The sequence below is a fragment of the Hydra viridissima genome, unplaced genomic scaffold (assembly GCF_058129835.1).
Source record: "Hydra viridissima isolate aposymbiotic clone 2 unplaced genomic scaffold, HvirCarnegie_v1 scaffold_9, whole genome shotgun sequence".
Taxonomy (NCBI): Eukaryota; Metazoa; Cnidaria; class Hydrozoa; order Anthoathecata; family Hydridae; genus Hydra; species Hydra viridissima.
Window position 1 is genome coordinate 12,644,436 of NW_028324308.1, and position 125,173 is coordinate 12,769,608.

Consider the following 125,173-nt stretch of genomic DNA (forward strand, 5'->3'; position numbering starts at 1 on the left):
TATTGATCATAGATTACAACCACAGCACATCAAAAACACTGCCTTTTGATTTTCAAAAATAAGGGGCGTTTGACCCACCCTATTGTATATATTACATTATTACATATATGTACATATATGTACGGTATACATATATATATATATATATATATATATATATATATATATATATATATATATATATATACATTTTTTAATTGTTTTCGTTTGGTTTGGGTTACTATTTTGTTAAAAAGTCTATAATTTTAATGCAGTATTCATGCTTCATGATACTATTGATAGCCTGGTCCATCGACAAACTCATTGAACAATAGGGGTTGGTGATCTAAATGGGCACTTAGTGAGTGTTTTTCTCAAAGTTTTTATACCAGCATTTTTCTGGTTTAGAGTTGGTTTTCTGATGATCCTCAGATTCCTTTTAGCCTTGTCCACTTAGCAGTTATTTTTGACTCTAAACAAGATTCTTCTAGACTTTTTAATGCGTGGAACTTACTAAGCTTTCTAAAAATGTAAAAGTGAAAACAACATTGAAACAATGGAAAGTACTTTTCGTATCCTTTCTTATTCAAAAAAGTCATTCAAAATGCGCAACAGTCTTCACTAAAGTTACTTGTTTTAATCGTAAACTGATATTAAAAAAAAAAAGAAAAAAAAAGAAAACGCTTTGCAAATAAAGTGTTCAGATCAGCTGATGTTTAATATATTTGGTTAGATTGCTTTAGAACTTGCTAGAATTTAGTTCTTTAGGTATTTAGAACGGTGCAGAGGATTGTATCATATTAAAATCCGAGATTCGAATAATTTATCGAGATTTATGAATAATTTATAGAGATTTATGAATAATTATAAAGAATCTTTTAAATTGCGACAACAAAACCTAACATACTATTTGTTAATTTTTTGCACAAAATCTCGTGTCACTAATTTCTCTGAATGATTTTGATTGCAGTCCTCTTAACATAATTTAAAGTATCTGGACTTATTATTTAAGAAAAATAATTTACCTAATAAAATCACGGCCTTACAAATGCTATTGTAGATTAACAAAGTTACCTTCCTTAATAATAATCTTAATATATCTTAATAATCTTAATAAATCTTAACAATAATCATAAATTTACCTTTCTGTAGATTCGGTAACTTCTTTTCGCAGGATAAAAACAAACTACTTTCATCATTGAAATGCCCCTCGCTAGTTGTTTTGTATAGAGAAGTGAATCGATATAAGTAAATGTCAAATATTTTTCTAACACTGCGAATAATAACTTCGCAATTGACGCAATTATATAGCCCACTTTTTTTTAGTGTTCAATTTACTTCATTTCATTTTCGTACATAAAATAGATTTGAACCACAAAATCACTTCGGCATTAAACGTCAATATAAATTATTTTTGTAAACAAGATTTAATTGACGTAATGAGGTCTGACGACATACTGATTAATGGCATGGTTGATTCTCCAATATTTAAAACAGGGTGTCACAAAAGGTGTGGTATTTATTGAAACATTTTAAACTTTCGTTAGTCCTTTAGAACTTTCGTGAAGCGATTAATCGTTAGGCGATAAATCAACGCTGACCTGCTTATGTTTGCTTCCAAGTATTTTTGTCGGTACCAAGAATAAGAGCAATAAGAGCATAATGTGATAGTTGGCGTTTTAAACAATTAACCTTAAATATGCTCGCCTGCAGTTGATTCTAGCGACTAGATAATCGACAACTGTTGGTACCAAGTAGCAACGTTTATTATCAGATTGTTGTTTATCGAAAACAATCGATCGGTAACAATCGGATAATAAACGGTCCTGCTTGGTACCAACCGTTGTCTAATGGGATTTTAATACCTCATTCTTTATTTTGCATTGTAATTCTGTCTCATTTGGATTGTAATTTCTATAGTCATGATAACAAATGCGTTTAATCATTTAATCGTAAGAATCCTCAAAAACAGTTAATAATAAAAGATTAATCAGCCTTGCTCATCAATATCAGGTGTAAATCTTTATTATAAGAGTGTTTCTTAAGTCAAGTTGAGAATTGCTAAAAAATTTAAAACTGGCAAAATTCACTTTTTAAATGTCTTTGGTTTTTTAGTTGCGCTTATAAAGAGACAGTTAATTCACTTTTGAATATTTTCGTTATGTTATGAATTTTGTTTTTCTTGCAGCAAAAAATCAAATATTTTTCTTCACTTTTTAAGAAAAACTCAATCTGAGTTTATGAAAAATAGAAAAAAATTGTGAATCTCTTTTAGTGTTTGAGGTAGCTTTTCGTTAATTTTTAATTTTTTTGATTAAAAGATTGTAAACATAACTGTAAATTATTTAATTATTTCAACTGTAAATTATTTAGAAAGATTTATTATTTGTTCTTCAGTGAAGCTCGACAGAATATCCACAAGTGATTGTGTTATACTTGTTCTTCAGTGAAGCTCGACAGAATCTCTACGAGTGCTTGTGTTACTTATATTTCGGTTTTGATTTATTTTTCTCGTTTGGTCTACGCAATTTGTTCAAAAATAGATTCGATGTGACGAGACAAACATGAAGGACAGTAGTAAATATAAATCATTCAGACATAAATAAAAAATTTCTGCTTTATTATGAACACCTCAGTGATTTTGACTCTACAAACAACTTAATTTCTATTTTGAAGTAATAATTTAAAAATGACCATCCCACAAATTCTATGCTTTTATCATTGCTCAGACAAACAACAAATATTAACATGTGATTTGTTAAATAATTGTCCCGTTTGCAATTTAAAGCTCAATGAGCTGGAAGTGCCACCATATTGCATCCCGAGTCCCTTTTATTATCATCTTGACACTATTATAAAAGAAGGAATTAGCAATTTGCCAATAACACCGTTTAGTATATTGATAAAACCGACCGTTGGCAACTTTTTGGTGTAAGTAACAGTTTTTAAATTCTTTTTTGATGCAAGTTTTGTTTATTAAACTAAAAAACAACCTCGTTTGTGTGCTTTTTGGTTCAATAGGACGTATACACCTGGCGATGACCTACATATTGCTCTCACTGATTCTCAAGGTAAGCGCTACGTTATTTGATGCAAAGTACTTGAAAAAGAATATAAAAATCTAATAGTTTTAGTTTTATGCACAAAATGATAAAAATATAAATTAAAAGAAAAACTTCTTTCTCCTTAGTAAATATTTTCAGTTTTGACCAATGCGGCATCGCTATAGAAACGCGTGGCTGGGACTGTTGTCTATGCATCTCAATTATCGAATCTCTTGATCACGATCCAAAGCTGGAAGAGCAATGGGATGCAGTGTTAGTAAATTCTATACGCAACAAAGATTGGGTTTTTGAAAGGTTGTTTTTTTTTGTTTTTTTTAGCTTTTCTATTATTAAATACTTTAGATATGTTTCTTAACTAAAAAAAGTTTTTCTGACAAAAACTAAACCCATTTTGTTCACTACCGTGGTCTATACAAAAACTGCTTGGGAAGTTAATCAAAAAAAATTGCAAATGTGAACGTGCATACTTTTTTAAATTATAATTAGAAATAAAGTAACTTTAAATAACTTTTAAGTAAATAACTTTTTCTTAACTCTTAGATACAATGAACAGACACACAACTGTTATCATTATGTCATTTCTATGCTATCTGAAGCGCTTAAAATGATCATTTCTAAAGAAGACTTCTGTCTACATCACATTTTACCAGAAGCTTTACGTGCCGCTGGCCATATTTCATTATACAGAGAAATTCAGGACAAATCTTACGTAGTGCGCGATACTATCAATCCAAATTAATGACGAACGGTTTGAAAGGATGTAACAGAACGTTGATTAATGCGGATATAAAATTGACTTTTATATTTCCTAGAGAAATATAAATCCAATTTTAAAAGCATTTTGTATAATCTTAAAAAAAGAATTGAACTTGAGTTTAGCTGAGTCACTTATACATGTAATATACTCTAACAATATAATTTAGATTTACACCTTGCATTTATTGGTTTTGAATGTTTTAAAAAATACTCTCCTTTCATGAACTGTTTTTTCAAATAATTCAACTTGATGTTTACTAATACCATGAATATGAGCGGTTCGAAACATTCATTAGTGTAAATTAGAGCTATATTGTAACTCCGTTTTCATGAAGTTTTTACCAAAAAAAAGGAAATGAAAAAAAAAAGCAATACACTTATGATGAGTTAAACTTAAAATTAACTAGAGTTGCAAATTGCCAATAAAAATTTAAATATGCAGCTTCTTGTGTGTCTCTCTGAGCCCCATGTAATCTCTCTCTGAGCTTTATTAACATGCTTAAACAACATCATTAATTTTGGAATTAAAATTAAATGAAAATATTCCCGGATTATTGGGCCCATTGTAAAAAGAACGGTAAAATTTCAGAACAGACAAAAAAACGGAAAAACGTGATAAAAGGAAAAGGTCAGAACAATAATAGCGAAATTTTAACGCATTGAAAATAAAGTTATAATAACTTTAGTGTTCAATTCACTGATAAACAAGCTTCTTAAAATCTGTAAAAAGAACTACCTGTCTAAAACAAGGGGCCCCCAAATTAGCCAGAGTTGAAAAAGTAAAAAAAATTTTACTCAACTAAAAGTACCGTTACTTGAACGAAAGACAGTGCAAAAATTTCTGAAGGACAAAGCTTAGTCGACTATATTTTTCGTTTCCGTTCATTGTCTCTCTTGTGATTTGGCATGAATTGCTAACGGAACTGAACCAAAGTTTTGCAGAAGTAACCAAAGTTTTGCAGAAGTAACCAAAGTTTTGCAGAAGTAACCAAAGTTTTGCAGAAGTAACCAAAGTTTTGCAGAAACCTCAAATAAATATTTCTGTGGCCACCAAACTTGTGGAGGCAACGCATACTATTCCGGCTAATCTCCGAAACAATGGGTTTGAGAACAGTCTTACCGATGCCACTGCAATCGCAGAAGAGCTTGAAATTCCTTGTGTATTCCCTACAAAGCGACAACATCAAGCTAAACGACAGTTTGATTATGAGATGCCAGACGAACAAATTCCTGATGCAAAAGAACAATTTCGAATTGAATTTTTCATTCGGTTAATTGATATGGCTCAACAACAGCTTAACGATGGATTTTCGAAGACTTCAATGTCAAATTCATTTTCTTATATGATTTTTAGCAAATCAAAACTTGCTCAAATGATGATATCATGAATTTTTCCACGAACCTGCAAGTTACTTTGACGGACCCTATGTCCAATTAATCAGACAAAGATGCAACAGAATTAACTAGTGAGCTGCGAAACATCTGTTTAGTTCTACAAGGAGACGTCAGATCTCCATTTGATGTGTTAACGTTTATTGCGCAAAATGATTTTGCTGAAATCTATTCGAATATCTCTCTTGCTCTTAGAATAATACTAACAACTCCAGTAATCGTGGCTACCGCAGAACGCAACTTATTAAAATTGAAGCTAATTAAAACATATTTGCGTTCGACAATGAGTCAAGAATGTTTATCCGGTTTGGGTTTTGCTGGATATTGAATGAGAAGTTTGCGAGTACTTAAACTTTGTTTCTTTGATATTCAAATTTGCTTCAAAGAAAGTCCGCAAAGTTTGTTTCAATTAAAAAAAAATTTTTTTTTCGACAATAAAGTCTTTTTATTTTTATGCTACTATTTTTATATGTATTTTGCAAAAAAAGGCCTCAAAAATATTTTTCCACCGGGCCCCAATACCTAAGTTACTTTTATCTTAATCGGAATTAATTTAGAAATGTTAAGAATCGCTGATGGTAATCAGCACTGGTAATTTTAACCGATAGTTTTTTCAAGGAGACTTTATTTAACACAAAAGCTTCTTCAAGGACACTTTATTCAACAAAAAAACTTAAACTACAATTTAAAAAAATCTGAAGTGGAATAAATTACCCATTTAAAATGCCTTGAACCTTTTCATACAAAAAACAACACAAAAATGATTTGAATTTTGTTATCGCTCTCATTACTTCGCGGACCGCAAGAGGATCAACTTCTTATCGATATCAGGTTTTATCATATCTATCAAAGCATTTAATATGATTATTTCAATAGTAAGAAAATTGAAAATCGAAATAACAATTATGTAAAGAAATTCATGCTGAAAGTTCTTACTGAAATACTTAAAGATGAAATCAAAATTAAAGTTTGTGCATATAAAACACGGAAACATTCCATAGAACATTGAAAAATTTAAAACTCTAAGAGAGGATTTTAAGAACCTTCACCATTTAATTTGCTTTCTACACCTGACCATTAAAATTATAACTCAGCGGAAGCATCTCTCGCAAAAAAAGAGGTTAATCACATAACTATATAAAAATAAATAACTCGACGAAACTTTATTACAACTTCATCGTCTATTTAATATAAAAACACACAAGATTCAGACATGCGAGAGTGTGAGAGTTCAAATTGAATACTGTCAACGGTTCTTTTTACTTTTTGTTCTCGGTAACAACAACAACTAGAAAACAAAATTTTTATTTATTTATCAAAAAACCTATTTACCTCAAATGCAGCACGTACTCAAAAATCTTGCTTCACTATCTTTATTGCTACTTCAATAAGTTTTAGTGTGTTAGAATATTTTTATTAATGTTTAACTAAACCAAATAGGCTCATATGATAAATTTTAACAGAAATGTTGACAAAATGTGACAAAACTTTACATAATTGACCTAAACCTAGAAAATTTTGATTAAAACAAGAAAAGTCTCTCTGCAAATATTTTTGTGTAAAATGTGAAACTTCCAAACTTATTGCACAAGTAAAGCTGCAGAATTAAAGATTCAAAAATACAAAACAGTAAAAACTTACTGACAATGATTGCAATTATTACAAGAAGAACTACAATAAGTATAATCCACATCTAAATAAAAGATCATTTTAAAATTAAACAAAAACTTAATAGATACTTAGTAGCAATTTATACCTAAAGGTTTAAATTACTTAAATCTTACAGCTTTCTGAAAATATGCCACCACATTCTAATAGAAAGTTACCCAAGACTAACTTCAATATAAATGTTTTCATTTAAAAGGTGGCCAGCTATAAAAAGACTATAAATTTTGTTGATCCTGAAACTGGTTACTTACAGGGTAACCAGAAAGTTCTGTCAGTACTTCACAATCAATTTATTTTTAATGTAATATACATAAACTACTGAAATTACAGTAACAGATCAAGTAACATGTGTAGTGTAAGTATACCAAGAATTATTCAAATTGGTCTCCTTTTTGGTCCACTGTCAATGATAATCGATGACACCATGATTGTATGGCGGCACGAACAGTTTCTAAAGGAAATTTTTCCCGTTTGCAGATCATCATTTGTTTCATGGAGGCCAAATTGTGATGTTGTTTAGAATTGACCTTGGACTCCAAAATACCCCACACACAAAAATCAAGTGGATTCAGGTCGGGAGAGGACGGAGGCCACTCATCCATCATAGGAAAAATTTCCTATGGAAACAATTCATGCCGCCATAAAATCATGGCAACATCGATTATCATTGACAGTGGACCAAAAAGGAGACCGATTTGAATAATTCTTGGTATACTTACACTACATATGTTACATGATCTGTTACTGTAATTTCAGTAGTTTATGTGTATTACATTAAAAATAAATTGATTGTAAAGTAATGACAGAACTTTCCGGTCACCCTGTAACTGTGGTTGTTTACAGGAATGAAGCAAGTAAATAGCTGTTGAAAGTCATTAGCTAATTGAATGGTTTTCTATATGAAGCTTGTAGATATAATCAATATGAAACACTTTCATTATGGAAACTTAAATGCAAAAAACATATCTACCTTGCAGTTCTGCCACCACATTTTTCGTTTTAATTTTCCTGCAGCTGTTTCAAATTGAGAAGCTCCTGCTTGTAAATTTTCTGCACGATTATCTAACTCAGATAGTTTTGCATCTCTCTCCAACACCTTATCCATATTTTGGCGCATAATATCTACAACCTTTGAAATATAAAAATTTTTAATATTATAAAATCATTTTAGCAATTTGAAAATCTTGCATAATGCATAGGATTATGATGAAGTTGTAATAAAGTTCTAAAAAGCATTTCAACAATTTGATTATCATACACATGGTAATATGTACTACTTTTTTACTTTTGTTGTAAAATTATGAGGTAATGTTTAAAATTTAATGTCATGTAACAAAGTAAAGACAGTGTTTGGCTGATTGGATTTCCATGTGAATCGATAACTGGTGCTTGTCTTCCATCGGCTCATGATATCATTAGTCTCAAAAACTGTCAGTTCGTAAAAGTGCCAGCCAGGAGTATAAATAGCTACTACCATTTTGGCTTAAGGCTAGGTTACCAGTACCTGAGAAATAGCATGTGGCAAAAAAGATTGAGGATTAGTTAAATGAACACAGATTCTTTGTGTGTAAGTCTTGATCAAATGAGAAGGACCAGCAGAACCAGATAGCATATGTAAGCAAGTTAGACATGTTGTTTGGCATCAGTCATACAAATTCTAAATCCCTAATTAAAAATGAAGAAAACAAGCAGTTCATGCAACTACAGCAAGATTCACAAACTGGTTCATTTTAGAGGAGAATTAGGTTGAAACCTGCTTTGGTTGCCATGCAGACATCACATGTTAGAAGTCCTACTGTCTGATGCTTTTATGAATTACTTTAGGCCATCATCAGGTCTTGATACTTTACTTTTCAAACACTTTTGGGAAAAAAGGAGTCAACTGAATCATAAACAGCAATGATCCAGCCTATAAATATCATATTGTCAGTACACCGACCAAGAAGAATTATATCTGTAAAAGTATCAGCAACACTAGACAGAACAAACACAACCATTCCCAACTCAGCAGTGATTCTAAATGAAATTAGTGAGGGTTCATCATCAATGATTGTTTCAAGCAGCGCTCATTGTCAGAAAAATCTCCAAGCTGCTGCAGAATCTGTTTAAACTGATTAGTCTTGCAAAATCAGTAGTTCACTGGGATGGCAAACTTCTTCCAGATGTCAGGAAAGGAAGCTGTTGTTGATAGGTCTCTTCATTTACTGAATCAAAGACAGCCATTGCCCAGGAGTGTTCCACTACTTCCAGCACCACATGATCTGCAAGAGTTCATTCAGCAGCACCTGAACAAGAAACATCCAAGGGAAGATAACTTAGAGCTACTGTCACTTGGTGGTTTACTGTTTAGTATGGATGTTGCACAACCAATTGGGAAACCTGGTGACATCCACAGAAAATACTGGATGGCAGAGGCAGTGTATATACTAAAGATGAAGCTGTTGTTTGAAGGAAACAAGGCCATCGTTCAGTTCAAAGCCAATTAACTTCAAACACTTCAAAGATTCAATCAATTTATTGTCCTAGTCTAAATATGGTCATGGTTTACTAGCAAACATGCTGCAGATGCACCTGTGAAAAAGACTGAAGAAAGTTGGACTGAAAATGATGTAAAGAGATTCCTGGTACCTCAGTCCTGAACTTGTAGCTTTGCCATTTTTTTCTCAACTAGAACTTAGCATCCAAGTTATGTTTACTTACTCTATAAACAGACAAATTTCAATAATTACTTGTTAAAAATGTGTTGTGTTATAAGTTGAAGCAGCATTTCTTGCTTAGTTATGCTCATATATATATATATATATATATATATATATATATATATATATATATATATATATATATATATATATATATATATATATATATATATATATATATATATATATATATATGAGCATAACTAAGCAAGAAATGCACAGCAACAATAAATATTAAAACTAAAGTTTAAATCTCCTAAATGCTTTTTTTGCAAGCTCAGCTTCTCTTTTGCATTAATTTAACAAAACTGCTGTAAGTTTTGGTTAAAACTCTTCTCCTTATGAAGCTTATTTGTAACTTATGAATTCCATGTTCATCAAAATCTAAACAGATTCAATTGGATACAAATCTGATGATTGAACTGGATCATCAGATTTGTATCTGTATTTGACCAAGCTTTGACTATGCAAGCTGGATGGGAAAGAGCTGTATCATTTTAAAATTGCCACCATTCATTTTGATTAATTAGCATGTCTTCTGATGGAGCCATGTATGTTTCTTGCATTTTTATGTAGGCATGTTAGCAGCCCTAAATACCAACACTCCCACTGCCACTTTGCAATCTTGGTTTCAGATTGAAATCTTTTTACTTCTCTTTTCCTTTTATTACTTCAAAATATTTTTCATCATTGAAAATAATATTTTGATTATCACTTGATTCCGCTTTTCCAAAGACCAAACAATTCTTATCAGCGTTGTAAAAAATGCTCTTAAAAAAGTAATTAAAATATAAAATAAAATACTTTAAAAGTATTTAGATTACATATTTAAAATACTAGTATTTTAAATGATTTCCAACATTGATTCTCATTTTACACCGCCTTAGTCTTGTGAGCCTGTCTCCAGCCATTACCATTGGTTTTCTAATGGCACAGTCTGCAGTTTTTTTTTTGTTCTTCCAGATCTTGGACAAGGCAGGATGCCATCTGTCATTTTAAATGTTTCAGAGTATTTCTAATGCAAGTCTCTGAAATTATCAATCTCCTTGTTGTTTGCTGTCTTTCGTTTATAATATCTACCATTTTGATGTTTTGCTTACTATTTTTCAACCCATTTCTATGAATCCTAAATTTCAAATCTTCTTAATATCTGAAAACTGGTCACCATTAGCAATTTTATACAACATTGGAAAATGATCAAACAAATAAAATTGAAAGAACAGTTGATTTGAGAAGAAAACGGAATGGAAATTGTTTTAAAACTTGATACACCTATTTATTTTTTTTACTGTAGGCAGTAAAAAAAATAAATAGGTGTATCAAGATACATTTTTTTTTTCACTTAATAAAACTGAATTACTAAAAAAGTAATGGACTTGCTAACTTATGAGTGACATTTTTTTCTCAACAGGAAGTATTTTTCCTGTTGTGCAAAAAAAAAAGTTTATGTTTTGAAAAAAAAAATCAACAAACAAAATATACAGAGGTTGAACAAATAAGAACTTAAGGAAAGCAAAATTTTCATGTCTATAAAATCTTCAAAACTAAGAATTCTTTGTGGCTTATTAGTTAATTATTCATATAATTTATTGTTGTTTTAAAATCTTTGTTTATTTTCAGATTTCATCAGTATGATACAATAATAATTAAAAAAAACATCATAACAGAATTGTCAAATTTCAAAAGATGATAAATTGTTGGTGTTTATATGGCAGGTGCTAATAATACAGAAATGGTAGAATTGTTTGTAGTTTCAAGAAGCACTTACTCAAGAGTGATATCTGCATGGGAAAAACATTTTTTTTTTAGCAAAACTCTAAAAAAAGGCAAAGCTTTCAGAAACTAACACATATTGTGAAACAAAAACATCAAACTACAACTCCTAGAATTCCAGAACTCAATGACCATTTTGAAAATCCAGTGTCCAAAGCTGTGTGTTGTGAATTAAAAAAAAGGCAGTTTTCACAGAAGAGTTCCAATAATAAAACCCTTGCATTCTATGGTCTTAGTACTGTTTCTAGGGGGAAACACACTTTTTCAAGATGATAATACTCCAACTCATACTGCTAAAGTGATCAATGGTTGGCATGAGGAGCATTCTGTGGGGGTTTTATCTAGCCACCATAGTCCCCTGACCTTAATAAAATTCAAGATTTATGGTGCATTCTAGAAAAACAAGTGAAAAGTTGATTTCCACCACTATAATCACTAGATAAACTAGAGCTGTATTATTGAAAGAATTGACAAAAATTCCCTTAAAAACAATTCAAAACTTATACAAAAGCATACTGAGAAGTATTAAAGCTGTAACTGCTACCTATGGCAGGCCAATAACCTTAATAAAATTAATTTTTTGAAAATTTTCAGCTGTTCCTATTATTTTGACCAACTCCTGTACACTTATAAAGAAGCTGATCATGTTTATCTAAAACTCATGCAAATGCTTAACAAACCTGGTCAACTTGCTTTTGGGTGTTAGCCAACCTTTTAAAAACAAATTAAACTATTTGCTAACATTTTCAAATGTGTAAAAAAATAAAAAGACAGTAATATTTTTAAAATATAAGGAAAGGAAAGAATATCTATAGCAGCATAAATACAACCATTTTTCGTAACAAATTTGTTGCACTGCACAAAAATAACATAAAGCAAAAACAATATCTAAAATAAAAATTATAAAAATTTCAATACCTGTTATCTCCATTTATAGGCATTCTTTCTGACCTAAAAGTAAAAAAACAAAACTAAAAATAAAAAAAACTATTTTAAAACATAATAAAAATGTTTAAAATTCAAAATATGAAAATGATGTCAAAAGTTAACGCTTAGATACATCTGCACTTTTTTAGATGTACAAATATATTACCTAACCAATCTGTGTGACAATAAGTTGAAAGTTATAACTTGTAACTATCTTAGTAAAAAAGTCATAGGTATAAGTTATTAGATATAAAAACTTATTAGTAAGAATTTTTTCACAGCAAAAAAAAATTTATTTACATTTTTGACAGGGTTGTTATACATAAATCTAGAATTAGTAATTAGTTGTAAAAATAGGAGAAGTAATGTTAATAATGAGTCAGTGAGGAGTAGTGTCTTTATTTCTATTTAAACAAAATTTACACTTAATAAATAAAGTACAAACAATATGATGTAGTTAATTAGTTAGGACCTTTTAAAAATGAAGCAATACAAAGCTGACATACATTTCTGGAACTTAGTTATTCCTTTGCTCTATTTCGATAGATAAAGATACTTCTCCAACAGTTTATTTTATTTCTCTTTTGATACTATAGATGATTTCTCAACACTTCAGAATATATTTGGTTTGTTTATTATTTTGTTTCTAAGATTCCTTTAACATAATTTTTAAAAAACAGACTTAAAAAAAATCAGTAGATATTTTTGGTTACTAATTTGCTTTAAGACACAGTATTGCGAGATAAAGTTTCATGAAAAGCTAATTCAACCCTATTATAATGAATTGAAGCCAGATAGTTTGAGGCTTTAGGTTTTCTTGTTTCAGATATCTAAACTAACTAGTGAGTAAAGTAATACCATCAGATAAACCATATAATCTAAAAACATTATTTAAAAATAAATGCGAAATGCTACGTTTATGTTTCTAAGAAACAGAAAGTGCTAAAATATTATTTAAAAGCTGAATAGCATTAGTTGATGATAAAATTCCAGAAGTACGTTACTTAGCTTCGTGAACTCCCTTTATCAGTATCACAACTTTATCACTCAATTTAAGTTGCAGATACAACTGAAACTTAAATATTAAGTTTAAAATAACATACAGTTTAATGGCCAACTGACGATCAGCAAAATAAACCGGATATGTTTTTGTTTTTTCTTTTAAATAAATGTATTTTTTGCGGACAAATTATATATATATATATATATATATATATATATATATATATATATATATATATATATATATATATATATATAATGTTTGAGTGTGTGAATTTATTACGCCGTGAAAGGCTTCTAACAATATCGCATATTTACAATACGTGGCCGGAGCAAGAAGTAAAGCTTTCCTTTTCCACAAGTCCCGTTTTTATATATCTCATTCATTTTTCTGGTTATGCGAAATTTAAACTTCTCAAAAAATATTAATGAACTAGAATATCAGATCAGTGTCGGATTATGGGAAATAGCAATTTAAAGTTCTTACAAAGTAAAATTTTTAAAAAGCTTAATTTAAAAGTTTTATTCAAACGTCAGATGTTGAAAAAGATAACAAGGTTGAGATCCTAGTTATATTAAAATTTTGCACAGTATCATGTAGTTGAACATTACAACTACATGATACAGTGCAAAAGTTTTAAAGATGATATAAGATAGCATTTGAATCCAAATGTTAAACCAATTTTTCTTTAATATTTTACTTGTGTTTTCTGTTTAATTCAACAATCAAAATATAAAAGTTATATAATCACTTTATTGAAGAAAAACATGAAAAAGGAAGAGCTCTGGGCTACAATAACTTTTTTTCAACCAACATCCTAGCAACAGATAAACAGTCTGTTTCTCCCCCGTCTTCCTTAGATTTTACATTTTCTGAGAGACTTTGTGTTTGATATAATTAGTTTACTTGTAAGGCCTGGTACCTAAACGGTAGATATTGATACAACTCTAATTTTGAAATAATCCATTAAACATTTTTTTATATAGGTTTTAAAAAACATCTACGTGCAAAATATAATTTGAATAAAAAATGTTGTAATTTTTTGTTCACATAGAGCTTGGAATCTTGTTGCTAAAAGCACTAAAATATAATCTATGGACCATATTACCAAATATGGTTTATTTCAAGTAAATATTATCCTAATTATTTATGTTGTTATTAATGTTGATTTCAAAATTTTTTTTTTTTTTTTTTTTTGTCATAATTCACCAAAAACTAGTTTCAAAATGTTAGACATAAGTTTTTCAAATATTGCTTTCTTAAGTTATAAAATGTCTTTAAAGTTTAGATACAATCAAAAATAAATAAAAAATGATTGTGATTATTGTACAAGTTTTGTTCATACCAAGCTGTTGTTCATACGTAGAATTAGGGAATGTCATCGGGTCCCGTTCGGCCGCCGAATGGGTAATTTCAAAAAATTTTTCGGGTCCCGAACCCGTTCGGGTATAAACCCGCTAAATACCCGATATCCCGATTACCCGAAACAATGATCAAACGGGTTATTGAGCACTGACAGCTAAGGAATCGAAACCGATAAATTATCGGGTACCCGTTCGGGTATTGAACTTTTTTTTTTCCCGAAAACCCAAACCCGTTCGGTTTTTGGCTTTATCACCGTTCGGGTCCCGAAACTTAGTAAAAGTTTTTAAAAAATTGCGAAAATCGCTAAAAGTCACTAAATTTTTGCTATGAGTTATTGCTTACAGTAAATTTAGCATCTTTGGAAGAGTCTGTAAAATGTTTACTGTAAAATTTTAAAAATGTACTAAATTAAACTTACTTAAGCAGGGAGCTACTTAATGAAATGTTTAATTTAAGCCCACAGTTAATTAAACAACATGAGTAAATGAAAGAGGTTAAATGATGTGAAAAAATATGTGAAAAACAAAACACTGGCAAGTATAGCAATTTCACTTTAGAATTTTTACTTAACAGTGATTAAAATAAACATTTAAAGTTTGGAGATGTACTGATTCGGTGACTGTTTTCATGAGTTTCTTAGCAAGAAATAAATTGGAAGAGTTCTGAACCAAATTTTAAAAAATCATTTTCGACAAGTTCTTTGTCTTCTTCAATGTCATACATGTCCATAATGTAATTGCGTCAACAGGGGCTTCCTCGATGTCATCATTCGAGTCCTCATTTGGAACTGATGACGAGCTTTTGGTTTGGATTTTTTTCTCAAACTGAAAGTAGTTGCTCTTGATGAAGTTGCTTCGGATGATGAGACTGAAGCTGGCGCCAACCAGTCAATGTTGATGATCTGTTTGCCGTCAAAAAGTTCAAACGACTGCATGGACAAAGTTTGCAGCAGATGAATTTCCCCAACAGTTGATGAGCTTCTTTTTCCGAATCAGTTGTTTCCTGGAAATACTGCCAAATTAGGGAGCGTTTCTATCGTGAACCTCCTTCCTCACTTCCTTGAGTACGGGAACGCTTCAGTTTTGGGCGGAAATCTAAGATGACAAATTTAATAAAAATTAGGCAGATAATTAACCATACGATTAAAATTAACTTTAAACAAAACTTTGAATGCCTCCATTCGTCTCTTGATTTTTTACAACTTTAAGCAGTTCTTGAAGGTAATTAGCACCCTGTGAAAAAATTTACAAGCACTATGCAAAGAAATTAAACTAATTATATTAAACAAGGTATTACCTGTTTTTTCGGCTTCGCTTTCAGAGGAAAGTATGTCATCTGGATCTGAGATAGTGTTGGATTTTCTTTTTCACATTCACTTCCTTCTTCGTTTTCAGTATCAACATCGCCAAGACTTTGTGACGACAGAGCACTTGACTGGCAAGCAAACATATTTGAAATGTTTTTCTCAAATACACACGTCCGATTTTAAACTCAAAATTTTAAAATTACAACCTTTTTAACATCGTTTCAAGAAACGGAAAAGGAAACAATTCTGACACACAATGATGTTTTACGATCGCTTTTACTGGTTTTGGCTTACCTTGGGTTTTTTGTAACAACCAATTAGAGTCGAGCATTTCAAATAAAGATTGAGATAAAGTTATATTGCCAAACGAATGGCGTGAATAGCATAAGGAAATATATTAAATTTTGTTTAACTGCCAAAAGGCCAAGTGAAAATGTAATTATTGTGATTATTACGGTTATATTCCATTTTGGTAACTTTTTTAGAAATATCAATTATCTTTAATCAAAATGGACCTTTTTCACAGAATACCCGACAGAGCAGTTCGCGTAATCGGGTTCGGTTCGGGTAACCGGGTTCGGGAACCGATAGGATCAATAACTTTCGGGAACCGATTATTTAAATTACCCGAAAGATTGAGTCGGGTCGGGTATGAAAAAAGTTCGACTACCCGATTTTATCGGCCTTATAGGGTAATACCCGTTCGGGTAATCGGAGTCCGATAAAACTATTTTAGCTTTTATCGGTGTCCGTACCCGTTCGGGTCGGGACTCGTTCGGTTCCTATCGGGACCCGGACATTCCCTACGTAGAATATTTTTGCTCTTATTAAATTGTGCTTATAGAAAACGAAAGACCACACGGTGCATTGGAACGTGCTCTAAAACCTTGCAACATATCCTCAAAAATAATTTTTTTTTTTTTTTTTGATTGTTATCAGAAAACATTTCTTCATTCCAAAAATATAAAAACAACTTTTTTTACAGGGGTTCTGGGAATAAATCATGCATATTAGGGGAGTATCCAGGAACTTCGCTGCTCAAGATAGGTTACTAAGAGATATTGGATATACTCAAGCTTTAAGTATGTTGATAATAATGACGAATGAGGATGGCTTTCAAAAAAATTAGGGTTATTGGAGCTAACACAACTCTGTCACAACCACTAATTGCCCCTTCCTAGAACAACGTCTCCTAAAATCATAAAAATTTTTTTGTTCAACCATAAACTATACCAAATTTTATCGACATATTTCAGCAAATCTTTTTTTTTTTTTTTTAAGTTATGCAAGTTTAAAGATTCAACTGTTGAAAAAGATGCTAAGTACTTAATTACTAATATTATAATTTAGTATTTATCAAGTTTAAAAATAGTTTCATACCGAAGATTCCATCTTGTATGGTGATGAATTCAATAATCTTTTCCTCATCTCTTTGTCCTTCGGAAAAAAATGCACCTCTTAGATTTATATAGCTTATAAATAACTGCCCAATATTTTGACATATGCGGAGCTTAAATATTTTCCAAAACAACCATGGAATAATTTTTCAATATCTCTGAAGCACCTTAATGTATTTGGCAGCGGTAATTCCGAGTTTGGACTCCTGAAAAACAGTTCAAAGCTGTCTACGTTTTTAAGCAAATTATTGCAAGCATTGCCTTCCAAATGATGCTGCCCTTGATAGGATACTCTGCAGAAGTTTATTTTAGGCATATATCATTTGATATACTATAATCCACACTCCTTGTTTTAAAATTAAGTTTTTTAAATCTCTTTTAAAACTTTATCTATAGTGCCTAACAGTATATGTAACAGTATATGAAGACCTGAAATATTTACAAGTTTCAGTATTTTTTAATCGATTGAACAACTTTTCTGTACTTTTTTGCTTTTAAATTTTGCACAATTAGTCATTCATTTGTAGTACAATCTACACATAGATTCCGAAGTATAATGGCCAGCTTATTGGTGTTTTGTAGGTGCTTTGATACTGTAATTTATTTTTTAACTATTTGAAGTAAAGTCTTTTGCACAACAAGTCGTCTTAAAGACAAATTGAAGATGTCTTGAAATGGGTCTTATAGATGTCTTAAACTGGTCTCAAATGGAACACAGTAAGTTGTCTTATTTAAAACGGCTTAAAGTCGCCTTAATTAAGACGGTCTTAAAGTTGTCTTAAACTGGTCTAAAATGAAACACTCTAATACCCCATTCACACAAAAAATAAAACTTGTTTTAATCGTGGTTATTAAAACTTGTGACGCATTTTTCCGTTCACACTGCTTTTTAAAACAATGTTTCAAATAAATGAGTTTAAAAAAACAGTAGCTAAATAAACACCTTTTTAAAAGCGAGTGTTATTAAAACTCGGTTTTGTTGGTGTGAATGGGGTACTAGTCGACTTAACTAAAACGTCTTACAGTTGTGTATTTAACACGTATTAAAGACGGCTTAAAGTTGTCTTAATTAACACGTATTTATAACGGCTTAAAAAGATGTGTGTGCATATATATATATATATATATATATATATATATATATATATATATATATATATATATATATATATATATATATATATATATATATATATATATATATATATATATATGTATATATATATATTTATTTTTTTATTTATTACCTTCCAGTCTCCTTCCAATACAACATAAGTATATATATTTATATTGTATTGGAAGGAGGCTGGAAGGTGGTGACAGAATATAGAAAGATGTGAAAGTATGAATTATCCAAATGCAATAACTGAAAATAAGAGACATGATTTACTATAGAAAAATATTTCACAGCATCCACAAAAAAGAGTACTTGATTATGTTTTTAATAAGATTTTCGTAATGCTAGTGCGTTTTGAACATGTTCTGAATAAATTTATGGACAGTCTTCTCCGATTCCTTTGGATGTGTCTCTCGGACAGCCGCTAAAAAGAGAAAATTTATAAAACATTAATAGGTCAAGAAAATCATTGGTTTTTTGGAAAGTAACGTTAGAAGGCATTTACCAATTATACATTTATAAAGGTGGGTTTCTTTAAAACTCATCTTTCTGCCTCTCAGTCCATCCATGTTGAAATTTATAATTAGTAAAAAATTTAGTTTCTCAGAAATCTGTAAAATATGTGCTTATAATAACCTAGCCATAGAACCTTTACGGAGATAATTCAAAATTCTTTTGAATTATCAGTTGGTCTTTTGCATATTGTGATGGCCAAAATTCGGAAACACATTTAATACTAGCAGCTATAAGAGGAGACTTATATTTCTGATGTTGCTTATACGACTGGCAGCTAAAATTTTAATCTGCCCGCTTGCAAAGTTCTTGTTCTTCATTAGAATATCCAGTATGATATCTAGTATGAGCAACTTTCCATTTTAAAAATCTTGCTGGAATATCACAGAGAAAAGTTCTAACAGTGTGTACAACTGATTCTATTGTCAGATAAAACTGTCCGCATAACTTTAAACCACACAATTCTTGTAATTCTTCCGCAATTGCAATTAAAGACGTAATAAAAGACTCAATTAAGGAAGGAATTAAAGCATGGACGTATAAGAGTAGACGTGCAACTTATTATATTTAACTTATTACAGTAAAAACTTTTTGTATTAGTTTAAACTTTTGTAGCATTTGTTTAATAAGATTGTTCAGGATAAAGTAACTGTAGTTTTTTCTCGCAATCAACAAGTCACTAAATAGCAATAATTTTCTCTCCTAACTATAGTTAGGAGTTATAACTGTCCTTTTTTACAAATTTTCTCCTTTATATATACCCCATGCTTTTCCCAAAATATCCTTCCACAAACCGTCATAAATCACCACAAACACATATTTACAATTCTTATTGGTAAAAACTATTAAATCTATTAAATCCCTAACGTCATCAAATGTTCTAGAACTTTCCGGAATTACACTCCTCCTTGATCCTTACGGATCATCCAAATAGCAATCAAAGTATTTCGAAGGCATGCGCCGTTCCCGACCACTCTGTCGCAAAAGCATGTCGATTTCTTGGGGTCTATCTTCAGCTTCGATATTTTCCTTGTTCATCTCTAATACATCTTTAATTGGATCTCCTTGGTTTTCAGCGTTCACTTGATACTAATCAATGTTGAAACTATTCAACATTCATCTCTACCTCCACATCAGGGATAATGTAGGACTGAGTATCATTTCGAGGTCTAATGTGTTTCACATGACGCGGAATGCCGTTCACTTCTACGGTTTGGTTTAACGCATTCCGAGTTACCGTAGCTGGTTGCCACTTTGTATGGCACGTCGCATTTGGTGGTTTCAGCCAGACTTTATCGCCAATTCGAAATCTCTCGTTCATGACATTTCGTGCAGGAAGATTCTCTTTTTTCAATCCTTTCACACCAATGGGATAGCTGTATATTTTGCCCATCGGGCTTGCACCATTTTTGTCGGCTGAGACATTGTACTAATATAGTGCTTCCGGTATCGACATTTTTGATCGTTCTGCTATTCTCTTGATCGTACGGTGGTTTCTTTCCAAAATTCCGTTTCCTTCAGGATATTAAGCGGCTCTATATCTAATTTGCACTCCCCAACTATCAAGGAAACTCCTTATCTCTTTAGTTTTTAATGTTGGCTAATTGTCAGTTAATCTCAGACGGTGCTCCACGTTCACAAAAAACAAGACGGAGTATTCGGACTATGGCAACACTTCCGTATGAGCTCGATAATTGTCGCCACAACGCGTATTTTTAAGGTCCACAATCAATTAGACTCAAAAACCTGTCAGTGCCATAATGTGTGATATCCATGGCCCAGTTTCCTTAAACATCCAATTTCCCTTTTTCCCACCGTATTGGCGCTGGATCTATTGACTGACATGGATCGCACTTTTTTATCACATTTCGAACATCGTTTTCAGTAGCAGTCGGAATTGTTTTACGAACAAAGTTTAACGTTCGATTCACTCCAAAATGTCCAGTTCTTTTGTGTATATCGGAAAAAGATTCAGCCTTCGTAGCTGCGACTCCCATACAACTATTCCGACACTCTGGCACAGTAAGTTTGTTGGGCCATCTGCTGCGAACTCTAGTTAGTGCGTCGGCCAAATTATCTTTAGAAGGAATGAGTTTCACCTCAACGCTAACAATGTATTCTTCAATTAGTTGTTGCAACACGCTCAGTCTTCTTCGAATCAGCATTTCACCCGTCGCTTTTGATCTCAACCTTGATTTTCCCGTAAGGGCGTCAGAAACCCAGTGGTACACAGTCATGGAATCGGTAAAGACAGTTATTTTCTTCAGCTTCCACATCAGAGCCATATTCATTCCCCGTATCACAGCGTCTAATTCTGCCATGTTTATATGAACATCAGACGTTTCTTTTCGCAGCCATGTTGCATCCTCCACAGTAGTCTCCCCAACTTGAATAACAGCACCAATCGCTAAAGAACTGGCATCAACCCACACTTTTCCCTCATCACCACGCACAGCCCAATCACCACAAGCAGGCTCGCAGCGTTCCACCTCAGCAAATATTTCCTGAAGCACCCACTTAACGTTCTCATCACAAACTTCATCGTCCCAACATGTCGTCAGACTGACAGCTTTTCTCTTCAAGAGACTACAAATCACTCGCAGCCAACCACACACGGTTACATGTCCTACCAACTGTCCACAGATTTAAAACACAACTCTCCTGGTTAACTTTTGCGAGATAGCATCAACTCGATTCCCTCTGGACCACATCAGTTTGTTACCAACCTTGCGCACACACAATCCTAACACACGAACTCCATTATCATAAATCTGCTCACCATCTTCACTCTCCAAACCATATTTCAAAAAATGCCTCTTGACATAATCAAGACTCACCACACTTTCGTCTACGAAAATGTCGTCTACATAAGCAGACGTTCCCCTCTTCACCAATTCGTCTTGATCAATGACGGCACTCACAACGGATTTCATGATCATTGGCGCAACATTCAATCCGAAACCAAGTCGTGTCAAGCAATACCTTTTATTTCAAAACACCACTGTTTGGAACGGCCAAAGAGATTTATCAGTTTTTAGTTGAAGATAAGCCTTGCGTAAATCGATGATTGCTGGTTTGTTACCCATCCTTCTCCATTCTCTAAGCTTTTCGACACACACATCTGCATCTCTCGTGTATGCCTCAATGAAATCGTTAGCTTCTCTCCAGTCTAGAACAGGTCGGATTTTGTTGTCTTTGTTTCTCAGAATGACAGCCATTAAGGGAATTTGCCCTTTGGGCGGCCCTAATTCATTTTCGTCATACTCTAACAGCCATTTCCGATCAATCCAATCCTGTAGTTCGTTTTCATAGTCTGCTCTAGCGTATGGTGGAATTCCGTACTGTGCCACTTTATTATACAATCTGTTGGGGCCTTCTCCATCTTTCCATTTCCATTTGACTCTCCATTCAACACCATTAAAAATTGCTTCATGATCATTCTTTTTAATTTCCATTTTCTTGACTTTGTTCTTACTCGAAGCCGATGCTCCACAGTAACTCAGTCCGAACTTTGCTTTTCCCTAAGGAGAAACGGATACTCCTCCAAGTAATTTAATGTAACTCATTCCAAGCATAATATCAACTCCAAACGGTTGGAAATCCACTAAAACAACCTCATCACGTGCTTTAATGTCATCAACCTCAAGAATCACGACCGCTGACCCTGTGCACTGATGAACCTTTCCTTCAAACGTTACTACATTATGAGAGTTTGAGTACCTACATTGACTTTTGGGCAGGAAATTTTTATTCAAAATTGTCTTCGAACACCCTGTGTCTACTAAAGCTGTCGTAACCATACCATTAACTTTTAAAAAAACAACATATAATGCGCTCATTCCACCGATGTTCAGGAGCGAGGTAGCGCAGATTCCTCGACTTTTTCTCCGTCACATAATTTTCGTTTTGTAAACAGTTCATATGCGTGTAGGCATCTATAGAAAACGCCGCTAATAACATACGCTCGACTTCCACTACATCTTTTTGACTTCCGCGGTTAAAGCATCGTACACTGCATTAGCAGCTTCTGAGAAGAATCGGAAAAATTAGTTCAAGCTTTAAGTTCTGATTTTCTGCAATCACTTTCGTTCGTTGAATCCAGACAGCAGCATCCGAAGTGCCATCATACGTTTCAAACATGTCAAATAATCTCATACTTGGTTCCATGCCCGGTTAGCTTGTAGTTTTTTCTCGCAATCAACAAGTCACTAAATAGCAATAATTTTCTCTCCTAACTGTCCTTTTTTACAAATTTTCTCCTTTATATATACCCCATGCTTTTCCCAAAATATCCTTCCACAAACCGTCATAAATCACCACAAACACATATTTACAATTCTTATTGGTAAAAACACAAATAATAACCCATTAGTTTTTGTCAAATAAAATTTAGTTTATATATATATAGCCGGTAAATTATGCTAATATTGAACACTTAGTAATTCTTGTGGTTCGCCATAAATTGGCTTTGAGAAATTCTTTAAAACTGTGAGAAATTGTTTTTTCTTTTTTATCCTTAACTGTATATATTTCTGTTGTTGAACATATATATATATATATATATATATATATATATATATACACACACACACACACACACACACACACACACACACACACACACACACACACACACACACACACACACAAAAACACACACACACGTTTTTTAAACCGTCTTTAAAACAACTTTAATATGGCAGCTTTAAGACATTTTAATAAGACAGCCCACCGTGTTTCATTTTAGACCAGCTTAAGACAACTTTAAGACGTTTTAAATAAGACGACTTACAGTGTTTCATTTGAGATCAGTTTAAGACATCTTTAATACCAGTTTCAAGTCGTCTTAATTTTGTCATTAAGACGACTTGTTGTTTGGTGGGAAACGTCCATGATTAAAGACATCTTAAACTAGTTATTTCAAAAGACATCTTAAACCGGTTATTCCGAAAGACGTCTGAAACTGGTTGTTTCGACAGATGTCTTGTTAAGATGTGTTAAAGAAGTCTTAAACTGGTTATTCTGAAAGACATCTTAAACTGGTTATTCTGAAAGACGTCTTAAACTTGTTATTCCGACAGATGTCTTGCTAAGATGTCTTACGGACGTCTTAAACTGGTGGTCGCAAGACGTCTTAATTAGGTGTGGAAAGGCCGTCTTAAACACGTCTTTAACTAGTTGCAGACGTCTAGACGAGTTAAAGATAAGATACATATGTCTTAAAGTGGTCTTATGTTGGGTTAGTTCTTCGGATTATTTGTAATCTGAGGCATAATTTACAGAATATTGGAAGTTTTTTCCATTCATATCTGTCACACTCAGCTTCTCTGGGATTTTATCATTTTTTAACTAGCTTTAGTGCGATTGACAGAGAAACTTTAAAGAATCCCTGTCTTCCATCGACACCTAATTTTATACCATTCCATACCATTTGATACTATTTGGCATACTTCGGATCATTGTCTTGTTGGAAGGCAAATTGATCCGTTAATCCTAATTTATTGACAAAGGGCATAAGGTTGTTTCGCAAAATATTTACATATCCAGCTCCTGTTAACTTTTCTTCAATTTGAACTAAGTTACCAACTCCGTTATAACTAAAGCAGCCCCTAACAAGTACATTACCAACTCTGTTTTTGATGGTTGCATTTATAGTTTTTTTGTGCAAGGGTTTTCCTTTTCTTTTCCGTACATTTAGTTGTTTTTTGGAATTCTTTTGTTCGAATTTACTTTCATCAGACCATAAAACTGATTTCCAGAAATCTAGTGGCTTTTAAAAGTACTTTTTTTTTGCAAAGGAAAGGCGTTTAGTTTTATTTTTTCTCAAAATAAAAGGTTTTTTTGTGACACGGGATCCATAAAATCCTGCTGAGCGAAGTCTACGTTTTATTGTTCGTTTAGAAAAGTTCACTTTTAGTTTCTCTTTAATGGCTCTGGCAGAAATAACAGGTTCTCGCTTTACTTCTCTTACAATAAGCATATCTTCTCGAGATGTTGTTTTTGGTGGACAGCCTGAACGTGCTTTATTTTGCACACTTTCAGCTTTTTTATATTTTTGTATTATTGATTGTACCGTTGACTTCTATTATATTTTTCAGCAATTTTTCTATACCCGAAGCCACTTTCATGATCATTAACAATCATTTGTCGTACCTCAACACTAACTTCATAGGTCGTAGGCATTTTGGAAAACTTTTGAAATGAAACAGAAGAAGAAGTTATTTAAACATTTAAAATTTTACGTCTGTAGTGTAGACAAACAATATTAAATAACTTATCAGCAAAAACAATCAAAAAATAAACTTACTGCACTAAATAATTCAATGGGTATGAATATTGATGTCGTATTTAAAATTGCACTTTTTATGTTATATACTAAATATAACCAAACATAATAACTTAGCATCATAGTTATCAACACAGAATTATTCTTTATTATATTGTTTACACATATTATTTTTTCATTGCAATAAAAAATAAACATGCTAGAGTATGAAAACAAAGTTTAGTAATACGCTTGGGGTATGAATAAGTTTGTCTCATGCTGTAGTTCTAGCAGAAGGGCAACTAGGAGCCGGGACGGGATTGGGTAAGCTCCGACCACCCTGATTTTTTACAAATTATCTTCATTCGTCATTAGTATCAACATACTTAAAGTTGGAGTATATGTAATACCTCTTAGTTACCTATTTTGAGCAACAAAAATACGAGACACTCCCCTAAAATCCATGATTACTTCCCATGCCCCGTTGTAAAAATGCTGCTTTTTAATTTCTTTGAGTGAAGAAAGGTTTTCTAATCAAAAAAATATTATCTGGGGGTTTTGTTCCAAGACCTTAGAGCATTTTTCTATGCCCCATGACTATTTTTAGATTAAGAAGCTACAGATTGAGCTGTTTGAATGAGAATAGCTGAAGGCATCGAGGTTCATCTGTGTGCTGCTCGGTTTATAAATTTTTAAGCCGAAATTTTATTAGATAAGAAGGAGATCAAGAAAGATCAAGCATTTTTTTTTTTTTTTTGTGTGTCAATAAAAAAAAAGAGAATTTATATATATATATATAAAATAGTATGGGTAATAACAAGAAACAACCAATGAATACTTTTTTTTTTTTTCAGGCTCAACAACAGTTTTATTCATAAAAACATAATTGCAAACATACTATTCACATATTTATAAATGTATGGAAAGGAAAACCTATTCATTTATTGAATAAGTTTATTAATTATCTTTTGAAGGTAATAACTATGCCAGGATCTCCATATAAATCTTAATTAAATGAACAATTAAGTATTTGCTAAGCCGGAAGCAATGTCAAACTTTATTTTACAAGCCAATCATGCAGTATCAACTCCATCGAATCATACATGCTTCAAGCCTGAGCTTTTTTTCCAACTCTCAATGCCACGTGTGCTCTTCTGAGTATATCACCGAGAGTTTCAGTTTTAAATTATGAAAATAGCCGAGCAAATAAATTTGTAATAGGTAGGATTGTTAGAAACATGTTTGCATTACTCATCACTGCATGATTAGTGAAATTATCTTGTTGATCATTGAGTTTGTCACTTGAGTAGTTACATAAATCAATATTACAGCATGAAGACTGCAAAAACATAATAAATTATATATATAAACATATATATAAGCATATTACATATATATATTTATAAAACATATATATACATATATATTTTTATTATATATATATATATATATATATATATATATATATATATATATATATATATATATATATATATATATATATATATATATATATATATGTATATATATACTTTTACTATTTTCAGTTGAAACATAAGAATTTTGCAACATTTAGTAATGTCTTAGAAAAGCCTCAGAATTAAATGCATTTGAAAACGAAAAAAAAATTCAGGTATTGCACCTGAAATTATTTACCTGGCAGTCTGTGTGGTTGAAAAAAGACGGGCCACGACAATGTAAATCACAACCGTACAGCTCTTCGTGCTCTAAGCCACAATATTTTTCGATAAAATGCTCTGTTATTCCGCCCGTCTAAAGTATTTTTATGTTAAATAAAATATCTCAAAATGTTGTTATGCAAAAAATGTGTAAAATAAAAAAGTTTGCATAGTTTGTAAAGTATAAAACGTATCTTTTTAAGGAAAAAGTTTAATGAAAGTAAGAAACTCATACACTTCTTGAATAACTAATATGGACACATCTGATGTACGGCTCCTCTTCTGGAACAGCTTTACAATCAACAACTCTTTGCTCGTTTTTAGTGCACGATCGCGGATCTATCGCGGTGTTACAGTCAATACAACGAAGTCCTATACCTAAATTCAACGCTTTTAAAAAAATTTCCTATCAGCAACTGTAGCTTAATAAATAATTTAAAAATCAAAAATGTAACGAAAAAACGTTATTTTTAGTATAGCTATTGGATAGCGCAGTTTTGGTGAAATTTTTTGTTTTCTTGTTCTCAATCGCTGGGTGCGTTAAACTCAGCGTACCCCTCTTAAAGAGTCTCGATTAGTTTTTAAAACTCATAAAAATCTTACGTACACTGTTTTTTTAAATATAGCTCTTCTATAAAACTGCGTTTGTTCATTATCTACAATCTATTTACGAAATACGAAACAAGTAAAATTCTAATTTATTTACCTGCTTTCAATTTAAAAAAAAAAACTATCAACAAATTCATAATTTGCATCTTCTCCTGCTTAACTAATTAAGTCGTGCGTTTTGTTTTTATTATTCACTGATTTTCATTTGGTCGCCTAAAAAATTAATATTTAAAAATAGTTTAATGTTTAATGAACAATACAACTTACGAAGATGAAACAATATGCGAAGATGAATATGGTTTTCAAGACATCAATATTTTAGATCTTAATGAGTAAGAAGAAAAATTTTAAATTCATTTGTAACAAACTGTAAGACTTAAATTATGTAGACAGCCCAGTCGTTTTTTAAGAAGATGAAATTATTATAATGATATGATAGTTCTTTATAAACCAAACCCCATATATAAAAAAATAAAAACTGAAACTCTTCCAGTAAAAAACCACTGCTTCTAAAGCGGTAAAATGATACACAAGCAGATTGTAAAGATTACTTTAAGTAAATCTTTAATGAATAATTCCAATAGACAAATATTTGTTATTGTCTTTACATCTAAACATTATTGCTAATGGCGATGAAATTGTCGCTAACTTGCTGATGTACTATAGGCCCTGAGGCAACATATTAAAACCGAAATTGATTTGTTAAATTGATTTTATTAACATGGATTAAAGTTTAAAATTTTTTACACGGTTTAAATGATGTATTTTTTGGTTACTGTCTCATCTTGTTTGTTAAATATTATGCAAAGGCATCTAATATGCTTTTATAATATCTAATACGCTCCGTTAATCAATTTTGCAAGAATGAAAGGAGAGAAATTTTTTAGCATTTGTGGGAATTTGATTAAATGCTGTTAAATTTGAAGGAGTATTTCCATAGCCCAACGTTTTACAAAGAAATTTGTTGACACGCAACCAGGATTTTTCAAATAGTATATTAATGAGAAATAAACCCAAAAAAATGTCATCTTTTTTTGTAAGGCCAAGAACCACTTTTTATTGAATAAAAATTTGCACGTCTAAAAATCTATTTTAATTTGAATAAATGGAGTGAATTTGTGATTTTTCTGGTTTTGCTGAAATAAGATGGTTTTGACTTTGAATAAGATGGAATAGACTAAATATATCCTACCAATCAATTGGGAAATATTGATGCTAAAAAAACTCCCTATCAACCTACGAGTCATTAGATCAAATATTTGTTTCGTTAACTTTTTTTATTTAGATTAAGTGATTTTTAAGCTTTTATAAAGATTTTAAAAGAATCGTTTCCTAAGAATCCGGGAGTAAGAAGGATTTCGTTTATTATTCGTATTTAGAGATGTTATTTTGTTATTTATTTATTTCGTTATTTATTTAAAATAACGAAAATCGAGTATAAAAAATTTTAAGTGTTACACGAGAACCATTTTTCAAATAATATTAAAGAAAGAATACACTGAGGAACAACAACAAAGCCCTAACCGTTAACACCCTTACACCGTTACACCTATACAGCGGTGTGCAAAAGTTTCTGGTCAGCAGCATTTCGCACTAATTTATTTTAAGACTAAAAATTTTTAATCATATTAAGAATATTGTTTATGTTTGTGAATGTATTTTTTATTATTATTGGTATATTTACATGTGCAAAGGTTTCCGGCCACATAATATACATTGATGCAGTAGGAAGTTTAAAAATGCATTTACAAATAATGCGTTGAATGTTTATATTTAACTGAGAAGGTTTTGGGAGCATAAAGATTGTTCGATGTAAATCCGTGAAAGAGTAATGAATTTTTCAAAGGACGGAAAGTCGTTTCCTAAAATTGCTTCATTATTATCGATAGGTAAAACAACAGTGAATGATGTCATTGCCAACTATCGTTTTGAATTTGGTTTAAAAGATCTTCCACATAGTGATAGACAAAGAAAAACATCTACAAAAGTAGATAGCACCACTAAATTCAAATCAACTGCGAATGTCAAAAAAAATGCTGCCTAAACTGCGAGTATGCAAAAGGATGAAAACCTAAGTTAGTAGCAGTACTGTGACGCAAAGATATAAAAATTGATGTAAGACATTTTGGTGATGTAGAACATGACCTAGGACTTTTTGTTAAAAACGATGGTCCGATGTCCTGTTGCCATTGGTCCAGATCAAGGGAAATATAAACGGTGCTATTTACTAGGACATTTTAGAAAGCAATTTGTTATGAAATGCTAAAGAAAAAATACCGCAGAATTTGAAAGTTCAGCAGGATAATGACCTCAAAAACGTATCTAAGTTTTTAAAACAGTGTTTTTCTGCTTCAGATGTCAGAGTTTTAAGCTGGTCATCTCAAGCATTGGACTTGAACCCAATAGATCACTTATGGGAAATACTAGATTGTTAAGTTCAATAACATAATTGTTCATGTAAATCCTGATTATTTAAATTTTTTAAGGAAGTATGAGATAAATTTCCATATGGCTGTATTAATCGTCTTCAGGAAGAAACTCTGTATTTCCTTCAGATTTGTTAGGTGGAGCCTGGAATCTGACAAAAGTATGTTTTCATAAGGTTTTGTTATAATTATCTGAAACAAAATTTAGAGGGGGAGCAAAATTTTTAAAAAATTAAAATATACAAAAAATACATTGATGTAGTATTTCCTTAACATAACAAAAAGTAAATCTTTTTTAGCAGCACACAATAACTTGCTAAGTAAATATGTACAGCTATGAAAGATTTACTTTTAAATCGCACACATTGTGTTAAAAAGTCAATCTGGGCACTTAACGAAGCTAAAAGAAAAAAATGACTACACTTTTAATTTTTTTTTTTTTTTAAACATTATTACAAAATTGAGGTAAATTTATAAAACGAAAATATTACTATACAAAATAACTGCAAAAGCCAGTAAATAAGGGTAGGTTTAGTTGTAACGTATTTGTGACGCTTTAATGAACGAGATATGTGGATAAGAGACAAAAGCTGAAGTTATATAGAGACAAAAATAATTTTTTTAAGTCGAGTTTCTCCCACCTTACACCAAGACCGTCTGTTATGTTTTTGCCCGAATGTCTTAAAATTTTAACGCACGAAACATTTTATAAACGACATTTTATTTTTGAGCTCATGACGTATTTTGGTAGAGAAATAGTTTTGAACGTCAAAAAAAAATTATTTTCTCAGGAGGTTGTTGAGAAGCATACCTATGAATGCTATACCTATGTAGAATAATACATAGGTAGGTGCCTACGTAGGGAATGCAATATAATAAGTAAGTTTAATATCTATAAGGTAAGTTTAATATCTTTATTATTCAAGAATTAGTTTTTTGTCAAACTTCTACCTTTTTTTACTTGCATCTCAATAAAATAATTAATTTTTAAAGGATATAAATTTTTTAGTAGAGTACTTTAAATATTAAAAATTTTAAAAAATAAGATCAAAGAATTTATTGTGCTTACTCGGTGTATAATTTGAGAAAATTCGAAAAAAGAAAAAAAAAATATTTAAAGAACGTAATTTTGGGGAATATAATAATTGTATAATAATAATATATACTAATTATATAATAATAATTTCTGCATCAAAATTTATCAATTTTTATTCGTTTAAAATTTTTTAAATTTATTTACCTCTTATTCTACAGCAAATTGTGTATTAAAAAGTAAATCTTTTGCGATGTAAAAAATTAGTTTACGAGTGAGTATATTTACTTTAAAAATTCTTTCAGAGCACAAAAAATAATTCTTTTTAACTGTAGAATGGATATATTGAGACATGAGCGCTTCAAAGCGAGTCAAAGACAAGGGAAAAAGTTAAAAAATTCAATTCACTAAGTTAGAAATTTCTTTTTTCGATTTAACATTTGTCGCCTAATAAAGTTTACAAAGTACGAGCCACAACTTTAAAGTTGCATGAAGGAAGATTTAAATTTTTTAAATTGTATTTTGAAAGTTTTAAGTTTGATGTGGTAAGTTTTAATTCGTAGGAAGTCGTAATTTTGAAGAAGTTTTAAATACTTTATGATTTGTACTTGGTGCAACTTACAGAATTTACAAGTTATAATTTTTAAAAGTCAAAAGATATCAGCTGAGACTTTCAAGTTAAAGCTAGTTTTAAGACCAGCTTAAAAGTTCTGGAGAGTGGTGAAGTATCTTTTAATCACATTAAAAGCCATTTTTGTTAGGATCTAAATGAAAGAAGGTTTTTCATAATTCTTAGCAAGAAGAATGTTCTCTAGGACTGGACCGCTCCAAAATGGAAACGAAAGGTTTTATAGCTTTGTTTTTAGACCTCAAGCAAAAGCTTTTCACAGTTTTGTATGAACAACTAGTTCTTCTGTTATAAAAAAAATCTCGTTATTTAATTAGCTTGTCTTCTACGTTTTTTAAACTTGACACATTTTTGGTCTTATACAGCGGAGAAAATAGAATTAGCCTCACCATGTGCTGATCCAATATTTTGTAAATCTGTAAACAAGTTTGTGCGGTACAACTTTTGTATCCACACACATATAATTACTGTTACAAACAACAACTTTTTAGATTATAATATAGCATAATTAAATTGCGGAACATTTGATAAAACCATAAAATGTATAATACTTGATATTTGCGGTAACAAATAGAATTAGCCTCATCAATAATTATTTTCAGTTTACTTGTATATTTTGATCTGGTGATACGCATTTGTGAGTTAGTTTTTTATTATTATTTGTAAGTTAAACAAAGACTGTGAAATCAGTGCTCATAAAGTTTTTAACATTTGGTTTTTGATACCTTTATATGAAATGGGACGTGGTAAGCGTTTAACGAATGAAGAATTAGCAGTAATCAAAGCATACAAAGATACAGGCTTATCTAATCGGGAAATTGCAAAGAAAATTAAAAGATTTCCAAAAGTGGTTAACAATTACTTCAAGATTGGCGTTAATTATGGAGCTTATAAGGGAAGTGGTGGGAAACGTAAAATTGATAATTGTACTAAACGAGTTATTGTACGTGGTGCTGCTGCTCAGCACATGACTGCATCTCAAATTTGTGCTGATTTACAATTACCTGTATCTGTTCAACGTGTGAGACAAATCTTACATGAAGATCCAAACACAGTTTGGAAAAAGCTTAAACTAAAACCAAAACTTACTGCTCGTCATAAAAAAGTTAGATTACAATTTGCGAAAGAACACATGTCTTGGCAAGAAGAGTGGCATCAAGTTCTCTTCAGTGATAAAAAAAAAAGTTCAATCTAGATGGTCCTGATGGCTATCAGTATTACTGGCACGATCTTCGAAAAGAGAAAGAAACTCGGATGAGTCGTAACTTTGGGGGTGGAAATGTTATGGTTTGGGGGGCTTTTTCCTTTGCTGGAAAACTTCCACTGGCATGGATTTCAACAAAAATGAATTCACAGGACTACATTGACTTATTAGAAATAAGTTTACTTGAACATGGTGAGGAATTGATGGGTGAAACTTTCACTTTCCAACAAGATAATGCTACTATCCATAATTCAAAGCTTACAAAAGCTTGGTTTAGAGAAAAAAAATATTCACGTAATGGAATGGCCCGCACGTAGTCCAGACCTTAACCCAATTGAAAATCTATGGGGAATACTTTCTAGAAAGGTTTATGAAAATGGTAAGCAATTTGAATGCACCTTGGAGCTGAACACTCGTATCAGAGAAGCTTGGAATGAAATATCTATAGAAACTATCCAAAATCTTGTGACTAGTATGTAAAACCGCATATTTGAAGTCATTAAAAATTCAGGAAGCTATACTAAATACTAAATGAGCGAAAAAACAAAATATTTTCTTTATTTTTTGTATATAACGCTAATGAGGCTAATTCTATTTTCTCCACAAATTGAATATTTTTAATTTTTTTTTCCATTTGGAATTAATTAAACATACCAATTTATAAACTTTTTAGTTGTAGTAGAAGTAACAAGAAATAAAGTAGATTTCATAATTGTTTACCTGCAATTTTTGTTAAATTAGAACAAAAAATAAAGGTGAGGCTAATTCTATTTTCTCCGCTGTATAATGTTATATTAGGTAAGTATAAAAGAATTTCTATGCATGGATGTATGATTTGTTTATTTTTTATTTTTAGCTAGGTTATTGCAGAATAAAATTTTAAAACAGAAAAATTTGCTTGTATTTACGATAATACATGATAATAAAAAAGTATTCTCTCTATGAAGAGAAAATATCTTCTCTATGAAAAGACATTAAATTTGCTGAAATGGGACAGTATCCCATCCTAAGATAAATTATGTAATGATGCTTTCAGTTTTGAATATCCGTTTCCTATCGTTGAGCCTCGAAAACAATAAGGTCGTACCACAGAAAACAATAAGACCACACTTTTGGCTGGGGTACCTTACGAAGAGACTTCCAGAGAAAAGCTGAAGCTGAAAACAAAGAAGATTTTCAACAAACAAATCAATTTTTAAAGTGATTCAAAAGAAAAAACAAATATTAAAGAAAAAGTTTAAGAGAAATATTGAAAGAGTTAAAAAAAATCTAGTGAAAATTAAGTCAAAGAAAAGTCAAATGTTAAAACTTTAATATAATTTTCGCTTTACACTGTTTAACATTTTATGCTATTACTTCTTTGACAATTATCACATTAAGTTTCCTATAATGTTTAAGTAAATAATGTTACTTGTATATTACAGGAAATACTGAAGTCGTTAAGTAAAGCTGTTACAAATATGAAGTACTTATCGAATAATAAATCATTATTCAAAATTAACAATAAACATTTTAACAAACTTTTAGGAAAATTTTACAAAAGAGTTATGAACTCATGAATATTAAAAACTAAACTTTTTATCGTTTTTTTTGCATGCAGACAGCAATCAGACAACTGTGAGAGTAATCCTCATTGAATTTCCAGAAAAACAGTCTCAAGTGATACTGAATAAACTCCGGAAAATTATTCGATATTTCATTTTTAAAAGATGTCTTCGAAATTCCCTTTTTACATTTACTTGATGTTGTAACAACTTCTGTCAGTTTTAATGAAATTACGTCATTTTAATGATATTACGTCGCACAGTGACTCAGGATGATCAAAAAACGGCAAAAACTCAATAAAATTTGATAAAAATTGTAAATAAACATGTTATATTTAAAAATAATAGTTTTTTGGGTCAAAGAATTCAAACTTTGTTAACAAAATTATTTTTTACGCGCACCTTTGACACGTACATTCCGTGCATACACGCTCAAGCGCGCGTAAGGTTTGGCTGCATGTGCAAAAAATAATTTTAATTAAAGCTTTAGAATTTTCAACCCAATACACGACATCTTGGTACATTGCTCTACTTGATATTTGCATGTTTCTGCCAGAGTTACTATCATTTATTTCAGCTGCTACTGTTGGTATTGTTATACCATGTAAATAAACACAGCTTTAGCAATATTAGTGGTAACAACTGAAATCAGAGGGAAAAAATCTTTTAGGATAGTATTTAACATTTTCCACTAAAGCATTGTTTAATCGGATATATATATATATGTGTGTGTGTCCAAGGGCCAAGTTTTTGATCATTTAATATTGCTTATCGCTGAGATCAGTATTTCACTTTTAAGAGCTTGCTTTGCACTCATGTTTAAGGGAGATGTTTTATATAATGTTACTTGTATATTACAGGAAATACTGAAGTCGTTAAGTAAAACTATTACAAATATGAAGTACTTATCGAATAGTAAATCATTATTCAAAATTAACAATAAACATTTTAACAAACTTTTAAGTGGCATATGATGAGAAAACTATGTTTCTTGAAACTATATTTGAACATTTTTTAGCTGATATTTGAAACATATAGGTATGCATATATTCTATATTACTTTAGAAAATTCTTCAAAATTGAAAAAAAAAAAAAAAATTCAGATAGTAATTTTCTTTTTCAACGTCTTTGAAATATGTAAAGCTAAAAGATTATCTTAAAAGTAAATATAGACTTTTATTTAGATTAAAAAGTCTCAATTTTTATTAAATAAAATTCTCTCATTTTTCAGATTTCTTTGAAAGTAATATCAAAATTTTAACTTCTTTTAACCATATAATATAAGTTTTATGAAAAAACTGTTTTTTCTTTTTAAATAAATAATCATTGTAATTTATTATTATTTAAAAAAGAGCACTATATTTATTTAAAGTTGTGAGGGGTTAATTGTTTTTTTTTGTTGTTGTTTTGAGTCACTGTGCGTCGTTTCCCTTTAAAAAATGCGGAAGCAATCAAATATACCAAATTTTAGAAATAAGAACGAATTATTGCAACTTCTCTATTTTAATTGCAAATTAATTTAAGACGCGTGAGCCATTTAATTTAAACGAAATTTAAACCTAAACAAGAATTAGATCTGCTATCTTTAATTTTCTAACTTTAACCTGCTACACCCGGATATTTTTTCAAAAAATTGTGTTCGTTGAAAACCACGGTATGAAATTTTAGGATGTTTTAAAGATTTAATGGAATGTTAATTTTTATCGCATTTCGTTTTTGATTTTTGTGAAATATACTAAAAGTCAATTATTTTTTTTCATCATAATTGGTTTATGTTCTTTCTTTTAAAAAAATAAGCCTTTATCTTCCTGAAAAAAAACTATTTAGCTTACGGGAGAAAAAATATTATTAGTAAGGGGCTAGAACTCCTTTATAGATGATCAATTGTCAATCAAAAAAATAAAATCTGGAACTATCAGCCAAAAAAGAGACATTTAAAATCGGCATTTTCCTTTTACAGATTTATTCAAAAACTAATTTCAATTGTAAGTGATTTTTTCAAACCTTTTATACAATTTTTAATAAGAATACGAAACATAATTTTCACACAATTCTTTAAAAGATTTTTCAACTCACATTTTAAAAACTTTGTAATCTTATATAAAAATTTTTACCCTTCTGGTATCAGATTCTTTCTGTCATCTAAGTAAAATACTAGCGTTTGGTAAAAATTTTTTCAACTCTTTAAATTATGACGCACCGCTAAAAGTATTCTATGTTTTTTGGGGGACATAGTAGTTTGAATTCATGACTTCTAACCATTCTTAACTGATGTCTTCGAAGTTATTAACTAATGTATTCGTTATTAGTAGAAATCTAACTGGATATTCCAGTTTTTTTTTAACAAAAAAAAATATATATATTTAATGGGTAAACAAGCCATTGTATGCAGTTGCTACATGTTGATGAATTTTAATCGAGTCTCGATTGAATAACGAAAATCAAGTTCTATGTAAGCTTTAGAAAATCATTGAGCTGTCTATTTTTACAGTTGCAGTCAATTCAAACATCTGGTAAAAGGTATATAAATTTGGAGTACCCGCCCCTCTTCCAACGATTACCCGTTTCCTCACCTCGCCTTAAAACTCTAGGCCAATGATCTAAACAAAATAAACCGAGACTGATAATAGTAAATAAAAGGTTTTGATCAATCATATATATTAACTAGATATCTAACTTGCGCTTCCGTAGTAAAGCAAATTTTTTGCCAGCCCAGTTTTGTTTTACCAGCCAAAAATGGCTTTAAAAGCTTTAAAAACTTGCTTCACTTTTTCTTACGGAATTTTCTTGGAGTTACACATCTAGCTAACATATATCATTGGTTTTGGTTACAAGGCTTGTATATATAATTGTAACAAAATTTTTTTCCCGTAAAAAACATACATACAAAAATTGATTTAAACAAATAAATGAAAAAAATCTGATGAACATGTGTAAATTTGTAAAAGATATTGAAAAGTGACGAATTTTTCTAAATTTTCTAAACGTTACAGACAAAAATAACAATTCTACTCATTGAATAATCGACAATTACTTTTTGTTTAAAGTAATTATTGTTAGTTTAGTAAATATATTTTGTGAAAAAATTTCCACCCTTTATAGTTGCCCGCCCAAAAGCGATTGTTTTAATGTCCCAACGGCCACAAGAACAAATTTAATTCAATACCATAGCCTTTAGAAATTAAAAAAGATCTATTAAATAAGTTTGTCGAGTGATAACATATTTCAGCAAACTTATTCGAGTGAGTTGATTACATATATCGTAAAATATCAATATAAAAATCATACAGAATATTTTTCTGACAACTGTGTTTTGAAACTAATTTTACATTTCTGTTGCTTAATGCATTTTCACGTTTTCTTTTATAACGGAGAAAGAAAACTAGAACTTAAAACTTGATTAAAAAATAAAAAACTACAAAATTTATGTACCCAAGAATTTTCAATGATGTTATCAGAAATGGACACACTTCAAAGGACCGATTTCAAATTTAAAGTGATTTGAATCTTACGATTGCGTAATGTTCTAAAGAAAACAATTTCGAACATTACGATTATCCTTCTATTCCAAGTGACAAATCCATAAACTTGTAATTATTAGTTTTTTAGTTTAACTGAAAAACATGGTATGGAACACCCAATTTAGTAATACTGATGGCGAGTGATAAACATAATTATTGTGTCTTCGCGCTGCTTTTCTGTAAGCGTATGCTCAATCGATCTTTCTTTTCCAATAAATTTGTGAAGGGTGAAGCTACATACAATGGCAGAATTAGCAGCTAAACTTGCGCACAGAAATGCTGTTAATGACGGTCAAGCTGAAGCAAAATTTATAAATGCTCCAAAAAATATCTACACTGAATTTCCCGAATTTACCCGTAAGCAAATAAAGGAATATGAAAAAATTTTCAAAAAGTAAGATTTTATTTTTGAAAAAATTATATACCATTTGCATAATACTATCCACGTAAACTTTATCTTTCTTCTCTCAAGAGGAATAAATTTTTTTATGCTTATTCTATGATGATGTTATCTGGAATTTCTTTTAGAATTAAATTAAATCTAATTAAGTAGAACAGATAAATTAAAGGAAGATTTTTCAAAACTTTTACATATTTTATGCCCACTGAAAACTATCAACTAACATTGCAACACTTTTCCCTAACCAAGAAATATCTTTGTACCCTGTTCTATTAAATTAGAGCCCTAAGTAACTTTGATAATATAAAAAAGTTAATTTTTTTTTTTCCTTCTTTTTTATAACAAAAAATAAACAACATTCTCAAATTTATTTCCCTCCATGATTATCTCATAGCTTATTGCATGTTTAAATATTACTTTGCTTATTTTTTTTATTTTTTTATTTTTTATTTTTTAGTTAATATATTCTGTTATTTGTGTAATTGTTAGTTTTACAAGCTGGTTTTATTTGTGTCTAAGTCCAAAAGCAATCAGAGTTTAAAATTTTACTTTCTTTGATATTTCAGGTACGATACTGATAACAGTCAATATATTGATCAGCATGAACTTCAAATCATGATGGAAAAGTTAAATGCACCACAAACTTACTTAGGTTTGAAGGCCATGATTAAAGAAGTGGATGAGGACCAGGATGGACAAATAAGTTTTCGTGAAGTAAAATATTATTTGCATTGAATGGATAGTATTTATTTGAAATCAAATAGGAAACGTTTATGTTTATATTTTTATATTTTTGTTTAAAGCTGGTTCTGGTTATTTAGAAATTACAATAGTAATTTACATACAGTGGTCAGTTGATATGCTAATTGATATAAAACTATAAATGATAAAGTTAAAAAAATATAAAGTATTTTGCTTTTTTTAAAAGATTTTTTAAGCCTTTAAGTTGTTCTTTTTTAGTTGTAGCAATATAAAGTTTTTATATTGCACTCTAATGAATATTTTTAATTACCTCAATGATAAAAATAAATTAGTAATTGACTCACCCAGATGGAGGGGGTTTTGACATCTACAGAAACTTGGTTTTATGTTGTGGAGATATCAAAGGACAAAAGTTTTAAAAAACCTCTGTTGTTATTTCAGGCAAGAAGTTGTCTATTTCAACCCTCCACAATCTAACTTAAGCAGAAACTTGTATTCTGAAACAGCATTGAATTCCAATAAATTTTCTGATACAAATTTATGAACAGCTCATAAAAATTCTTCCATGTACTAACTTAAAAGCAACATAGCCATCAATATACACTAGCTAATTGCACTACTAATTAGACTAATTACCAATAAAAAATATCTAAAAGTTCTTACAGTGTACTTTAATGTAAACATTATCTTCTTATCCAAACAATTGAAATTACTGGTATAATTGCAGTACCATCTTTGTTTGATGATAATATAAAACATATCATAAAGATGTTCACTATTGTTGCTTCCTCATCAGGTTTGTTTTTTTTGACATATCAGTCAAACAACCACTTTTATAAATACTTTTTCCAAAAAGTTACATTAGCTTTTCTTAAATAAGTTTCATAAATGTTGTCATGTAATCATTAACCATTCATTGAAAAAACAGTAGACAGTTTTCAAATATAAGATAAAATTGGCAACAATAAGGCCTTATCACATACCACAATATAAATAGATCATGACATGCATTTTAGATAACAACCAAAAACTAGAGTATCAGGACTATATCAACATTGAGAAGTAAATAATAAAGCTAGTTGTTTGCATGAAAATCTTAAACATGTATGAACGTCACTAGAATATTCTTCACTATCTCTTACGCTTTTTTATATGCTTTTTAAATAACTCTGAATTGTTACAATAGAATCAGCAAAAGACATGATATTTTTTTTAACCAGGAACAAACTGAGTTAACATATTAGAGAACTGTGTCCAATAAGAAAGTTTACACCAATTTGCTGTCAATCTTCAAATTACCAACAAACACTACAACAAGTAAGTTGTTGTGAACTTTTAATAATAAGATTGATGGTTTATCTATATCAACAATCATGCAAATACAAATATAATTTGATTTATGCAAAATAATCCATTCTGATTTATTGCTCATATAATTATGGATTTGAAGAGAAAACTCATCAAAGCTGTTAATTTTGTCCCCTGCCATCCATTTTTTAAATCTGTTCTAATCCTGGGTATTAAATTCTGCATGATGAAAATCTGGATTATTGGTTTTGAGGATGGTTTGCTCAACAAATAAGAAGGAATATTAGGAAATAATAATGAGTAAGCAAGTGGTGTTAATTTTGGTCTTGTTCTCTCTAAATGTTCTCTTGTTAATACTAAACCATCATCTTGTTTTATTAAATAAACATGAACAATAAATGAAAGAATGAATTGTTTCTCACAAACAACAGTTTTTGAACATTTTAAACTTTTTCATGGTATTCAATTAATCCAAGTGTCTATCATCTTTGGATAATTCAAAAATTTATAAACACTTTCTCAAGTAAATGGTTGATTGAGGTTGGGTTTTTACCTTTACAGTCAGTGACACAGCAGTGTTAAGACATATTGACAACCTAAAAGTTTTAATAAAAATATTTGTCATAAATTTCAATAATGATAATCTATATTTGTTGCATTTTTGTTTATAAAAATTTATTTTATTAGTAATAAACTGCACCTATATTTTTTAAACTTAAGAATCAAAAAGTGATAAGTAAGCTTAAATTATTAAAATATTTAGAACCAAACAATCAAACATGGCAATCATAAACGTTTTGAGAGTAATTTATCACTATAGTGACCTCACAAGCATTTTTTAAACTCAGACCTTGTAATTTAGAAGATCTTGATTTAATACACAATTAAAAACTTAAGACCAGAAAGTAATATGATGTTGTAGTCTATAAAGAGAAAGCATTTATAGATTGTAGTTTATATTTGTATTTTGTAGTTTATATTGATTTTCCGCAAAGCTGCTTTGGGTGAGTTAGAGACAAGTTCTGGTTTAGGTCAGCTTGCTCAGCTAACAGAAATCAATGTTGATGAAACTGGAGTTTCAGGTAATACTTAATCTTCCAAAATAGTCCTGAGTATCAAAAAAATCAGAGTATCCTTTAGTAAAATGGGATTCCTTTTCTTTTCTTTTTTGAGTCTTATTCGATACCTTTAAGGTTTCTAATGCTCACTACTTATATCATACATATTTTAGGAGCAAAAGATTTTTTTGAAGCTAAAGCAAAGCAAGCAAGCTCCTCAAATCGTTTTGAAGATGAAATTCGTCAAGAACAAGAAGAAAGAAAGAAACAGATGGAAGATGCACGTGCTAGAAAACAAGCTTTTCGAGCAAAAGCTCAGTCATTTGAGCAATTATGAATTATGAATATTTTAATTTGCACTTTTATGATATCTATGTAAATTAATTTTTATTATTTAATTTTGTTTTTAAAAAGTGTTTTTTTTCTGTAAGTTTTGTAATCTCTGCTGATGGATTTTCTTCTTTTATCGTAGTTATATTAGAACTCCTATATATTGTAAATACTTTTTGTAGTTTTTTCTTTATAAACATCTATTAGCATTCTGTTGTTGACTAAGTCATTGATTAGAGTGTTGGTATATTGTCATATCTTTTGCATTCTCTTTTAGAAATTTTAGAAGAATCTTTATATAAAGAATTTTTTAGCAATAATTTTTTTAATATTAAGTTCTCAATCAAATGTTTATAATTAGTTATATTATAAGCTCTTTAGTTTATAAACCTTAGGCAACTTATTAATTTTTCATGAAGTTTATCAAACTTAATTGCATGTTTCATTAACCTGTTTTATCAATCATGATTGTATGTTTTTTTCAATCAAGATTGTATGTTTATATTTTGAACGCTAAGTAGACTTCTTTACTATCATTTCTTAAAATTGTGTTTATTGTTTGCTACATAGTTCTAACTTTTTTTCAGCATCTGTAGTGCTTTTACTTAAATTGCGTTCAGTTTTTGCTGCATATTTTAAACATCTTTCAGCATCTACAGTGCTTTTACTTGACTCAGTAATGGAATAATTTTTATGATTTAAAAAATATTTTAAACTTAAAACATCTGAATTTTTTTGTTGCATTTAATGCTTCATTTGCACTTCTCTATGTTTCGTTTTTTGAACAAATTAAAGTTATTGTATTAAGTTTTTTATAATAGTTTTGCTTTAACTCAGAAATCTTCGATAATAATAAAATCTGATTTTACTAACTATATTTTTAATGTATAAAAAAATGTAATGTTCAAATGCTTTAGAATTATGTTTTCTGCAAAAAAGTGAAAGTTTAAATAGAGTTTAGAGAAGTGTTCTGCTTTAAATATCATAAATCACATTTTTATTTATATTGTTCTAGTGATGGTTTGTAGAACCCTTTTGTTTAAATTTTTGCTATTTAAAATGCTTAGTTTTACCTTAAATTTTAGAATATAAAAAAATGTCTGAAGTTTTAAAAGATAGAGAGACCTTGTATAAGCTTATTATAAGGTAAGATCAAATTTTGCTTTATGTTGGTCTGTTAAGAACTATTGAAGCAGGGTAAAAATGAATTCTTGTACTAATAACGGTTTTAATCTAATATAGAAATACGTCCCAAATAAACATTAACTTTTTTGAATAATAGAAATTTTGCCTTTTAAATATAACAAGTTTATATGATGGTGTTTTGTTATAAAAAGTTTTTTTTCTCTTTCCAAAAATTTACTCACCGCCTAAAAGTTTTTTTAAAAAAAATTTTTTTGGTAGTGGGTAGTATCCTAATAACAACAGCAAAAATGTTTTAAATATTAAGTCAATTGCGATATGATGGGCTAGATTTGGTAGCTTCCAGTTTGGCTCGGTGTGTTGGACTTGAGGATTTACCACTTGCACCTTCATCTAGGCTTCTGGAACTGGTTAAGTTTGGTCTACTTGAAGAAAAAGCTGGTAATTGAAGTATTGAGTTTTACTTTAAATTAAATTATTTTGACTAAGTTAGAAATGATTAAAATTTTAAAGATTGTACCTTCACTCAGCAATCTATATAAATAGTGCAAGGAATGTTTATTTTTGCAGATTTTTAGGTATTGTTTTCTGTGACAGTTCAAATGAGTGATTAAAAATAACCTTTTCTACTTAAATAAATAGAAAAAAAATTATGTTATTACTAACAAAAATATCAAAAATATATCTCAGTTTTTTTCAGTTATATTTTAATTATGTAATAACAAAAAGTGTTAAAAAGGAAAAAAATTGATATTAAGTATGATGATAATTTATATTTACAAAAAAAGAATAAGACTTTTTAAAAGAAAAGGAATTTGTATATTTAAAAAATTATTTTTTTAGGTAGGGAACCTGAATTGGAAATTGTACCAGGTCTTACTCCTAGAGTACAACCTGAGGCAACTGGGCTTGATACTAATGTGAAACTGGGACTTGACTTGGAATATGAAAGAGATGGTATGTTTATTTTTATTAGATTAGGAAATTATGTAGCATACAAATTAAAATTGATCTACAAGGAGAAAAACTAGAGAGATTTCGTAATAATAATCAAGAAATGTGATAAGTGTTTTAGTAAAAAGCGCAGGCAGTTTTTTTGAAATCTCTCTTTTTTTTTCTGTTTGTAGATCCCTATACATTTGGTGGAGAAGAGCCAATGGATAACCTTGGGCTTCTTTCTGACGTTTCTTTAATAGACAGTTTAAGAGATAACAATGTGTCAACTGCTAGCCATTTATCTTTGTACACTAATAAGTATACATCTGATAGTAAACTTGAGTTTTTTTGTAATTTGAATCTTATACCAACACCATTGCTTAAAGACTGTCCTAACACAACGCGTAATTGGTTGAAAATGTCAGAAAAATATTCAGTGGAATCGACTGTTAGTATCAATCATATATTTGATTTTGATGCAGGAAAAAAAAAATTCTGTTTGGCTGGCATGGATATCAATAATGAAGATTCTCAAAATTTTGGTTTCAAGACAACTGGAGACTGCAATCAAAAGATTCTCAGAGAATCTGATTTTGACAGTATTATGCATGAACCTATTTTAAATCCTAGTTTGTTTTCAAACTTACTTCAAAGAAATATATCCATAGACAATTATGTTACAACAACATCTGCAGAGTTATTTGCAACATCAGAGTGCAAATCTAAAGCTAAGGGTATTAATGTTATATCCCCTTTTAGATTGCAAACGTCTCAACCATCTTATGACTTACCAATATCACATAAACTTGCTTTGTCAGTAAAAGATCAATCAGCTAAAAAAAAAAAGTACACAGCTGATGTTACTAAGTCAACTGAATACTCAAACTTGTACGAGCTTGTTCTTCAGGAGATATCAACTCAAGATATTAATCAAACTATATTTTCAAAAACTGTTATCAATAAATCACAAGGTTACTTATCAGATATACTACGATCAAGTAAAAAGTTATCATTAACAAAAGTTGAAAACCATCTTTCTAAGATAAAGAATTTTTTAATGAAACCAACTTCTGAGCGCCAAAGACTTTATCATAAGTGTAAAAGTGAGAGTAAAACAACTTCAACAAAGCCAATGAAAAAATTAAAAAGAACTTTGTTACTTAATTCAGAAAAAGAGTTGTTATTAAAGTTTTATATGCAGAAAAAAGGGTTGCTTAAAAAAAATGATCTTGAAGAAATTGCTTCTACTCTAAATATAACTGCTGATAGTGTTGGAATTTTTTACAAAAATATGAAGCAACGCAATACCTTTTTATAAGAGCATCAGTAGTTTTATAAAAGAAAAATTAAGTAAGCGTTTTTGAATATATTGTGAAGATTTATCTTTTGATTTCATAAATTATAAGGTTATGGAGAAAATAACTATTCACTAAATAACTACATTAAGCTAGAAAAGTGTATAGTATTAACAAAAAAAAAAAATTATTTCTTTCTTTTAGAACATGGAACTAGTCCACCAGTCAGTCAGTATGAGACACATTATGTTACTGCACATAAAGGCCCAGTTACTTCAGCAGCATTTACTCCTGATGGTTAGAAATCCTATTAATAATATCAGTTACGTTTTAATGCTAATACACATGGTTAAAAATATTGGTTACTATGAATAAAAATGTATTGCTGTGTTGTTTATTTTATAAAATCTATAAGCTTTTTCTAAAAATTTTACTTGTGGATTTTTATTATTTTGTAGGTCGTTTGTGTGCAACTGGGTCTGTTGACACATCAATAAAAGTGAGTGACATGAGTTCTTGGGGTTCTTATGTTTTGGAATAATGTCATTGTTCAATTGTTTAATCTAAGATAGGTTCAGTCATGAACTTCATTTTTTCATTAAGTTTTTAGGTTCTTTTTTAAGTTGCTGTTGTTTTTTTTGTATAGTTTTTTAAAAAAGTAATTAAAATTTATTTGCTAAATTTTAATAATAGATTATTGATATAAGCCGAATGCTAGCCAAAGCTGCACAGTCACAGTCAGAGCGTCAAGCTGAACGGGAATTAGATGAAGGTGGTGGCATGAAAAATCATCCTGTTATTCGCACAATGTATGATCATGATCTGGTGTGTTTATTATAAGGTTTTTACATTTTGTAATCCAATTCTATTTTCATATAAAAAAAAAACTCAACTTTATTTTTCATCTTCTTTAGGCAATTAATACAATAAAGTTTCACCCAACTTCTGCAGTGTTAGTTTCAGGTGGTGAAGATCGGAAAGTCAATTTATTTGACTACACCAAATCTACTGTGAAAAAAGCATACAAAAGCATTCAAGTAAGTGTCAAAAGAATGAAGTTTAAATTTGAAAATATTTATAATTGTTTTGTAATTAGATTTTTTTGAAACCATTTCTTCAAATTAACTAGCATTCTGGTTTTGGCTACAATCATTCTGACTTTAGAACTTGTTAGATATGTTATTAACAGAACCTACATTAATCTTCTAATATTTTAGAATGCCTTTTCACAGGTATAGATGTTCTGTAGTTATCAAACATCTGTGTATTGTTAGGTAACACTTGTAGCACATCTTTTTTAATCTTATCTGCAGTTTTTCTATTTCCGTCTATTATAATTACACTCTCAACAGAAATTCAATGCAAAATTTAATCAAATATGCCTTTAATTTCATAATCCTCTAGTAAATTTATAAAATAATGAAAAGTTTAAAGTATCAGTAAAATTTAATGTGGTAAATGGAAATATTACTACTTTACCTTTATCCTAATTGAAAATTTTAATTTTGGTCATTGAAGCTTCTTAAAAGGTCCTATAATGACTTTTGATTGCATTTAACTACTTCTTTTCAGCAGATTATGAGGATATAAGTATGTTCTGTAAAAAAGATAAAAGCAAATTTTTTAAGTTTGTCTCTTGCTATTGAAGTTTTGAAAAAGCATTAATAGAATGGCAAAAGCAGATAAGAAAAAAAGAGATCTATGTTCTTTTTTATAAACTTGTGAGTTTATGTTATTCAATTACATAAAATAGCTCAAATTCAGTGGCCTATGGAATTAATGTTTAATTATGTGGTCCTAGTTTCTTAGTCATAGAAAAGTCTATAATATTGATAATTTTCTTTTACTTCTAGAATAATTTTATTATTTTCAGATGTCATTGTGTGAGAATATTTTTGTGAGTTTTTAGCCAATGAGTCAATGAAATATTTTTCTCTGAGGTTAAATTTTTTTTGTTTTAGTTTTTGTTTTAGTTTTTGTTTAGGTTGGTTACTTTTGAATTATGCTTTTAAGCTTTGGAATAATTAAAATATATGCTAAAAATGCATTTAAGAAACGACTACTAGTTCTTGTATAAATATTCACAGAGCATATTTTGTGAAGTTTTTTAATTTTAATGTTTTTAGAAGAAAATTTTATTTGATAAACATCAATACATTTTCGTTTATAATATTTATATAATATTGCAGGAGGTTGAAGCTGTGCGAGAAATATCTATTCATCCATGTGGTGATTACCTATTGGTTGCAACAGATCATCCAACAGGCTGGTGTTTTTACCATAGTGTGCAGTGTGGTTATATATAGTTTGTGTCGAATTACTGCTTTATGTATATTATTACCTTACTTATAAAATCTTCTGTTTACAAAATTTTTCAGGGGACAATTAAAACTATAAAACCTCTAACTTTAGTAATCATTGTTCTTATTTTTGACACAAAAGATGTGTTCTCAAACGGTGCAAACATTTTCATCTATTGCAAAAATAAAATTTTCATGAAACTTTAAGTTGATTTCTTGTGAAAAACTAGTGCTGTTACGACTTTGAAATTATTTGACTGTTGATTAAATCAATTAATGTATTTTTCAAAGTCGACCAAAATCATTAATACATTTTTAAAATTAACTAAGTTGGTTTAATCAAAATATTTTAATAAAAAACTTTATTATAATCATATACGTTAATGTTGCTTGACAATTTATTTTTTAGATGCTATGAAACAAATAGAACTTTAAGAGAGTAAACAAAAAAACTAGGTGGTATGTTATACTATTATAATGACACATGCTGTTGTTATATCAAGAGCATTTTCTTTGTTCGATTCTAATTTATCTAATCAATTAAATGAATTAAAATCAAATAATCAAACAAAATAAAACAGAAATTAAAATCACAAAGTAAAGAAAAAAAAAAAAAAAAACAGATGGGCATTATATTTTTTCACAAAAATTAAAGCAAAAAACTTTAATAAAAAACAGTGATGTAGATAGGTTGGGGCAGATGGGGTAGGTAAACTTTTTTGGGGGTGGTAAATTTATAAAACTTTTTCACATCCTTAACTGAGTATCATAACATTACTTAACATTTTCTTTTAAAAAGTGTCAACTGGTTACTATAATGAGAAAAAGGAAACATTAATGAAGTGGTGGTACATACAGTATGCTAAGAGTTAAGTTTATGTGACACAGCAAATTGGATTCAATGTTTCAGATATTTTGGTTGACTTAAAAAAAAACCGCTATGAATGATATTCTTATAAATGGTTCAATCTTTATAAATAATTTATTTTTACAAGATAAACTACTTATAAAGATATCGCTTTTCTAATTGGTCAGCATCATGACATCAAAGATTGATAAAATTAAATCAAGTGAAAAAATAGAAATAATGATGTTAGAAAGATTGCCTGACTAAATTGACATTTAGTCATTTAGTAGGAAACCCATAGTCAATTAAATCAACTATTAGATTTTTTTAAGTCAACTAATTTTGATTTTCAACTAGTCAACTTAGTCAATTTTGTCAAAATTGATAACAACACTATAAAAAAACAGAATAAGCAGGTTTTATAAGTCTAAATCTAAAAAAAAAGATAATTTTTAATAATTATTTGTGCAATCACTAAATTACTTTTTATCAAATAAAAGATGGTTATTTGGGATATTGATGAAGATATTTATTTAGATCATTTTAAACTTAAAGAAGTAAGTCCATTACAGTTGAAATATTATAGGGGTACAGATTTAAAAAAAGTAAATATATAAGCTTTGCAGATTTAACTTGGCTTAATTAGCTTTACAAAGTCTTTTTTTTTTTTTTCTTTTCTTTTCCTTATAATATTTAATGAAAATTCATCATTTATATATCATAGAATATAAAATTTATGATATATCATTGATGTATCATGCAATAGTTCCAACTTTTGAAAAAGAAAATAATTTTCATAGAAAATTTAAATCAGATATTAAGTATTCTCACTTTCCTACTTTAAAATCACTTAAAGAACACTAATATTAATCTTTTAGATGAAAGACCAGAATAACCATTCTTTTGATTTGTTTATGCATTTTATTTGAAGTAATTTCCACATTTCGATCTTCTGGCTTAAATATTCCTATTTTATTCAATTTGGTCATTAAGTTCCTTTAATATTAATATATTAATGTTTATTTAAGGTTGGAGCCTTAAATATATTTGTTGGTAGTTTGGCGCTAGTGGTGAGATGATTTCTGATGCATGTTATTTAAAAACTAAGGATGCGAGTGCGAGTTTCTGAGTGTCCCTCTAAGAAATGGAAGTTTATGTTGATACCCGACTCACTCTGATTTATATCTCATTCAGTGTAAACTTATAATTTGAATGCTTTAACCTAAAGTTTGTTATATGCGTTACTTTAGTTTTTCCCACATTTTTATTATATTTTGAATTTTTGTTTCAGTACGCTTATACGATATGAACACGATGCAATGTTTTGTTTCATCTAATCCTGACGATCAACACAAAGCTGCTCTAACATCGGTATGGTAAAATTTTTAATTAGAAAAAATCTGAAAGAGCTTTACCTGGATTAGAGTTTTAATGCAAAATCTAAAAAAAAATTTCTTATATCCGAACAAGGTTGAATATTGTCCTGCCGCCAATTTATTCGTTACTGCAAGTGCTGATGGTTCTTGGAAGGTAAAGTTCTATGTATTAAATAATTTTCATTATTGATGAGGTTTTTATGGTGCTTTAGCCCCTGGAGAATTTCTAAACTGCATAGTGGTTAGAAGTATTGTAAATGAAAACCAAAATTAAATTTCGTGCATTTTTTGCTCGAAAACTTGTACCAGGTATAGATATGCTGGAATATTCGCATATCTATGTATGCTTAGTTGACAATTTTTTTAGTTTTTTTGGAATATCTTAGTTTCCTAGCAAACCTTTAAATAATCTCTTTGGGTTAGCTTTAAATTTTTTCATTTGTGAAGCTTTGGGATGGCGTAAGTAATCGTTGTGTACAAACTTACAGAGACGCTCATGCCGGTGCCGAAGTTCAATCTGTTCACTTTACCAGAAATTCTAAGTTTGTACTCACTTCTGGGAGAGATTCCACTGCCAAGTTATGGGAGTTATCAACTGGACGTGTAATTAACACTTATGGCGGTGCTGTAGTTCAGAGCAACAATCATGCACCTGCTGTTTTCAACTATAACGAAGATTTTGTTTTGTTTCCTGACGATAAGAACATGTCAATAGGCTGCTGGGATAGCAGAACTGCTGAGAAGTTACCTAGTTTGCCATCGGGTAAGTTAAAATTTCTTCTACTTACAAATAAACTATTTTTAAAAAAGTTTTAACTAAATTCAAACATCCTGCCATCCATAGTCAAGTTCTACTAAATCTTAGATAGTTTTGTATTAGTTCAGATAATATTTTAATTTCATAATATATTGTTTACAGGACATAACAACTCGATCCGCTACTTAGTGCATTCGTCGTGTTCACCTGCATTCTTGTCCTGCAGTGAAGATTATAGAGCCAGATTCTGGTACTGTCGTGGAAGTTAAAATATAATGCTCAGGACGTTAAGGTTTATTAAGACCGACTTTTCACCATCACAATCAATCAATATGTAACTTATTGTGAAAAGGTTACGCAAACAAAACTGTTCAATTAATTTGAGAACTTATAAATGTGGACTGTGTACGAAAATATGATGCAACAAACATTTATTTTTAACTTTTTCTTTATCAAAAAAAATTAAGTAATTGGATACATTCATTTTTTATTCATTTATAGAACTTAATGTAAAATACTTTACGAATTTAGCTCCCCTGTGTTTATCATTTTAACCTCAAAATGAGAACAATATCTGTTCTGTTTTCTGTTACATATTTAAATTGATTTTGTATTTTTCAACGTAAATCTGAAATCAGTGTGTCAAGATAAATAGATGTTAATATGGAACTGGTTGAAACATTTTAAGTTGTGAAAACGAAGCTTGTTTCTCATAGCCAAGTGATATAACCCAATAATCCACAAAAAATTACTCAGTGGTTTATAAAAAATTTGGTGTAATCTATATGAAGACATTTTGTTGCACGACAGGAAAGCTTTATAACTCTAATGGCACTAACAAGTTCATTGCCTTTTTGTTAATCAAGAGTTATTAAGCGTACATAAAGTTTTTAATTTATTTTCTTTGAGTTTTTCTTTCTCAAACTGATAAGTATGAGATGTTAGCTTGATTATTTTCTATAAAAAAAATTGTTTTTTTGAAGATTTGAGATACATCGAAAATGATCAAATTTGGTAGATCGTGTCTAAAAATCAAGAAAGTGAGTTATTAAAGTATCTGATAGTGGGCTTGCTAACATCTCTACTAAAATTTTTCTCGAACTGAGATTTCAAATGTAACTATTGTTTCATAAAGATTTTTTAAATATTTTTAATAAAAATTCCTGACGTAAGTTACATTAAAAACATAATCCCACATCATAAGAATTGAAAAACAAAAGTAAGGTAGACAGGCTTAGCTCTAGGGTGGGGGCAAGGGGCCTATCATGCCCTAGGCACCACTTACAGAAGGGCACCAGTTGACTCCAAGACAAAAAGGTTTTTCTGGAGAATTTTAAGTTTTATTTTGATCGATGTCGGGGATTTAAATTTGTTGATATACTATAATGAATATATTTTTATATTACATATATATATATATATATATATATATATATATATATATATATATATATATATATATATACTTAGGTCGTTAGAAAAGTTCGTAGAACTCCCCTCTAAAAAAAAAAAAAGATGAGTTTTTTTTAATTTTGTTTTATCAAATGTTCAAAATAATGTCCATCGTTATCTATACAAAGTTGCATCCTTTCAAGCCATTTGTCAAACGTTTTTTTATACTCTTCTTTGGGTATACTTTGAAGTAGCTTCGTTATGCGAGTTTTTTGACTTTCGACGTCAGTATCGTCATCAAGATTTTTTTTTATCAAGTCGAATAGCCAATAATCGGATGGAGCTAAGTCTGGTGAGTATGGTGGGTGGCGAATTATTGTAATTCCAGCTTGGTTTAGACAATTTGTGACGTTTCAGTCACATGGGGTCGAGCGTTATCATGGAGAAATTTGAAATTTTGAGTGCCTGTTTTAGGTCTTTGCTTATTTATTTCGCATATAAGAGGTTTCAAACAATTTTTTATATAATATTCGCTAGTAATGGTGTCTCCCTTTTCAATATAACCCAAATGAACAACACCTGTTGTTTTGAAGAAGATGTAGAACATGTTTTTCGGCTGAAACCTGTTGCATCTTACTATAGTTCTTGGACTTTCACCTTCACCGACCCAACTAGCGTTAGCCGAGTTGTGTCCAACTTGTCTCAAATAAAACCACGACTCATCCCCTGTAATAATATCACATAGTCTCTATGGACCGTTTCTGAAAAGAGCTAAATTTTCCTTACATGCCTCAACTCTATTCTTGGGATTTTGATCGGTTAACTCGTGGGGTATCCAACGTGATGTTAATTTTCTTTTTTTAAGTGCGTTGTGAATGATTTCGTTGATTGTAAAGCGATTAATCGATGCCAGGGCTTCAATTATATCATGTGTTGCATGAGGATTTTCTTCAATAATGGCTCGCACACGTTCAATATTCTCAGCTGTATACGTGGTTTGAGGGTGCCCTGAGCGAGGATCATCTTCGAGACTCTCTCTACCATCTTTAAATAAAGTAGCCCACTTGGCAACTGTACTATATTTTGGAGCTTAGTTACCATGAACTAAAACCAACTCATCGGTTATGGCTTGTGCTAAAACTCCAAGTAGAGCACGGGTTTTAATATATGCTCGATATTCAAATTTATCCATTTTTAAATTTTTTCTTGAAAACGTATATAGTAAAATTTAAATAACTTTTTTAATAAACATTCAAAATACTTCAACAAGTACTTAAAATGTTCATAATTAAACGCAGTTTAAAGTGATATACAATGAGACAGGAAATAATTAAATATTTATATATCACTTTAAACTGCGTTTAATTATGAACATTTTATATAAATATATATATATATATAATTGTTTGCAAATTTCAATAAAGTAAGTTCAAACTCAACTTGGGCTTTTTTGTTCTTTGCAAATATCAACAGTCATCTTCCCACTAAGACATGTACCAGAAAAAATCTGCGCGTGTTCTAATGTGGTGTTTACGAAAACCGTACATCATTTAAAATAGCTAATTGTTTTAAAATGTGATTGTATTTATGTTGTTCAAAATTTAAACAACTCTGTTATTAAAACAATTAGCTTTAATAGAAATGTCATCAAATCAAGATAAGAAGCGAGAAAAAATTTTGCATTTTCTCGTTGAAAATCCTGGTGTATCAAACAAAACAATTTCTAAAGAGCTGCAGATTGCTTTGAGAACAGTGCAGAGCGTTGTGAAACGATTTAAGGACACTGGTACAATCATAAGAAAATCAGGAAGTGGAAGAAAAAAATGTTTTGTTAGACGAGATCTTGGTAAAAAGGTAAAAGATGCCTTAGACAGAAAACCGGAGATTTCTGTTCGAACATTAGCGAATAAATTTAAGACAAGTGCTTCCACTATACAAAGAGTAAAGAGAAATTGTGGTTATAAATCTTATAAAAAGAAAAAAGTTTCTCGTCGTGAAGAAAAGCAAGAAAATGTCTCAATTCGATGTTCAAAACTGCTCTATAAAAAATTATGTGCTAAAAAATCTTGTTTGATTATTGACGATGAAACTTATTGTGCTGCATATTTCCAATCTCTTCCAGGACACCAATATTATTCAGCAATTAATCGCAAGAAACTGAATTCCAAATATAAATGCATCGGAATCCAAAAAATTCGCTAAAAAATTCTTAGTTTGGCAAGCAATTTGGGAATGTGGTGAAAGAAGCTCTTGTTTTGTGACTACGGGAACAATTAACACCAAAACATACATAAAAGAATGCCTCAAGAAATGTCTTTTGCCGTTTTTAAGAACACACACGGGTAACCCGTTATTTTGGCCCGATTTAGCATCATGTCACTACTCTGGGACAACTTTAAACTGGCTTAGAGAACATAAAGTAGATTTCGTTGAAAAACACTGCAATCCACCAAATTGTCACGAACTACGTCCTACCGAAAGATATTGGGCTCTTGTCAAAAGAAAACTAAGGTTCAATGTAAAAGAAGCCAAAAACATTTAAGACTTCAAAAATAAATGGATGAGAGCTACCAAGAAAGTCCAGCCGAAGACTGTGCAAAAGCTGATGTCGAGTGTAAAACGCAAAGTGCGTGCGTTCTCACGTACAAAACTTCACAAACTTTCTTAAGTGAAATTTAAAAATATTAACATATGTACTTTCAAAATATACATAACATTCAATATCGAAATACAATAGATAAATATCCTTTATAATGTCCGCGCAGATTTTTTCTGGTACATGTCTTAAGTTGGCACAACATTGTCTTTGCTTTTGACATTTCAGAATTAGAAGTTACATTGGTTTTTCTAAGATCAGCGTAGGATCAGCGTAGGATCAGCGTAGGATAAAGTTAACATGTTGTCTATCATCTATTTTGTAATTGATCAACCTTAACTTTTTTTTTTTAACACTTCCCTCACATTAAAATTTCTTTTACCATTTGACAATCTATGGAGTAAAAGTAAACTCAAACTGTATATAATTATTTATATTAAAATCTATTTTTTTTAGCTTTTCGTGTTTGAAAAAGATTTTTTTAACTTACCATTACTTTACTATGGTCAGATACCTCAAGGTTTAAAGTAAAACCCAAAAAAACTTCAAAAACGAAATTTAGAATTTTACATCGAAAGAAAAAATATATCAATAACTTATGAAATTTTTATTTAATAACTGTAAGTTTTTTACAGCTGACGTGTCAAAGTTATACTTATATTAAGAAAAATTTAGGAAAAATATATCAAAACCATCCTTTAAACCGCAATGTTGCAACTAGCCCCGGTCTACCCTATCCTTTTCTCATCACGAGTGATTAACTGATTTAACCAGTCAAATAATCGATTTTTTAGGAGAGAGGATTTTCAAGCTTATGTCCTTTTCATGTTGTGTCAGACTGTGAGGAATCCAAATCACCGAATTTAGAAACTGTCTGAATAAAAGGATACAGTGCAACACTGGTGTGAAAACATAGGAGTGTGGAGGCTATACAGCAACTTGGATCCTCCTCCACGTCCCGATTTAGAATCAACTTTAGATAGACGACCAGTCCTTGGACAATCCTGGAGTTGAAAGTTATTGGATTGAGAACGTCAAAACTAAATTTGAAAAGTGCATTTAATAATACTAACTTGGCCTAGGTCTTGACATATGTTATGTTCGACCTCACCGGTAGAATGAAGGAGCTGGAACTCATATAAGGCGCAGTGTCGAATATAGGATTTCTAAACTGATATTTTATGTCAATTTGCGAGGTTAGAATTATTTTGTTCCCTCATTTTAAAAGTTGGGAGAAAACGAGTTAATAAATTAGTATTGATTACTTTGATCAATTTTTTAAATTTTTTTCTAAATAATTTGTCTTAACATAAATTATTTAAAGCATAAGTTATTTTTGCTTTTAGAAAAAAGTTAAAAAAGTTTTTCTCAAGATTCTAAATTGGAGATAGAAGAAAACAATTCTGACCTCGCAAATTGTCGCCTCTACTCGCTTGTTTAAATTTCTAGAAAATAATGTACCGCTGATGCATTTAGAGAAAATACAAGGACATTATAGAAAAAAAAATAGAGCTTCCCATATTTTAATGAGATTTATAAAATGGCGAAGTGCGAAAGAACCTTCTTTCCAACCCAATACTTTAAAAAGTGACTGTAAAGTGGAGTGCAGACTTGCTTAGTCGAAAAAAAAATTGTAAATAACGAAATATTTAGGTTTTCAAGCTCCTAAAGCATTAAAAATAATTTTTTTAGATGATTTTAAGATTTAAATAGAACTTCATTTAAAATTTGAATTTCTCATGAATCACTTCAAAATGGGCTCATAAATTTCTCTAGAAAAGTCTCATAATTGACCTCAGTAAAAACATTTAGAAAAATTGAAGTTTGAAAAATTTTAACAAGCTGAAGAGCTAACATAGTGTTACTCTGAACGCTTATGAGCCTTTTTTCTTTTTTTGGGAACTAAGGAAACGAAGAATTTCCTTTCTTTCTGTAAAAAATTGTTTCTTTATAAAAGCATGTTCAAAAGTTGATTTTGGTATACAATCCGCGCTATTTCCCTAAATATCTTAAAGTTTTTGTTCGATGAAAAATTTTTGTCTCACAAGAGGATAGTTGCACAAAAAATTTTTTTAATCAACACATTAAACGTGAAAATGGTAACTCCTATAAAACATCGAATCTTTTGTTAACTCCTAATATTTAAGAAAACTCAAATTTATTATATAAATCATGTGGTCCGTGCATGAGGAGGTTCTAGATAGGATTTATTTTCAGAAGAATCTTCTTTTAGCCACTCTACTTTTTGTTTGTGTTGACTAACCATTTCACGAACTCTAGCGTCTAAAATACTCTCCGTCAATATGCCATCGGGTGATGCATAAGTGCTTGCCTAGAGGATAACAAAAAAATTTTGTAAATTTTTTTAAAATAAATTTTTTTTTCGCATTTTTAAAGGAGAATGCTTCACTAAGATTTAGAGTAAATAACTTTTATTTACCTGCCAAGAAACGGCGAGTTTGGCTATTTCTCTACCGGAAAGGCCTTCTGTATCAGCTGCTATCTGGCGACACTTTGCATTAAAGTCAAAGTCAGCGACTTTTATACGACTAAAGATAAATGACAGCAGCAAACTTAAAAACTTTTAAAAAATCATTTTAAAAAAGCAGTAAAATATTAATAAAAAAACAACGGTATAGCTTCTAAAAAATAACTTACTTAGATCTCCACCCTTTAGTAGCGGCATTTAAAATGTATTCTTCAAAATATTTGCGAACTAACATCTCCCTTTCTTCAAACGTAGGCAGTTTAAACTCAACTAATTCATCTATGCGGTTATTTATAGCCCAATCAAATTGATCAGGTTGATTGCTCGCTAACACAACCATGAACCTAAAAGTGTTCGTGTAAAAAAAAAAAAAAATTCAAATCACAAAAAACGAACGTAATTATTTCCAAAACAATTAGCCCACTCATAAAAACAGACAATAACAATACCGAAGAAAACAATAATGAAAAAAGCTCACTTTCTTGACGATTCACCTGTTCGATATAAGAAAGCATTTAGAGTGCTTCTTAAATCTTCGCTGATGTGCTCCTAAATATGATGTGTAAACGTTATTTCTTTAGTTGCTAAAAAAAAACAAAATAGTTCTTTTTTCACTTCCATGTTTTTCTTTTCAGAAATTTATAAACTAACCGTGCTTCTCCTTCGTAAAAATGCGTCGGCTTCATCCACGAACAATAGTAACCTAAAAAAAACAAAAACATCGAGTTTAAATAATTTTAAATGTTTTTTCTTATTAAAGAAGCATAAAAAATGTTTGAGTAAAAATTTCGAATTTTACATTCTTCTTTTTCTTTTTTTTTACTTGCGTGTCGATATTCTAGCTCCTATTTTTTAAAGGAGATTTCTCACCCTCTTCGCGAAGTAGAAGCCCAGTCAAATACTTTGTGCATCGCCGTGACACCATCTCTTCCCATCGGAGCAACATCTCCTCCTGTGAGGATGGCGTAATCAAGTCCAGAGTGATGAGCTAGACTCTTAAAAAATTAAAATGATTATTCAAAATTCATAGCTGGAAAACTTAAAGAATTACTAGTTTCGTAAAAACTAAACAACAACCATAATACCCTCATAGAAATTACCTTTGCAAACATAGTTTTACCAGTTCCAGGAGGTCCGTAGAGCAATAGATTTCTGTATAAACCACGGTTTCTTCTAGTATTAGCTGTTGAAAGAGCAATTTCATGTAAACGCTCATTCAGTTTTGGCTAAGAGTTTAAAAAAAAAATCTACATCTGCACATTAAATCAGCATATCTGCATATTAAATCAGATAAATTTCTATTTAACTTTAAGTTAAATCCTTAATTTAAAAACATTTTCTAAAATTTAGAAATGTTACTTTTACAATCAAGTTAAAACATCTTTTAATTCATAAACAAAAACAGCAATGTTTTGCTCCTCTCAAAATTACCATAACAAACCTCTAAAATGATTCCTTTAAGAGCATCTTCTGGCTTAGTAAATAGTCGCTTTGCTACCTGAAAACAAAAACATGTTTAGAATAACTTAAAAAGAAATTATTGTAAACTTAAGGAAAAATAATAGCAGTTGATTAAAATGGTGATTGGTTGTAACATTAAGCATATATTAAAATTTATAAAAGCATCAATTCAGGTTCATCCTTCAAAATATAAAAAATATAAACCTTTTAGATACTACAAAAATAAAGGTAGTAAGTTGAAATTAAATTCATGTTTTGAATTTAAGTAACGGTAGTAAATCCTGAGGTTAACTAGTACTTGTTAACAACAAACTCATTGGACTTTAAGAACAAAAATTTTTTTTTGTTTGAGGCAACTTACCTAATCCTGAAAGAGTGTCAAAAAATCTCATTTAAGTAATCAACAGATAAAGAAAAACTGATGTTATCTTGTATATTGCAGGATTGTTCAAAGTCATGAGTGAAAAGTTTTGTATAAGAGAAACAATCAAGTAGTGGACTCAAACAAAGAACTTTCAAAAAAAAAATCCTTGAAAAGTTGGAGAAATAAATGTTGCTCCTCAAAAGTATGATCATCACCGTAAAACACTGCAGTATCAGACAAAATATCATGGCAGAGAAGATGGAAGGCAGAGGAAAATAATGCCATTCTAGCAAGACAGAATATACTTTTAAATTGCTGCAATCAAAATCATTGCAATAAGAATCTAAGCCACCACTATAACTTGAGCTTAAACTATTATATTACTGCAAAAGGTTCCAAAATATGTGTCTGTTCGATTCAGATTTTTAGAACTTTACAGTTATGGCATGCAGAAAATGAATCAAGATAGACTTCTTACACTAGGTATGTACTTGCTTGTTAATAATGTTCAACAACCTCTGCCAGTGCTTTTTACTAATACCTTTAAATCAATAAAGAGTTGATTTTAAAATATTAGTAAAAAGCACCAAAGAGAAACTAACATTTGGAATTGGGACCAGGGATGAGTTAAAACTACTTGGCATACCATAATATTCTATTGGGACTGATGATGGTAATAGTGAAATAACTTCAAGATTGATCCAACTGCTACAAAAATGGAATTGCAAACAAATTAAAACCAACATGGTGTTTGACAACACAACAAACAACACAGGCTACTGGGTGTAGCATGCAAAAAGCATAGGTCACCATCATATAGAAGAGCTCATTCCTTCTGATGTGTTTTAGAACTTGAAGAAAATTGAGAATAGAAAAAATTGAAAACAAAATTTATTATTCAACTTATTAAAGACAAAGATACCATCGGCATTAATATGGATAGCTTTACCAATCAATCCATTAGTTCTAGCTTTGAAAGCTGAAGAAATCAATAGTGCAAGATTATAATTAGTTGTTAAGCACCTATGATAAGTTACTGTCAAATACCTTGATTCAACAGCATTTCCATTGTATTCTATCAACACAGAAAGTGTTGGATGATTAAAGTAATTTATTCTTTGAAAACCTATTAAAGAATTCCTCACTGGAAGAATTATCAGTTACACGTTTATTAAATTTACAACTTTAAGAATTTTGAAGTTTTGTCATTCTTATTACTGCTGATGAGTTAATTGAAAAGTAGTCAACATGAACAACAAAAGTGCTAAACCAAATCATTAAAAAAGGTTTTTAATGCATATTTAGTCAAGCAATTGTTATATTTTTAAAAAAATAAAATTAGAGCTTTCATTCATTATTGCACTGAACTACTAAACATTTTGATTATGTTTATATCTAAATATGGATTATGTTTATACACTAGTGGCCATAGGAATGGACACCCCTGTAATTTTTACCATTTTTCTTAGAAAAGTTGACATATCATACATTTGGTGGATTTAATTATTTAATTTTATATTTAAACCACGTCATCTATTATTTGGTAATAGGAAATTGCAAATTTTAATTGTTTATATCAATTTTAAACATAATTATGGATTATCATTAATAATTGGTGTCAAAAATGAGTCATTGCTCTGCTAATGGGTTTCTCTAGTAAAAGGTGAATGTCTCATTATTTTTGTGTTTTTGTGAAAACTAGTCTATTTATTGTGATGACTAATAGTTAATTACGTTATTAATTAACATTTTCAATCCATAAATCTTTTAATCTATAAATACAAGATCATTGTTTTGTAGTCATTTAGTTGAGTTTCAACAATTGCTGGTGAAAAGTGGACAGTGCTCTTGAAGATTTAGTGTGTTTTTTAAAATTGTACTTTTATTTACAATGGCGAAAGGATATTGGTCACCTACAAAGCAATGCAAAGCTGTTACATTACGTGGAGAAGGTTATTCGTACATGGAAATTGCCAAAAAGTTGGGAAATGGAGCAACAAAATCTGGAGTGAGGAAGGTGTGCAAAAGGTTTAAGGCAACCAATACCTTCAAAAATATGCCAAAAAATGGAAAAATTAATAAGAAAACTGCCAACAATGACAGGATGATAATGAGGCTTGCACTTAAGAACCGAAGAGCAACTTCAGCTGAAATTAAAAATGATTTAGAGGCTGCCAGAGTTTTGGTTAGTTCAAGAACAATTCACCGAAGGCTTTTTGAAAATGGTTAAAAGCAAGAAGACTCAGAAAAAAACCATATTTAAACAAAAAACAACGAAAGAATCATTTGATTTGGGCAAAAGAACACAAGGAGTGGACAAAGGAAGACTGGGCAAGAGTTATTTGGAGTGATGAAAGCAAAATTTCCATTTTTGGAAGTGATGGAATCAGTTATGTGAGAAGAAGGCCTGGTGAAGATCTTTTACCAGAGTGCACATTGGTTACAATGAAGCATCCCATAAGTGCAATGGTGTGGGGATGCATGGCCAGAGATGCTGTGGGTCGTATCCACATTGTGGATGGTAATGCCAAAAAATACCAAGAAAACATATTAGAAGTTAAATTACTCCCATTGATTGATGATTTGTTTGAGGGCAAAACAGAAAACTGTGTGTTCCAGCAGGACAGTGCTACATGGCACACCGCAAAAACTATCAAAAATTGATTTAAAGACAAAAAGATAAACGTTTTGAAGTGGCCTAGAAACAGTTCGGACCTGAATCCGATAGAAAACCTGTGGTCTTGACTGAAAAAACTTGTAAGGAAAGAAAAACCTGGGAACAAGCAACAATTAATAGAGACCATAATCAAGTCCTGGTTTCACGTGATCAGCACTGAAGATTTAGGCAATTTAGTGGACTCAATGCCTTGAGGATTGCTGCAATAATAAAAAATAATGGATATCCAACAAAATATTAAGTTTTTTTTTATAAGCCATTTTTTTAATAACATGTTTTGTAAGCTGTAAAATGTAAATTTACCATAACATGCCACTTTGTCATTAAATTGTTATACTTTTATATTAAAATTGTGAATTTTAATCAAAATTTTAGTTTTTTTTTAATCTAAACACATTAAAAAAATAATAATCAATATAGAAAACTGCATAAATATGTTTATTTTCTTTTAAAAACACACCAAAGTGAAGTTTTCATATATTTTGAAGGGATGTCCATTTTTATGGCCACTAGTGTAACTAGATATGGATTACGCTATAACTAAATAACTAAAAAACTAAAAACGGTCTCTTTTAGCAGAGATGTTAAAATTTTATGGAAAAGGCTTTTATAAAAACATGTGACAGAATGTGACTGAAATACTATTGGATTCAAAACAAAACATAATGAATTGTGTGGAACATGGAGCATAACAACTCAGGTTATTTTATGGTTTTAAAAATCATAAGTCCACATGATTTTAAAATGAACACAGAGATCTCTTAATCTTAACAATTAAGTTTTATTACTCCAAGAGATGACTTGTTTTTTACAAGAATATCCTTAAGTACAGGGCAGTTAATGGTATTAAATTTTTCAGTGCAGAACACGCTCTCAAAAGAAGTCTTTGATACCTAACAAATAAGCTGATTCTATTATTATCAAAATATTAGCAGCCATATCTTTTGAATATCAAAGGAGTTTTAGGCTGGCTTGTGGTGGCAAAACTAGAGATTTAGCTATGGTTAATATAAACAGAAGAATGTTCAATTGTTATTTTTAAGAAATAATAGCACTCTAGATACACCCTAAAATGAATGAATAAATTGTAAGTTTATTTACAATAAATAATTATCGCAAAAAATAATTAGTAAGTTGTTTATAACAAATAATTATTGCACATATACAGTTTTAAGCTAGTAACATTTCATATTCTACTTAATTTTAAAAAAGACTAATGATTTTTAAAACATGAGATATCAGCATGAGATATAGGAAATAAAGTAGCATAACAAAAGAACATTATGTTTGTAAATGTATTTATTGTAAATTTCAACTGTCAAAAAAAAATGATTTTTTATACCAAGTTCTCCTTCCTCTTCCTCCTCCTCCTCCTCCTCCTCCTCATCATCATCCTAATCCTTGTCTTCCTCCTTCTCGTTCTCCTCATCCTTTTCCTCCTCATCCTAAAACTGTCAAACATGGTTACCATTCATCTTTTTCTAAAGATGATAGAATCATTATCACCATCCTCATCCTCATCATCCTCATCATCATCATCTCTGCACAAGGAGTGAGTTGAACTTTTAAAGCAGTGGTTTTCTACTTCAAATGTGGACTAAAAACGTTTCATAAAGGGCCTGTGGACTAACAACTTTTCTTATAGTACAATGTGGCTAGAAATTTGCACATGTAAATATAACAATTACAATAATAGATACTTTCACAAACATTAGTTCTTTTGTTATATTATTTTGTTTCCTTTTTCTCATACTAACATCTTATAATAATTTAAAAACTTTTTTTTTATTTAAATAAATTAGAGTACAAAATGTCACTGGCCAGAAACTTTTGCACACCACTGTATGTCTGTTATAAACAAATTTCTATTTTAAGAATATTTACTTGAACTGGATGCTTGATAAGTGTCAACATTGTCAACCTAGAAGTTTCTCGAACTAAAGATGGTTTACCAAGTCGTGCTTCAATATACCTATGATCATTTTTATTCGTCAGTTTAATTGCATGTTTAAAAAGTATAAATACAGAAATTTAATTTTATAAAAATCTTCTTAAATACTTCTAAATAAATTTAAAAAAACAGCTTCTTTATTTTATCAGGAAAAATAAAATTTATTCCATCCCTTTAAATTGAAATTAAACAAACTTAGTTATTTTAGTTATTAGCATATCACAACTTTTTAAATACCTTGCAGTAACACCAGTTCCCATCTTAGCTGCATACACACCCACAGCTAACAATGATAAACCTGCTACCTAAGCATCAAATGTAACCTAATTATTAAGTTTTATGAATTAAGTCTTAATTTGATTTTGATAATCAAATCAAAACTTACAGAGGCAGATATTTTATCCCAGTCAGAAAGAAAGTTTGTAACTCCAGTTCCTATAATTGTACCAGCAGCTCTAAATTTTTATTATAAAGTTGTTTATAATGAGGACATATCCTATTAAAGCATTATTTTACACTTCAGTTTTATAAACAGATTAATTTTACTTTTATCTGAAAAAAATTAAGACATACTTAAGTGACTGCAAAACAGTCTCCCTGTGTTCAGCAGCTTTTAACTTGATTTGTTCTAAACGAATATCTTTATTTTCTCGCTCAATTACTCCCCTAAAAATATTTTTTTACAAAATTTAGAAAAATTCTCCTAAATATACTTTAAAAGATTGTCTAATAACAATAAGAAAAACATTATTTACATAATATAAAATGTACAAAATTTATTTTAAAAAATTTATTAATGCTTGTTTAAAAGAAAGTTGCTTAAAAAGTCAAAAAAATTTTAAAATATACTTTGCCCTCATTTTTGCTGTTAGTTGCTTCATTTCATTTTGATGACGAATCTCAGCTTCATGTTCAATTGTGGCTAAAACACAAGAGAAAAGCAGCTACAATAATTTTTTAACAAAGAAAAAACAATTTAAAGAATTATCTAATAACATAACCCAGTTGCATTCTGGGGCACTAAAACTTAAAATGTTAAGTTTTTTGCATGAATTGATACCTCTGTTTTGAATACTTTTGATAATACTTTGATAATTACTTACTAAGCACTAAGAGAATTTATATTTAATTTAATGATATTTTGTCAGATTAAATGTCAATTCACTTAAAAATCAAATTATTTAAATTAATTGTAAAATTAAGTTCTAATACACAATGATATTTTGAAATATTAAACTTAAATCTTACCTCTTCTCATGGCTTCTTGTTTTTTAACTGATTCTTCTTGCTTTAGTAAATTCTCATCATTCATTTTTTTCTAATGATGATAGTAAACTTAATGATAATATGACTATTGTTATCTTTAAGATCTAATTATGATGAAGCTCTAAAGATTACAGTTGTTTTCTTAAGATAAAATACCCAACCTGTTGAATTAGTTGGTCATCATATCGTTTTCGAGCAAGTTGATCAGAGAATTGCGCTCTCTAGAAAAAAAACTTTAATTTACACATACCATATATAATTACAAGGTTCTAAATTAAGAAACAGGAAAAATTTCAAGAGATATATTGAACATGGTTAACCTTTTTTTTTATATATAGTGGTAAATATGATGATGATATAAAAAAAATCCTGTATTTAGTAAAAGAATTTAAACAAACCACTAGCATTAATGCTTTACAACTTTATAATTTAAATACTAACCTGGTTATTTTGCTTTGTTTCTTCTGCAAGTGTTTTTCGCCTCTCTTCCTGCTGCACCCTGGTTTTTTCAATCTGTATTCGTTCCATATTAAGTTCATATTCCTTTATTTGGAAATTTAGAGAAGTTAATAAATTGTAAGCATAATAATCAGAAGCAAAAAGTTCATGAACTTTATCAGATTTTAATTATGACATTGATTGTGATATACAAGTAACACAACAAGATCTTTTTGAAACAATCATGGTTCAAACTTGCCAAAAATTAGGAACTATATGAAGAGTTTCTCTTTTAAAGGAAAGGATGTAGAGGTAAATAGGGCTGCCAATTCGAGCTTTTTTTTAGAAGTTCGAACTTGAACATGTTCGAACTATTTGGGAAAAAAGTTCGAACATTTTTGAACTTTTTTTAATGTACTAAAACACGCAAAATAAAAGAGTACAAGTTAAAAACAAAACCGTTTATTTATCTATTCATAAAACTGTTTATTTATAAAAACAAAACTGTTTATTATTGAGACCTGCTTCTCATTTTCACTACATTTAACTTGAAAAAATTGTCTATTTTAGAATAAACATCACTCAGTATTTTTTAGTGTTTGTTTTAAAAATGTTAATGCATCTAATGTATCATCCCGTAATGAGCTCCTTATTTTTTTAGCAAATAATCCTAGGCTAGAGAAAGCCCTTTCAACCTCCACAGATGTCGGAGAAATAGTTTTAAGAGCATTAAAAAGCATTTCTAAATTTTTTGGTCTTGATTTGCTGGCTTCAAAAAGAGCCATTTCCTTTTTAATGAGGTTAGATCCAAGTTCACCTTTGTCTACTCTCATTTGAAAATCAGATGTTTTAATGAAACATTTAAGTTCTTGAGCTAAAGTCAATTTCATGTCAGCATTTTTCATATCATCAGTTATATCATTGTTATTGACTTCTCCATCAACATTAGATTCTTCCTCGCTAGACTGGAATAATCTTTGAATAAGATTGGTAGCAAAATTTGCTATAGAGTTTCTTTTTATTTTATTCCCAAACTGATCATCTTGATTCAAAACATCTGGGTTTGATAAATATTTCATTAGATGTATTAACTTTATGTTTCTCCTTTCAACAATTCTTTTTTCAAATTGCTGTTTTACAAGTTGACTAATTGGCGTGTTGGCTTCATCCAATTTTTTCCAGATGAATTGAATTATAATTTCAGAAGACAATAAATCAGCATCACGTTTGGAAAGTGCTTCAATAGCTAGTTTGAGCGGCTTTAGGGCAACACAAAGGTTATTAACTTTATCAAGTTCATTCTTAGAAAGAGGAAAATTGGTGTTTTTGCTAATTAAAGCTATTTTTATTTCTTTTTGGACTTCCAAAAACCGTTCTAACATAGCAATTGTGCTGCTCCACCTTGTCCTGGAGTCACAAATCAAAGCTTTCTCTTTTCCAAATGCTTTAACAATATTTGGCTGAAGATCATCATCATTTTTTACAGGTGATCTACGAAACATTTGTACCAATTTTCGAATTTTGGCCACCAGCTCTTGAAATTCAGTTTTCAATGAGGGCACCAAATTTTCAGTAGATATTTGAATTGTTTCAACATAATTAATCGAATTTTCATCTTCTTCCTCACTTTTACCACCATTATCTTTATTAACATCTTCAATTGAATCATTAACTTCAATAGTATCACCAACTTCAATAGTATCACCAACTTCAATGGTTTCACTAACTTCATTGTTATTACCAACTTCAATGGTAACACCAACTTCAATGGTAACACCAACTTCAATGGTATCAACAGGTTCATTGTCAAAATTATCGTTTGGTAGTGCAGCACTTTTTTTTTTAAAAAGCACATTAATTACGCATAAATGGATAGCATGATTGTAACATATTTGATGTTCTGGTTTAGTGTCATAGCCAATTTTTTTCATCAAACTGGCTCCATCTGTAACAAAGGCAACAATATCTTTGTCTAAGTTTAAACCAAATGAATTAAGTTTTTTATTAATTAGTTCAATGGCTTTCGATGCTGGCATTGTGCCATGCACCCTTAACATTCCAAGAGATTGAAATCCTCCGTTATAATGAATATTCAAATGTATCTCCTGTTTTTAACTGATGTGTACTCGTCAAATGTTAGGCTAAATTTTCCATTTGTTAAAACGACTTTTTGTAATGAAGCAATTACTTGTTTCTTGATTGTTTCAAAGTATTTCATCACTAAATAACGAACAGTTGTTGACTTTTGGGCAAATTATATCCTTGAGCACGAAATGCTGATCGCAAAACTTGACTATTAGCAATGGTTGTAAAACTTATTCCATCAATAACAGTCAATCTGCTCAAGATTTCAGGTAAAGTTTTAATCCCAGAACTAAAAAAGTTTTCAATTCTTGGTATTTTAGGAACATGACTAATTTCGAAAGCCTCAGAGGCCAAGGTATTACATTTAATAATGTCAATTTTATGTTTCATTTTTAAGTGTCTTGTAATAGTGCTTGTTGTTGAGCCAGGAGTTTTTAATAAAACTTTACAAATTTTACATTTGGCTTGTTGCAGTTCTTGGGAAAATTCAAAATAATCCCAAACCTTTGATCTTCTGGATGTGCTAACGTCTTTGAAAGTAGCCATGTTTTATTTTTAATTAATGTTTTAATTTTTTAGGCATTTCTTCTGAAAGTTCGAACTTTTAAGCGAAAAAAGTTCGAACCTGAACATTAAAATTTTGCTGTAAAGTTCGAACGTTCGAACTTGAACATGTTCGAGCTAGCAGCCCTAGAGGTAAAAGAGATACTGCTTTTTTAAATCTGGCATCCGTGGTTTGTACACATTTACAAAATATGTTCAGTGCAACAAGGGTAATCAAGTTTAGCAATTAGTTTAAAGTGTATTCTTTTGTGCAATATTTTATATAAATCAGTCGCATATAGATTACATCAACTTTTGAAAGAAAATACTGATTATATGTCCAACAGTAATTGAGAGAGAGAAAGAGAAAAGAAAAGTTAAGTGCACACATCACTAGACATTGAAATTTTTTTATTTTTAAATAAGAAAGAAAACATTAAGTTGAAGTTGATGTTCATTTTATTTCAAGGTGTTAACTCAGAAAATAGTAGTTTGATATATGTAATAAAAAAAGACTTAAAGTAAAAATATTAATTTGGTCAAACCAAACAGAATGCTGTGATGCTAAAAATATAAATTTCACCTTTAGACTAGTTTGATACTCCATCTGTTTTGTAGATTCTTGTAAACGAGCCAGCTCTAGAGCTTCTTTTGCATATTCTAAGAAAGATTTTTTTTTTATTATCTAAATAGTCACAGCAACTTTCTTGGTTAGAAAAAAAGAACGAAGTCAATTTTTTAAATTTGTTTCTTGTGTAAAATTAGGCATCGTTTACTTACAAAAAGTCGTGAAATTTTTGAAAAAAAAGTAAAACTTCAGCAGTGTAATATCTGAATATTAGTAGTAGTAATTCTGAAGCTCTAACAGTTACAGAATTTTTATTCAAACATCCATTATGCAAATAAAAAAATTTAGTATTACTACTAACTTGCACTGTCTAATTCTTTTGCAGCTTTAGCAGCTCTTTCTAGACCAGAAGGATCAAAATTTGACCAAGGCTTTGGCTTATTAGGTTCTTCTCCACCACCATTACCTTATAAAAAAAGCATATTATTTAAATACAAAATTTATTATAAAAACATCCTAAAACTAACTTACTAATATTAATTCTTAGTTTTAAAAATTTATATAATAGAATAATGATAATATAATATAAAACAGAAAAACCAGCTTTAACCAATCTAAAATTTCAAAATTGGTAAATAAGATATTTATTAACATTCTGCATACAACAATTTGTTTGCCATCAAATAAAATTGAAAATAAAAGTAGAGATATTTTTAACATTATCTAATTAAAAATAATGGTTTGTAATAATTCAGAATGTTTTAATATATATAATTATTGCCAAAAGGAATGACAAATACAAGACACATTTTTTAAGAATGATTTGTAGGTAACATAAGAAAGTTTCATGATACTGATTTTAAGCTTCTATATATATACAATTTCCACCATTCTGATGAATTAACTTAAAATTATAGATTTTGATCAATCAGAAAAGGGTAGCATGTTCAGTTTTTAAAAAACATAAGACTTTGTTAACCTAATCGACCAATGGTTTATTAACTTACACTTAGTTAAATTTTGTTTTTAAAGATTGATATAGATATATTTGTATACTTTCCTCATTAAAAAACAGTTGGAAGTTTATACATCAACAAAACAGCAAATAATTGAATGTTAGTAGTATAAAGAGATTACTCAAAGAAAAAATTATATATACATAAAATGAAATTTACCTCCAGCAGCAGGAGGAATCATTTGTTGGAAATCCTGGGGAGCAGTAGGCTCTTTATTCAAGCCAAATAGCCAGGACATGATTAATATTTACTAATTGAAATTAAGTATTCTGTATTGACAACTCCGACACATTATAAATTTATATAATATATTCATTAAATGTTAAGTAAGAGAATAACTTTTAAGGAACACGAAAGATAATGAATGTAAACAAAAGTACACGAAAGATAATGAATGTACATTATCTACATGATTTTTAGCTTGCTGTAAAGCTTTTGTAATTAAAATCTAACTAAAATTTATTATTCTTGAAATGTTTGATGATAGTATATGGTGATTTTTGTAGGTAACCGTTTGGTAAAAGGATTATTATGGAATCTATACAAAAACACTAAGTTCGATATCTGGGCGCACGTGAGAGAACCAGCCATCTTAAGTTATGTCGAAATAAAATTTAAAGAGCACTCCGTGATGCGTTTTACCAATAGCCCTTTATACATGGCCTTTATAATAATCCGCTTAGGAGGGGGCAAGGGGGGGAGAGGACTATTGGGCATAGGGACAAGGGGGGCTGTTGGTTCCTCCAAGGAACAATGTGTATCCGTAACTCAATTGAGAGATATTGAAAGTTTTTAAAGAATAGTTTGCAAATAATGAATAAAAAAAAACTTTGAAAAAACTTTTTTTGTAACAAAAAATTCTTAACCATACATGCAAATCTCGAGAAAAATCCAACAAAATAGCAAATAACTACTGATCCTAACAGATCCAATAATTTCATTTATTGTCTTTGAAAAGATCAATTCATTTAGTGATGTCATCATAAAGTGGTTGTTGAGCTTTTTAAAAAAATTAATTATTGTTATTGAGCAAATCAATAAAACTGTACCCCCTCCCTCCCCCTCCCTCCCCTCCCTCCCCCTCCCTGCTTCATATAGATTTATATATAATAATAATGTAATAATAGAGCCTCTCAGAGCAATTTGAATTTATACTATTTATACTCAGTGACATACATAAAATTTTTCTTGACCAAGAAAAAGTAAAATAAAAATTTTACACTGATTTCAAACTGCTAATTTTTACCTGTTAAAAATTCGACATTTCAAACATTTTTTACACGAAACAGAAAGCATTTAGGAATATATAAAAAAAAAAAAAGAGCAAGAGTTATTTAAGAATGTAAGTATCAACCTATTTATAAAAGAAAAAAAAAGTGTGAATAAACGCGAATATTTCATTTTTAACTACATGAAAAATAACTCCTTGAAATAAAAAAACATGAAAAGTCGAAGTTTTGATTTTACTGATGTTATTTTTTCCTTGTTTATTAACAGTGTGCAGGAGAATTGGACGTCTCAGTTAATCGTCAATTTACCACCAACACCATCTAAAAAGAAACGGCGACAACGTTTTTCATCCCATCTCTTCGAAACCAATATCATTATCAGTAATTTGGACTTGTTAGGTTTATAAAGTTGGCTTTCAAACTTCCATAGAACTTTTCTGAAAATTATTAAAGCAGAAGGTATGTGAGATATCGGAATTTTTATGGAATGTTATAACAAATTGTACAATTTTTTAAAATTCGTTTTATTTCAGTTGACTGATATAAACGTTTGTTATTGTGAAATATTCGTTATTGTGAAGATGTTTGCAGTTAGAACTGAGCAAGAACAACACAATCTTGTTCATTGTTTGGGGAAAAGGTTGTTTTGTTCTTCCTCAGTTTTAACTGCAATCGTTCTTAATATAATGTTCTACTAATGTGCAGTTAGCACTCTTTTATTAATTATGTTAATAAGATTACTAATAATATTTTCAAGTTTCACCATTTCCAACTTTAGATACAATCCAAGCATTCTAAATAGTTTTAATTCTCTGTGACAACAGTAAAAAAAAAAAAATCCCATACCCTAATGTAACATTCTTTCTTTGATTAGAACAAAAAAAATTTTGTTGCACTATTAAAACTAATTTTGATTTTTCGAAATTTGAATAATCAAAAATAATTTTAATAGTGCAACAAAAATTTGATTATTCGATTATTCAAAGTTTTTTTTTTCTTTAAAGTAACTTTATTGTCATAATTTGGCAATTAAACATATGAAGCGCAATTTTTTTGCCAATTTTTCATTATATGTACCAAATTTATTAACTTACTTAAAAATATTTTTTTTAAAAAAAAATTCCGCTCTTTACTTTCATTTCATTTATTATTGTGAGGGAAGATAATTAAGTTAAAAACAACGAGTTGGAAAAGATGAAGACTCATCAACCTGCCATGTAAATAAGTAAAAATTAAGCGTTTTAATTAAGCGTAATGCGTAAAAATTATTAACGTAATGAATAAAAAAGTGCTAACCATTACACCCAAATAGATCGTATATTGAGAATTATTGTATTATAGAATTTACTGAGGACGGAAAACGCAACCTTAAGTCTTTAACAAATAACCTTGCTCTTTCAAACCAACTAGTTCCCAGACTCTCAACCTCAACCCCAACTCCCATAGCCCTTTCACATAACCACAAAACCATATCTCTTCAACCCATCTATAACCTTCAACAAACCAATAAAAACACTTATATAAAAAACTGCGCTCACATTAACAAATTAGATCTCTTTTAGTTGGCTGATAACCTCTTATTTTTTCATGGTTAAAAAAAGTGGAAAAACTGTGTTTGCTGTGCTCTTCAGAGTGCACTTTATATTGCACTTACATAGTAATGTAAGTGTAATGTAAAGTGTATGCTGAAATTATATGCATAAACTCTTAGTTAGAAATTCAAAAATTCTATAGAATCTATATATGAAATTAGTAATATAGTTTTGGATACTTTTTTTGGAATTTTTACGTGTAGTGTTACTTGACTTAGTTATTTTACTTGTTTAGAAATTTTGATTATCTCAAATAGTTCGAAATATGAAAGTCACCTGAACAAATGTCAACCTGGTTGGCATAGTATCTTAGTTGATTATCAATATATAAAATGAAAAATTGTTTCTTTTTTTTAAACGATTAAACGTTCTCTTCCAATGGTATATTTGAATAACTTTAAAAAAATTTTAATTTTTTTAAAAAAGATAAACTTCATTGATTCAATAAATACTTAAGTAGCTGCATTTTTCAAAAACTTTTTTAAAAAAGTTATTTTGCATTTGCAATAACTATAACCTTTGTTTAAATTGACAGTATTGAAGATGAAGCATTTTAAGCACTTTTAAAAGAAAGTTTTGCTTCTTATTTCTTTAAATACCGTTTATTCATTCTTTTAATTATTGTTTCTTTATTATTTTAAATATTGTTTTTTTTTTACCTTTTTATAGATTGTTTCTTCATTATTTTAAATATCTCTTTTTTTGTTATTTTAAATATCTTTTTTTGTTATTTTAAATATCGTTTTTTTGTTATTTTTTTTAATGGCCTGTTTTTTAAAAGAATAAAATGATGATAGAAAAAAACAACTTTTTTATTACTAGTTTTCATAATTTAGTTTGCATAATAATAAATTTTATCCTTGAAGAATTCTTCCGATGATGTGTTGACCAATTTTAATGAGACCGAAAATTCCACCATTTAAAGCGTTAGCAACACCCTCTGGATCATTAGCAACAAAATCGTGGATAAACTGTCCAACTAATGGTACTCTTTGCAATAAACCAAGATTTATTAAGAACTCCAATTTTTTCTGGAGAGCTAAAATTAAAAAGTATAAGAATTATCAGATTGATATATGTAAACAGTTTATTGAGAGAGATTGATTATAAGGAATGTAATCTTTTAGAAGATTTTTTTTAATGAGTATTTTAAGTGTTAACATCATAAAAATGCAGGTCGTCGAACATTTTTTAAACTTAATTGTGAACTTAACAGAAAACAGTTGTATTTAAAAAAATACCATTTCTTAAGAACTCTTTGGTAGCCTCATCAACATCATTTGCGTCATTACTAACATCACTTGAGATTTCATCATCAAGGCCTTTATAAGCAAGGCATACCTAGAAAAAAGGTTAACAAACATATTTACAAATATTTAATTGAGCATTTACTGACAGCGTTTATTTATTTATTAATTTTTTTATTCATAAACGACCAAAGTAATTTTGTAACTCAAATGAAGAAAGTACTTTCTTACCGCTTCGCTAAAAAGCAATTCACAGTCATCTGTGATAGGTGCAGATGATGAGTAGCACACCAGCAAGATAAATGCAAGAACAACAAAAATCTTCATCTTTACATAAACAAGAAAAAAAATTTTGAAAAATCAGTAAGCTCAATTATTGACAATTAAAATTTTTTTTAGTTCACTTGAAATTAACTCTACTTACTTTGAAGTTATTTGTTAAACCTCGATAAAATGAATCCAAGTGAACCTCATCGTTCTTCTTCCCTTTTTATACAAAAAGAGAGCAATCAAAGCTGGACAGACTGTTCAAACAAAATCTTCTTTTTGATTTGCTCATTATAAGTTATTGTAATGGTTGATGCAAATACGATTTAAATAAATACAGTTGTAAATCATCTTGAATCTAGTCTTTTTAAAAATGCAGATACAAAAATATTTATGGAAATTGAGCAGTTTCTTTAAAGCATGCTCATACCCATTCTATTTATTGCAACTGTAATGTTATTTGATAAGAGCTTTTAAAACCGATACAGTTTAGTCTATTTTTCACGCTTATTTAAATTTGCAGTGCAAATTAAAAAGGGTGTATCGATTTTATCAGTGGGATTTAACAATTTCGAGGCTATTGTATAAATACATGACTTTTTAAAATGAATAAAGTGTTGATGCATTTTTTATAAAAATTGAATTTTTTAAATTAAAAAACCGAAAGTTTTTTTTTTTGGATATTTAAAAGAAAGTTACTACAACTTGTTGTAACTTCTTGTTCTGAATTTAAGAAAAAAAAGAAGAAGAAAAAAAAAAAAGAAAGTAACAAAAGTTAGAACATTCTTGAAAACAATAAAGTTTTGTAAAGTTTATAAAATTTATAAAGTTCATAAAACTTGTATTAATATATTTTTTTGTCAACTTAAATTTTAAGATATGAAATATTTTTTAACATGAATTTTAGTCTAAGAGTGAGTCACACACTATGAGGTCTATTTTTAGTGGGCTTCAAATTTCAGTTTATTTGAGTTTGTTGACCTATTAAAAATCAATTTGCTTTGCACTCACAAAATGAATTATAAAAGAGCATCAACAAAGAACACGGCTTTGAATAAAATAATAAATGAAGTGGAAGAAAAATAGAAAAGTATGTGTTATTTAGCCACAGTATACTGTTGGCTCCATAGCAACGTCATTGCAACGCAATTTTCACTATTAAATTACTAGCTCACGCTTAAAGTCTCAAAAATGCTTTTTATAGACCTTAAAAAAGAACCAAAAAAGAACTCAAAGTAGAGGATTTAAATTTAACTGTTGTTGCAACTGTTAACAATACATTTTTAATTTTCTTTTTTTTTTGCGTTTTTCTTAAATACTTTTGTCTCACGAAATTACTAATTTTAAAACCTAATACTTTTAGTTAAGAACAAAATGATGAGTTAATGTTTAAAGGATGTTTTGATTATTAATTGACCTAGGAAATCAGAATTACGAATAACTTTTTTGTCACCTTTTTTGTCATTTTTTTAATATTACTAAAAATCAAATTTTTTATTTTAAAGCAATAAAAAATGCTTTTAAAATGTTTTATGCTGCATCCACAAAAAATATTTTTGGATCATAACATTTACCTATCTTTTTACGAATGTAATTTGAAATTCTCAAAGACATTAACAAACTGGAAATATTTTGTTTAAAATTTACACAATTTTGGGTAAATTTTATAGAATAAGTCGAAACAGTTACAGGCAGAAATTGGGCAATCGAAGTTTTCTTGTCAAAAAAATAATAAACATAATAATTTCAACTCATTTCAGGTCTTTTTGATTATGTATTGGTTATTTTTAAGAAAAATGCCTAAACTTTATGATTAGAGTGGTAAAATATTACATAACGCAGAAATATTTGCTCTCATTGCATTTTGAATCTCAAGTAAATCAATCAATTGATTTGAAAATAAAAGTTGCTGGCACAAAAATTTGCACATCAGCTCATCATCAATTTATATGTGTATAACTTTTATCCTCTAAAAGTGGTAATAGTAATGCAACGACGCACAGTGACTCAGGATGATCAAAAAACGGAAAAAAATCAATATAATTTGGTAAAAATTGCAAATAAACATGTTATATGTAAAAATAGTAGTTTTTTGGGTCAAAGAATTCAAACTTGTTAACAAAATTATTTTTTACGCGCACCTTTGACACGTACATTCCGTGCATACACGCTCAAGCGCGCGTAAGGTTTGGCTGCACGTGTAAAAAATAATTTTAATTAAAGCTTTAGAATTTTCAAGCCAATACACAACATCTTGGTACATTGCTCTACTTGATATTTGCATGTTTCTGCCAGAGTTACTATCATTTATTTCAGCTGCTACTATTGGTATTGTTATACCATGTAAATAAACACAGCTTTAGCAATATTAGTGGTAACAACTGAAATCAGAGGAAAAAAATCTTTTTAGGATAGTATTTAACATTTTCCACTAAAGCATTGTATTATCGGATATATATATGTGTGTCCAAGGGCCAAGTTTTTAATCATTTAATATTGCTTATCGCTGAGATCAGTATTTCATTTTTAAGAGCTTGCTTTGCACTCATGTTTAAGGGAGATGTTTTATCCAAAGTGTATTTAACTTTTTTTGAATTTTCTGTAAAAGATTTGACTTCCTTTAAAAAATGTATTTCCTGCAGAGACTAAAAATAGAGCAATGATGTTTAACACCTAGTTCTTTTATTTTTTTTTCTCTTTTGCTTTGCTCTCCATGGACCACCCATTATTCATGGGGTTTTCCAGAACCAAAGCGGCTTCTTTAATTGGTCATAAGATTTTCTTGAAGCCATTGGTATTCTTTTTCTATAAATGAATTGTAGTTTCTAGCACATTGTTTTAGTTTTTTCTTTACTTTTGAAATAAATGCAGCTAAAGTAGCCTTTACTTTATTTTTGTTCTCTTTGCTAATTTCTTCAGTTTTATTTGATTTCGTTAAGTAAATCCTTCCATAATCGTAGTTTATCCACTCCTAATTCACGTATATTCGGCATAAAATCTAATCTTTTCGTTGTTGTTTTTAAAATCATTAATATATATATCAGAAACATTTTTGAGTACTTTATATAATTTTCGCTTTACACTGTTTAACATTTTATGCTATTATTTCTTTGACAATTATCACATTAAATTTCCTATAATGTTTAAGTAAATAATGTTACTTGTATATTACAGGAAATACTGAAGTCGTTAAGTAAAGCTGTTACAAATATGAACTACTTATCGAATAATAAATCATTATTCAAAATTAACAATAAACATTTTAACAAACTTTTAAGTGGCATATGATGAGAAAACTATGTTTCTTGAAACTATATTTGATATATCAAAACAAGTTATACAATAATATATCTCCTTAGAACTCGGCGGGAACATTTTTTAGCTGATATTTAAAACATATAGGTATGCATATATTCTATATCATTTTAAAAAATTCTTCAAATTTGAACAAAAAAAAATCAGATTGCAATTTTCTTTTTCAACTTATTTGAAATATGTAAAGCTAAAAGATATCTTAAAAGTAAATATAGACTTTTGTTTAGATTAAAGTCTCCATTTTTATTAAATAAAAATCTCTCGTTTTTCAGATTTCTTTGAAAGTAATGTTAAAATTTTTAACTTCTTTTAACCATAAAATATTATTATTAAATTAATTTTATTATTAAAAAAAGGGCACTATATTTACAAAAAAGTTTTGAGGGGTTAATTGGCATTTTTTTGTTGCTTTGAGTCACTCTGCGACGTCTGAAAGTTAATCATTGTTTTTATGGGCGTAACTTTTACGTAGACATGTAACTTATGTTAGCGCTTAATCTTTATTTTTACTTTTGCACGTGAAACATTATTATAACAATTTTTTTAAACAAAGAATTAGAATCTATTTGTTGATAAATTAACAATTTATTTGCCTACTTTCTTAGTTAATCGTCCAAACTTTGTGTTTTAAAGTTGAATGCTGCCAGGGAAACTTTTTGTTTTAGAGTTGAATGCTGCCAGGGAAACGTTTTATTGGACAAGAATTTTAATGTTGGGAAGGCTCTAAACACTGTTGTAACTGTGTAGAGATATTTTATAGAAAAGAAAAAAGAAGAATATACTCAATTATGTTTAATAGATTCAACTTGATAAGAATTAAATTTTGGTGATTGGGTCATTGAGTTTTTAATGTATCGTCAATGTTAAACCGTGCAAAGTGTCCAAAATCAAAATCCAATCTTTGAAAAATGCTACGAGTTTTGTGAAGTGAAAATGAAATCGATGTTCTTGAATACTTTTTGGAAGGAATTCCACTTGCAATTATCAAGACGAAAGAAGTATTTTTTTGAAGAACGAAGAATTATCATTATTTGCTTTTTCTTAAAGAAAGTTTAATGTTTTTGGGACTAAAACAGCAACTTTGCTTGATTTAAAGAACAGCTGTCTGTAGAATAGCAATTTTGGACTCCAAATCATTAACATTCAAAACTGTTTGTAGCTTTGTGAAAAACTGGATTCCGTAATATATAACCTTCCTGGTGCGTAATGCTTACCTTTGCGACTAAACTTAGAAACAGTTCTTTTTGTTTGCTCAGAATAATACAATGTCACAAAATCTAAGAAAATACAGCTGTTTAAATTAACTTCGTGTTTTTTTTTGTTTTTTTTTTTGTCAAAAAAAAACAAAAAACATTTTAACAATTACTCTTTCCATATAAAAAGTGATAACTAAAAAAAATGCGGCTTTGAAAGAAAATTATTCCCTCAAATTAATTAATAAATTTTTTTCTTTTCTTTACTCACTACATAAATTTTTTCCAATAACATTCATGCGAGTATTATTGAATCGGCCCCGTGTAATTTACCCTTAAAAAATTTCAATTAGACATTTCAATTGGACGGACTTTAAATGATTTTTCATTTAAATTCCGTTTTTTTTTTGTGTAGAAATCTGTGTGGAAATTTACATGAAAAATCATTTAAAGTCCTCAAAATTTTCATTTTGAGGACTTTAAATGATTTTTCATGTAAACTTCTACACAGACTACCACATACTGTTAGAGCTGTTGCTTTTTGTTTATCACTTCGCTCAAACCTTTTACTTACACCTTCTTTTGATATATGACTTATTTTTAAACGCTTAATATATACACGGTTAGATGCATTTCAATTTTCAGGCTGCTTGGCGTTGCGAGTCTCAATCTTTATGGTCAAATATGACATTCAAAATGTTATTTGTGGTCATTACTTTTGGCATCCAACCACTTCCAGGGGTTCTTTCGTGGCCAGATTTGTTCTCAAAACGTCCAACTATCCTATAATTTAATCTATTGTACAAGTAATACTTGCATATTCGCTCTCTTAGACATACTTATTTATTGTTCATTTTATTAAATAGTTTAAAATAAAAAATACGTGTAATCTAAAATAAGAGAAATATATAATCTAAAATAAAAAGCCCGTTTAAACAAAAAGGCAAGCATGTTTTAATAAGAAGACGTTGAAAAAATTGATATATTACAAACTAAGAATATGTCCTCAAAGTAAGGCGCATTTTTAGCTCACCCGATATATTTAAGTCAGAAAATATTCTTATTGTATAGGGTGAAATTTATCAAACTATAGTTGTTTCCTAACAGTACAAAATTAAGGAAAACGACAAAAACCTCTACTATTTTTTACTGAATAACTTTATAAAATTTTTGTCATTTACTTTTAGTGAAAATATATTTTAGCACTTTTTTTTTCGAAATTAATGGACTAGCCATTTCGTAGAACATTTTACAATGCAATTTCTATCAAGGAAAAAAAAATACAAATTTGTTTATTGGTTGAGATCGGGTAAAATATGGAATAGAATTTATTTTACGTAATATATTAATATTGCTTAGAGAAAAAAAAAAGTGAGCAAATTTTCTGAGATCCTGCATTTTTCGCTTAAAAAGTCAAACATTAACATTGAACGCAAGTAATATAATGTAAAGAAGGCAAAAAATATTAATTTTTTTCTTTAGTCTTTTTATTCTTTTAAAACTTTGGTTGATTGAAAAATTGTTTCTGACAACTTCTCTTCATAAACTTTTCTTAAAGACAGCTTTTAGCTCCTCTGCCTTTTGGTATAAAATTATTTCGGGTTAAAGCTAGCTTCTCACCTTGAGTTTGAGAGATTTATCATTAAGATTAGTTAGAAAAGAAATTCGAATTTTCAGCCCAGTTATTTAAACTTCTATTATTCTATTAGGAGATAATTCCCTACCTTTGATAGAAGAAGTGTTAATGCAAACAGAAAGGATAGCCGTTTCTTTTGTTAAAGCAGAAAAAGATTTTAATCAGTTTCTATATTCGAAGAGTTTTTAAAATTTATGCTTCGAATTACTTTTATCAAAAAACTAACAATCGCAAGACTTCAGTGTCTTATTTTCGTAGAAAATCTTTGGGTTGTTAAAGGAAATATGTGATACTATCGGGTGTGTTTTTATAAGAAAAAAAATTATTCGACTTTCGATTGCATTTTTTCTCGAAATCTTGCAGGTGCAATATAGCCGAGTATTTCTGAATTTTCTGTTTCAGAGCTCTTGCGCCTCTTCAGAATATGTTCTAATAGATAATTTAGAACAATATACCACTATAAATGTAACTCTTAAATTTTGGTTGTTTTTTTCCATCAAACTTTTCTGTTATTTTTCTCCTTTTGATATGCGAGATGTAAAGACCTTAAAAATTGAGAACTGGATGGATTTGGATCAGCCTAAATAATCTGGTTCTAACTTTTCTACATTAACAGAACTAATGAAGTTTGAAATAGTGATTGCTTGTTAACTACAGGGTATTCATAAGTTGTCTTATTAAGCTTATGTCTAAACGAATGTCATCAACAACCCGAAAAGTAGGTGTAAATATGAGGCAAAAAGGAATATTAAAGCTGCAAAACGATCAATGATTGTTGCCATGAAAACTTGCTTCAAATCTCGATTTTCAACTATTTAATGTTGGCACATCAGGAAATTCCAGAATTTCTTCACTAATTACATCCAAATGATATAGGAAGTGGTTTAAGATGAGCATCTAGAGAGACTTTCTCGTTATCAGATCTTATAAAAAAAACCTTTCTGCCCTAATTCTTTTTACAATTCGAACTTTTTTATTGAATTAATAAAGTTATGGTCTACTAATGTTAGAAATTAATTACAAAATATTGTTAAAAACTTTTAAAATTCCCAACGAAATGGATTTAAATTTCGCGAAAGTTTAAGATTCTATAAACTAATAAAATTATACTAAAAAACCAGACGAATAAAATAAGAAATAAAAAAAGGGGTTTTGGCCACCTTTTCTGCTTTACGGTGCGACGGAACGAATAAGGTTCTATATACATAGAGAACATAGATTATTCACAAAGGAAAATTAGAAAATAAATTATTTATACAGCTGACATGCAGTTTTCTTGATTAAATTTAAAATTGTTAAAAAAATTAAAGATTAAAGAGCAAATAACACTATTTATAGTACGCTAAATATATGGTTCTAGAGCAGCGTCGCCCAAAGTAATATTCTCTATTCTCATCCATCTCTTTTAATCAGTAGACTTTTTTTTTTTCACATTCAACTTTCAATACAAAAAAAAATAATCGCAAAATAATAAACAAAAATACTTTGTTTAAATATGCAGGCTAGTAAATTGTTTAAATATGCAGGCTAGTAAATTGTTTAAATATGCAGGCTAGTAAATTGTTTAACGAGTTTTGTTGCCTTTTAGCAAAATGCTCAATTTTTTCTTAATGCACAAATCCAGTTATTGGCTTTGTCTGTGCAAACAAAAAGAAAAAAAAAATAACAGCAGAATTCGATTTTTAAAATGAAACTTTCCTTGATTCATTCATTTTCTTTAACTCCTTTACCAAATAAATTTTTAACGGGAGCTTTGATCTTCTAAAGGAATTTTTACATTAAAGAACTTCTTGTTGACTTCAAGAACAAGTGAATCTATCTGCCATGTAGTTTCTGTGAATTCCTTTGAGCATTCTGTATGCAATAATCCCCTGTATTTGCTACCACGTACTGGAATCGTTAACTAAAAGTAGACCAAATAAAAAACAGAAAGAATTTTGAAAAACTTTGAATAAAATGGTTTTAACTAAAAAAAATACAATATATACTAAACAAAATACATATGTTTTATATATAAATGTTATGTATGTATGTATGTATGTATGTATGTATGTATGTATGTATGTATGTATGTATGTATGTATGTATGTATGTATGTATGTATGTATGTATGTATGTATGTATGTATGTATGTATGTATGTATGTATGTATGTTGTATGTATGTATGTATGTATGTATGTATGTATGTATGTATGTATGTATGTATGTATGTATGTATGTATGTATGTATGTATGTATGTGTATTAGCAGTATACATTAGTTTTGTAGTTTTCTTTGCTTTAATTTCAAAAATTAAGTTTAAATATATTAGTCATAATTAAAATAGTTTCCATTATTATTGATGATCATTTGCCATCTTGTAGATAAGTCTTGGATACCATCCCTGTAGAATGATATTGCTTTGGACTTCAACATCTTACTAGCTTATAAACAATTGGTCTCTAAGAGTATGCTCAAGTGTTTCTCATCTCCAATAACTAAATTCTATAAAAGATCTTTTTTCTTAAACTTTGCTAAGTATGAAATGCAATGGTTCAATTGTTGAACCATGTTTCTTTTGCTCAAATCATACAGAACCCATTTTCCACTTTCTTTGAGCTAATTCTATTGTTGTTTGATGTAGATTTTCATCAAGTAACTCTAAAAAAATCTTTACCATAGAAACTATTTTGTATGAAAATTGTGAATAAAAATGAAGATTTCTCTCAAACCCTGTTACTTTCTTGCATTTAGACTAAACTAATCTATCACAAATCATGAATATTTTAAGAGAGTAGATAAGCTTCATCACCCAAAGTACAATGAATTTAATTCTCTTAGGAGGTTCCTTGTCATGAAACAAAACTGTTAATTTCGAATAGCTTTTTATAACCATCCCTTGGTTGGTTGTATTATATGCTCACTTATCAATTTCAAAATCAGTAGCAGACAAAATGTAATAAACCAGGTCCATATGTAACAGCAGACAAAGCTACTTGAAATCCTGCTCCTGCAATCTCAAAAAATTGTCTGCAAGCAAGCAAGCCAAAAAAGATGATGGCCAAGCATTTGCTCCAAAAGTACACATACTCCAATTTTGTTTCCTGTGCTTGAAGATGTCATATCTAAGCTACAACAGTTTGGTCTATGCTCTATTATTCATGACTTATACAATCAAAAACTGCTTTAGACTTCAACTTAGCCATGGATAATGATGATTTTTTATTATTTTTAGCAGGTTATGCTCTACTGTAACCAACATCAGATGTTCTCTACAGCATAACTAACAGTTCTATTATTATAAGCTTGAATTTCTATTTACTAGCACTGGTCTACTTTATTTATGTACTTAGATTTCTTTAGTATCTGATGATACAATGATGCAGGGATATTTCAGCATTTTTTTTTAGTGATCTTTTCTTTGTAGAGCAAAACAATAATAATTAAGGAAACAAATAGACAAAATTATGCAGCTTAATCAAATATGACATACCAAAGTAATACCATGCAATTGAAAAATATCACATTGGTAGGTACTTTTAAGTCTATTACCAATACAATATACACATAAAACAAAAAATATTGATATAAATGTACCTGTACATATATAAATCCTGATATCAATCCTGTACATCTACAATTTTTTAATTTATGAGCATACTACATTAATGGATGATTTAAAAATGTCAAATTTATTCCATATTACCTAACATTTTTAGTTATTACAAAACTCTTGGCTCTTAACAGGTTTTAAACATTCATCTTAAGTTTTAATAAAAAGTGAAAAACCGGATTATCCAATGAGGTTACAATAAATTGCCAAATAATACATTATACCGTAGGAATGGTCAAAATGATATTTATTTGTATAAACCTTTTCTTTTTTAAACTTTTTTGTTTAAATGATTTTTACTCCTTAGGGAACAACTTATAGTAGTAGGAGGAGGAAGAGTTTGTTGTCATTAATTTCTTATATACATATCAACACACATACATATGCATATTGCATCATATCTTTCTCTATTCTAGTTAGTGATGAATTAAAGCTTAAGTTAAACAAACCTCTCAATTCTTTTAAACTAACCTTTACTTTTGTGTTTGTAATTGAATTATCTTTACTTGAAAGATCAACAAACAAAGTTTTTATAGGATGTCCTAGTGCATTGCTCAGCCTTTCATCTTTTCTTAAAGCCTTGATACATTTTTCATAATAGTCTCCATTTAAAGCAACTCTTTCTGAAAATATAATAGTCATGTTTAATAGCTTAAGTCTACATGGGATCCAAAAATACAGAAAGAAAAAAGAAAAGAAAAAAAAATGAAAAGAATTTCAAAATTGAAAAGAAGTAAATATAGAAATGTAAAAAATGTAGTGTTTTAGTTTTTGTCTTAAACTCCACATTTTAATTATTTCATAACTTCTTCATGCATCTCAAATTATAAATATTAAATAATTCTGAACTTAAAAATTTTTATGTATGAATTTTTTTAATAAACCTTGCATTTTGTAGTACATGTATGTACATCCAACAGCTGTTACCACTGTGGTAAAAGCAGCTGTATATTGTAATGTTAATAACTTAACCATGGAATATTTGTAAACTAAAATATTTATAACAATATATAAGTACAGTAACTACAATTGGGCAAAAAATATTTATATTTTGTATTAAATAATGATAACAAATATAAGTATATTTCACAGTTAATACAAAACTTCATTTATAAAACTGTGTAAGTCACATTAAAAATGAGCAAAGAATGAAATAGTTGGTTTTTTGATCTTTTTAGATGTCTATAGAATATAGAAAAAAAAAATCGTTAAAATTTCAGTTAGGGATCACCTTTCATTGCCAAAGTGACTTATCACAGTTTTCTTTTAAAGATTTCTTTTAAAAAGATAATGCAGAATTTGATGTAAATTAAATTTTTAAAAGAGCTATTTTTTTTTATTTGATTAGTCAACTGCAGAATTTGCATAGGACTACACTGCATTAATGCTATCAGAAATAGTCAGCAACATTATTTGTCTTATTTCCAAAATCTAAATGTTGCAAAATTTTTAATATCAGAAATAACAAAAGAAAAATTTTAAAAAATTTTTGATCTTGTTAATATAAAACCTTAGAGCTAAATGTATCTAAACAGCGATTTATACTTGTCTGATTTTTCTCAATACCATGAACACTCAAAAAGTACCTAAGTACAATTAATAAGCATCATTTTCTAATGAATTTTACGTAAGCTGTAACCGAGTTACCGGTTACAGCTGGTTTTAACCAGGTACTCAGGTAACCCGAGATTCCGGTATTTGATTCCAAAATTTTTATATTCGGATAGGAACCTGGTACCCGATGAATTACAAAAAAAAGTTATGATAAAAAAAGATTGCAAGACAAAAAACGATAATAAAGTTGATGACAATTACACTAAAAAAATGCATAACGAAAGACAACATATGCGTGATACAGTATGTTCAGTTTGATTTGAAGATTTGAAATAATGTTTATTTTAGAAACTTTAAACATATTTTTTTAGGTTCATCTTCTCCCTCAGCAATCATGCTAGATTATTCTTGTTAACAAAACCATAATAACGGTGCTTAAATCTAATGCACTTTAAGTTTTTTTACAGTGAGATCAGCTGTAAAAAACACAGTAATTAGCAAATAGTTAGTGGCCAGAGTGGGCAATCTTGGATATCTTTTTGGAAGGTTCCCTTCACCTACTATGTGTAAAAGGATTCTGTCTGGTATTTACCTCCAAAATATATTACATAAAAGAAAATAAAACTAATTATGGTAGTTAAAATTTTTTGCTTAGCGGGATAGCATACAACTTTTTGTGGCTGGGTTGTAGAACATACAGCGCTATGTAATTTTCAATTTAAGTATAAGTGTATGATTTGCCTTTTTTTTTATTCTCCACACCTCTTTTGATAATTCGACTACTAGTATTTTTAAATGCTGCTAGACCGTCTTCTAAATAAAAATGAAAATTAATCTTATCAAATGTTGTGGTGGTAAAAAAGGAAAGTGCCAACAAGTTCACAATCCTCTGCGCCGTTGAAAGCACCCATGGTTAAAAAACAGATAGAAGTTCCATTTATTTCAATTCTGTTAAAAACTTCGTTGTTATTCATTTTTTTCTTACTTACTCTATTTATTTGGTTTTTTATTTTTGGACTGGCTTTTATTTATGACAAAGTTGTAGTACTTCTTAGTAGATTATTGTATACATCTTAAGATGAGCTGTGCATGTTAAATATTTTTCCAGCTTGAATTTTTTTCTGACATATAGTCATTAAGCTTTGTCTGGAGGTTACTTTTGATATTCCAAAACTTGACCTTCTTAACCAGATCCAACAAGTCATTTTCAAAAGCAGCCACTTCCTTAACTTGCTTCGAACATTTCTCCATATTGGTTCAGAAAGTTTTAGAGCTTGCCCGTTCTTTATTATTCAATTGTTTGTTGTAATAGAAAATTGATTTTCATCTCATTCCTCTTAGTAATTGTGATGTATAGTTTTAATTGTGATGTATAGTTTTATCAGATGGTATTGGAATACTTTTGATCGAGCATCTAAAGTTTCTCCTTTTTTTTTTTTTCACGGTTTAAATAGATTGATCAACTGGTGTAGCAAAGTTGCTATTTCGAGTTGTATTATTTCAAGTTGTATTATTTTGAAATTGTCATGCTCTAGTAAAAGTTCTCAATATTCGGTGTGTGTGTGTGTGTGTGTGTGTGTGTGTGTGTGTGTGTGTGTGTGTGTGTGTGTGTGTGTATACACACATATGCACAGAATATTGAGAACTTTTTGTCTTTAACTTATATATATATATATATATATATATATATATATATATATATATATATATATATATATATATATATATATATATATATATATATAAGTTAAAGAAAACAAGCAGTTTTTTTAAATTTTTTAATCAGCCAGCAAGTCTTAAAAATTAATTTACGAAACTTGTTTAACAAATCTGAAATGTAAAAAGAAGAGAAAAATATATTAATTGATGCAAAAATTTACTTCGTCATAAACAAAATCTAACCGTTCATGAACAATTGAAGACCACAAAAGAAAAAAACAATCATATTTTAAAAATTTGTTAGTTATCACCTCTGTTTAAGTAAAAAAAAAATGGTCCAAAAGAAAACTTTGAAAGAAAAACCCACAAACAATCGACCGAACTTTATACGCATATCTTAAAACCTAACCGAACGAGTTTCTATTCTTTATCAGATCTTGCGCGATTCTGAATAGTTTTAAATAAAACACCTTTTATTGAAATACGCAGTTCGACTAAAACTAGAGAGAAGGACAGATTTTCTGTTACATACATATCTGCTATCTTTCAAAATAATGACTGTTCTAAAGTTTGGTAGCAGGTTTACAAAACAGAGGCTTCTTCTTTATGTAGCAATCAGTGCTTCTTTTGGATTTATTGCTATTTCAAATGGTACAACTTCATGGTTTATAAAAGATTGGTTGAAGGTGAGTCAGAATAACCTTCAAATTTTTTTAATATTGTTTTGTTACAAAAGCGTTTAAGAAGGATACAAGTATTTATCTATCTGTGTAAAAATCGTGTATCTGTATGTCTGTATGTTTTGTGCTCCATTTTGAAAAATATACACTGTATAAGCATTAAAGAAAGCTATAAAGATTTGGTTGTAAAAAATTGTAACTATTTAAATTATTTTAATTTAGGTAAGCACTCAATTATTTAGTTATACTATAATATGTATTTAATTAGTATTCCCATGACTTTAAAAACCTATTTTGATACTATAACATGTTGTTTTTAATTATATACTCTAGAAAAAAATTAATTGAATGACAGATTTCATTTTTTGTATACCACATTTGCCAGCTTATAAAATGACCTTCTATTAGTTGGTCTCCTATTTTGAACTGAAATGAGTAGTTTAATTTTTTATAACTTATGTATAAGTCAAGGTGTATTTTCTATAGATTTATATTTTTATCTTATGTTCTTTAGGAATTCTTACTTTAATTTTTTGCATTTTTTCATAATTAACAAGATTTTTTGAGGGGTTCATCCATAATATTTTAACTCCTTCTGTTACCATAATACAGGACGATGTGTTTGGTGATGAGTACAATGGTCTCTGGAAGATATGTTATGATAGACCTAACAGAGGATTTGAATCATCTTGTTTTGAGCGGGTTGGAGATGGTGTGTGAAAGATTTCAAACCAAATTTAAAGTTTTTATTTTTTTTGAGAATTTTTGTTTATTTTATAGTTAATGCAAAGTGTTTCATAAGCTTTTAATAATTTTTTTTTTTTAAGCTTTTCTAAATGTTGTTCGCACGTTGTTGTGCTTATCATTTTTGTGTTATGGAGTTATACTTGGCTATGTTATTGCAATGCAGTTCAGATCAGATTTGACATTCAATCCAGTTGGCATTATATTAATAACTGCAGGTAAAAAATATTGCTTTAACACATATTACTTCAATCTTATGTGATTTATTTTATGTATTTACTTGTATTTGTGTATGTCTGTGATATATACATACATACATATATATACATGTATGTATGTATGTATGTATGTATGTATGTATGTATGTATGTATGTATGTATGTATGTATGTATGTATGTATGTATGTATGTATACACACACACACTATAATTACTGTATATGTATATTTAGTAATTATGTATATTTCCCTAGCTCTGCTTGCTCTAAGTGGTTTAATATTATTCCTTGCTTCTAATGACATTCCAAGAGTGCATTGGTTGTTTATCAACAAATATGGATATTCCTTTGGTGTTGGTTGGGCAGGTATGGCAATTGCTATGGTTACTGGAATTGTTTGTATTTCCTTGCCTAAAGTGCAGTATTAATTTGTAATGAGGCAAAACCAAGATTTTTTTCTGTTAAAGACAAAAGCAAAATGTTTAAAGATGGTTTGTTTTTTAAATGTATTTTTTTTTAAAAGCACATTTATAAAATTTCTAGTGTATTACGTGAATGTATTTTTAGTAAAGACAGTGAGAGCAACTTATTTGACTTTTTTTTAAAGCAAATTACTTTTGTCTTCTTGTTTTTGATTTCTTTATGTAGGGGATTCATATATATATATAAATATTTTTTTTTAATGTTAAATAATCGTGATTGAAGAAATTTAAAGTTTGATATTAATTTGGGTAAAAGTTTTTAATTCATTGTGTAATCTATTTATATTCTTTATAAATGTGAAAAATGTCTTGTATAATATTTATTATATATTTACGGTGATTTTTTCTTACAGCTGTTGTTTTTAAGTAAATGCTTTTCTAAAATCGTTTAAGTTTTTGATTAAAAATAAATTCACTACAGTTACTATGTTATAAATTTTATTGTAAATTAAAAGAGAAAAATATTTAACTGTAGAAAATATTCCTGACTAAATTGATCTAAATTGTGAATCTCTTCAGAAAAACCTTATCAATACAAATTTATATTTAAAATATGTATCATTAGAAATTTCGTTATAAATTGTGAATCTCTTCAGAGAAACATAAATAGGAATTTCTATTTAAAATGCGTATGATTAGAAATTTCGTTATAAATTCCTTTTAAAAAAAAGAAGTTATTACAAAAAAAGGGGTAATTTTTAAAATTTATAGAATTGTTATAAGATGTTCACTTAGACTTCTGAACAGGATGTCACTTTTTTTTTTTTTAATGATAAATCAACCAACAAAGCGTCGTTAAAATTCTAATCAAAAGCTCAAAGTTAGCTGGTGATGTATTTGGATTTTTGTTTAGAGCGCTGAGTTTTATTTCAGGATCTTTAGAGTAACTTCTGTTAACGCGTTCCTATGTTAATATGCTTTTGGTTATGCATATTTTGTTAAATTTGATGTTTAACACTTATTCGTTATATTAGTATAACAAAGCGGTCTTATCTCTAAGATTATCCAGCTTTTTACCTAGAATGAGGTATTCTTCCGTCTTGTAAGTTTTTACTAATTTATTCTAATTGAATACAAGAGCATGTTGTTCAGAATAGATTTGATGTAAGCTTTGGACACAAAAAGACAATAGCGATTTACATTTTTAATTCGAATTGAAACCTCTTTATTTTGGTGTTGTTGTAAACACTGCGGAGAACAGTAAATTTACCACTAACATTTACAAAATCATTTTGACTATGAATATCTGTTTCAATTTATTTTTATATTAAGTTAACATTTATTGTTTATGTTCACTAAGAAACTATTCCTGTTTATTTCGGTGAAACAGTAAAATGAAATTTTCTTAAAGTAAACAAAATACCATTTTGAAACAAGAGTTTGATTTCAGTCAATTTTAGCAAAAACTTAAGGACGTTTTTGCCCTAATTTTTTTGCTTGCAATTTATCTTTAGATTTTGCTAAATATTTTGGACGTGTTAAGAAACTTATTCGTTTAGGCTTTGAAAACGACGACAGTTTTCATGATTTAAAATGGGAACTAAACTTAACACTTATGAATTGAGAGGATTGGTGTTTAAGAACCTATAACTTTTATTAAGATATTTATTGCAATTAACTGAATAACTTAAAGAAAGAAGAAATTAGTAATAACAAATGAACATATCTCTTGAAATCTAATTACGATTCAACTGAAAGAAAATGTAAAATTTATAAAGAAAAGTTTGACCTCATTTTAGTATGCTCATGTAATTTTTAACCTTTACTTAAATAAACGGTCTGCTCATTTACTAAACCATTGTTTTGCATTCATCATAAAAATTCTTCGTCTCAATGTTTTTACTAGTTTTTTGGCCGAAAGGGGTCAAATTAAAGTTTTTCACAAACTCGAGATATTCACATTCTCTCAGTCTTAAATTAACTTAAAAAGAAGAAGAAAAAAGTTAGTGGTGTTTTTCAAGGTTTTTCTGTGCAGAAAAGTTCTTATAATGCAAAATTTATATTTAAAATATAAGTTTTACAATACACGGATTTTTCTGTACTAAACTATATCGTTCAATTAATTTTAATATTACATATAAAAGCAACAACTAAAGAGCTGATTTACTAAGCTAGCGGAGCGACTTGATATAGAATTGAAATTAAAAAATGAAATTTGAAAAACGTGTTTTAAAAACTTTAAAGCAACCTCTTGTGTTCTTCTTCAAGAAAATATATTTACAAATCATTTTTAACATACCAGCAGTAGATAAAAATATTTCACCAATAATTTAAAAGAAAGTAAAAATAAACAATCATAAATACTGAGTATTCTGACTCACTTCACTTACGAACCGATTACTAATTATTGTATGCTTCACATCAAGGGAATCTTCGTGAAATTTAGAAGAGGAAAATCATCCGGCTACGACGAATCACCTACACCTATAACAAAACGAAAAATGTGATTAAAATTTTTAAAATAGTCAACTTTGATATGTCAGTTTTTAGCTTGACCAAATAAAAACAAAAAATGCTCCATGCAGCAAAATCTTATGAAGATTCTTCTGATCGCAAAATGAATCGTAAATGTAAGTCTTTATTACACTTACTATGATAAAACATTAGTTTTTAATTAAGTATAAATACAAATAGTTTATTATTTTTATTTATACTTAATTAAAAACTAATGAATAAATAACTAATTTTATTTTATTACAAAGACGAGTTTCACATCACTTAGCTTTTATTACATAAATCGTGCCTGCGTTACATATATTACGCCATATGAAACGCTATTTCCGTGTTTAGTAGTTATGGTTTGGAAACTTTTAAACAAAGATCGAACTTGAAATCTTTTGACTTTATTCTTAGAAGTTAAAAAAAAAAAAAGCATCGTACCGCAATCAACTTTAATATAAAAAACCCGGAATGGTATCTGAAAATTTCTAAACAGAATAATAAATCAAAATTTCAGCAGATCAAAAACCTTATCGGAATGAAAATATTTAACTTGCTATATGGGTTTTAATAATAGTAAAATTAATTACACGTTTTAGTGATTGAATGAAGCTCTGACTTGTAATTTTACGAGCGTGCTTTTTTTTTTTTTTCCAATTAAACAATTTTACCAATCAACTTTTTTCACATTTTTTATAAACTTTTTGCACTCAGCTATCGTTAAATGGTTTTGATTGAGGCACTGTTAAAAGGCTATTTTTAAAAAAAAAATTTATAGTAGTAATGAAAACGCAGAGCAGTCAAAATTATTTCGGAAGGCTTTAAAAGATTTCAAAAAAAAAAAAATTGGGTTAATTTTTTTTTTTAAATCTTTTTTTGCGTTACCATTTTGCTTTTTCTTTCAATTATCGTATAATCTTTTAATTTTTATTGTTCATTGTAAACGCAAATTTGCTAAATCACGATATTGAATATTGAATCAGGATGATTATCTGCTAGATATTTTGCTGTTTAACACTGACTACCGTAAGTTTAAGAAATATGCAAACCATCATGTTGGAAGTTTCAAAATTTTTCATAGTTTTCCGGAATAAAGCGATAAGCATTTTAAAGAACAAGCACGTGAGAAAATGCCATAAAGAGCAACACGTTCTTTGCTTCAATATTTGTTTAGAAAAGTAATTCTTCAACCAACTCTTCTCCCCTCTTAATGAGAAGTTTAAAACAAACATTTTCTTTTGAAGGGGGTCATTTGGTAAGTTAACATAAATGTTAATCACAACAACGGAGAACAAAACAAAAAGCAACATTTTTCAACAGCCTCGCTTTGAGAATAGCTAAACATATTTCAACCGCAGTTTAATACTGAAAGAGAGAACCTTGTTAACATATTTTACGTGAAGAACATAATAAAGATGAGGTTTAGTTTAATCGTAATTATAAGAATAGTTTTTGGATTATCAATATTTCTTATTCTTTCACAAATTTATTTACAAATACTAAACTGCCGAAAGTGTACTGGTAAAGAAGTAGGTGATAAGTCTGAATCGAAGTTCAATAGCGATAGCTGTGTTAATACAGTAAGAGAGTATAAAGAAGAGATACAACGACTTAACGAAAAGATAGCTACTTTAAAATCGGATTTAAGTAAGTATCAGAAACTGCAAAAGTACGTTGTTTCACAAAAGTCAATGCAAGGAAAAGAAGCTTTAAATGATTTAACATTTTTGAACCGGTTTACTCCGCGAACTGAGTTTGAGGTTATTCCTTACACATCATTCACAGCTCAACATTTGTTTGGAGAAATAGGATTCCTCTCTAAGAAACCTGCAGCATTACCTATTGGCCAGCAAGCAGAGGAAATACTAGAGGTTATTGATTACGGTATCCGATATCTTAATCTTGACATTGAGTCGAAAGCTGACCGCGTGGCAATTGATAACTTTGCGGAAGGAATCACGAGAAATGACCTTACCCACGGAACAGTTTATGATTTGTACTTTCGAAGCAACCATTCTCCGGATATTTTTAAAAGGTTGAAGTTATTTCGTCCCTTTTCCAACATCCAACCCGTAGATCAAGCAGAGACAATTGAAACATCAAATGAATGGATAAACTTAATACTGCCGTTGTCTGGGCGGCTAGATAAGTTTGCAGCATTCATGGATCGCTTTGTTGATGTTTGCATTCGAAAAGATCGTCGCATTTTTTTAACGATAATTTATTTTGGTACAGAAGGCCAAAGCGAGCTAAAGGAAATGATAACACGCATTACAGAAAAAGAATCATTTGAACATTATAAAGTTATATTTCGGAATTCAGAATTCAGTCGTGGGCAAGGGCTTCAAATTGGTGCGGAAAGTTGGAAAAAAGGAAATGTCTTAATGTTTTTCTGCGACGTCGACGTTTATTTCACGAATGACTTTTTAGAAAGATGTCGGCTTCATACTGGGCCAGGGTCCAAAGTGTATTACCCAATAGTATTTAGCCAGTATAATCCAGAAATTGTATACGGAGGACAACCTCCACCACCATTGGCAGAGCAAATGACCATTACTAACGATGGAGGATTTTGGAGGGACTTTGGATTTGGCATGACTTGCCAATACCGTGATGACTTTTTTCGAGTGGGAGGTTTCGATCTCTCTATAAAAGGTTGGGGAGGGGAAGACGTTATGCTTTATAAACAATATTTAAGAAGCCGCATGATTGTTATAAGAGCTTATGATAGAAATCTTATACACATATACCATGCAAAAAGTTGCATCAAAACCTTGTCAGATGAACAATTCATTTCTTGTTTACAGAGCAAAGCAATGTCTGAAGGTTCACACAAACAATTAGGAATGTTAGCTTTTGGTTCCAATTTAATTAATGGTAAAGACCCAGAGTGGGCTCAAAGGCTACGCTTGTCTTTAAACGATTTGTCGCACGAAAAGTGATTATGCAAAAGTAAAACCAGCGAGTTCTGTAAATATTAGAATGTTTTATATGTTTTATAAAATTTTATTATCCAAATAAATTACTATAGATTAGCGAGTCAGATTTGATATTGCACAGGCTACATTTGATACTTGGCGTTGAAAGTATTTTGACAGCCAATTTGACATAACGACTGTCTATTTTTGGACTTTGACTGCTCTGATTTGATACTATGGCTTTGCATATCTGACCATATGACTACACACGTTTGACATTTTGACAACAAAACTTGAATTGAAAAAAAACACTTATGCGCGAAGTTAAAATCTATTTTTAAATTCCTTATCTCCACACGCGTGTATTGCAGAAAAATGTGAAACAGTGTCAAAATCAAATTATTTATCTTTGTCTATCTTTTTCATTTATGTAATTAAGCTTTATTGTATAAAGCAAGCATAAAAATTATGACAAAATTCACACGCACACCTAACGAACTGAAGCCACACGTTTCAAACCTGAGCTGTGAAACTCACTAAAAGTGGAGCCGCACACGCAGCATTGAGTTTCATAAGCCCAATTGTTTGTTAAAACTATCCTAGCGAATATGTTTTTATGACTTTTTAATAAATTGATTTAAAAATGTTTATCATACAGACGCAACTTATGGTTGTTAATTGAGGAAAACGTATGCTAAACTTATGGTGATGGAAAAAACATAAATAATTAAACATATGGCTTACACATTTGGAAAAAAATGCATTTTGTAGTCAGCAATTAAAAATCATCATGACTTTTTCGGCGGTCCTGGTTAGTTCTAAGCGTCTGCCTATCGTTTCATTTCCGTATCGTTATCATTCCGGTATGATAATGGAAAAAAAAAAAGTGTCATCGGATGATTACGACAAAATATCGTTAAAAATATTTTAACCGGTATTGTAGTTAGTTTAAATCTCGGTATATACTAGAGTTGTTAACCGCAATATTTCGTACAATTCCGGAAAAATAAAATTCTTGCGGAAGGATATTGAGAATCAGGAATTTTTTTTTTTCGTACCGAATTTTACGAAACAAAAAAAACCGTTGATGTTCATTTCGCAAATGCTACTTACGAAATGTCGCCTTTCGCAAGTTGAATTGCGAAATAAAACTATTTTGCTACATACGAAAGTAGCGCTTACGGAAGTCGCACTTGCGGAACGAGCTCTTTCGCTAAACGACGTTTTGAAGTCTATAACAAAATTTTGTCGGCCAAACGGATATAATTGTAAAAAATAAAATTTTTATATACCAAAAGGTTTATAATCAAATTTTATTTTCAGTATTGCAACATATGAACATTTTAAGGTTTTATTTTTTGAAATAATGATAAAAAACCAAATTTCTTTCGAAACGAAACTCTTTCGCACCGCAACTTACGAAACAGTTCTTAACAGAAAAACACTTGCGAAACGCGGCTAATTACAAATATTTAATTACGTTTTATGAATCAAATACGTATAATTAACTAGGTAACTAAAATACTAATTATTTTAAGTATAATGATATTGATAAGTTTCAGTTAGTAAATTTTTATAAATAAACCTAGACTTTCATAAAATATACTAAAAATGTCTTTCAATGAACAAGAGTTAAATAATGAACATAACTTGAACATCATAAACTTTCCCATTTTGGGGGAAAAAAGAAAATTTACAGCATGTAAGTCATTTGTTTAGGATCATGTAGATTTGTTTCAAAAAAATAATACATTTGTAATATGTCAACATTGTAAAATGAAGTATCCCGAGGACAATAGTAAATTGAAAATAAAATGGTCCGGCAATTCCACAAGCAACATAATTTGGCACCTAAAATCTGTTCATAAAATATTTGGACCATCGAATTGTAATGTCAAAAGACAAGAACTAGATGTTCTTTACGATTTAGATTTGGAAAAAAATGAAGAAATAGAAGTTGATGAAAACAGCTACAGTAATAAAAGGTTTACATTAAAAAGACAAGAAGTTATAACCAGTGCCAGCCTTAGAGGGGGGCAAGGCTGGGCGCCGCCCAAGGGCGCCAGGAAACTGGGGCGCCAAACGTTGTATGCAAACTTCAACAATATAATAAATAGAAAAAATAAGTCTACCTAAATTTTTTCGAATGTTTGTTTTTTTTATAAAAATATTTTCTTTAAATTATTTATTTATTGTATTATTACACTGTTAAAAATTCTTTATGCAAAATTAATAATTTTGCTAAAAAGTGTTTCAATCATAGCATATATTTTGTGACTTAAATTCATTTTTGTACTTGTATCTTTCTCGGCGCCAATTATTTTGCGTTCCATCTATTTAAAGTTTGAATTTTAAACGTTATTTTCGGTACGAGTTGCGAGCGGGTTGTTTATTGATTTGTAGAAGAAATTTAAAGTTGTATTTGTGATTCAAATTCAGTTTTTGTCAAGTTTTCAAATTTTGCGGTAATAAAAAGGAGGTAAGTATAAATAAGGAAATTGTTTATGAATTATTAGCTTGCGAGTAATTTTTTATTTCAAAATTTTAGACAAATAGAAACTGTCAGCAGCAATCAATGGAGAGTACTCATAATAAAGAAAAAAATGTTTTTAAAACTCATAATAATAAGAAACCATCTGGTGCTCAATACAGAAAACGTAAAGCAGAAAAAGTTGATAATTTGAAGAAAAATTATAAAAAACTTGAAAATTATTTTACATCGGAAAATAGTGATTGTAATAAAATAAAGGAAGGAGAAAATGTTGCGCATATATTTAGTGATACATCAACCAGCGATGAAGAAGACGGAATAGTATTAGTTGGAAATGTTCACTACGATGAAAAAGATATCGATAACGAAAATGATGATGGCCAAGATGGTGATGTAAATGATCGCACCAAAGAAACAGCAATCGATTACTCAGACTGTGGTTTGTGGCCAATTCATCGCAACATTCAATTTGTTGATTATGTAATTAATATAGGTGCAATACAAGTGAATTTGGACACATATCCACGCGGTAATAGAAGACGACATTTTTCAAATGCTTATTACAACCGAAAACTTTCAAATGGTGAGGTTATTTCACGACGTTGGCTTGTGTACTCAGTTTCTAAAGATGCGGTATTTTGTTTTTGCTGCAAACTTTTTGATTTCAACATGAATTTAAAGTTAAAGGGACATGGATTCAATAAATGGAAGAGTTTAACAGAAGCATTAAAAATTCACGAAAATAGCTAGTCACACAGAAATGCTTATCAACTATGGATTGAGACAGAAATACGAATGAAAGCTGGTGAAACTATTGATAAACAAGAACAAAAGCAAATCGAAAAGGAGAGTTTAAGGTGGCGAAGTGTTCTTGAACGATTGATGAACATTAATTTATACTTGGCAACAAATAATATGGCCTTTAGAGGTTCTTCTGATAAATTGTATGCAGTTAATAACGGCAAATTTTTAGGGTTGGTACAATTACTCGCTAAATTTGATCCGATCATGTTAAACCACGTCACGCTAGCTCTTAAAGGAGATATTTCTGATCATTACTGTGGAAAAATCATTCAAAATGAAATGATAGATATAATGGCATCAAAATTAACCAACATAATTATATCCAAAGCTCTAAAAAGTACATATTATTCTATTATTGCTGACTGCACTCCTGACGTATCTCACAAAGAACAGCTCTCGCTTACGATTAGAGTTGTAAATATATCAGAATATCCTATAAAAATAAATGAACACTTTCTTGGGTTTTTCAATGTTAACGACACGACAGGTCTTGGTTTAACAGAAATCATAATTGGAGCTTTAAAAGATTTTGGTCTGAATGTAAGCTTTTGTCGAGGGCAAGGTTACGATAACGGTGCAAATATGAAAGGTAAAAAGATAGGTCTACAAAAGCGAATATTAGATTTGAATCCTTTGGCTTTTTACCTTCCATGTGGAAGTCATTCTCTCAATTTGGTTATTTGTGACGCAGCGCAGTCTTCACTAAATTCCAATTAACGTTTTTGGCATAATACAAAGATTATTCACATTATTTTCTGCATCAACTTCACGCTGGAATGTTTTACTTAGTCATACAACAAACTTCACTCTTAAACGATTATGCGACACTCGTTGGGAAGCCAAAATTGAGAGCCTCAAAGCCATCCGATACCAAATAAGCAGCGTACATGATGCTTTAATTACTATATATGAAACTGAAACCAAAACTCCCGATATTGCACACGAAGCGCAAACATTAGCAGAACAATTAAAAGACTATAGTTTCTTAGTTTCTTTAATTGCATGGTACAATATACTGTTCCCAATAAACGTTGTTAGTAAAGCAATGCAAGCCAAAGACATGGATATAATACAGTGCGCTGAAATGTTGAAAAAATGCATGACATTTTTGGAAAATTACAGAACGTTTTGCTTTAAACAAACAACGATTGATGCCAAAGAGTTAGCTGAAGATTTAAACATCGATCCAATATTTAAGCCGCTTAAAAGAGTGCGACGAGTGAAACGTCATTATGATGAAAATGCTGCTGACGAACCAATTCAAAATCCCGAGAAGAAACTTGAAGTGACATTTTTTAACCCTTTATTAGATACATGTCTGTCGTCAATAAATGAAAGATTTGAACAACTTAATGAATATGTAAGTATATGGAGCTTTTTATTTAATTTGGATAATTTGCCCATCAAGAATGAACTTTTAAAATTGTGTAAACAATTACAAGAAAATTTAACTGTAAATGCAAAATCAGAAATTGATGGTGCTTTGCTATGCGACGAACTAATAAGTGTGCAGTTTTTTGTTAAAGATAAATTAAGCAATGTTGAAAATGAAATAAATACAAAAGAGATGACACCACTTTTTGTACTGAACTTTATTAAAAATATTGTCTACAAGAGTTTTATTCAAATACATGGATTGTTCTGCGCATTCTTCTTACAATACCTGTTACTGTTGCTAGTGGAGAACGTAGTTTTTCTAAACTGAAGTTAATCAAAACATATTTAAGAAATACCATGTTGCAAGATCGACTTAATTCTCTATCTATGTTATCAATCGAGCAAGAAATAGATGAAAATTTAGATTTTTCTAGTTTGATAAGAGATTTCGTGGACAAAAAAAGCTAGAAAAGTTACATTTTAAAATTTAATAACTCTTGTTTATATAGTTAGAGGATTTATTATATTAAAAACATTTGTTAAATAAAAACATTTGTTATTTTAAAAGCAGCGTTGCGTTGTCTATTTATTTAGTCACTCATTTCTATAAACCCATATCATGAAAAGTCTAAGTTTATAACTTTAATAAAAAATTAATTAAATAAGAAACTTGATGCACTATATGGATCTCTTTGCATTAAACTATATATTCCCTTTAGCACTCTTGTTCATCATTTTAGAGCATTGGTCTCGTTGTTAATGGTAACAACCCACCCATATATACCTAGGGGCGCGTTCACAAGTTTTGCCCAACCTGTCAAAAAAGCTAAGGCCGACGCTGGTTATAACTGAGAAATTGCTTGATTTCCTTCTCAAAGCCAATATGCCGATGTGCCTTGTAAATCACCAATCATTTATTGATTTTGTTAAAAGTTTAAATCAAGATTACAAACTGCCTCAACGACAAACAATATCATATACTTTAGTTCCGAAAATGGTAAGTATTTTTTACAAATATATATATATATATATATATATATAACTATGTTATTTTAAGTATGAAAGAGTAAAGATAAATGTACAAAAAGATATGAACGATTTATCATATGGTTCGCTCACACACGATATTTGGATTTCAATTTCGCAAGAAGCCTATTTAAGTGCAACTTTTCATTATGTTGATAAAAATTATCGTCTTTGTAGTCGAGTTCTGGGTTTATATCACTTGACCGAATCACATAAATCTCCATACATCACTTCAAAAATCAAAGAAATATTACAAGAATGGAATATCGAAAATAAGGTACACAATTATAGAAAATTAACCCATAGATTGCAAATGCAGTGAAGGCTTGTAGAAACCTACATTTTTTTCAAATATATCACAAGAAGAGTATGGATTATAAAAATTTTTTTTTTAAATTTAGGCTCTATACGCTGTTGCAGACTCTGGATTTAACATGAAAAAAGCTTTAACAGATTTAGATCCTCTATTAAAATATTTTCCATGCGTTGGTCATAAAATAAATTCATGCTCAGTCGATTATTTTAAAAAATTTAATATCAAACGATATACCAACTGTAAGGGTATGTACTTTTTTAAATTATTTTTAATATTATGTTTATTATTGTTATAAATAAATATTGTAATGTTATAGGGAGAAATATCATAAATATAAAAAAGTTTAATAAAGATGACGAATTACGAACAATCGAGATAACAGAAGCTGAAGCTCGAAAATATGAAGGAATTAATTTACTTAAAGATAAACTTAATAGCTTGATTGCAAAGTGCAAATCATTAGTTGGTTTATTTAGACATAGTGAAGGTAATTATTTTATACAAACTTTTCAGAATTAATGTTTTTGATATTGTTAGAGCATAAATTATTGATTACATTATTCAGTTCATTATTTATTATTATTTAATATCTCTATATTAAAATATAGGATTAACGAAAAGACTTAAAGAAAAACAAGATATATTACAATATGACGTAAAGATAAAATTAGTGCAAGATGTTAAAACAAGATGGAATTCAACATATGATATGCTTGATTCAATTTTTTCAAATAAAGATGCTTTATTATCTATGAAATATGAAAATGGTGCTGAATGCATTTTTCAATATGTGCCTTCAGATGACGAGTTTATAATAATAAATGATTTTTGCAATTTGTTTGAATCACTAAAAGATTTGACAATAAGCTTAAGTGGTCGAAATTATCCTACAGTTTCTTTATTATTTCCAGCTGTTTACAGTTTATTGAATAGTAAAATAACTAATATGGAATTCTCTGCAGATCTAATAGAAGCATTAAAATTTCAGTTACTAAATTCTTTAAAAAGTCGCCTAAATTATATTTTAACTGATGATATTTTTGTGGCAGCTACTTATCTTGATTTTCGATATAAAAAATTTGAATTTGTGGAAGATATAACCCAACGTCTTGGTTTAATAATTCGAGCAAAAAATTTTATTAAAAAAATATTAACACCGCAGATGCAACAAGTTAGTTTGTCATCGCAAGATGCCATTCATTTAACAACATCAATTCCATCAAACCAATTGTCAAATAATGCGAGTAATGGAAATACACCAAGACATAAAAGTATTACTTTTGAATCACAATTAACGGATAAATTTTTAATAACACCATGTACAAATCTGCTTGTGGATCAAATTCATCAAATAAACTTGGAATTCGAAAAGTATGACAGACATTTAATGATGGTTAATGAGAGAAACAAATTAGCTATAGAAGAAAATGGGTGTATGGCTTTTTATCAAACAGAAGGTGACACCTATAAACTTATAACGCTAGCTTGTAAAATGATTTTGTGCTTAAGTGCAACTTCAGTTGCATCTGAAAGTTTATTTAGTGTAGCAGGAATTATACAAGATGAACAAAGAAACCGGTTACATCCCATGCTTTTGAGTATGCTTAATTTTATAAAGTTTAATATTATGCAGAAATATTAATTTCAACTTTAATTAACTATTAACGATTTTTATACATTGATTTTAGCAACACTTTTTATTATATTTGTCAAATAATTATCTTACTAACGAAATAATTATCTTAATAACGTAATAATTGTTTTAATAACGCAATAATTAAACTTTTACTAACATGTTAACATTAAATAACCAAATCTTAAATTTTAATGAAAGATTTTTTATTGCAGAAATTGAGTTGTTTTGAATGAGTCGGTGTAAAAAATGAGGTCATTATCGAACTAATTTTTAATGTAAACTTGTCATTAGTGTAACTCAAAGCAGTTTTTCTCCTGTTCCTTTCCTTATATTCATTACTTACCCGAAGTTGTGAGAGAGCAGTTAATTAGTCCCTGAGTCAGTAAGTTAATGGAAAAAAAAAAAACGGTTTTATACGAATAAAATTCCGTGATTGGGAAACAATGCTTCAGTTGAAATAAAAAAAAAAAGACATAATTTAAGTACGTACGCTTTAATTTTGATCCTCCCCTTCCCCTCAATTTTCAACATCCCAGCGTTATTGGGACTATACAACCGCTGAAAGTTTTAAAGCTCTAGCTAATTTGGAGAGCAGTAAAAAATTAGTTGCAAGATTTTGCAGCAAAAAAGCGGGTACGTACAATACAACCCTTTCGTAGAGTCCTAGTGAGCTTCTATGTTAAAACAATTTTAACATAGAAGCTCACTAGGACTCTACAAGCACTGAAAGTTTCAGAGCTATAACTAGTCTAAAAAATAGTGACAAATTAATAAAAAATGTAATGGAACCAAATATTTTTTAAGATTTTATATATGAGAATATAAATAGTAAACCTCCATTTCTGCAAAGCCAAAGACAATAAACAACCGAAAGTCGGAAGTGAACCAAAGTCGGTACTTGATAAATATTAATACATATAAACACTGGCATAGAGACAAAACTAACTCAAAGTTTCAGCTTTTTCCAATAAGATTTCAGCTGCGTCAGGCCCTCTAATTTCTGTTTCAGCGCCCTCCCCCCTCCTAACTTAGAAGTACATATATATATATATATATATATATATATATATATATATATATATATATATATATATTGAAGAATCATTTAACAACATCATTCAAATAATAAATAATGATATTTTTTTGTATAACAATTTAATGACTGCTTTCGAGTCTATTCCGTAAGCGCACATTCCGAAACGCTCCTTCCGTAAGGAACTGTTTCGCAAGTATTCTTTCGAAATGCTTTGTTTCGCAAGTTTCTTTTCGTAAAGAGTTATTACGGAATAATAATTTTTTTTTTTTTTCGTTTAACGCATTACGGAAGGTAAATTTGCGCAAGAACAAATTCCGCAATAGCAACTTGAAATACGGAAGATAAAAATGCAAAATTTTCGCAAGTTTTTTTTTACGGCGAACAACCCTAGTATATACCAGAACTCTAGTCATTCCGACGAAACTTTTTTTCCATTATCTTATCGGAATGATAATGATACGGAAATGAAACGATGCGCAGGGGCTTAGTTAGTTCAAAAATTAAATTAATTTGAAAATGATTCGAACTATCGTTAATTCGAAACCAAAAATGTTCAAAAGTTGTAAGATTGAATTAGATTCAGTTCGACAAATTGTTAGAAATTTATTGTTTTAATTTGAAACTGTTGAGTGATTGAGTCTTTGTTTAATTGATTTACAGAAGGAGCAGAAAGAGATTTTTATATGTCTAAACCTAAAACTATGACACATAAAAAAGACGTAGATTTTCACTGAGGGAAATGTTTCAATTTAAGATTTGGAATATTTGTCATGTCACGTTCGATATCGCTTTTGATCCAATGGTGATCACAGAATAATGCCGATTACATATTATTTAAGATTTTTACTGCTTTTTCATTTAAATTTGACTTTTTCGAATGAGTATATTTTTACTTATATTTACAAGCAAATTTTAATCCAATTTGTTCTATCTAAAGAGTTTGTGGTATATCATCTTATGATCAATTTTGTTACTATGTGACTTTTAGCAAATTGATTGGATATTTTACATCATATGGCAGGCTTTCAGCATTTTGTTATCTGCTATAAGCGCGTACTAAACCTTCTTCGTTTAATTTTGGGTTTAAAAAAATAATTTTACTTAATATTGATACTGTCTTTCCTTTCAACAGGTTTCTTCTTGGATTTTTTTCTTGGATTCTTCTTCGAAACTTTCGTTTTTGGGCATTAGCAATTATTTTCGTTGTTTCGCTTTCTTGATTTTCGTCTGTTGTTATTTTTTTACGTAAACTAATCTCAAATTGACAGTTGTTTAGGAATCTATGTATCTATCTGCTCACTCTGACTAATTTTTTCCAACTTGAGAATCTATTGAATATCAACTAGTTGGTTTGTGTTTTAAGTGGAAAACTTAACAGTTGTTATTGGTTAGCCCTTTTCTTTATTTTGTTAGATGTTTGGGTATGTACCTCCATTGTTTCTGTTTTGAATTGTATTAATCCAACACGGTTTTCAACAAATGGCTTTAATTTTTGACTTTAGTTTCTGATCCACCATAGAACATTTAAGCTATCATATCATAAAGTTACATCTTTTAGCTCAACTTTCAAAGCTATAGTCACTTCCGCAAGTTTTAAACCAAAGACAGCTCCAAGTAGTTCAAGTCTTGGGATACTGATAGATTTAAATGGACTTACTCTATCTTTTGACAATACGATTCTGAATGTCAATTCTCCTGTGTCGTATAAACATTGTTGGTGAGCAACAGCCCTATACGCTTCACAAGATGCATCTGTAAAAAAGTGAATGGATTTTTTTCTAACAATTGACAAGCAACTAGGAATTTGGCAAGCTTGCAAGATCTTCTAATTCATGAAACCATGTTTTCACTTGATTAACATGTTTGCTGGGAATTTTATCATCCCACTCTCATCTATCAATCCGCAACATTTGAATAATAACTTTGATGCGAGTGTAAGGGGAGACGAATCCTAATGGATCGAACAACGTTGCCATTTTTTTAAACAAAACCCATTTGCAAAACTTGTATTTTTTCGTATAACATAACTTTGAAGGTGAATAAATCTGATTTTGCTTTCCAGACATCACCAAGTGTCTTTACTGATGGCAACTTTCCAGAATCTAAATTGGTATGCTCAACACGATCAGTTTCCAATATAACCTTAAGAACTTCTACTGAGTTTGATAGCTATTTTCTTAAGTACATTTCTGCTGACTGCTGAAGTTCTGATAATTCATTGTATAATTCAAGTCTTTTCATCAACAACTGAACTGATTATATTGTCCATATAGGTTGATGCAAGAACTGCTTCTGAAGCTAAAGGGTATTTTTTTAAGTATTTTTTTTGTGTGTTCTTGTGTCACTGTTTGTGTCATAAAAGACAACGAGTTGATTCCAAATATCATTTGATTAAACTGAACACTTCTGGTTCTGCTTAAAGATCCAGATTTCTCCACAAAATCCTTTGGTAACTTCAATCATCCTGGTGTTTTACGATTCTTAAATACATTTCTGCTACATCACATGCCAAACCTGACGCTTTTCCGTGTTTGCCAAACGATAGGGTGCTATTGATGTCTTCCATGTCCTTGTTGCCTGATGCCAATTTTACAAAGTGAGTTGATAAGTACCCACCAAAACCGCCAATTGTATGAGCTAAGCTACTGGTTCGTTAGGTCCTCCTTTTACTTCTTTTTCTGTACAGTGTAACTAGTATAATCTTCACCAAAAAGAATATGAATTGATAGCGACACTTGGGAATTCAATATTTTTTAAATGTTTCCGTTTTTTCAACATTGCAGTCCAATTAACTGCTTCCAAGTTTTCTGTAACCTTAGTAACTGTGAAGGCTTGTATTTTCATATTCGTCATTTTATCGGCATAACAAAATGGCATAAAATCTTTTAGCGCTTGTTGTCCTAAAGCTCAAAAGTACAAATTGCAACATCTCCTGGAGTCAAGTAGCCAAGAGCTAATTATGGCCACGGAAGCTAAGGAAACAAGGAAAAAGACTCAGCTTCCATTGTTAAAGAACGTTTGGTTGCATATTCGTATCAAGGTACAATTTTAAAAAAGACTCCGGAATCATTGCTAAAGCAACCACTACCATTGTCGGCGGAACAAGGGCTTGTATTAATAGTTCATGCTAATCTCTCCACTCAGCAGTACCAAAAAGCTCGTGAGTTAGCTGGAAGCTTAAATTTCAATATCCCTCTTACCACAAAGTTAAAGAAGCCAAAATAAAAGAAATAATCTAAAAATATCTTTGCTTTGAATTATCACATATTTATGCCTGGAAAATTTTCAGAAATACTGCGCAGTTGAATTAAATTGAATCTAAATTTTTCAGAAATGCTGCGCAGTTGAATAAGATGAGAGGAGTATGCTTAGATTAATAAAGTGCTAAGGAATTCTTCTAGAATGTATAAACTCGGATCGTAAAATAAGTTTGGATAAATTCAAAACCTACGCAAGAGAGACCCAGGACCTATAAATTGAATAATATGGATGGTATCCTATGCCTGTTACCCATCATAAAGTTTTATTTCACGGCAGAGCTATTATGGAAACGTTCATTCTTTCAATCGAATAATATTCTGAAGAAGCCCAAGAAGCTAGAAACAAACACAACTGGCAGTTTACGGAACATTTTTACGAGGAAAACGTCACGAATGGACACAAATATTGATTTATCAAGCGGACTGTAATTACTTCAGATCCGGTTATAGCAAGTTTTAGAGCCCGAAAACTAAGCATATTAAAATGAATCCTGAATTTCTAAATTTATTAGAAAGTGAGCAAAGTGAGACAGCTTTATAAAGTGACGATTCTGTGCATCTGAGGATTCACTAGATGAACATGTTATGGCCAGTGAGATACCAAATAGCTGAGTAATCTATTTTTGCTTCTTTCAAAATGTATTTTTTTATTTAATTGTAAAGTATAAATTTAAATGCCTCTTTCATAAAAATTCTTTAATATTAAAACTAAAATCTAAAATCTTTAAACTCTTTAAATTTGCTAATTTTATAAAATTCAAAAAACGTTACTATTTTTATTTGTTTGCATTTTTATGATTACTATACCTATAATTATTCTTTAAAAAAGCAAAGTTATAGCTTATATTTGTGTTTGGAATTTTTTTCTTCTAGATTGGTAAAATGACCCACTGTGGAGCGGTGAGGGTCCCTACTAAAAACTTGAACCTGGACCCCAAACGGCCTTGCTACGCCGCTGGTTGAACAAGCTGGTGTCTTGTTCGGGTAAATGAAAATTTTAAAACAAGTTTTTTCTTAGATAATGTAGATATTTCGCTTTGAACAGCGAAATTCATCTTCAACTTGCTGTTTTGTAGATTTTTGATTTCTTTTTCCTTTCGGCATTCTTCCTTTGAAAAAACTACCTACTGCCACCAGATTATGATCCGATGGTGATCAAAGAATAATATCGATTATGTATTATTTAATACATCTAAGACTTTTACAGCTTTTTCATTTACATTTGACTTTTTCGAAGAAGTATATTTTTAGTTATATTTTCAAGCTATTTACATTTTAAAAAAATAAAACATTAAGTTAAGATTATTTATAGTGATGTGCACGCTATCGTTAGGTGACTATTACAAGCAAGACGTTCGTAAATTTGGCACGTTGGTGTTTTTATGATGGCAAACACTCACCACAAGAAAGTATCAAGTTTTTTGTCAAAATTACTTCTAAATAGCTCTCATCTGAATCTGAGTGTCTGTCAATGAAAATAGCTCCATTAGATTAAAAATCTTTCGAACTTACTCTTTGTCGAACAATTCTACATAAACTTTATTATACATTTGCACTAAACGTTAAGAAATAAACGCGCCATTCCAAAGTAAAGTTTAAATTCCGAACTAACCCAGTGGGCATGCATCGTCCGCACGACTTCTGTAAGACGTCCGTAAGACATCCATAAATCCGTAAGAATTATTGAATTATTTAGATTTCAGGGCGCAAAGTGCCTTACTGCTCTTAGTATCTTAAGTTAAAACCCATAATATGAATATTTTTTAGTTCTAACATCAGGAACATATAATGAATTTATGATTATTTCCATCATTAGTTTAATAATATCTATCTTTTAAAGGTGATTTTAGACCAAAAAAAAAAAAAAGTGTACGTAAACATTTTACGTCTAACAATAAAAACTTTCTCTCTCTTTTTTTATTTGGACTTTTTTCTGGAATACTGTGCTTCGCATGATACGATTTAGCTAACTTTGACTAAATGCAGTTTTCTACTTCAGCATTTTAATTGCCAATGCGAACCAAAACAAAATGTGTTTATTTATGAAGCAAAATGGACGCGCTTACACCCTAAAAAGTATAAGTGTAACCATGTCTACATGACGCAACTAGTTGAACTATTACTAAATAAAATAGTGTAAAGAATCGCTAAGAGTTTTAAGTTCAATTCAACTATTTTTTGGTCAGTAAACATATTTCGTCTGCTAACCTGATTTTAATTTGTTTACACACATTCAAACCAATCAGAATAATAAAATAGCGCGAGTACGAATTGCACAGCGTTACTAACTAGCCCCCTTTCTCTTGTATGAGTTTTCTGTAAAAGTTATTGCCTTATTCAGTTGAGGTGTGTAGTATCAATAATTTGTGAATAAGCTGAAGAAAAGGCGAGTTTAAAGGTTTTAACATACTCACCACGATACGTAAAAAAAAAAAAAAAAAAAAAAAAAAAAAAAAAAAAAAAAAAAATTATTGATTTGTGTTATGAACTCAACACTTTTTCGAAAGACCAATTAACTTTTCTTTTTTTGCAAAACATTTTTTCAGGGGTCAATAAACCTTGAGACCTTTTTTATTAAATATTATTCAATATTATAAATTCATAAAATTAGATGAAATCTATTTTTTATTACATTACACCAACAACAAAAAACAGTTTAATCGTATGCACTAAGTTTATTCTAGATTGATTTTGCTATTTCACCTGAGTTTCCGTTAATGATAAAAAGATCTTTTATTGAGCCGTCTTGAGCAAGATACCATGGATCGGAAGCGAACACTTTAACATTTTCAAAAACTTGGGCCTGGTTATTCTGTTCAGAAAATACTGTTAACCCATTTAATTTAATCGAGTAAATATATATATCATTTACGAGCTGCTGATTAATCTCCAAGTGTGACCACTGCTTTACAGGAATAGGTTGTGTCTGGAAGGTTCTGTCAAGATTTCCATTTATAGGCGCTGCAATATAAAGGCTACCATCACCACTTACATGAAACCAAACTCCAGGAACTCTATCCCCATATTTGGACACATCAGAACAAATTGAGAAATGAATTACATTGTGCCACCCTTCCGAAAATGAATTTGGCTTTACATCAAATGACACTTTATAAATTTTTTCTAATCGAGGAATGATGGTTACTAACTTAGATTTCACTAAAGGTGTTTCAGCGTCTTTAATCAGCTGTTCTATATAATAAAAGTATATATGTATATATTTAACTAAATGAGTCAAACTACTATTTAGATTTACAAGATTTACATTTTTCATTTTAGAAAAGTTATTTTCAAATTTTGTCAGTAAATAAACTTTTTTTAAACACTCCATACAATACTTCTGATATCTATTTTCGACAAGGCCTAACAACATGTTATCAATTTCTTTACTTCAAAACTTTTAAAACTTGTCATGTAACTTGCGATTAATAGAGAAAAACTGCATTTGTTGCATTATAAATATTTCATTAATAAATTGAGGACTCACCAACATTTCCATTTACAATGCTCAGATCTTTAATAGAACCAGCTTGTGTATCATACCACGGGTCTGCTGTATATACTTTGACATCTTTAAAAGATTCTGGCTTCGAATTTTTAACACTGTGAATGATTTTTCCATTTAAGTACACTGTGAACATGTAAACTCCATCAAGCTGATACTGAGATATTCGAATACTTGACCATTTATTCAGGGGAAGTGGTTCAGAAATAAAATAATAATTATGATTTCCATTGACTGCAGAAGCAATGGTCAATCTTCCTGAGCCATCATTAAGAAACCATACTGCAGGACTCCTATCTCCATACCTCCCATAATCTTGTCCAATCGTAAGATGAATAACACTTTGCCATCCTGGTGAATAGGAGCTGGGATTCAGCTTAAAAGATACAGAATATTCTTTTTTTAACAATGGCAATGTTGCAATCAAGTTATTTTTCTTCAACACCTGCTCAGTAGTTTCTTCCACAAAATCTAACAGTAATTTAAATGTATTTTATGAAGTAATAAAAGACACTAATTTAAAAAGATTTTAAAAAGGAAAAGGAAAAACAAGCAAACATAAAAAAACAAATAAAGAGTTGCAATTAGACTTTAAATATACCTTTATTGACAAGCACCACATTTGGCAAGGATTCGTCATCTAAATACCAATACTTTGAATTAATATATTTAATGAGCATAATTGAGCTTAAGTAATTACTCATACATAAACTTAATTAGTCATAAAGATTTATAGAAAACTTAAAAAACATTTTGTTTTCATTAAAATTTTGTTTTCATTAAAATTTTGTCTTTTTTGTGTAACAATATGACCCTAAAAAAAAAATATATATATTTTTTTAATTAACAATTATTTTTTTGATGATGTTGTTTACATTATTGATCTTTTGAGTGAGATTTTCTTAAAATCTTTTATAAGCCCTAATATAAAAAGAGCTAGAAAGTTTACTTGCCTGGCTTTCCATTGATAATTGCAAGATCTTTTATAGAACCATCTTGAGCAAGATACCATGGATCTGAAGTGTAGACTTTAACATTTTCAAAGGTTTTGGGTTGAGTGTTTTCTTCTGAAAACACTTTTTCTCCATTCAGCCTTATTGCATAAACATAGATATTATTTTCCAACTGCTGACTAATTTCAACATGTGACCACTCATTGAGAAGAAGAGGTACTGTTTTGAAGACTCTATCAAGATTGCCATTTATAGGAGCAGCAATATAAAGACTACCATCACCACTGCTGTGAAACCACACCCCAGGAACTCTGTCACCATAATTAGTTACATCAGAGCCAATAGTAAAATGAAGAACATTATGCCATCTACTTGAAAAAGAATTTGGTTTTACATCAAAAGACACCCTGTATACTTTCCCAAGTTTTGGAATAATACCAATCAAGTTTCCTTGAACTAAACGAGTTTCTTTATCTTCTATCAGTTGCTCTGATAAAAAAAACAAGAAAAAATTTTTATAAAAGATAATATGAAAAAAGTTTATAAATTTTTTCTTAAAAACTTGAACTGTTGTAAAAAAATTATGACATTTTTGAATTTCTCCTGTAATAAACAACCACTCATTTGTAAAACTAAAATTAGAAATGTTGCTGAACACCTTTACCATTTTGCATTTGCCAAATAGTTTAAGAAAGATAAAGAACTTACAGTAAACTTGGAGAAATGAACACAAAGATCAATCAGTGCATAAATTGTTTGAAAGAAATATCTAGGGTATGAGATGTTGTACAACGCACATTAGTTTGTGACAAAAGTTGAAATTTGAAGAGTTCTTACAAGACAGTCCTAAAAGTATGTCATTCTAAGTTTTTTGTTATGGGTTTTATCTAATTATAGTTTTACAAATAATAAGTCGAAGATGATTTATAAGCATTTTGGCTTTTCAGGTTCAGGCTGTAGACAAGAAACAAGCAAGTCATTTTAAGCTGGATTAGATTCATCTCTCTTCAGAGGAATCCAAACCTATCTGCATAATACTTTCTCCTTCAGAAATATTTTGAACTTACTCTTTATTACCAAGCACCGTCTCCCTTCTGTTTTCTTCAAGCTTTTTGTCTTACAGACTTTCATTTTATTTGAAACCCAAAACCTCTGACCTGATCTAATTATTTTTGTAAATCACATTTTAAGATAAAACCTTGATATTGGTATATGAGTTTTTTTTAAAATAGAGTTTTGTGATAAACTAAAATGTATGAGATTCAAAATTCAAAATACAGCAAGTGTTAACAAAAGTAAACATAAAAAAAAACCTTAATGATTATTTATTTGTTATTTCTGTTTTCTTTCACAATAACAGTTAATATAAGCCCTTACTCTGATTGCATAATATTATAATAATAGAAGTTAATATAATAACAGTTAATATAAGATTATATCTTAGAATCTGAGAAAAGTTGTCCGAGTACTCTTATGCAAATACATGAGAGTATTAAGCCATCTTGTTCTAATTGTTCATTCTTCCCTATGAGTACATGTTGAAGTGTTTGTTACTCAGCAGGAGCTAATTGTTTTCCTGTGCATACAAAAACTTCAACTTTTAACACCAAGTGCATAGAACTCAATAGTTAACTACTTCATCCCTTGTGTCAAAAAATTGTTGCACTTTTCATTTTGTTTATACTTAATAAAACTGCTTCACATGATCATGAACTAGAAGCAGTAGTTAAATATTTGTTTCTCATAGATCTCAGAGGTCTCAGACATCTCAGAGATCTCTCAGCTGTTTTTATTTGAAACCTTTTATAAAACCTCGAGAAAAAAAATTATTCTCGCATATTTCATGTGTCTATGTAAAACTTGAAAAAAAAAATTTGTGGAAGAATTAGTAAATAATACTTAATTTTACCGAATATGTGAAACTAGAATTAAAAAAAAAATTTTTTTTATTGTTTACAATAGTTTTAAGCACTATAACTTCCATCTGCAAGTGGAAGTTAAACTTAAGTGGTATAAATAAAAAGCTTGATAAATCCAGAAAAACATGCTCACTAGAGGTGTGCGAAACTCAGAGTTTCAAGTTTGAGTTTATTCAATAATCAAACTCGAATTGAATGTGTTTAGTTAATCGAATATAATTCGAACCTAAAGTTCAATATTTAAAAACTTGCTGTAAAATAGTGTAAAACGCTTCAAAAAGTCGCTGTAAAATAATATTAAAATGCTTGAAATTGGAGGACAAGAGAGTAAGGAGCGTTATTTGGAATCATTTTGATAGTCATAAAATTAGCAATACTATTTTTGGTTTTTGTAAAATTGGAAAATGTAGTAAAAAAATATTTTGCCCTACTTCATCTACAACTGGCTTATTTACTCACCTGAGAAGTTATCATAAGAAGGAACCAGCAGAGTGTGATAAAAAGGCACAAGAAGTAAAAAGAATGAAAAAGGAAGAAAATAAAGCTGGAAAACAACTGTCAATTAGTGTCACAGATCTGTGGGCTAAGAAAACAGCATGGACGTCTGATTATGAAAAAGTTAACGAAACAACACAAGCTATTGGGCGCATGTTGGCTTCTGAATACCTACCATACGATTTTGTTGAAGGACAAGGTTTTCAGGCGCCTATGAATTTAATGTACACTTTCACTAGTTTGTTTAATAATTTCAAACTCGATCGAATTTTTTGCTATCTTGATCGAAGATAAAAAAACCTAATCTCGCACAGCTCTAATGCTCACCAATATTTTTATTTACAATACTAAGATCATTTATGGAAGCAGCAATATTTGCATTACAAATATTAAGTAAACAAAATGAATGCTCACCAATATTTCCATTTACAATGCTCAGATCTTTAATAGAACCAGCTTGTGTATCATACCATGGGTCTGCTGTATATACTTTAACATTTTTAAAAGATTGTGGTTTTGAATTTTCTACACTGTGAATAATTTTCCCATTTAAATACACTGTAAACTTATAAATTCCCTCAAAACGATATTGAGATATTCGAATACTTGACCATTTATTCAGGGGAAGTGGTTCAGAAATAAAATAATAATTATGATTTCCATTGACTGCAGAAGCAATGGTCAATCTTCCTGAGCCATCATTAAGAAACCATACTGCAGGACTCCTATCTCCATACCTCCCATAATCTTGTCCAATCGTAAGATGAATAACACTTTGCCATCCTTGTGAATAGGAGATTGGCTTCAACTTAAAGGATACAGCATATTCTTTTTCCAACCATGGCAAGGTTGTAATTAAGTTATCTTTTTTCAACACTTGTTCATTGGTTTCTTCTACAAAATCTATTTGAAGAATTATAGACTTTATTTAACTTGTTCATTGGTTTCTTCTACAAAATCTATTTGAAGAATTATAGACTTTATTTAACTGATTTTCTTTATTTAAGTTATCTGATGTTGTTTTTAAATTTATAATCAAAATTATTTATAAAAGATTATACCTTGGTCAAAAATCACTACATTTGGCAAAGATTCTTGATCTAAAAAATAAATCTAATAATTCAAACTTCTATTTTTGCTTTTAAACTAAATTAGTTACACAATTTATAAAAACCCTGGTAGAATAAAGAACAAGGATTGAGTTGACTAATTGATCAAAGAAAAAATTTAATTAGTAAAACCACCTGGTTGTCTATTACTAATAATAAGATCTCTTATTGAACCATCTTGAGCAAGATACCATGGATCTGAAGTGTAGACTTTAACATTTTCAAAGGTTTTGGGTTGAGTGTTTTCTTCTGAAAACACTTTTTCTCCATTCAGCCTTATTGCATAAACATAGATATTATTTTCCAACTGCTGACTGATTTCAATGTGTGACCACTCTTTAAGAGGAATAGGTTCTGTTTTGAAAACTCTATCAGGATTGCCATTTATAGGAGCAGCAATATAAAGACTACCGTCACCACTGCTGTGAAACCACACCCCAGGAACTCTGTCACCATAATTAGTTACATCAGAGCCAATAGTAAAATGAAGAACATTATGCCATCTACTTGAAAAAGAATTTGGTTTTACATCAAATGATATCTTATAGATTCTTCCAAGCTTTGGTATAGTGGCTGCCAAGTTTCCTTGAACTAAGTGAGTTTCTTTGCCTTTTATAAGTTGCTCTAATGTCAGAAACAAATTTATTAAACATAATTGAAAATAACTATTAATATTGTTTGTTTTTTTTACATAATTAAAGTACATTTAGAACTTAAGTAAATTCTTACCAACATTCCCATTTACAATGCTAAGATCTTTTATGGAACCTGCTTGAGCACTATACCATGGGTCTGCTGTGTAAACTTTAACATTTTCAAAAGATTCAGGTTTTGTGTTTTCAACACTGTGAATAATTTTACCATTTAAAAAGACTTTAAATGTATAAATTCCATCAACTCGATATTGAGATATTTGAAAGCTTGACCATTCATTCAAGGGAAGAGGCTGGGTGTTGAAGTAGTAATTTTGATTTCCACTAATTGCAGAAGCAATAGTCAGTTTTCCAGAACCATCATGGTGAAACCATGCTGCAGGACTTCTATCTCCATACCTTCCAATATTTTGTCCAATTGTCAGATGGATAACACTTTGCCATCCTTGAGAATAGGAGCTAGGTTTTAGCTTAAATAATACAGTGTATTCTTTCTCTAACCGAGATAATGTTCCAGCCAGTTTACCCTTTTTTAGCTCTTGTTCAATTGGTTGGTCCACAGTCTCTGTTGGAAAAAAATAATAAAGAAAATATTTCATGAATTAAAATTCAATTTAGCCATAAAATCTTTTTTTGTCTACTGATTATGCCCTAGAAAAAAATGAAGCTCAAGCTATGTTAAAGAATTCAAAAATGCACTCATCAAGGTGTGCATTTTTAGTTACAAATGTGAATCCTCAATAAAATAACAAAATAAAAGTGACATTTAGATACATTTAAATATAAGTAGTTTAGCATCTTAAAAATAATATCTCTTAATAGTTACTACTTTAATTTCAAAATCTCTCTCTCTCTCTTTATATATATATATATATATATATATATATATATATATATATATATATATATATATATATATATATATATATATATATATATATATATATATATATATATATATATATATATATATTACTGTTGATGTGATTTTGTTAATTATATGTATGCTTATTACATTACATTGTTTTAAACTTCTTTTGGTAACCTTGCTCAGAAGATAATTAACTCAAATTATAATTTAATAAAAACAAAGTCAAGATGTCTAAGAATATTCTTCTTTCAGAGTTGAATATGAAATTATGGGAATGAGGTTTGAGATGATGATCAAATGTCAATCACTGTATATCATGGACTGATTTAAGGATTTTGCTACAAATGTGAAGAGCAGACAAGAAAGAGTTGTGATTGTGGTTAAAGAAGTAAAAATCTAATGTAAAAACTATGAATTTTTCAATTCAGCAAAGAAAAATTAAAAATGTACTAAAAAAGTATGAAAAAGATAACTTGTTCAATGTGCCAGGAAAAAAAAGTGACTTCTATAGTCTTTGGATAAAAACAAATGGTAGAGCTTGAAATTAAAGGTATATAAGAAATTCATTCTAGAAAACTAAGTTGATTAGTTAAAAAGTCAGTCAAGATATCAAATATTAACTAATCAGTGAAGCTGAAGAATAATTCAGCAAAAAAATAAAAAAATAACAAAGTTCTGGGTCTCCAACAACATTAAAAAGACAAAAAAAGTGATTCTGCCAGAAATTTAGTGGCAGCAAAACTGAGAACAAGAAAGGCACAGACAGTCTGCAAAACTCGCTAAAAAATGGAATTCTTCTTCCAACTCCGAGTTAAAGTAGTGTTTACAAAGCTAAAATAAAAGTAAGTGAAAAATTTAAAGAATATTTTATGAAAACTCTAAAAATTAATAAACCGGAGCTTGCACTTTGATTGAAACACATAAAGAAATACAGGGTATGTGTGTGTGCATGTGTGTGTGTGTATATATATATGTGTGTATATATATATATATCGTAATTCTAAAAACGAAAATAAGTGCTAACTAATGGTTCATATACATACATACATACATACATACATACATACATACATACATACATACATACATACATACATACATACATACATACATACATACATACATACATACTTATGTACTGTAACAAATGTTATCTTTTTTTTTACAGCTTGTGGTTTTAAATAAAATTTGAAAATAATTTTAAATATAGCAAAGAAAAAAACAGATTAATTTATTTCTATAAGATATTTTAAACGTTTCTAAAAAAATCCCTGTGATACTTTAAACAAATGGTATTATAAATGATAGCCTTTGAATTTTTACTTTTAAAATTTAAGCTGAAGTAAAAATTACCTTTGGGTCGAATGATGGCAGCAACAGGAGTTGGCTCATCTAAAAAACATAAACTGCATTGGATTATTAGTTTACTAAACATTTTAATATAAATAAATTATTCTATTTTTTATAATGATTATCTTCATGAGAACAAACATAGTAATTTCCAGATACTTTATTAAGTTACATATTTAGATAGCCATGTTAAAAAACAAAGGAACCTTGATTTCCATTAACAAGATGAAGATCTTTTATCAACCCATCTTGAGCTGGATACCACGGATCAGAAGTATAAACTTCAACATTTTCAAAATTTTGGGGTTTGTTGTTCTGTTCAGAAAATACTTTTTGTCCATTCAGCTTGATTGTATATACATAAATACCATTTTGCAACTGCTGACTAATTTCAACATGGGTCCATTCTTTTACAGGAACAGGGTTTGTTGTGTAGACTCTATCATGGTTGCCATTTATAGGAGCAGCAATGTAAAGACTACCATCACCACTGCTATGAAACCACACTCCAGGAACTCTGTCACCATAATTGGTTACATCAGAGCCAATAGAAAAATGAAGAACATTATGCCATCCTTTGCTGAATGAATTTGGTTTTATGCTAAAAGATACTACATACTGCATATTTAACTTTGGTAATACAGCTAACAAATTTCCTTTAACAAGCAGAGTTTCACGACCAAGCAGTTTGCCTAAACATATTTTTAACTTTTAAAGATCCACTTATTTCTTTCAACTTAAAAAGTTAAGTGGCTTTTATCTTATTATTTTGTTATTGTACTATTAATTTAGCAAAAAATTTTCAGCAACCTAAACATATGGTTAAAACTTAATTATGAGCTTATATTAATCAAGTAATAAATTTAATATTCAAAGAAGAGGCTGGAGATAGCAGAGAAAAATATTTGCTTTTAAAACAAAGGTAGCATATAAGATATTTTTTAACATTACAATGTAATACAGTATAGTGTAATCATTCAACATATTTTAGTTTCAGTAAGAAAGAATTAATTTGGAATGAGAAACATAACACAAAAATATTTAACTTTAAAATGATAACAAAATTTACCTTCATTTCCATTGATAATCTTCAGGTTTTTAACAAATCCAGGTTGTGCATCATACCAAGGATCAGCTACATATACTTTAACATTTAGAAAATCACGAGCATCTGTGTTAATTTCAGAAAATATATTTTCTCCATTAAGATAAATGTTGTATAGATAATTTCCTTCTGAAAACTGTTGTGATATTTTAACAGTAGACCATTTGTTTAACTGAAGAGGATTTGTATCTTTACAACGATTACGGAAGCTATTAACAGCAGAACAAATGTGCAAACCCCCTGATCCATTCTCATGAAACCAAATCCCTGGGTTTCTGTCTCCATATTTAACTAAATTTTCTCCTACAGTTAAATGAATAACACTCTTCCAACCCTTTTGAAAAGCAATTGGCTTCACTTCAAATGATACTATATACTCCTTATTCATGCTCTTTAAAATTGCTAGAAGTTTTCCTTTTTTCAACAGAGATTCTTCTTTTAAAATAAGAGGTTCTAGATAAAAAATCAAAAAGATGAACAAAGTTTTTTAAAAAACTTCAATAAATTTTAAAAAAGTCAAAAAGTTAACTGAAAGGTAACTTCTTACCTGTTGGCTCATATATTCTGAAAATTGGAGATTCTGTAGTAGCTTTAAAAAAAGACAATACCTTGTATAAAAAATAGATTTTAAAAACTCCTTAGTATTGTTAAACTATTTAACTAATATATTTACAGAGAGCGATAAAAAAAACACAAATACAATTTTCATAATAAAGAGTAGAAAAAGTAATAAGCTTTGATTTTTAAGGAAAAAAAATTACAAATAATTGTTGCAGAAAATGTGATTACCAAAACACACCTATACAATTTCCCAGATTGCATTTAACTGCTTCAGACAAGTTCCCAATACAAGGATTGCCAGTTCCGCTAGGAACTGGGTTTGTACAAGTTCTTTCTCTTTCTTTAATACCATCCCCACAAGTTGTAGAGCATTCAGAAAATGCACTCCATTCTGATAAACCACCATCAATAGCTGAAAAAAAAAAAGAAAACTTCTTATAACTGTACAGCAACATAGATAAAGTTTAATACTAATGGAGTGATGATTTTTTCTGTTTTGTATGCATTTAGAGATATTGTAAATGAACATTATGCATTAGGTTAGCAGAAAAATTGGATATTAGTAAAAAAATGTAATGCATTTAAGAATTTTTTTTTTTTTTTTTTTTTTTTTTTTTGTTAAAAATAAATATTTGTCTATTGAAGTTGATTATTGTTTAAAAAAAAACCTAATAATTTCAAAACTAGGAAACCTAAAAAAAACCAAATAATCAAAATCACCTGGTTCTGTAATATTATCTTTTCTAACAACTTTATAGAGATACACAGCATTTGTTTTTTCTTCAGATCCACCAACACATTCCTCAACATGCTCATCATCACATTCTAGGAAATTAGAATTGAAGCATTTGGAAGATCTTTGGAAAACTTTACTAATATCTAGGGCAGCATTTAATGTTTTGCTTGACCAACATTCAGCCCAATGAATAATGTAGAAAAAATTGTACCCTTCTTCTTTTGATTTTTCAGAGCACCTGCATGCAATGCTACAAAATCAAAAGATTAACTTATAGATAGTTTAAAAAAAAATTGGAATAATATAAGTGAACAAAATAAAATATAAATTTCAAAAAATCTATTTATACAAATGGTTACATTACCTATGTATTGATTCTTTCATTTTATCCCAATCTAGGTCAAAGCCTTGATAGGCATCACTTGTGTCATCCTTATCAGTAATCAACAAGTTATGAGCTGTTGGATTATGAAATTCCTTGAAACAACCTATCTTAACATAATCGCGATCACATGAAACATGATCTTTTATTGCAGCACCTATAAATTTATCATCAACCATCATCATTATTACAATGGTCACTTGATATCAGAACAAAAAAATGTGGTTGTATTGTTGAGAAAATATTGCAATTAGTAACTCTCAATATCTTCAAGAAAGTTATTTGTAAATTAAATAAAAAAATAGATACCAAAATTTTCCATTAGACACATATACTCTTCTATAATGTTTATCAAACTTGGATTTAAAAGTAATTGGGTCTTAAAGTTCTTAATTTTTATACAGAACCAGTTTCAGATTTAGGGGAGTCGGGAGAGATAATAAATTTGGTTGGTCTGATGAATTTTATCAAAACCATGAAACTTTTACACTCAGGACTACTATTTGAAAAAACACCAACAAAAAGTTTTTTTTATGTATCTTAAATTGAATAGATTTAACAGTTATTATAATGTCATTAACATAATGTATTGTACCATTAAAACCTTTTTCATATATACTAGTCTACTGAACTGAATCTTCACCAAACTAGTGCAGATGTTGAAAGATCATCTATCAGGCATTAATTAATTGACTCAGCTCAGGATAGGTTAATAATTAACCTGCAAGCTTGTATACTGATCGAAACCTGGTGCTGGATATGAAATAATGGTTTTTTGAGCTTTCTTCATAATCCCTTTGGAAAATGGACTATGAAAGCTTAAAAACCATCTTCTCTATATTCTCAGCCATCAGCATCCAGATCTTTGTCTACAGTTTCACTTAGCTTCATGAATTAATAATGGAGAAAAAAAAGAATCAGATGATTTATCACAATTTTCAGTAGCTGATTTAAATCTGATAATTATTTATGATGATTAAATCTGATGATTATTTATGATGATTAAATCTGATGATTAATTATGATCTGGCTGCAGAGTTTGATCCAAATCTTTTACTTTGTAAGTAATTGTTAAACTTTTTTGCAATATTATTTCATAATATAAATGTTGAGATTATTATATTATCTTTAGTCTCTGATCAGCTAATGCAATAATTTCAAACATTGACTCAGTAAATTATGCCCTACCTTTTCAAAGTAAAATATATATATAAAAAAGAAAACACAGAGAAAAAAAAACATGTTTTCTACTAAAAAAAATTCTCTTTTTTTATTTTTGTAATGCTGATTTAGGTGCACACACTTAATTTAGAAACAAACACTGACCTACTACAATAAATTAGTGAGTTTTTTGTATTTTATACGTTAAACAAAAAATATTGAAAATAAATTTGAAAACAACTTTTTTATCATACAAACTTTGCTAATGACCAAAAACATGTATTTATTGTAAAAGGAACCCTATTAATGAAAAGCTGGAACTGACTAAATATATTAAAGAAGATAAACTATAAACTTATTTGCTACTAATAGCAGATTTTTTTGTAACTTTTTAAAGGTGTTAACATTTTTTCTTCTTTAAAGATTTAAAGTTTGAGAAGATCATTAGAAATTTTATTTTCTCTTAAATTTTCTTTAAGAGCAGACTCCATAGTGCCAAACTGAAAAATCAAACTTTCCACATATTAAAAATGGAAATGGTACTACTAAGTAATTGCACAAACATATACCTTTGACGGAAAGACCAAGGCAAGTAAAGATGAAAACTGATATCTAAAATTAAGCAGCTTTAAATAAAAGTTGCATAAAAATACCAAAGTAAATTTGCTACAAAATAAAATGCAGTATGAATATCTTACCATCATATTTTAAAAAATTCTAATGCTACAGGTTTTTCCATTTAACACCAGAAAACAGCTCACCTTTTTATAGAGGATTTTCTCCCATTTCCATGTTAGCGCAGGTGCTCTTTTAAAACAAATCTTTATTACATTTTAATTTTTGAAAAGTATCTAGACCCTGCTACTTTGCTAAAGAGACTGTCTCTTATTATATTTCTATATTTCATAAATAAATTGAAGTTTACATGTTAATTTTTGTTCCAAAAGAAGTGTCATGGTTCTTTAGGATATTATTTATTATTGAGGTCTCTGAGGTCCGGAACTTTAGCCAAACTGTAATTCGTCGTTAGTAATTAGCGCGCTTTTAACACGAGTGTTCGAATTCTTTGTAAAAATTTTTGTAAAATATTTAACGTTACAAAACATCTAATAACAAAACAATTTGAACAATTTAAACCTGGAAAGAGGTACCCATTAACGTTTTAAATAAACTAACGGGCTTCCTACCCATACGTTGTCAGGCTGTTCGTAATGTTAAAGTCACCAAGTTAGTAGTGGTGCAATTTAAATCAACCGTTCAGTGCACCTTTCGATTAATTCCTTTTTTGAAAATCCCATAACTTAACTGTCAAAGCACTTGGTATAGTCATAGTTTTTTTATTTACAGTAACTTTCCTGTATAGTAAAGAATTAACACCATTAAACGACAAAGTTGTAATTTTAACAGATTGTAACGTTACTGGCGATTATTTTTTGACTTTTCTTTTTTGTTAATGTTTTTTACCGTTAAATGAAAGCGGTATCTGTATTTATACATTCTACAATGTATTTGAATATATATTTTAAAAGGAATTTTTAAAAAACAACGTACATTAAAAAACTTTTTGTTTCATGGACTTAATCGATTTGTGCATTTAGCGATTCATTTGATGGTTTATTTGCGAAAAACAAACCTTTTTTCTTTTTTTAATGTGTTCCGACAATTTTTTTAGTTTAACATTGACATATCGGAGATTTTCGCTAGAATTTTTTTAAAATTGATCTGATTCCGACGGAATTCCGAATTTGAGAACGAACACGATCAAAATCGGCCGGAACGTAATCCCCATGCTTTTTCCGTTTAATGTACTTGAAAGTTGAGAAGTACCACAATGAAAATAAAGAAAGCGATGAAAAATAATAAGTACTACAAGCATCTATACCTACTATAAAAATTTTACCGCATAAAATAGAAGACCAGATAAACAGAACAGAAGCCCTATAATAGTAATTTTCAATGAGAATTTAAAAAAACTGGAATATTGAAAAACTTGCAGCAAAACATATACCTCGCTCAACGTTTGAAAGATTCTTAGAAAATATTTGGTTCATTTAATTGGTCATTTAAAAGTTTTTTCGATCAATCTAAGAGGTTACTAACTCGAAACTAAGCGTTGTTCGGCTTGGGGTTTTCCTTATATTACACTGGATGCAAGAACTATTTTAAAATATCTTGATAAAAAATGGCGCAAGTAAGTTTACAATATTAGTTTACGCCGAACTGTCTGCTTTCTTACTTCAACTGTGTAAAAGTTCCTATATGCGATTAAGTTTAGTAAGATTAAGATAAAAAGTTTTATTTAGAAAATAGTAGCATTAAAATAAAAATGAAAATAACAACTTTAAGCTTTTCATAATCTAAATGTTTTGACTTGTTACATCATTTTAAATCGCATACGAAAAGTCCCAGTTTTTCGAACCTCCATCAACCTCTTCCATTCGAACCTCTGTTAGAGATTGCACGTGCAATCTCTGAAAATTTTGGCTTTTTGGGAGGCAAATCGTTTTACTCTTCATCTATTTCCTTTTCAACCTCAGCACAATCGTTTATTAAAATGGAATTCGGAATTTCTCGATCTGTGATAGCAAATGTTTCACTTGTATAAATCTCAAAATTTATGTCTACGTAATCGTCAACAGCAAAGTCTTCATCTTCTAAACCACGTGATCTAAGCTCGTTGACGTTCCCTTAAACCAATTTGAAAGGATCGTCTTCAGCATTTATAATTGAAACCTGTATTTCCTGCAAAATGCATGCCTTTCTAAAACAATTCTTTACAGTGTTTGTTGATACAGCGTCCCAGGACCTGACCAGCATATTATAGTTTCAAGAATGATAACATCCGTGCGATAAAAATTGTTAAATTTTAGGAGATTGCGTTGGGTGGTAAAAATACTAATTTAATTACTTTTAGATTGTCAACATTTCGATGACTTGTACAGTTTTCTATGATTAGGGCAACTTTCCTACCCTCAGCATTGAACTTGGCGTCAAGCCTTCTTACTTAATCAGTAAAGATTTGAGAGTTTGTCTAGGATTTATTTTGAAAAACAAAATTATGTCTATTTTTACACCAATTTTGCCACCCTTTAAATCCGTTATATTGAATTCTTTCACAAACTCTAAAGCTTTCTCCCTAATCTCCACCAATTAGTGCATTTTCACTTGCGTTCATAAACCATTTATATACAGCTTTATCAACGGAATCATGCTTTCCAAAACTTAACTTTTTCTCTTACCTCCAAATTGACCAGACTCATACTTGCTGATTATGTCTTCTTTATGCTTAATCCAGTAAGTTAAAGTTTTTTGAGGAACACTAAACATTTTGGTAACATTCTGCAATTTTTGTTGCAGAAATCTTCAGCTTTACTTAACTTTTCAGATTACAGCGTTTCTTAACCGGTTATTGATCTTTAATGGGCGGCCTGATTTTTGTTTGCTGAGTACTAAGGTAATTGCATCAAACCATTTGATGGTAGAACTAGTGATAAAGGTTTTGAAGGAGCTCTTTCAATATTGCGTTCACTTTTATCAAAATGATGTCATTTTATGATCAGCGAAGTTTCTTTCGTTCGTGCAGTTTTTAAGGGACCTTTTACCAAAAAATATTTATTTTGAATCCAAATACAACTTATCCAAATTATATTTTACATTCTTGTAACTGAGAATTACAACTGATCTGTTATTAATATATCATCAAGTTGGTGTAAAACCAATTCAGGACATTATAAACTGACAGTTGACCCATTACTCTTTTTCGTCGAACCTGATTCCACTGTGAACAAATAATTAAAGAGTTCGTATTTCCTACGATAAATACATCAAAACTTGTTTATAAAATCCTGCATCCTCGGCGTGTTTCACCACACTTACCAGCAATCGGAACTCTTACTTGAGCGAAGTTGAATGAACACTTGTTAGTGTCAAGTGTTAGCCAACTGCAAAAATCGTTAAGTTGCTCGTCTGGTCGGTATTCTCAATAAGAATTCAAAAAACTTATTGAAAGGCTATTATTTCGCTTCAACTGGACTCGCAATTGATCATTACATTTACTTCGAAAACTGCATCAAGTATTTGAGCATCACTTTGAAAATGAATATTTCTCCTTTTTGAATTAACCACAAAACCGGATATTTGCAAACGTTTTAAACGAATAATCAAATCTATATATGCTGTAAAATATTCTTATTGTAATGAGTTTTGTAATGAAATAGAAGTTTCAAATTACTAAAATATTTTACAGAAAACGAAAATAACGTACTATTTTGGTTTTTGTTGTTGTTGTGAAATAGTAATGAATTAAAATTATCATAAGAAAATAAGTCAAATTTTTACTAATTTTATAACACTTGATGCTTTCTGAAATAATCTTTTTTGTATAATAATCTTCTTATGTATGGCTGGTAATTTTTATCACTTACGTTTATAATTATTATTTTTATATCACTAACGTTTTGTTTTTTTTATATCACTTATGTTTTTTGTTAATATTT

At 29.5% G+C, this 125,173-nt stretch overlaps 15 protein-coding genes across 34 annotated transcripts; 8 read left to right on the top strand and 7 right to left on the bottom strand.

Annotated features, from left to right (window-relative positions):
• The first annotated feature begins 2,247 nt into the window (after nt 1–2,247).
• On the top strand, nt 2,248–3,981 carry LOC149884116 (MKRN2 opposite strand protein-like). Its single transcript, XM_090097976.1, has 5 exons — nt 2,248–2,262; nt 2,377–2,910; nt 3,001–3,050; nt 3,170–3,338; nt 3,585–3,981. Exons 2-5 carry the CDS (start codon nt 2,669–2,671, stop codon nt 3,781–3,783), a joined length of 660 nt encoding a protein of 219 aa, XP_089954102.1. The 5' UTR covers nt 2,248–2,262; nt 2,377–2,668; the 3' UTR covers nt 3,784–3,981.
• Nucleotides 3,982–5,833: 1,852 nt separating this feature from the next.
• LOC145185553 (vesicle-associated membrane protein 3-like) lies at nt 5,834–13,341 on the bottom strand. 3 transcript variants are annotated; one of them, XM_090097978.1, is made up of 6 exons: nt 13,264–13,341; nt 12,251–12,283; nt 12,013–12,043; nt 7,831–7,989; nt 6,834–6,885; nt 5,834–6,480 (listed from the first exon to the last, which is right to left on the bottom strand). In XM_090097978.1, the coding sequence occupies exons 2-6, from the start codon at nt 12,271–12,273 to the stop codon at nt 6,452–6,454; spliced, it is 294 nt and encodes a 97-aa protein (XP_089954104.1). In that variant the 5' UTR covers nt 12,274–12,283; nt 13,264–13,341; the 3' UTR covers nt 5,834–6,451. The 3 variants fall into 3 exon arrangements, with proteins under 3 accessions (XP_089954104.1, XP_089954103.1, XP_089954105.1); XM_090097977.1 differs by lacking the exon at nt 13,264–13,341 and adding an exon at nt 12,766–12,945; XM_090097979.1 differs by lacking the exon at nt 13,264–13,341 and adding an exon at nt 12,426–12,497.
• A 7,406-nt stretch (nt 13,342–20,747) lies between these two features.
• Nucleotides 20,748–21,893, bottom strand: LOC149884117 (uncharacterized). The gene is made up of 2 exons (XM_090098693.1): nt 21,687–21,893; nt 20,748–21,593 (listed from the first exon to the last, which is right to left on the bottom strand). The coding sequence occupies exons 1-2, from the start codon at nt 21,891–21,893 to the stop codon at nt 20,748–20,750; spliced, it is 1,053 nt and encodes a 350-aa protein (XP_089954819.1).
• Nucleotides 21,894–26,051: 4,158 nt separating this feature from the next.
• Nucleotides 26,052–27,726, bottom strand: LOC149884118 (uncharacterized). Of its 3 annotated transcripts, none has more exons than XM_090098071.1 (4): nt 27,611–27,726; nt 27,140–27,282; nt 26,882–26,998; nt 26,052–26,564 (listed from the first exon to the last, which is right to left on the bottom strand). In XM_090098071.1, exons 1-4 carry the CDS (start codon nt 27,657–27,659, stop codon nt 26,412–26,414), a joined length of 462 nt encoding a protein of 153 aa, XP_089954197.1. In that variant the 5' UTR covers nt 27,660–27,726; the 3' UTR covers nt 26,052–26,411. The 3 variants fall into 3 exon arrangements, with proteins under 3 accessions (XP_089954197.1, XP_089954196.1, XP_089954198.1); XM_090098070.1 differs by having other exon boundaries at nt 27,140–27,294; XM_090098072.1 differs by lacking the exon at nt 27,611–27,726 and adding an exon at nt 27,512–27,606.
• A 10,234-nt stretch (nt 27,727–37,960) lies between these two features.
• On the top strand, nt 37,961–42,625 carry LOC145186130 (EF-hand domain-containing protein D2-like). Its single transcript, XM_080062217.2, has 4 exons — nt 37,961–38,263; nt 38,836–38,983; nt 41,253–41,361; nt 41,511–42,625. The coding sequence occupies exons 1-4, from the start codon at nt 38,112–38,114 to the stop codon at nt 41,672–41,674; spliced, it is 573 nt and encodes a 190-aa protein (XP_079918343.2). The 5' UTR covers nt 37,961–38,111; the 3' UTR covers nt 41,675–42,625.
• Nucleotides 42,626–42,732: 107 nt separating this feature from the next.
• On the top strand, nt 42,733–50,796 carry LOC145186118 (cleavage stimulation factor subunit 1-like). Of its 10 annotated transcripts, none has more exons than XR_016455296.1 (14): nt 42,733–42,813; nt 43,118–43,251; nt 43,654–43,767; nt 43,938–45,096; nt 45,246–45,338; nt 45,500–45,540; nt 45,735–45,866; nt 45,956–46,078; nt 47,231–47,306; nt 49,217–49,258; nt 49,480–49,559; nt 49,659–49,718; nt 50,012–50,327; nt 50,484–50,796. XR_016455296.1 is itself a non-coding variant. In XM_090096817.1 (12 exons), exons 1-12 carry the CDS (start codon nt 42,764–42,766, stop codon nt 50,588–50,590), a joined length of 1,356 nt encoding a protein of 451 aa, XP_089952943.1. In that variant the 5' UTR covers nt 42,733–42,763; the 3' UTR covers nt 50,591–50,796. The 10 variants fall into 10 exon arrangements, 6 of the variants coding, with proteins under 6 accessions (XP_089952943.1, XP_079918328.1, XP_089952948.1 ...); XR_016455297.1 differs by having other exon boundaries at nt 42,748–42,813; nt 43,072–43,251; XR_016455295.1 differs by lacking the exon at nt 49,217–49,258.
• A 5,636-nt stretch (nt 50,797–56,432) lies between these two features.
• LOC145185447 (ATPase family AAA domain-containing protein 3-like) lies at nt 56,433–69,782 on the bottom strand. Its single transcript, XM_090097524.1, has 19 exons — nt 69,326–69,782; nt 68,512–68,616; nt 68,166–68,242; nt 64,958–65,059; nt 64,678–64,737; nt 64,499–64,568; nt 64,100–64,172; nt 63,824–63,916; nt 63,636–63,705; nt 63,488–63,555; nt 63,184–63,271; nt 58,239–58,295; nt 57,898–58,023; nt 57,668–57,792; nt 57,449–57,500; nt 57,276–57,346; nt 56,968–57,141; nt 56,750–56,858; nt 56,433–56,641 (listed from the first exon to the last, which is right to left on the bottom strand). The coding sequence occupies exons 1-19, from the start codon at nt 69,402–69,404 to the stop codon at nt 56,480–56,482; spliced, it is 1,761 nt and encodes a 586-aa protein (XP_089953650.1). The 5' UTR covers nt 69,405–69,782; the 3' UTR covers nt 56,433–56,479.
• Nucleotides 69,783–72,781: 2,999 nt separating this feature from the next.
• On the bottom strand, nt 72,782–73,768 carry LOC149884119 (uncharacterized). Its single transcript, XM_090098387.1, has 4 exons — nt 73,659–73,768; nt 73,466–73,561; nt 73,229–73,328; nt 72,782–73,026 (listed from the first exon to the last, which is right to left on the bottom strand). The coding sequence occupies exons 2-4, from the start codon at nt 73,559–73,561 to the stop codon at nt 72,842–72,844; spliced, it is 381 nt and encodes a 126-aa protein (XP_089954513.1). The 5' UTR covers nt 73,659–73,768; the 3' UTR covers nt 72,782–72,841.
• A 7,081-nt stretch (nt 73,769–80,849) lies between these two features.
• Nucleotides 80,850–84,252, bottom strand: LOC149884120 (cytochrome c oxidase assembly factor 1 homolog). Of its 2 annotated transcripts, XR_016455831.1 has the most exons (4): nt 84,123–84,252; nt 83,710–83,861; nt 81,199–81,548; nt 80,850–81,147 (listed from the first exon to the last, which is right to left on the bottom strand). XR_016455831.1 is itself a non-coding variant. In XM_090098388.1 (3 exons), the coding sequence occupies exons 1-3, from the start codon at nt 84,211–84,213 to the stop codon at nt 81,387–81,389; spliced, it is 405 nt and encodes a 134-aa protein (XP_089954514.1). In that variant the 5' UTR covers nt 84,214–84,252; the 3' UTR covers nt 80,850–81,386. The 2 variants fall into 2 exon arrangements, 1 of the variants encoding a protein (XP_089954514.1); XM_090098388.1 differs by having other exon boundaries at nt 80,850–81,548.
• A 2,643-nt stretch (nt 84,253–86,895) lies between these two features.
• On the top strand, nt 86,896–88,994 carry LOC145186131 (uncharacterized). The gene is made up of 4 exons (XM_080062218.2): nt 86,896–87,137; nt 87,744–87,843; nt 87,959–88,093; nt 88,348–88,994. The coding sequence occupies exons 1-4, from the start codon at nt 87,006–87,008 to the stop codon at nt 88,518–88,520; spliced, it is 540 nt and encodes a 179-aa protein (XP_079918344.2). The 5' UTR covers nt 86,896–87,005; the 3' UTR covers nt 88,521–88,994.
• A 3,282-nt stretch (nt 88,995–92,276) lies between these two features.
• On the top strand, nt 92,277–94,046 carry LOC145185891 (chondroitin sulfate N-acetylgalactosaminyltransferase 1-like). Its single transcript, XM_080061930.2, has one exon. The coding sequence runs from the start codon at nt 92,429–92,431 to the stop codon at nt 93,953–93,955; it is 1,527 nt and encodes a 508-aa protein (XP_079918056.2). The 5' UTR covers nt 92,277–92,428; the 3' UTR covers nt 93,956–94,046.
• A 1,382-nt stretch (nt 94,047–95,428) lies between these two features.
• Nucleotides 95,429–98,088, top strand: LOC149884121 (zinc finger MYM-type protein 1-like). Of its 2 annotated transcripts, none has more exons than XR_016455948.1 (2): nt 95,429–95,633; nt 95,862–96,029. XR_016455948.1 is itself a non-coding variant. In XM_090098825.1 (2 exons), exon 2 carries the CDS (start codon nt 97,218–97,220, stop codon nt 97,941–97,943), a length of 726 nt encoding a protein of 241 aa, XP_089954951.1. In that variant the 5' UTR covers nt 95,429–95,633; nt 96,480–97,217; the 3' UTR covers nt 97,944–98,088. The 2 variants fall into 2 exon arrangements, 1 of the variants encoding a protein (XP_089954951.1); XM_090098825.1 differs by lacking the exon at nt 95,862–96,029 and adding an exon at nt 96,480–98,088.
• LOC149884122 (uncharacterized) lies at nt 98,065–98,946 on the top strand. The gene has a single exon (XM_090098826.1). It carries the CDS (start codon nt 98,272–98,274, stop codon nt 98,929–98,931), a length of 660 nt encoding a protein of 219 aa, XP_089954952.1. The 5' UTR covers nt 98,065–98,271; the 3' UTR covers nt 98,932–98,946.
• LOC149884123 (E3 SUMO-protein ligase ZBED1-like) lies at nt 98,457–101,770 on the top strand. Of its 3 annotated transcripts, none has more exons than XM_090098821.1 (6): nt 98,457–98,586; nt 99,344–99,600; nt 99,661–99,906; nt 100,031–100,190; nt 100,262–100,432; nt 100,554–101,770. In XM_090098821.1, the coding sequence occupies exons 2-6, from the start codon at nt 99,487–99,489 to the stop codon at nt 101,585–101,587; spliced, it is 1,725 nt and encodes a 574-aa protein (XP_089954947.1). In that variant the 5' UTR covers nt 98,457–98,586; nt 99,344–99,486; the 3' UTR covers nt 101,588–101,770. The 3 variants fall into 3 exon arrangements, with proteins under 3 accessions (XP_089954947.1, XP_089954949.1, XP_089954948.1); XM_090098823.1 differs by having other exon boundaries at nt 98,508–98,586; nt 99,323–99,600; XM_090098822.1 differs by lacking the exon at nt 98,457–98,586 and having other exon boundaries at nt 99,185–99,600.
• A 6,698-nt stretch (nt 101,771–108,468) lies between these two features.
• Nucleotides 108,469–121,694, bottom strand: LOC145186035 (uncharacterized). Of its 3 annotated transcripts, none has more exons than XM_090099277.1 (17): nt 121,439–121,694; nt 121,247–121,289; nt 119,499–119,673; nt 119,119–119,384; nt 118,637–118,810; nt 118,385–118,426; nt 117,802–118,290; nt 116,939–117,424; nt 116,736–116,774; nt 114,588–115,076; nt 113,994–114,482; nt 113,811–113,849; nt 113,164–113,652; nt 110,336–110,824; nt 109,984–110,022; nt 109,365–109,853; nt 108,469–109,069 (listed from the first exon to the last, which is right to left on the bottom strand). In XM_090099277.1, the coding sequence occupies exons 3-17, from the start codon at nt 119,516–119,518 to the stop codon at nt 108,558–108,560; spliced, it is 4,551 nt and encodes a 1,516-aa protein (XP_089955403.1). In that variant the 5' UTR covers nt 119,519–119,673; nt 121,247–121,289; nt 121,439–121,694; the 3' UTR covers nt 108,469–108,557. The 3 variants fall into 3 exon arrangements, with proteins under 3 accessions (XP_089955403.1, XP_089955402.1, XP_089955404.1); XM_090099276.1 differs by having other exon boundaries at nt 121,376–121,481; XM_090099278.1 differs by lacking the exons at nt 108,469–109,069; nt 109,365–109,853; nt 109,984–110,022; nt 110,336–110,824 and having other exon boundaries at nt 113,625–113,708; nt 121,376–121,481.
• Between the last annotated feature and the right edge of the window lie 3,479 nt (nt 121,695–125,173).

Coding starts and splice junctions, on each gene's coding strand:
- LOC149884121 (XM_090098825.1), top strand. CDS start 97,218: ATGAAAGCTGGTGAAACTATTGATAAACAAGAACAAAAGCAAATCGAA.
- LOC145185891 (XM_080061930.2), top strand. CDS start 92,429: ATGAGGTTTAGTTTAATCGTAATTATAAGAATAGTTTTTGGATTATCA.
- LOC145185553 (XM_090097977.1), bottom strand. Junction 12,044..12,250: donor CCTATAAATGGAGATAACAG/GTATTGAAATTT, acceptor TGTTTTTAAAAG/GTTGGCTAACACCCAAAAGC. Junction 6,886..7,830: donor TGTGGTGGCAGAACTGCAAG/GTAGATATGTTT, acceptor TCTTTTATTTAG/ATGTGGATTATACTTATTGT.
- LOC149884117 (XM_090098693.1), bottom strand. CDS start 21,893: ATGAAATCCGTTGTGAGTGCCGTCATTGATCAAGACGAATTGGTGAAG. Junction 21,594..21,686: donor TAGGATTGTGTGTGCGCAAG/GTTGGTAACAAA, acceptor ATCTGTGGACAG/TTGGTAGGACATGTAACCGT.
- LOC149884119 (XM_090098387.1), bottom strand. CDS start 73,561: ATGAAGATTTTTGTTGTTCTTGCATTTATCTTGCTGGTGTGCTACTCA. Junction 73,329..73,465: donor AATTGCTTTTTAGCGAAGCG/GTAAGAAAGTAC, acceptor CCTTTTTTCTAG/GTATGCCTTGCTTATAAAGG. Junction 73,027..73,228: donor CAAAGAGTTCTTAAGAAATG/GTATTTTTTTAA, acceptor TTTTAATTTTAG/CTCTCCAGAAAAAATTGGAG.
- LOC149884118 (XM_090098070.1), bottom strand. CDS start 27,659: ATGCAAATTATGAATTTGTTGATAGTTTTTTTTTTTAAATTGAAAGCA. Junction 27,295..27,610: donor TTTTTTTAAATTGAAAGCAG/GTAAATAAATTA, acceptor TTTTTTTAAAAG/CGTTGAATTTAGGTATAGGA. Junction 26,999..27,139: donor ATATTAGTTATTCAAGAAGT/GTATGAGTTTCT, acceptor AAAATACTTTAG/ACGGGCGGAATAACAGAGCA.
- LOC145186118 (XM_090096817.1), top strand. CDS start 42,764: ATGTCTGAAGTTTTAAAAGATAGAGAGACCTTGTATAAGCTTATTATA. Junction 43,768..45,245: donor CTTGGAATATGAAAGAGATG/GTATGTTTATTT, acceptor TCTTTCTTTTAG/AACATGGAACTAGTCCACCA. Junction 46,079..47,230: donor AAGCATACAAAAGCATTCAA/GTAAGTGTCAAA, acceptor ATAATATTGCAG/GAGGTTGAAGCTGTGCGAGA.
- LOC149884123 (XM_090098821.1), top strand. CDS start 99,487: ATGCCGATGTGCCTTGTAAATCACCAATCATTTATTGATTTTGTTAAA. Junction 99,907..100,030: donor AATGGAATATCGAAAATAAG/GTACACAATTAT, acceptor TTTTAAATTTAG/GCTCTATACGCTGTTGCAGA. Junction 100,191..100,261: donor ACGATATACCAACTGTAAGG/GTATGTACTTTT, acceptor GTAATGTTATAG/GGAGAAATATCATAAATATA.
- LOC145185447 (XM_090097524.1), bottom strand. CDS start 69,404: ATGTCCTGGCTATTTGGCTTGAATAAAGAGCCTACTGCTCCCCAGGAT. Junction 63,917..64,099: donor ACAGCAAAAATGAGGGCAAA/GTATATTTTAAA, acceptor AAATATTTTTAG/GGGAGTAATTGAGCGAGAAA. Junction 58,296..63,183: donor TTATCAAGCATCCAGTTCAA/GTAAATATTCTT, acceptor TTTTGTTTTCAG/GTAGCAAAGCGACTATTTAC.
- LOC149884116 (XM_090097976.1), top strand. CDS start 2,669: ATGACCATCCCACAAATTCTATGCTTTTATCATTGCTCAGACAAACAA. Junction 2,911..3,000: donor ACCGTTGGCAACTTTTTGGT/GTAAGTAACAGT, acceptor TTGGTTCAATAG/GACGTATACACCTGGCGATG. Junction 3,051..3,169: donor TGCTCTCACTGATTCTCAAG/GTAAGCGCTACG, acceptor CTTTCTCCTTAG/TAAATATTTTCAGTTTTGAC.
- LOC145186130 (XM_080062217.2), top strand. CDS start 38,112: ATGGCAGAATTAGCAGCTAAACTTGCGCACAGAAATGCTGTTAATGAC. Junction 38,984..41,252: donor GACAAATAAGTTTTCGTGAA/GTAAAATATTAT, acceptor TGTATTTTGTAG/TTTATATTGATTTTCCGCAA. Junction 41,362..41,510: donor TGATGAAACTGGAGTTTCAG/GTAATACTTAAT, acceptor TACATATTTTAG/GAGCAAAAGATTTTTTTGAA.
- LOC149884122 (XM_090098826.1), top strand. CDS start 98,272: ATGCAAGCCAAAGACATGGATATAATACAGTGCGCTGAAATGTTGAAA.
- LOC149884120 (XM_090098388.1), bottom strand. CDS start 84,213: ATGGTTAAGTTATTAACATTACAATATACAGCTGCTTTTACCACAGTG. Junction 83,862..84,122: donor CATGTACTACAAAATGCAAG/GTTTATTAAAAA, acceptor TTATATTTTCAG/AAAGAGTTGCTTTAAATGGA. Junction 81,549..83,709: donor TTACAAACACAAAAGTAAAG/GTTAGTTTAAAA, acceptor GTCTACTTTTAG/TTAACGATTCCAGTACGTGG.
- LOC145186131 (XM_080062218.2), top strand. CDS start 87,006: ATGACTGTTCTAAAGTTTGGTAGCAGGTTTACAAAACAGAGGCTTCTT. Junction 87,844..87,958: donor TTTTGAGCGGGTTGGAGATG/GTGTGTGAAAGA, acceptor TTTTTTTTTAAG/CTTTTCTAAATGTTGTTCGC. Junction 88,094..88,347: donor CATTATATTAATAACTGCAG/GTAAAAAATATT, acceptor ATATTTCCCTAG/CTCTGCTTGCTCTAAGTGGT.
- LOC145186035 (XM_090099276.1), bottom strand. Junction 118,291..118,384: donor CAGAATATATGAGCCAACAG/GTAAGAAGTTAC, acceptor TTTTTTATCTAG/AACCTCTTATTTTAAAAGAA. Junction 109,070..109,364: donor CATTGTAAATGGAAATGTTG/GTGAGTCCTCAA, acceptor TTTATTATATAG/AACAGCTGATTAAAGACGCT.